Source organism: Ambystoma mexicanum, chromosome 9, assembly GCF_040938575.1.
Source record: "Ambystoma mexicanum isolate Mex_15411 chromosome 9, UKY_AmexF1_1, whole genome shotgun sequence".
In the NCBI taxonomy this organism is placed as follows: Eukaryota; Metazoa; Chordata; class Amphibia; order Caudata; family Ambystomatidae; genus Ambystoma; species Ambystoma mexicanum.
Genome location: NC_090931.1, coordinates 297,279,541 through 297,423,719, shown reverse-complemented (window position 1 = coordinate 297,423,719; position 144,179 = coordinate 297,279,541).

Below are 144,179 nucleotides of genomic sequence, written 5' to 3'. Positions count from 1 at the left end.
AATCAAGGTAGCGATCGCGGCGGTCAAGACTAGGTCTCAAGAGGGGTGAGGGTGACTGAAAGCCCGCAATGAGCACACAAAGCAAGAGCGCTTACAAACTACTCCAAACAGTTGTTATATCAAAAATAGATACACATTTATTTTAAGGCCTTTAAAACAATGGCCGTAGCGAGAAAATCACAATATCACAATATTAAACCAACACATACCATATCAACACAATATATATACAAATACACAGTCGCAAGCGTTTAAAGCACGAAATATGTAGTCCACCTGAAAGGAAAGGAAAACAGGCAGTGCGATAACGCTTTAGACTCAGTTCGCCTTCAGAGGCACCTAACTAGATGGAAGTCCGAGCCCTGCGAAGAGTGGAGCCTTGTGCTCAAAGTACCTGCCACGCCGGTGCCAACGGGCAAAAGGGGAAGCTCTTCGGAGGAAGTCAGGCAGTTCGGGTTAGTGCACAGCAGAAGGAGAACAGGTTCCGCAACTCAAGCGCAGCCTCCACAGCGGGCAGAAGCAGAGCGCGAGTACGGCCAAAAGGGTGCTGTTTTTACACAGCAGGGAAAAGCAATGGGATACTGCAGGAGGGCGACCAGATCCTAGCTAAACTACTCACCGGTCCCCGAAGCAAGCAGACCCAGGCTTCTCCACATTAGTTTCAGCAGCTGGCAGGTTCAGAAGAGCAGGGAACGCCTCGTAGTCGTGTAGAGCAAAAAGACGTCCCAATCGACGAAACCAGCACAGTTTGTTGCCGCAGCAGGACAACGGAGCGGCTGTGTGTATTCAAGCCAAATGTACACTCCTCCCTTCAGACTTGGGAACGCCAAGTGTACGAAGCGTGGGAGAGTGACAAGGACTCGGAATACAACACAACCTGGCGGCAGTTACAGAGCAGGACTCCCTTGTAAGCTGGTCAGTCAACTGGATGGCCCAGAGACACTTCCGAAGGCTTACTTGGCAGGAGATGATGAAGTCGCCGGGAATAGCTGTTCCTGCTATTCCAAAGGTCGAAGCACCAGTACAGGCCTTCTGGTTCGATCAAAGGAGGAAAGGGTTTCACAGGACGACAGCAGTGCAAAGGAGGATTCCTTCAGCGGGTCACCAGCGATTCCTCGGTCCAGCCTCTTGGTTGCAGGATACTTGGCTCCTGTATTCCTTTGTTCGTGAGAACTCAGGAGATCGACCTGGTAGTGGTGTTTCCAGCTCCCTCTTATCCACGGTTCCCTTCGCGCCAAAACGGAGGGGAGCCAATGGGAGATCCGCTCATCAACACACATACCATACGTGGACCAATCACGGACCACGGTGGTCCCAGGCATTCACACCACCCTAGACTCTCTGGCACCCAGGATGTGTATTGGGACCAGACATCCCAGCCCACACCCTGGAGGCACACAAACGACATGTAGAAGCCCGCGAAAGCAACCAGGTTTCGCGGGAAAGTACATGCCCAAATAAGGAAGGCCCCGGGTCGCTCGACCTGGGGAAGGTGAAGGGAGCAAGACGGTCAGTGGACAAGACAAAGGAGCCTCGTGGTCTGGCCATTTTGGGAGCCAGGCCACCATTTTGGGTTCAGTGCGAAAAACGTGCTCAGAACGCCAAAAGGAGCTCAAAATAAACAAAACGATCGCTGCCACCATTCGAGTCCCTGAATGACTTGCACCGATCAAATACCATCCTAAAAGAGTATCTAGGGCCTGTAGAAGGCTAGAGACCCAAGAGAGCTGTAACTTATCTTACAGTGCCCTCTTGTGTCATGTTGCACTAAAGCCGCAACATGATAAAAGAAACTACGGGAAACAGCGTTCCCCGGTACTGACTGTCTTAAGGGCATGTCAGTTTCCCCGTAAGAAAAGAGCGAAAGCCCAGAGGAGTGCGGCAGAAGGCTGCACTTCTCTGGCAAAGTCAAGAACAAGGTGAAAACAACAGCAAAAAGTTTAGGGGTTGCCACATGGAAGGAAAATTACCTACAATTACGAAATCTTTCCTAACAATGACCCGCCCTAATGCATGTCTTTTCTGACAGGTGATGACCAGAAGACTAGCTGAGGATCGGAGAGCGGGAGTTGCGAGGTTCCGCAGTCCAAGTTGACGACGTTGGCCATGAGAGGTCCCCTTGTTGGAAAGTTCTGTTTCGAGTGCAGCCGGGAGCCGCATGGTGGTTTTTCCGTTTGTGGTGTGTTGGTCAAGGTGCCGGATGTCGGTTAGAAGGAATCAAAGAAGAGGAAAGGACCTGAGCAGGAGGTGGCTCATGGAACAGGATATGGACATGGAACTACCAGAGACACTCGGGTTCATGCTAGATGAAGTTTTTTTTAGATGTTTTTCTGTTTGAAGTTAAAATAAAATTATATTGTTAAAGAAATATGCAGATTTAAATCTGCTGGAAGAGTAGAAATAAAGGAAGCTGAAGTATAATGCTTGCCTCTTTAATAGAATCAAGACTCCCTGCGCTACAGCAGGGGTAATCTTCATTGTCCAGTTATATATAATGACTGACTGTTGGAATAGGTATTTTCTGATAAGACTGCAGATTTTACTCCCAATCAGTGCATGGCTGGAATCAAAATGAAGCTTTAGAATGTACTTGTTTCAGCACATTTCTCTTCAATTCTTTAATTTCTGAGTGGTCAGTCGAATTATTAACTGAGCAACTTCCATCAGTGGAAATGTGTCTTTACCCCCACTTCGATTGCTGAGTTACATTTGGGCACCACACATGACAAAATGTGTTAATGAATTGTGGAGGAAGCTCAAACACAGGTGACCATTTGAAAGAAAATGCAGAATGCATTGTGGTAGGAGAATATGCAAAACGATGGCTTGCCACAGTGAAAGAAGGGTTGGCTTGGCCCTAGATGCAATGTGGAAGTAATGGGTTTCATCATTGATTTGGAAAAGCGCCTGTTGGGTCACAGGTCAGCAGAGTGGTTATAGGATAAGGGTAATCCTGTAGGTCTGCGGAACAGACATTGAACATCTTGCACGCGTGGCCATTACACCTTCAGGCCCGGTTGAAGGCTTTTTGAGGGCATTTGATCTGGACTTTTTCTAGGTTGTGATATTTGTCATCAGGAAGGGACCATTGCCCATCCCTCTTCTTTGGGATGAGGTTGGCATGAGTTCCAAAAATATATGGATATTTGTGTTGCTTCCTAGTGATGAAGAGTGGAACATTTCTGCATCTGGTGCATGCATCGAAGGCGAACTGGCTGGACCTTGTCTCTTCTTCCATTTGTACTTTTATGCAAATTTGCTGCAACTTACATTCCTATTCGATATTTGTATGCAGAACATATGATATGCTATGCACCTTTCTTCCAATGGGGAGATGAATGGAGGACCGACATCCCTGAACATATAAGCCCCATAGAACAATCACTGGTGTTTCATATGAGCACTCTAAATTGAATTCACTGTGTGTGGCCCTTACAAAATAACTATATGAAATAAACAGAGTTTTTTTTTTAACCTGATACAGGTTACATCCCTTAATTTCCCTACATTACAATTTCTAGGTTACTAACTAGATTGAATGTAATATGGCCCTAGTGCACAAACTGGCATGCTGGACCTGGCAGTAAGGGCCCGGGGCCTATGTTATAGGCCTAAGGAAAGCATGGCTCTTAACGATTGGCCCTGGTGCCGTTGCCACACCAACAAGCCCTCCAGTGAGGGTCTTAGCACCCCACACACCTGGCGGCTCCCCGTTTGTTCACACATATAGTAGCATCCGATGGCCGCCCTGTGAATGTAAGGCGGTACTCCATACAGGAGCCTGCCTTCCATTTCCATGCTGGGTGCCCAGGGGTGCGGTAGCAGAGGCGGCAGTAGAACCACCTCCAGAGGAATCAAGTAAGTGGGGTGGGGGAAGTATGGAGTCTGACCGGAGGGAAGGGGGGACGGGGCAGATGGCAGGGTGGATGCTCACAGCTTCCAGGTTGCTTGCAACACAAGCTTGTACTGTGGGATTCAGCCAGCGATCCGAGCAAGCTAATTGGCTGAAGCGCCCAGCCCGGGTGCTAATATGATTTGAAAAATGCTGATATTCTGACTCCGAGAGTGGATTTCAACATGTGCAGGTAAGAAGTTGGGGCTACCGCCTCTCCTAGACATGGTCTAGTGCTTTTGGAGCTAATTCCTATTTTCTGAGTCCTCGTGCGTTGCTCGCTTTGACAGATCCAATTCCTAGACATTCTGATTGATTGGTTGGTTGAAAAAGTCTAGGTTCAAGGAAGAAAGCGAACTTTGTGTAGAGTGGGGGCACATGTTAAAATAACATCCCGGCTCCATGCATATAATCAGGGTCGGACTGGGCCATACAATTGTCTCGGGCACCAATGAAAAAGTGGGCCACGGTTGCAAATGGCTATTCGTTCCTTTTGTGACAATGTTTGAACAGTACCCAAGGACGAGTTTTTTGATTAAGTGTGATGCAAATCGTGCACTTGAAAGAATATGTATTCAGCAACACTGGTCAAAACTACCAGCCACAAAGTGAATTAACTCATCAAACTGTCACAAATTGGCCAAAAAAGGGGCCCACTTTGACCAAAAAAAACGTGCCCACCACAGTATTTTGTGTTTTTGGTTCGGCCATGTGCCTATTGCCCTATATGTCAGTCCAAGCCTGCATGTAATGATGACAAAAAGAGGTTGGGCATTTATTTGGGATTGAAGTCAGCACATCTTAATACATTCATTATTTTATTTTTCAAAAACGGAATTACAAAATAATGTTTTTCTTAAACAGTCTCTTAACATTACAATGTAATATGTTATATTATTTTAAATATCTCAATTACTTACACGTATTTTTCCAGTCATAAATATGACAGAATATCCTGGGTAGGAAGCTCCCAGAAAGCATCGCTTGCCACCTTTTTGGAGAGCTCAAGTTGGTAAAGTTGAAGGTGAGGTTTTCAGATGTTATTTTCCATTTCTAAACACACGCCTTAGTACCAGAATGCAAAGTGCTGCAAGTTAAAAAGCTGCAAGAGGGTGAAAGCGTAATTCCTGACCTGGGATTGGATGAGTGCTTTGTTGGCCTCTTCTTGCTCTCCCTTTCACATCTGCTTAGGCCCTTTTCTGAAATCTGAGTTGCAGCCTATCCAGAAAGGGCTTTTGAACGTATGCACCATGCATTCATGCATTCAGAGGCCCTTTCCATGTGCGCAATGGACCATGCATTCATGCATTCAGAGGCCCTTTCCATGTGCGCAATTGCGCATAGGGTACAAAAGAGTATGTCTACAAATTTTAAAATGCATCCAGAATGCACACATAGGATGCACTTTAACACAGCAGTAAACAAAAGCACTCTCCTGGACCTGCTGGTAACAGACGCAGGAGGACACGCAATGCATGGGAGGGTCATTTCGGATCCTTTAATGTCTTTTTTAAAGTGGGGCAGTAGTTTGTATTTGTACCTATCAAACTGTGATACATTTTTTTTTACATTTCAGAATAAAAGGCCCATAACTATTATGCCAGCATCAACATGTGTTCCGGGACCTATCACACGCATACAAAGAGGCTGGCCAAGGTATCGTTTGTGCTGGGTACTACCCCCAGAAATACACAGGTTACCTTTGTACATAAAGCTTCCTCTGTGCTATTTTTACGAGTGTGCTTTTTCCAGAATGTTTCTCAAGGAGTATATATATACCGTAATGCTGCGAGGGAGTGCATGATATCTTGAAATAAGCCCCCGCGCTTGGAGAAGGAAAGGAAGAACTCTAAAGGCTAAATCTCCAGATTGCTGTGAATGGCACTGGACTTTTAAGTGAACACTGTTGATGTAGGTTAAAGTGGGCAACGTTGGGAGATGGGAATTACTGGCCCCGAGAAGACAAGATTGAAGCGAGTTAAGTACAACATTAGCGCCACCTATAACCAAAACTATAGCTTGGTGCCAGATAACATGCACGTAGGGGCACAGGGCATGTGGGTGTGTTTTTTTTTACCTACCCAATGAGCGTGCTCATTTCTATGGCCATTCCCAGCCACTACCAGCCCATCCCCACCCAACCCCACTTCCTAGGGAACTTTGAGATAGCTTTATCATGCAGTAATATCAGACTTTGTGTAGTATAGGACCCGTCAGTGTTATTTCTAATCAGTCTTCTGTGAATTAATGGCTTAATTTGAGCTGTAAACGCACTGCTGGTATAATAAAAATGTCTGAACCAAGGCTGCCTTCAGCCACGTGATTTATAAACAATATGTGTGCACTTGCATCTGTTCCTTGCAATGAAGTCCCCTTTAAAACAAGAGCCCGGTGTTGGCTTCTGTAAGGGTATTAGACAGGCATTTGCAAGTACTGACCATCATGTGTCTAGGTAATCACACCATACCCGGCAGTTGCCTTCTTCTGGCCGGATGGTACCATTATGTACCCATGCTTGGTGCTCTTACGTCGATGTTTCCTTCCGATTATTCGGTGCGGGGGACACACAAAGGAACGTACTGTCTGTAACTGGTGACCTACGCGCTTTCCTTGGCATGGCTGTTTGGTTATTCACAAAACAGAAATACAATGGTCAGGAGGGTGTTTTTGTCAATGCTCTGATCTCTGTCTCTCTGTGTGTTTTCTTGTGATATGTTTGGTCATGCTAGATGGGGCTTCGCATGGTGTTCAAATTGCTGGGCACGCCCTTCGAAGCATATACATGAATATACGCGAAGAAGTAACAGCGTGAATGACTGGGGGGCGTTCTTACGCCACTGTTAAGATTCCTTACAAATATAATAAAAAACGGAACTGTTTTTCCTAAATCCTAACTAACATCAGCCGTGACATCACCGTGACAACATCTGCTAGCGTACAGTAAACATAGGCTGGTGCAGGCCTAACAATGTGAAAAAAGCACATGCAAGCAGAAACGTCCTCCACTGGGGATAGAAGCCCCACAAATCTGCCTGCTCTGCAGTTACCAATCCTATACCCCCACCCGACCCCCAAACGAGTGATTTATGTCGGCGTAAACACCACAAATCATGTAACGTCGTGTATCAAAACAAGGTCCAACATGACAAATTCAAGCAAAGAAAACCAATCCAGTGAGATGTGCATTTCAAAGGCTCCTGATAAGAGCCAATCTGCGGGCACTTTGTTCCCAGGGGGAGCGCGGCTGATTGTGAAAGGGTTCCCCTTGACCCCCCTCCTCGAAACCCCGCAATAACACAGGTTCTGCTCGGCTGATAAGGCGTCAGTGCCAAGTGTTTATCACAACAACTACTGATTGTTTCTTAAGGACCCGTCTACTTGGGTGAGATTTTGGGTGCTGCATGGCTGTTCTACACACACATTGAACACTTTATACTGGTATGTGTAACGCAATCACTCATGTCCTACGAGGGCTACATTTATTAAAAACAACATTACAGAAATGAAAAAAGATGTAAGCACAACAGCAAAATGAGACATTATTAAACTGTGATCGAACAAGTAAAAAATATTTTTGTTTAAAAATTGCAAAATGTGCAGTAAAGTACAAATGTGTCGTCCATTGCTCAGGAAAGAGGTCTAGTCCAGGAGAAAGTTATTGATTAGAGCCAAGGCCTTGCTCGCCCATGCTTCCTACCCCAGAGGACCTTCTAGGCTGGTACCCACTGGAGCGCAGCTCAGGCATGATCCCTGGGCCAGGAGAAAGTTCTTGATTAGAGCCAAGGCCTTACTCGCCCCTGCTTCCTACCCCAGAGGACCTTCTAGGCTGGTACCCACTGGAACAGAGCTCAGGCATGAACTGTGGGCCAGGAGAAACTTCTTGATTAGAGCCAAGGCCTTGCTCACCCATGCTTCCCGCTCCCAATGACCTTCTAGGCTGGTACCCACTGGACCGCAGCTCAGACATGATCCCTGGGCCAGTAGAAAGATCATGATTAGAGCCAAGGCCTTGCTCGCCCATGCTTCCCACTCCTGAGGACCTTCTAAGCTGGTACCCACAGGAGCGCAGCTCAGGCATGATCTCTGGGCCAGTTGAAAGTTCATGATTAGAGCCAAGCCCTTGCTCGACCAATGCTTCCCACTCGCAACAACCTTCTACGGCTGGGACCCACTGGAACGCAGCTCAGGCATGATCCCTGGGCCAGTAGAAAGTTCTTGATTAGAGCCAAGGCCTTGCTCGCCCATGCTTCCCGCTCCCAAGGACCTTCTAGGCCGGTACCCACTGGACTAGAGCTCAGGCATGATCCATGGGCCAGTAGAAAGTTTATGATTAGAGCCAAGGCCTTACTCGACCCATGATGACCTTGTAGGCTGGTACCCACTGGAATGCAGCTCAGGCATGAATCGTGGGCCAGGAGAAACTTCTTGATTAGAGCCAAGGCCTATCTCGCCCATGCTTCCCGCTCCCAGGGACCTTCTAGGCCGGTACCCACTGGACCGCAGCTGAGACATGATCCCTGGGCCAGCAGAAAGTTCATGATTAGAGCCAAGGCCTTGCTCGCCCATGCTTCCCGCTCCCGAGGACCTCCTAGGCTGGTACCCACTGGAGTGCAGCTCAGGCATGATCTCTGGACCAGTAGAAAGTTCATGATTAGAGCCAAGGCCTTGCTCGACTCATGCTTCCCTTTCGCAAGGACCTCCTACGGCTGGTACCCACTGGAACGCAGCTCAGGCATGATCCCTGGGCCAGTAGAAAGTTATTCATTAGAGCCTAGGCCTTGCTTGCCCCTGCTTCACTCTCCAAAGGACCTTCTAGGCCGGTGCCCACGGGACCGCAGCTCAGGTATTATCCATGGGCCAGTAGAAAGTTCATGATTAGAGCCAAGGTCTTGCTCGACCCATGCTTCCCGCTCCCAAGGACCTTCTAGGCTGGTAACCACTGGAACGCAGCACAGGCATGAACCATGTGCCAGGAGAAAATTCTTGATCAGAGCCAAGGCCTTGCTCGCCCATGCTTCCCGCTCCCAAGGACCTTCTAGGCCGGTACCCACTGGACTGCAGCTGAGACATGATCCCTGGGCCAGTGGAAAGTTCATGATTAGAGCAAAGGCCTTGCTCGCCAATGCTTCCCACTCCCGAGGACCTTCTAGGCTGGTACCCACTGGACCGCAGCTCAGGCATGATCCCTGGGTAAGTAGAAAGTTCTTGATTATAGCCAAGGCTTTGCTCGGCCATGCTTCCTACCCTGTGGAACTTCTAGGCTGGTACCGACTGGAGCACAGCTGAAGGATGCACCCTGGGCTAGGAGAAAGTTCTAGATTACAAGCAAGGACTAGATCGCCTCTGCTTCCTGCCCTATGGACCTTCTAGGATAGCACCAGCTAGAGCACAATTCAGGGATGCGCCCAGGGCCACGGAAAGTTCTTGAGTAAAGCCAAGACCCTGCTTGCCCCAGCTGTTCTGCCCCCTGGAACCTCAAGGGTGCTACCGACTGGAGCACACCCGATGGACGAACCCTCGGCCAGGAGAAAGTTCTTGATTAGAGACAAGGTCTGGCTCGCCTCTGCCTCATGTCCCTGTGAACTTTGTAGGGTAGTACCAACTGGAGCGCAGCGCACAGATGAGGCCTAGGTCAAAAGAAAGTTCTTAATTAGAACCAGGTCCCAGTGCATCCATGTTTCCAGAAACTACAGACCTTCTAGTTTAGTTCAGACTGGAGCGCAGCTGAGGAATAAACCCGGGGCCAGGAAAAAGTTGTTAATTAGAGCTATGGCCTGGCTCACCTATGCTTCCCACCCCAGAGGACCTTTTAGGCTGGTACCGACTAGAGAGCAGCTCAGAGATTAATCCTGGGCCAGGAGAAAGTTTTTAAATCGAGCCAAGGACTGGCTCACCCTGGCTTCTATCTCACATTATAGACCTTCTAAGTTAGGTTTCAGCCGGATCAAGAGGACTCTGACTCACAGCTACCGACCCTCTTCTGCAACCAATCAGTGAGAGTTCAATAGAATTTTGACCATTTATAGAGATCAATTCCCAAACTCAGTTGTCTTTATTTATATCGACTTGTGAGGATAACAAGCTGAGTTGGCTTGACAGCATTTAAACTTCCACCCATCATATTACAGAAAGAATTGCAGCTGGTGCGCAACCCACTAAAATGCCTCATAGGAGAGAGGTGACTTCTTTAAAATGATTTGCAGCCAAAAACCCGGTCATTGGATTCCTTGTCATGAAGACTGAAGACAGGACCCTGGAAGGACTTTTGAAGCAAGGATCAACAGGGAAAGCTCCAGGCAAGAGTTTTTCCGTGGATGGATGCAGTTCTCTGGTTTTGATGCCCTTTTCAGAAGTAGTAGACTGAATATCGCTGGTCAGATTCTCATCATTTGCAAGGTCCAGAACTATGCTGAGGGGACTTTTTGGACTCGATTCGCATCTCTGGAGGTCCAGTAGGAGGACCACAAAGTTTCAGCAAGATTCAGAATTCGGAAGACCATGCACTGCACAATGGCTAGAGGTCCCAAGGTATTGGGGTATTGCAGCCCAGCAAGGTCTCAGCATGACATGGGATGGCTCAAAAGAACAAGTTACTTTCTTACCTGGTAACGTTTTTGCGATGGGATGTTCCGACCACGTATTCCACATCTATGACAGGTAATCGCCACAGCTGTGCTCCTTCGGAAAAGTTTTGCGTCTGCATCCTGCGTTAATGACGTCGATACGCTGTCCGGGTAAGAAAGTCACTTTTTCGTTTGAAGGGATTGGTTCCTCCAACGTATTACACATCTATGACAGACTCCCAAAGCAGTGCCAACGGAAGGAGGTGGGAAAAGAATTTAGAATTTTAGAATGCCCAATTAAATTGCAGAATAGAGGACTGCCTTGCCAAAGGCCAAATCTTGCCCATGGATAGAATCCAGGGAGTAGTGTTTTACAAAAGTATGGACAGAGGCCCATGTGGCTGCTTCACAAATGTTACGAATGGGAAGACCCCTCTGCAGGGCAGTAGAGGCAGCCACACCCCGAGTAGAATGGGCCCCAAAAGCCTACCGGAGAGTTCTTACCCGCCAAGCAGTAACATTCAGAAATTGTCAAGATAATCCATCTAGACAAAGTCTGTTTAGTAACAGCTTGTCCCAAACACCTTCCAGCGTATCCTACAAAGAGCTGATCGTCCACTCTGACCCGGGACATGCGTGAGATGTAGAAAGTTAAGGCTCTCCTAGGATCCGACCTATGGAGCCTCTCCTCTTCCTTACCAGGATGCGGAGGATGATAGAACGCCGGAAGAATGACCTTCTGGCTTAAATGAAATTCCGACACAACTTTCGGAAGAAAAGAAGGACAAACCCTAAGGACAACCCTGTCCTTATGGAACACTGTGAAGGGTGGCTTAACGGAAAGTGCCTGCAACTCACTCACTCTGCGAGTGGAAGTGAGCGCAACTAAAAATACAGTTTTCAAGGTCAACAGTCTCAAAGGACAAGAATGTAAAGGCTCAAACGGAGCTCCCATTATGAATTTTAGAACCAGGTTCAAATCAGAACTGGGCACCTGGAAAGGTGACGGTGGGAACACATTAGTGAGCCCTTTCAGAAACGGAGAATTCAAAGGAATTTTAAAATAAGAACACTCCGCAGACGAGCGCTTAAATATGGACAGCGCCACCAGGTAACCTTTAATGGTACCCACTTGCAGGCCCTTGTGGGCTAACGAAAGCAAAAAAGACAGAACCACAGGAATGGCACATGAAAAAGGATCCACATTTTTAACCCTGCATCAGTCACAGAACTTTCTCCAACGGCAACGGTACAGGGACTTCATTGCAGGCCTTCTGGCCGAAAGCAACACCTCCATCACGTCTTCAGGGAGGTCACAATCCTTATACCTCAACCTTTCAGAAGCCAAGCATGAAGGTTGAGGGATTTGACCTCTGGATGGAGAACCTGACCCCCCTCCCTTGAGAGAAGATCGTCTCGGTAGGGAACACGGCGTGGAGGGCAGATGGACATGTCAAGAAGGTCTGGGTACCATGTTCTCCTGGCCCATGCCAGAGCAATGAGGATCATTCGGGAACCAAACATTTGTAACCTCCGCAGCACTTGCGGAATGACAGGGACTGGAGGAAACGCGTACAGCAGTGGGATGGACGACCACTCCACTACGAACGCGTCCCCTAAGGCTCCTCTTGGAGGAAATTCCAGTGAGCAGAATCTTTCACACTTCCGGTTGACACTGGTGGCAAAGAGATCCACTTGTGGGGTCCCCCAAAGGGCGACAATCTCCAGGAGAATCTCCTGAGCCAGCTCCCAATCGTGAGAGGCCGTGCTCTGCCTGCTCAGAGCGTCCACCACCGCGTTTTCGTCTCCGGCGAGATGAACTGCCGAGATCAAAATTTTCTGCTGGATGGCCCAGAACCAGAGCTGCATCGCCTCTCTGCACGGAGGGAGAGACCCCCCCCCCTTTCTGTTGAGATAGTGCAAGGCCACTGTATTGTCCGTCAGAATCAGGACATTCTTCCCCCACACAGACAGCAGAAAAGCCTTCAGGGCTAGCCTGACGGCCCTCAGCTCCAACAGATTGATATGGAGTCTGGACTCCGACGGAGACCAAAGACCGTTGACTGTCAACTCGTTGGCATGAGCGCCCCATCCCATGGGGGATGCGTCTGTCACGATCGTCACCTCTGGCCAGGGTAGCCAAAATGGAGCCCCCTTCATCAGATTGCCTTCGACGGCCCACAACAGAAGATCCTGGGTAACTATGGGCGGCACCTGAACGGGATCCGACATTCTGCTGGAGGACTGTAACCACTGCATTTTGAGAGCCGACTGCAGAGATCTCATCCGCAGCCTGGCCTCTGGCACCAGGAGAATGCAGGATGCCATGAGGCCGAGCAACCTCAAGAACTCGAATGCCGGGAGACTCTGGGCATGTTGAAACTTGTTCAGCATCTGGAGAATGTGATGAGCCCTCACCTGGGGAGGAAAACACAGCCCCAGGGATGTGTCGAGCACTGCTCTGATGTACTGGAGCTGATGGGTAGGTGTCAAGTGGGACTTCTTTAAGTTGAGGGAGAAGCCCAGCCTGTGAAGGGAGTGGCAGGTGACTGACAGAGGATCCAGGACTTGCTCGGGAGAGCGCACCCTGATCAACCAATCGTCCAGGTAGGGGTAGACGTGAATCTCCCCTTTCCTGAGATACGCTGCCACCACCACCATGAGCTTGTTGAAGACCCTCGGGCGGAGGTCAATCCGAACAGCAGGACCCAAAACTGAAAGTGCGAGTCGCCAACCGCGAACCTCAGGTACTTCTTGTGCTTGGGATGAATCGGCACATGAAAGTAAGCGCCCTTGAGGTCGAGAGACACCAATCAGTCCTGAAGTTGGAGGGCCTGGAGGACTTGAGAGAGAGTGTAACCATCTTGAACTTGTCCTTCCTGAGGAGCTTGTTCAAACCACTCAAGTCCATGATGGGTCTCAATCCCCTGTCTTTTTTCTGGATCAAAAAATATGGGGAATACCATCCCTTGCTCCTCTCCGCTACAGGCACCAGTTCTATGGTGCCTTTCTCCAGCAGGTATTTGATTTCCTGCGCAAGGAGCGGATCCGGACTCTTCAAAGAGAGATTCCCTGGTGGATTGTCATGAGACCTCTGCCGGAAAGGAAGACAGTAGTCGTGGGCTATGATCTCCAGAACCCACACATCTGAAGTAATGGCACGCCATTCTACAAGATGCTGCTCCAGCCTTCCCCCTACCGGCGAACCATGGGACATGCCCTCATGACCTGACCTGAAGCAGCTACGGCAGTGCCTGAGGGCAAAGAGGCAACTGCTCGAGCAGCCTTGGCAACTCGAGTACCCTGTTTTCCACCTCTGATACTCCTACGTTGGCCCCTATGACTGGCCGCTCAACTCAATCTACCAAAAGACAAGTAGTATCGAAAGGAACCTCCCCTCCATTGCTGTCCTCTAGGATGAAAAGGCAGAGGTTGGCGGACTGCAGCGCTCAACGACGTGCCTGTAAAGCCATACCCCCTGAAGAAAACACTTTCTTCGCCCAGCCATCAAAACATTTGTCGTCTCTATCAGGTAGGGTACGACGCCTGCTTTGCCGGGGCTATAGCAGCCTGCACTACCAAACTCTCCGGAGTGGGGTGCGTCGTCAAGTAGCTGGGGTCGATACTGGCTGGATGGTATTTTTTCGGCAACTACTTGCTCACTGCCGGGAGACTCTCCGGAGCAGTCCAAGCCACCGCCACCCTTCTCTGTAAAGCCATATGAAATGGCAGCACCGGGTCAGTGGGTGGACCTTGGTCAAGGATATCTGTCAGGTCATCCTGCAGAAAATCCACTGGTGGCGCAGACCACCCCAAGTACCGTCACCCTCGACATGAGGCGCCTGTACAAAGATTCAGCATGCGTACCAGGCTCAGGCCTGCCAAACTCGACCTCCGGGGAGGTATCAAGATCACTGGTGTTGTGCAAAGACTGACGCAGATCTTCCAACTCGCTACGACCAGATAACAGGTCGTCAGGAACCTCATCAGGTACCAAACCTTCCTTAGACTCTTCATCCACCTCAGAGATATAATCCAGAGGCTAGAATTAATCCCTGGATGAGGGCACAGAAAAAGGTTCAAATACAGGCCTCACTGACTTCTTCAGGGCCTTCCTCGGAGTTTACACTGATGCACGGGGTACCTCCGGTAAAGCCTCCACAAAAGGCATCAAGGGCTTCGACGGAATAGGCGGGCATGTTTAGAGCGATCCACCTTGTCCGACCGGGACCTCGAAGGCTCCCGATGATTGCGCCGACCGCCCGAGCCCAAAGGCGTTCGAGCGGTGGCCCTAGTACGTTCCGTGCCAGCTTCTTCCGAAGACGCGGACGGAACGGAGCCCTGCGATTGGAAAATCACCATCATCTCCGTATGAAATGCATCCCATTCCGCAGGAGAGGAATGCTTGTTGGGACAAGCAACCCGCCGTCTTGCGGAGTCCTCGGACGAGGACGGGGAAGGCGACCGGTGACGGCGCTTCCGCGAGTGCCTCAAGGAGGCAGAGGAATGGCGGGAACCACTCCGGGACCGAGACCCCCTGGACTTACACCGACGATGCAGAGAGTCGCCCCTCGAATCGTCGGTCAAAAGCCCAGTGGATTTCGACTTTCGGGGTTTGGAAACCCTACCTACAGTAAGCTTCTTCTTCCGCTCTCGCAAGGCCTTCGACGTTAACGACTGGCAATCGTCACTGTCATCGGTGGCGTGGTCCTTGCTGAGGCACCAGAGGCAGACGTTGTGCGGGTCCGTAAGTGACATCTTAGAACCGCAGTCCAAACACTTCTTGAATCCCGACCGCGGGGTAGAAGAAGGCGAAGACATGATATCTTCACAAACACCAAGTTCGAAGAACCAATAGAAGTAACAGAAGAACCGAGGTGCGCCGAGATCTCCGAAGCGAACAGGTTCGCAGAAAAAACGGAACTGAGGCTACGGGTGTCGTGCGTCCTACTTATAACATCCGGTGACGTCGGCTCGACGGAGGGCCTTCGAGGACAGCGTATCGATGTCATTGATGCAGGACGCAGACGCCGAAAATTTTCCAAAGCAGCACAGCTGTGGTGATTACCTGTCATAGATGTGGAATACGTCGGAGGAACCAATCCCTTCGAATGCAGGTTGTCTTGAGTCTAGTGGGACCCATCAGGTTCTGGGTTTAGGATCAGCATTACGGAGTCCCCAGTTTGATTGGAAGATAGGGTAACAGCAGGCTCTGGTTACACAGCAGGCTCTGCGGTCGCTTTAAATCTTCTCAGCCGCGTTTTCTTCATTATCCTCTTCGGTTTCAGTTCCAGTGGTCGACTACGTCTTCAGTTCCCAGGATCAGACTTTTAGGCAGGAACCCAGCCAATCAAACAGCCATGCAACATTCAAATTTGGGCGTTGGCAGTCCTTTCAGAACTGACAGCCTCCCGGTTTAAAATGGATTCTCACAGTCAGGCTGGAAGACAAATGGCTGCAGAGTTCTGGAATCCTCCCTCGCTTCCTGCCTTCACACACACTCTGGACCTTGGGCAGGGAATCCACAGGATTCCCACCAAAGACAAAATAAGCACAAATGATTTTCCCACCCTAGAGTTCAGGGAAAGGAACAGGAAAGGACAAGGAACACTGAAATGGCGAAAAAAGAAGTAAGGAGCCATTTTGGTAAAATGAGCACCGATATGATAAGTAATTTATAACACGCATGTACACAAGTGTTTCTAGGCGCGACAAGACAAGGAAGGGAAATAGAAGGAGAACAAACAGTGATTTTACTAGGGCTTGTGTCATTCAGATCATGCAAGTGTGTGGAAGAGGGGATGGGAGAAGTGCCAAGCAGGGTTTGGGAGTTGGAAATGCTAGTGACTCAATAAGTGCTGCTAGAGGGTGGCTCTTATGTACAAAGAGAAGGGACTGCAGGGTTATAGATACAGACCCTTAAGTGTTGAGGGAGCCCAGAGGCAGTACGAAACTGGACATGCAGGAGTCTGGGCCCGAGTTCAGGGGTGGTCAGGTGACCAGTGTGCAAAGCTATCAGGGACATTAGCAGGGGAGAGGAAGAGAGAAAGCGGAATTGAAAAGGAAGGTCTTAAGTTGCTTCCGGAACCACAGGTGGTTCTGCTCAGGTTTGAGAGAGGCAGGGAGGTTGTTCCAGAGGGAGGCCCAGGCCAACGAAAGAGATCTGCCCCCCATTCTCTGCTTGGAAAAGCATCTGACCCTCAGAGAAATGGAGGTGGGTGAGCGGAGAGCTCGAGAAGGAAGATGTTTAGGAAGAGAAAGGTAGAGGTAGTGCGGTCCCAGGCCGCAGAAAGCCTTGTGGATGATGCAAAGTGTCTTGAACATGACCCTTGCCACCACAGGGATCCAGTGCAGAGATATCAGAGCTGGAGAGATATGATCCATGGACTTGAGGCCAAGGACAAGTCTTGCAGTCCTGTTCTGGATGAGTTGTAAAAGTCAAAGATTAGAGACAGGCATTTTTAGAGAGAGGCTGTTGCAATAGTGCAGCCTGGAGAGGACCAGGGCTCTAGAGACAGTGAGCTTCTGGGGGAAAGTGAGCAAAGGGTGCCATGGGTGCCTGTGGAAACAGCCAGCAGTAAATATGCACCAAATTAGTTAAAAGGTTCACTGCCACCAGCCATTGAAGGTAAGCTTGTCACTGTAACATAAATGTTACAGTTAAAAGGAGACGAACAATTTACTTACCCATGGTAACGTTCTTTCGACTGGATGTTCCTCATACGTAATCCTTATCTTTGATATTTCCCAATATCGAGCTTGCTGCCTTGGAATTTTTTTTTCAGTAGAGGGCACTGTGCGTTGATGCCTGGTTGAGTCGATGTCGCTCGGATGCCTCTGTCTTGACGTCAACGTCATCACAGGTATAAGTAACTCGCGCAGTGCCCGTTGCTCAGTTCCGTTTTGAAGAGCGAAGCATGTCTTGAGTTTGTGACCACCTTTCTCCTAGTCCATAGTCCCCTTTCCTCCATACTTATGGGACATTCCTCAGTCCTGTGGGACGGGACCGGAGCACTTTGTAAAAAGCATCAAATAAAAAAAAAAAATAATGTGTCCTTCCTCACTTTTTACGCAGGGTACCACACGCTGCCGTAAGCCCGCCCTCCTTAGCTCCGCCCAGCGGATCGCCCATCAGTCCTTTTCTATCGCCAGTTCAGGGACCTTTAAGTAATAATAGAGGAACCAACCTTATTAGAGGGGACGGCGGGTGGTCGTATGGAGGAAAGCAGACTATGGACTAGGAGTAAGGTGGTCACTACGGTGAGTAACCCTATTATACTCCTACATCCCGTCCCCTTTCCTCCATACTTATGGGAGATTCCCAAGCACCACAGGAACTACGGGTGGATGGAAATCCCCTACTGAAAAAGGTTTTTCAGCACAGCCTGGTCAAACTGAGCATCAGATCTGGAGCTCAGGCCCAAACAGTAATGTTTACAAAAAGCCATGGGGAGGCCCAAGTAGCCGCTTTCGCGGTGGTCTCCCAGGGGACATACTTTTGAAAGGCAACAGCAGCTGCCTTGATCCGTACCAGATGTGCATGAATTCCTTTAGGAGCTGGAGACCCTGAACAGTCTAAGACTCCGTAATACAGGCAGCAATCCATCTAGAGATAGTCGCTTTGAAGGCCTGCTTACCTTGCGGATTACCAAAGGTCACCAATAGTTGAGAAGAACTCCTAAATTCAGATGTTCTGTCCAGATAGAACTTAGGAGCTCTTCTCAAATCCAGGCAATGCAAAACCCTCTCAGCTTCCGAAACCGGGTTTGGAAAGAAGACAGGCAGGGAGATTGACTGATTTAGATGGAAATCAGAAACCACTTTTGATAGGAAAGAAGGATTTGTCCTTAGAACAACCTTATCTTTGTGGAAAACCAAGAAGGGATGCTCCACCGACAAGGCTTGGAGCTCACACACACGCCTTGCTGAAGTAATGGCCACCAAGAAAGGCACCTTCCACGAAAGGTGAGTAAGATCTACCGTAGCCATTGGTTCGAAAGGATTATGTCACAAGGCCATAAGGACCATGTTCAGATCCCACATCAGGTGTGGTTTGCGAAGAGAAGGGTAAAGACGCATTAGACCCGCAAAGAGCCTTTTAACCACTGGATTTGACAGTGAAAAAGAGCACTGGTCCGTGGATAGGTAGGCGGCCACAGCCAAAAGATAATTCCTGCATGACAGGACATGAATGCCCGACTCTGCTAGGTGAGAGACAAAGGACAGCACCGTGTCAATCGTAGCCACCCTGGGGTCCAGCTGTTTGGCTAAGCACCAGTGACAGAACTGAATCCATTTGCTTCTGTACCGAGACCTCATCGAGGGCTTCCTGGCTGCCTGAATAATGCACATGTTGTCAGCAGACAGGTTGAGAACATCCCCCAGAGAGGAGGCTCCCAGCCCATTTCTGGAGGCATACAGAGGAAGTTTCTTGTTTGCCGATGTGGCGAAGAGGTCCACTTCCGGAGTGTCCCAACACAGGAATATCTGTAAGAGGACCTCTGCTTTCAATTCCCACTTGCAGCTGACCACTGTTCGTCGGCTGAGGGCATCTGCCGTAACGTTCAACTGGCCCAGGATGTGTACTGCCACCAGCCAGACGCCATGCTGAACCGCCCATCCCCAAATCTGAATGGCAAGATCCACAAGAGGAGGGGACTTGGTGCCCCCCTGCTTGTTGATGTAAAACATGGAAACCACATTGTCTGTGCAGACACAAATCACTTTGTTGGCAATGACCGGCCTGAACGCCTTGAGCGCCAGGAAGATTGCCAGAAGCTCCAGATGATTTTTATGAAGGAACTTGTCTTGGGACGACCAGAGGTCAGAGACCTGAAGAAGATCCAGCGTCGCACCCCACCCCAGAAGGGAGGAGTCTGTCGTGCTTGTCACCATCAGGGCAGGGTCTTGAAAACCTGCGGCCACCAACAGGTTGCTGAGAGACAACCACCACACAAGGTCCATTCTCAAGAAAGTCGGAATCGATATTATCTTGGAGTCCGTATCCACAGCCTGACGCCAGGAACTCTGAAGAGCCATCTGCGTACGCCTCATCTTGAGCCGAGCAAGAGGAAGAGCCAATATGCACGAGGACATGAGGCCCAGGAGCCTCTGGAACCAGCAGGCCGAAATGCTCTCCGGCTGCGCAAACATCTGACACGTGGCCAACAGATCCACCATTCTGTCCCTGGTCAGGTAAACTCTGCAGTCGATCGTGTTACAACGAAAACCCAGGAAAGTCAAGTCCTGAGAGACCGTCATGGAGGATTTCCGCCAGTTCACCGACAGCCGAAGGTGGAACAGGAGCTGGAGGAGGGACTGAAGATTGCTCGAGGCTTTCAGCAGGCAAGGACTGCACAACAGCAAATCGTCCAAATACGGATACACATGGATACCCTGAAGCCGAAGATAAGCTGTGATAACTGACATCATCTTCGCAAAGACACGCGGTGCTGAGCTGACACCAAAAGGGAGCACTCAGAACTGGAAGTGCTCCTCCCCCACGGAAAACCGTAGGTATCGCCGGTGTGGATTCCAGATCAGAATATGCATATATGCATCCTGAAGGTCCATCACGCTGAGCAAATCGTCCTTCTGCAAAGAGGACTTTATATGACAAGGCGTGATCATCTTGAATTTCTCTTGGGGTAGAAAAAGATTGAACTAGGAAAGGTAGGATGGTGCGCAGACCAGCCTGGTTGGGTTTGGGCACCGTAAACAGCCTCGAGTAGAAGCCCTCCCCTCGCTCCCCTAGGGGAACGGGTTCCACTGCTCTGAGATCCAGCAATTTCTGAATCTCGGCTCTGAGGGAGGGCGACCCTGACTGCTGGAAGGGAGGATTGATGGGTGGGGTAAGGGGAAGGGGTACGCGGAAGCCCGCCCAAGCGACTGACAAGATCCACCGGTCCTCGGTGATGGTCTGCCACGCCTCCCAATGAGACCCAATGCGTCCTCCCACCGGGGTCTCGTGTGAGTGCAGAAAAACCTCATTTAGTTGGTTTCTCGGTGGCGGCACCACCTGAACCTGAGGCGGAGGCTGAAGAGCGGGAGAATAACCGACTCCGTTGCTGCCTTCGGCAGGAATTTCCGCAAGGAGTATCAACCCTGCGGGATTTTCAATCTAAAAAAACCCTGAAACCAGAGGAAGGCCGAGGCTGCGACAACAATCTCGGTGTCCTGAAAGGTGGTTTTACCAGGACAGAAAAGGACTTGGCGGTCTGAGTGCTGTCCTTAGTTTTGGTCAGCTCCACGTCTGTTGTAGAATGAAAGAGCTCCTTGCCATCAAAAGGCAGGTCCAAAACCTTATCCTGCACCTCCTTAGAAAACATGGTGGCGTGCAGCCAAGCCTGACTAGAAGTATCCACGCCAATCCTAAGGCCCTGGGCCGAGGTATCGACATGATGCGTCGCAGCCTCCAGCAGATTCTGTGCCAGGACCCTGGCATCCGACAATCCCGCTTTGAAATCCTCTAGCTTTTCAGTGGGAATAAGCTCCTGAAACTCTGACAGGCCTTTCCACATTTTCATATTCGTCCCCGCTAACACCAGTTCGGTATTGGCTTGACGCAGCTGCAGGGCTGAATTAGCGAAAATCTTCCTCCCAAGGGAGTCAAGAAGCGTGTCCTCTTTGCTCAGAACCTGTGTAGCCGTCGTAGAAGAGGATGCCGCAAAGTGGCCGCAGCCACTACCGTGGAGGAGGGGGGCGGACATGACGCTAAGGCCACCTCTTCTGAAGAATGGAGCCTGTAGCGCACGTCAATTTTCTTGTTGACACACAGTCCAGAGTGTGGTTTCTCCCAGACTTTACGGACCTCGGCCAAAACGTCCTTCTGCAAAAACAAGCCGGTACGCTCCGAAGGAGACAAGGTGAACGCCCCCGAAAGCACACCCTCCTAGCAGGTGCCTCGGGTATTGGCACATCCAACAGACACATCATGTCCAGCACCCGGTCATGAAAAGCTCTGACAGAGAGGGGATGGTCTTAGCTGTCCTGATCGCCCTGCACGTCGTCTGACAGGTCCGGATCAGGCTGAGTCGCATCAGGCACCACAATAGGAGGCCCAGCGGGTAAAGGCGGTGCCAGCAGAACCACAGGAACCGCACCTGGGACCGTTGGCGTAGGCAGGTATGTCTCCCTAAACAAGCCTTGATAGTACTCCTTCATGGGGTCGGAAAGAATAAGTCTTTGAAACTTGCCGAAAAAGACGTCCTCTGCCAATGATTTAGGCGCGACCGGAGGAGGCCTCTCATGAGCGGAGTAATTCCAGGGACGCAAGGGAGAGGGTTGCCAAGAGGGACCTTCCCCACTGGAGTCCACATAAATCAAGGGCACCGATGCCGGAAGCGAGACATTGTGCAGTAGGGCCATCCGAGCATTCCAGTCATAAACTGGACAAAACGGATGTGAACAAGGAAACCGATGTTCACCCGAAAAACCACCCCCTACACCTAGGGCCGATGGAGTAGTGTAAGGGATGTATCCAAAATGGCCGCCGTGGTGTTGGCGGAAACGGCCGCCATTTTGTAGGCACCTGAGGAGAACTGCGACACGTGTGGAAGTGAGGCAGGGGTCCCCACAGGCGAATCAGGGGTCTTCAATTTAGCCTTAACACAAGGAACCTCGGCCAAGCCGGTACTGTGTGGAGTAGGATGTTTCTGTGACGTGCTAACAGCCAAACTAGCCTTCAAAGGAAGGACCTCGGTACAGCCGGTAACTGAGGGATTACGGTTCAAAACCTCACTCCGTGCCCCCTCAATAGATCTGGAGTCACCGCAAGAGCGGGAACGATGAGGAACACACCTCACAGACAAGACCTTAACAGGCCTCTCAGAACTGTTGGTCACCCTAGCCTCTAAATGACGGACCTCGGACTCGAGTCCGGTAAAAGCCTCTTCACGACGGGCCTCGAACTTCTGTTCGGTATCAACAACCTCAACAGAGGCCACAGGGCGTACCCCGGTGTTTTTACAGGAAGCACCAGTCAAGGAGACCTCGAAGCAAGCTCCGGTACCCGACGCCTCAGTAGAACTGGGCCCACAAATAGCCCGCACAGGAGGGGCCTCGGAATGTAATCCGGTGTCAATAGGCCCCTTTACAGAGGCCCTCGGAGAAAACTCCAGTACACTTTTTAGGCCTAAAAGGCACCTCAGGGCAAGCCCCGCTAATAGAGCTTTTGACGCTCCTCCCGGACCGGGAAGGTCCCAGGAAGGAGTCCCGTGGCCGGGGTGCTCTAAAACGAAAGAACTCACCGGGCGTTTCTTCTTCTCGTCGATGAAAGTTTAAAAATGTGCCGGGGGAGTACGGTGAAACACCTCCTCCCACCACTCTAAACAACGTTGAAGCGCCCGAACCGACAGGGAGTCGCAATAAAAGCACGAGTCAGACGGGTGGTCCGGACCCAAACACTCCAAACAAAGAGGAAGGGAATCCGCCCTAGCAAAGCGTCGCTGACAAAAAGAACAATTTGGAAAGTCTAGCTGAAACGACATAGACGGACTACCACGCGACCACTAAGCCAGAGAAAGAGATGAGGAAACTGGAAGGAAAATGTCTTCCGAAGATGCAAGTGCTCCGGTCCCGTCCCATAGGACAGAGGAATGTCCCATAAGTATGGAAGAAAGGGGACGGGACGTAGGAGTAAGACGGTTACTCCCCTTGAGAGAACGCAGACTGTAACCACAAGGGAAGTTTTACTGTGTGGTAGAATGGGAGGGGCGATAAGGAATACGTGCGAGGAACATCCAGTCGAAAGAACGTTACCATGGGTAAGTAACTTATTCTTCTAATTGATTCATCCAACTGTATGGATGAATCCAACTGTATCACGTTGGCCAGAGCTCTGATTTTAACTAAGCTTGACTACTGTAATGCCCTTCTGCTAGGAACTTCCAATACCAATATCAGTAAGTTACAACTACTGCAGAATAAAGCCCTTAGAGCTGCAGTAGGTATATAGAAATCAGAACCCATCTCCAACATTAGGCGAGAAAACCACTGGCTGCCTATCAAAGCTAGAATAATTTTCAAAACCCTATGTGTGGTACACAAATGTCTTACGAATAAAGCCCCTAGCTACCTCCACAACACTATTATGAAAAAACACCTAGTAGGACCCTCAGATCAAAAAGCCAGGCACTTCTGTAAATCCTGCAATACAAATGCACTAGAGCAGGAGGAAGTAGCTTCAGAGTCCTTGCTCCTACTCTCTGGAATTCACTACCACTTAGTATTAAAAATGAGGAAACCATTTCAGGTTTCAAAAAAGCTCTGAAAACCTGGCTTTTTAACCAATATTGATAATCCGTGCCATCCTGCAAGGTCTCAACCAACACTGGCATCGGATTGCCTCGACCTGCATATCTGCAACAAGTGAATGTCCTGCTACATACCCATTAAGCATGTTAATTTTGCATTGCGCTGTAATCAGAGCCGTCAGGCGAAATGCTATTTTACCAATTGACTGTAACACTGTGTAAGAAACACTATGAGCTATCTGTAACCATGCAGTGATACCCAAGGGTCTGGGTGTGTAACAAATGCAATAAATGAATAAAATAAAATAAATAAGATTGTGTCATCCCACGTATTCCTTATCTTTGATACACTCCCAAAGCAGTTACATTATTCGGAGGAAGGAGTAAAATTGAAGTGATCAAGAATGCACAGAGTGCAGTACTGCCTTTCCAAAAATAGACTCTTGGCTAGTGGAGGAATACAGACTGTAGTATTTCGTAAAGGTGTGTCCAGACGACAATGTGGCAGCTGCACAAATATCCTTTATTGGAACTCCCCTCTGCAAAGCAGACAAAGTTGTGACACCCCTGGTCGAGTGAGCCCTTAGATGTTCTGGGGGGTGTTTACAGGCCAGACTGTAACATTCTGCAATTGTTAAAATAATCCATCTAGAGATGGTTCATTTGGTGATGGCTAGACCGCGTTTATGACCTGTATATCCCACAAACAACTGATCATTCTGTCTCAGTTTAGCCAATCTGGTAAAGTAGAAACTCAGTGCACGCCTAGGGTCGAGTCTATGAAGACTTTCTTCCTCTTTCCCTGGGTGTGGTGGAGGATAAAAGGATGGTAAGGTTATCTTCTGAATGATGTGAAATTCAGAAACAACCTTAGGGAGAAAGTTAGGCTTCACTTTCAATACCACTCTGTCTTTATGAAAAACAGTATGAGGAGGCTTGCAGGATAAAGCCTGTAGCTCACTCACCCTGTTATAGCCACTAAGAAAACTGTTTTCAATGTAAGAAGTCTTAACGGGGCAAGAAAGAAAAGGCTCAGAAGGAGCACCCATTCGAAAGTTCAAAACCAAATTGAGATCCCACAGCGAGTCGGAGGATAAACATTGGTTAATCCTTTTAAGAATTGAGTTACTAGAGGAATCTTAAAATAGGAGACTTCCTCTGCAGTGCGCTTGAGGATGGAAAGCGCTGCTAGATAACCTTTGATCGTACCAATCTGGATTCCCAGATTTGCCAAGTGCAAAAGAAAAGATAACACCATTGGTGTATTGCATGAGAAAGGGTCAACATTCCTATCTCTACAACAGCTGCAGAACTTATTGCAACAGAAGTGCAATAAGATTTGGTTTCTGGACTTCTAGCCAAAAGCAAAACCTCCATTACGTTGTCCGGGAGGTCCCAATCCTTGTATCTTAGCCTCCCAGAAACCATGCGTGAAGGCTGAGAGTCCTGATATCCAGATGGAGAACCCGACTCTCCTCTTTCTAGAGAGAAGGTCCTCTCTTTGTGGAAGATGAATTGGAGGGCAGATGGACATGTCCAGAAGGTCCGGGTACCATGTCCTCCTGGCCCAATCAAGGGCAATTAGGATCATGGATTTCCTGAACCTTCTCAACCTCCTTATTACATGAGGAATGGCGGGGACTGCGGGAAATGTGTAGAGAAGTGGAAACTCCCAGTCCACCACAAACGCGTCTCCGAGAACTCCTCTCAGGGGAAATTCCCTTGAGCAGAATAGTTCACACTTCCTGTTGACACAGGTCACGAACAGATCCACTTGAGGGAATCCCCAAAGGGTGAAGATCTTTTGAAGGACTTCCTGAGCTAGTTCCCACTTGTGGGTGACTGCGCTCTGCCTGCTCAGAGCGTCCGCCATTCTGTTCTTCTGTCCGGCTAGGTGAACTGCCAATAGAGAGATTCCTTCTTCTATTGCCCAGAACCAGAGCTGCATTGCCTCTCTGCACAGTGGTAATGACCCTAAACCTCCTCTTTTGTTGAGGTAGTAGATAGCCACGGTGTTGTCCGTCATTATCAGGACATTCTTTCTCCGTACAGAGGGCAGAAAGGCTTTCAGCACTAGTCTGATTGCCCTCCGCTCTAAAAGGTTGATGTGTAGTTTGGACTCCGATGGAGACCAATGACTGCTTATGGTCAAATCATTGGTATGGGCTCCCCACCCCATGAGTGAGCTGTCCATCACTACTGTTATCTCTGGCGATGGTTGCCAAAACAATTCTCCTTTCAAGATGTTCTCCCTACAGGCGCACCACTGAAGATACAGTGAGACTCTGTTTGGGATTTGTAGAAGATCTGACATCCTTCCTGAGAACTGTGACCACTGCGCTCTGAGAGCCCACTGGAGAGATCTCCTTCTCAGGCGAGCCTCTGGCACCAGAAAGGTGCAGGATGCAATGAGACCAAGCAACCTTAGAAAGTCAAAGGCCGGAAGATGCTGGGTATTCTGGAATTGTGTCACCATCTGCAGAATGTGTTGAGCCCTCACCTCTGGTGTCAAGGGGCCTCATTACGAGGTGGGCGGTAAAGGATTACCGGCACCGGTAAGGGCACCGGTGCCGGTAATCCCTTACCGCCCTACTACGAGTTCCCTTTGCGGGTCCTTCCTTAATGCCTGGTTTTACCAGGCGTTACGGACGGGACCCGCAAAGGGATGCCAGGGTCAATAACGGTACCGCAATTTGCGGTACCGTTATTGCCACCTTCCCCCTTCCCATTGAGCCCTATGGGGGCTCAAATGGTAATGGGGAATGGCTCTGGTGAATGGGGAATTACCGGTCGAGCCGACCTCGGAATGGACCGGTAATTGCTCCATCCACCAGACCGGAGTCGGAACGATTTTGGAGGCAGCCATGCCGCTAATAGCGCCATGGCTACCTCCATCCTCGTAATGAGGCCCAAGGTTTTTCACAGGGATGCATCCAGGACTGCTCCAATTAATTGAAGTCTTTGTGATGGTATCATGTGGAACGTCTTGAAGTTGAGGGAGAAGCCCAGACTGTGGAGGGAGTGACAAGTATAGCTGAGATGATCTAGGACTTGTTCTGGGAACTGGCCCTGATCAGCCAATCGCCCAAGCAGGGGTAGATCTGAATCCCCCCTCTCCTGAGACTTGCTGCCACAAATGCCATTAGCTTGGTGAAAACCGTCGGGTAAAGGTTAGCTCAAACGGCAGAACCCAAAACTGATAGTGAGAGTTGCCAATGCCAAACCTCAGGTACTGCATGTGCTTGTGATGGATCGGCACATGAAAGTAAGCATCCTGGAAGCCCAATGATACCTTCCAATCCTGAATCTCGAGGGCCTGAAGGATCTGAGAAAGGGTTACCATCTTCAACTTGTCCTTCCTGAGGAACTTGCTCAAGTCTCTTAAATCCAAGATGGGTCTCAATCCTCCGTCTTTCTTTGGAATGAGAAAATAAGTGGAGTACCAACCCTTGTTCCTCCCAAGCAGGGTTACAATCTCCTGCGTAAGGAGCAGATCCAAAACCTTCAAAGAGTTGTTCCCTGGAGGATAACTCTGAGGGTTTTGCAGGAAAGGTAGGCAGAAACCTTGGGTAACTGTTTCCAATGCCCAAGCATCTGAAGTAATAGCCTGCCATGCTGTGACAACCTGCCACCTACTGCAGTCTTGTGATTGAAGACCTCAGAGAGGCTTTGGAGCGGCTGACGCAGTGGCTGAAGGTAAGGCAGCCCCTGCTGTTGCAGTCTTAGTACCTCTACCCCGTCCACCACGGGGAATCATGTTTTGACCTATTTGAGCTGTCTGCCCTCAGCCTTTTCCGAATGCAGAATAATAGCAAAAGGACCTACTCCTGCAGGGCGCACCTGTGGGGTGTTTTGGAGTTTGCCTTATTGCAGCTCCAAGGGATTTGGCCACTGCCCTGGAAGTTTGCAGCTTCTCCAAACTCTCATCGACTTTATTCCCAAATAGATGTCTGCCATCAAAGGGCATTTTGAGAAGTCTGGACTGAACGTCCAGGGCGAATCCTGACTTACACAACCAAGCAAATCTGCGAATTACCATACTAGCCGCCATGGCTCTTCTGATGCTGTCAACAGAGTCGAGACCAGTCTGGAGGGATTAGCACATAGCGTCCTTCCCATCCATGACAATGTTCAAGAAACCATCTCGTTCCTCCCCTTCAGGGATGTGGCCAGCCACCATTGAAATACAGTCCCAAAGGGTGTGGGTAAATCTCACCAGCGTGCACATGGCATTAGCAGATTTTAACGCCATACTAACGGACAAGCACCTTCTTGGCCATGGCATCGTAATTTCTGTCCTCCCTATCTTGTGGAATTGTGGGATAGGTATTTTGTTTGCCAGAAGAGGTAGTTGCCTGTACCACCAGGCTTTCTGGTGTTGGATGTTTCGAAAGGTATAGAGGGTCAGAAGTTGAAGCTGTGTATTTGGCTGTTAGTCTCTTCTTCACTGCCGGGACAACCTCGGGTGTTTCCCAGTTGGAAGTTACCCTCCTTTGCAGAGCCTTATGAAATGGGACAATAGGGTCTTCCTGTGGTCCTTTATTCAGTATGCCCATTAAATCACCCTTTCCGAAAACAGGTGTGGGCCTGAACCATCCCATGTATTCCATTACTCTAGTCATGAGTTGTCAATAGTTGCCCTATGCATGATCTCCTGGATCTGCCTTACCAAATTCAATTTCAGGGGAAGTGTCAATACCACTTGCCTCATGCAAAGGGTCCTGCAGGTTCTTTATATGAGACTCTTCCGATATTTGCTCCTCTGGTACAGAAGGTGTCCCATAATCAGATGACTCTTCTGCATCTTCATAAATTGAAGAAAGAGTTTTAAATTACTCTGAGCGAGGTTGTGGTGTATACATCTCCTCAAAAGAAGAAGAAGGCGCTATAGACATCATAATGGGAGCTGACAGTGGCTATAGACATCATACTGGGAGCTGACAGTGTCGAAATCGTCAAAGTTGACGTTCACGGCTTTGACAAAATTGTCAATGGTTTGGAAGGTTTCCCCGAAGCCACCAATGGCTTCAAGATTAACGTCGAGTTCCTCGACGACAGTGTCGGAGGAATGAGATATACGGCATCGAGGAGGTCGACACTCGTAGCGTCAATGGCTTCTCCCTCGATTTTGGCACAGCAGGCGTCGACGACACACCTTTCGGGCTTGTCGTATGGGTTTCTTTCGGTGTCGATGATGACAATCTTTTGTGTTTCATGGAGGCTTTCTCTCGATTCGAGGGATTAAATTGCTCTCAAAAAGTTTCCATGGCTGGGTTTGAGGACAGACGGCTTCTGTGCTTCCCAGGTGTTTTGGGGGGCAATCAGACTCACTCTGAATTCCCCCCATTGAGCCGCTGTACTATGTTTTGAGGGACAAACAACCCTTTCGGATGAACTAGATGAGGAAGTGGACGGTGATCCATGGTGCCTCTTTTTGCCATGCCTCGAAGACGAGGAATAATGCGACCCACTTCGCGGACGGGAACGGGAGAGTTTAGGTTTTTTATGATGAGGAGACGAAAGCCTCAACTCGTCAGATGATTTATATTTGGACGGGGTAATAGATTTTTGAGGCCTACCTCTCTTCAACTTCCCTCTGCGCTGCCTCAAGGCCTTGCCCGTCATTAACATGCATTCGTCACACTCCGAACACGGATGTTCTGACCCTAGAAACCACAGGCAGATCCTGTGCGGGTCAGTCATGGACATTTTAGCACCGCAGTAGCAGCATTTATTTCTATCCAGACCGAGAAGTCGACGGAGCTAATGAGGAAGCCATCTCGTCGAAAACTTGACGAATTTTCTCAGGAAACTCAAAGAAAATCAAAGAATCACATGGAACCAAGCGTTACGTTACTGAAGCTGTGAAGTGCGGAAAAACTGAATTGAGCAACGGACGCGGTGCAAGCTACTTATACCTGTGATGATGTTGACGTCAAGACGGAGGCCTCCGAGGGACATTGACTCGACCAGGCATCGAAGCACAGCGCCCTCTATTGAAAAAGAATTCCGAGACAGCTAGCTGGATATTGGGAAATATCAAAGATAAGGAATACGTGGGAGGACACCATCCATTTGAAATACATTGTATCTACCCAGCACTCCACATAAAATGTAAAAGGGATCCAAAGATCCTTTCTACCCTTGGGAACTGTAGCTCTCACAAGATTAGCCCGAGAATGTTAAAAGGGGAACCCCAAGAGCAACCCAGCAACAATAGGCTGTATGTGCCAAAAGTTGTGAAAGAGGATAACATTAAAAAGACACTATGGGGAGTCTTAAAAATTACACCCATACAAAGAGTAAAATGATCTGTGAGTGTGGAAAAAGGTTTCAGCTCACTGAGGTATAGGGAAAATAATCCACCAATAAAGCAAAATGTCCTGGGGCTGACACAGGTCAGGAAGATTTGTCGTTTCTATGAACATCTTACCTAACAGCCGCTACGTACTGAACACATCCGTCTCTGTTGCTGTATCCCTGTATCCAGGAAATTAACTCTTTGCTCTACCAGAACACCTAAGATTGGTTTGATTGTTGTTGATGTGTGTTTGATACGTGGAATGGACATCCACTAAATTCAACACGCATTTGCTTGGGCCCTTATGAAGGTATGTTTTAAAAGTTCCACAGAGCAGAGAAAATTGTGTACTACTTTACTGTCTACTAGTATGTCTATGTTTGGAGTGCCTGGTGCTCCCACCCTTATGACCTCTCCTGGCTCAGTTATAATTAAACGGAAAAAAGGATTACTGCATTATTTGCGTGCAGCATGTAGGAACACTGATTGAAAAGTGTCCCTTCTCATGGTTTTATGGGGCAGCGCATTTTTGAGACTTTGCTGGTTCTTGGTGGAACTGCGGAATCAGATGCCACTAATGCACTGGATGTTACCCTGCTCAAGTAAGATGCCCATTTCAACTCCAAAACCAGCACCATTTTGGAGAGATATAACTTTGGGGTGAGGGTTCAAGAGAGTGGGAACGTGTTCAAGAATATGTTACAATCATGCACCACTTGGACCTTTCCTGCAAGTTTGGTAACATGTTAGATGAACATATCAGAGACCAATTTATGATTCAGTGTAACAACAATAAGATCAGGGAAGAGTTATGGTTAAAAGATGATCCCAAGTTAGATGAAGTAATCGCCATAGCGAAGCATGTCGAATGCTCAATGGCATGTGTGGCAAAACTGATAAAAGGTGAAAATAAGGATACAATTCCTGAAGGTCTAAAGATTGTCTCGGAGGAGAAGATAATAAGGAAACAAAAAGAAGGTGTGCAACGCTGAATAAGGATGACAGACATGAAAGGGAACTGCAAGGTGCTGAGGACCGTATGTGTTTTCGTTGTGCAAGTTCTACCCACTTTGCTGGATCGCCCACATGTCCTGGGAGGAAAGTTATATGCTCAAAATGTAAAGAGGGGGCCATTATGCCAATTGCTGTAAGAACTTCCAAGTGAGTGGAAGGAAAGTGTTCTATGTGTCCGAGCATGGCCAAATTTCCTTGGAGGAGGAAGATGATGAACAAGTGGACAAGATAAAGGTGAATGTTGTGCATGGTCAGGACGATGACGATTGTGAATGTTTGATTGCCGGAATAAGTGTGAATGGCAGAGAGGTGAGCATGATGGCAGACTCAGGCACTAAAGTCTTGCTAATGTCGAGGGAAGTTTACGAGCAAGAAGTTGGTGATGATGTCAAAGGACTAATCCCCCCTGACGTCAAAACAGGTGGATATAACTAGAATTGAGTTGTTTGGGTGCTTTATTACAAGACTGAATTTTAAAGGGAGGAGAGCAGATGGAAAGATATATGTTACGAAAAAGGTTGCTACTTTGTTACAATGGCGTGAACAAAGAAACTGGAGATCAGGCTAGACCCGAATACGGAGGAACAAGTACTCCACGTGAATGAGTCTCTCAGTGAGTGTTGCATGGAAGTGTTTGCAAAATGTATAGGAAAGGTGAAGGGGATGAAGCATCAAATTGTTCTTAAAGAGGATTAGTGTGCCCGTAGCGGCAAAATTGCGCCCTGTACCGTTGGTTTTGAGAGATGGAGTAAAGCGTGAGCTTGACAAGTTGAGTAACTTGGGTGTGACTGAACATGCTGGAAGTGTTCACTGGGATTTTCCTTTGGTGGTGGTGAAGAAGCGCAGTGGTGAACTGTGGCTGCGCGTCGACCTGCGCAAACTAAATAATTGTGTGCTAGTGGACAGGCATCCCCTGCCTAACATGTCTGAGATGCTAACTATGATAGGGAAGGCAAAAGAGTTTTCTAAGTTGGATATGGCATCGGCATACCAACAGATAGAGCTAGAGTAGGGATCACGCATACTGACAGCTTTTGTGATGCATGAGGGAATTTTTCAAAATACTCTACTGAGTCTTTTCTGAATACACACCTCTCTCTCAAAGTCATTCCCCTTTTGTTCCAGGATTTTTAAGAGTTGTTCCAAATTTTCCCCATGCGGCTCCAGCGTCTCCCCACACACCAACACATCGCCCCGAAAGCAACATATTATATATATATATATATTGGTAGCATATTTACAGAAATAAGAATTGGCCTGATTGTGAACATCTCACTAAAAACCGTGCAAACGTGCAGTCACACAATAAATCAATAAAATATATTTCTGACTCTAATTCTAATAGGACAATATAATTTATAAACAACACAATCTATGTCCATAATTCCATCACTGTTTATCAGCCAGTGTGCTCAAGTTCTTCACATTGCAAATGAAAACACTTTATTCTCTACACTCTCAATAGCAAGCACATGTATCAGATAATGGTTTCATAGAACAACAAGATTAATGTAAAAACACATCTGATATGAATTCCTCCTATGTGTAGGTGTGATGCTCTGAGTTTCTAGCATATGCCTTGAAGTTTGAATTAAAGCTTTCGTGAGTTGTATCAGATGCTTTAGGTGTGTGTTTAGGGCCACAGTGCTATCAATTTAGAATGCACATGGTAGAGGGCATCCAGTCAACTTTGACATATAGTTTTATGATTTTCTAATAAAGGGATCAATACCCCTCCCACTGTACTTCACAGATCAGGTTCCAGTGGTGCAGGGTCCTCCCCCTAGTGTGCAATGATATGAGAAAGGACTTAATGTAATTTACTTTGGTATGATTTCTATGGAAACAAAGTGGCTCAAGCTCTCTTTCACCTCAATCTGTCTTTTTTTATGTATCTATGGATTTTGCAGTTCACAAATTATCAATCAGTCATGGAGATGCATATTACATTATGTTAATAGAATTTATACCATGTACCACTGCCATTTGAATAGTCTCCAGGTGCTCAGGTTGAAATGTGCACCCATCCACAATTCCGGTCTCAGCCTACACCTGTGAAAACCTGCTGGGTTTCATTTGATGGCTTGGGATTTAAAAAGGGATGCACTTTATCTGCACAGAAATTAGATTCTTTTCCAGGTAAAAGAAATCTGGTTTCATTTTGAATAAAGTAACAAAGCAAAGTACAGCTCCCACTTTACGTGCTCAAGCATTCTATTTGGAATGTGCTATTCCTAGTAGAGGTTCCTCTAAGTCCATCCACTCCACTGCATTTCAGAGAAATGTTGTTAGAGAACCTCTGTCTAATTACATTGGAGAATTTTCATACTCACTTTTGAATAATGTGTTAAAGCACAGAGCCAATAAGGGACCTTAAGTGCTTTGACAGAATTCCCGGTCAGCTGGCCCCATTCAGTCTCTCTTCGCTAGTAAAGCATGTCTGCCTCAGGTAAATCTAATTCAGGCTTCCGCATGGATGAGGTCCCACACATCTACAGCCATTATCCAAGATCAGCGCTCATCCTTTTGGAACAGGGATTCCCCTTCTCTACAGCGGTCACAATCCTAGTTCCCTGTCATTGTGTGCATGTTTCTACTTATATAATGTGTTATATTCTCACACTTTGTCATTGTGATAACACACTTTTTATTTGTTCAAGACCTTCCATTGGCTTTATTAAAAGGCAGACACTCCCTTAATTTCCATAGGTTGATCAGATTCTAAACATGTGACAGGAAAGGAGCTGTATGCTCTGCAAACTTAAAAAATCATATTTCTTCCATATCTCATCGTAACAACATGACAGGTTGATGACATATGGATTTATAGATTCATGTATTTCCCGCAAATGCAGGGATATATATGTGACATGAATTTGTGTGATTATTCTTTATGGGCAGTCCCCAATTCCTCATACAAACCCTGATTGCCAGGACTCCAGATGACCAGATGATTTTGCCCATGCTCGTAAAGATTTTAATGTTAGGGTCCCAAAGATTTTCCCCGGGGTGTCTAGCAACGCTATGGGGCGGTAATTAGATGGTTACAACCGGCTCCTCTTCTTGTGAATGGGTATGATTATAGACTCTTTCCATGAGGAAGGAATCTTATGAACTTTGGAGATGTAGTTAACGAGAATCGAGCAAAACTTGGCCTGGCCCATTGAGCTATATATTCTTTTAGAGTTATATTACTAAAGCTGTCCGGACCACACACTCTTGAGCCAGATCGTTTTTTGATAACATCTGTGACTGCTTCCACAGAGGTGTGTCTTAGTTTCCACTCCACATTAGAGGAACTTAATATCGTAACTTTTTGCACTTGGTCGAAGGAGGAGCTAAAGAAGGAAACCCACGTCGCAGGTAGAATTGATGTCATCATCAGTGAGTCTTACTCAATGTCTAACTGATTCATCAGTTTTCACATTTCTGCTGTGATGGTGGTTTTGATCATTTCCCCATCATTCCTCTCTAATGCCTTTTTATGACGGTGTGACCAATTACGATAATGTTGCCGAATTTTCTTCCTTTGTATTGCGACCGTTGGAGAACTGTCACATTTCAAGATGTTTAGGCGTTGTCTCTTAAGCTTTTTTTAAAGTATAATCTGGCCATCATAGGTGTGACAATGAGGTGAACTCTTCAACCTAATTTGCTCTGGTTTCTTCTCAAATATTTTGAAGAGACTCAGATAGTCCAATGCTTCGACACCCTCTACCCCCTTTCTGACCGGAGGAGGTTCACCAAGGTAATTAAGCTATCGGTCAACTCAGGTAATTTGGGCGGAGGGATTTTTATGCAGTTTCTTCCCATCGTAACTTCCACTGATGTCAAGATAACATAGCTAGTACTGTTGGAGACTGACATCAGTGTAGCAGAGAACAAGTTATGATCACTGTCATTCATGTGTTCTACTTCCACCTTGTTTGTCGATGGTATCATCTCGTCTGAGACGACTATGTAGTCCAAACATTCGCCACCACTGCGGTTTGTTCTAGTGATCTTTGCAGGTATATTGTCCACAGTGGTGCCATTGAGAAAGAACAGTTCCTCAGCTTCCATGGTCATATTCCACTGGTGCCCTCTTCTTTCTGCAGGAGTAGTTTTAACAGAGTTATGTTTCATAGGTTCACTCCGTTCATCAAGGCACTTCGAGTTCAGATCCCCACAAATAATGAACCACAAATTCAACCACTTCTGTCTAAAGCAGACAATCCATCTCTCCACCTGGTCTGGAAATCTCAGGCTAGCAATGGATCCCGGATTCCAGTACAGATTGAAGATAATGAGTGTCTTATGTGCGTTGGAATTAGCAGTTTCTAATTTTCCCACTAATATTTAAATTAGGGAAGGCAGAGTCAATTCTTCCAATATTGTGATCTGTAGGTGGTTTTTAATAAGAATGAGGAGACCTGACATAGGCCTCACTTTGTCACCCTTAATCACAAAATTTAAGTGGCTGGAGTAACCCTCAACAACTGGAGGATCACGCAGCCAGGTTTCCTGCAGGCAAAATATGTCATGTTCCCTAAACTGGTCGCCTCCTTTGGTAAACAGATGAATAAAGCCCCCTGTGTTCCATGAAGCAATTGTCAGGGGCTTCAATACTATTGAGGCCATGGCCTATGGCATTTTGATTTTGTCTGCCACCAGGCCCATTAGCCACTTCCAGTTTTCTTCTGTTCCCTTCGTTGACAACCTCTAAGCTTGTCTACTTGATGAGTTTGCATGGCGATCTGATCTTCTCTGTACAGGCGATCTCAATTCTTCGCGTCTGTTGGAACGTCTATGATGGTCGGATCTTCGTGTGTCTGGCATTCCCTGCAGAAAGACATCGTGAGAGTCGTCCCGCCTGTCTTTTTTATAAGGTCGCCTCTTATAGGCTTTGCTGTAAAACACTGCTTTTTCCGTCATGTTTCTGTTTGGAGACCTCCTTCATTGACTGATGGGGCTTGATTTATGCGCAGATTTATGATTCGTTTCAGATGGAGCATATAGAGGTTTGGATTGACAAGATGTAATTTTTGGCTCTGTGAGGTCGAAACACAATGATCTCAATTGGGAGACCTCCAGTTTTAATAGTTGCGTTATGAGCGGACAATTTAAATATTCAAAAGGTTTGAGGGCTATGTTAATAGCTTTCTTTACTTCCATCACCTGTTTTTGTCCACTCTCACCCTCTGATGTTACTACCTCCTCCTTGATGCACATAGCTTTCAATACCTTCTTCTGCTGTCCACTAATGTCAATGAAGGCTGGGATTGAATGCTGCGAATCATTTCAAGAAGCAAGAGTTTCATTGGTCAGAAAAAGCACTATCTTCTGTGTTTCAGTATAGGTTAAATGAAGAATTGAAAGGTCACATAATGAATGATCAGAACATTACTGGATGAGGTATTGTTGGCATATACGTTTTCCAAATTGGATTAACATGAGGCTTGCAATTTTGTAGGAATCAGGAGATGAATGTTAACAGTTTTCAAGATAAGGTTGTGTAACGTATTTTGATAATAGTGTCAAGCCCTATGATTTGTATAGTGGACACACTGCATAACAGCATTTTGAAAATACTTTATCTTTACACATTTTTGATTAATTTCTTATTTTTCGTTTGATAACAGTCTGATTTTATCAGATAATTTGGACGAATACCAGCATAATGTAATAGAAGTATAATAAGGGGTTAAAAGAAAATGAAATCTATGTAAAGCTGAAGTAAATATGATTTAAATGGGGAGAAATCATAAATCCGTGAATACATAACCTTTTCTGGAAAATCAGCCACAGATCAGAGGAAAAGCATATTGGGACAGGTTGCCACCTAGAAAAGTGAAAGGATATATAATGTCCTTGAATTTGCTAACTTATATGGAAGATTGATTGCAAAATACTCTGTTTAACTTTATTTAAAAGAACAACAAAGAAGAACCGATGATTTGAATTGAGCAAAGTTGAAGAGCTGGGCTTTAAAATCTTGAAGGAGTCTGTTTAAGTTCTACTCTGAAACTGCAATACCCACAATGCTTTAAAAAACGTTTTTTCCTGGAGACAGATGCTTCAACACAAGGAACTGGAGCTGTATTGTCACAGATACAGGAAATTGGAGGAATGTGTACAGTGGCTTATTTTTCTAGAAGATTGAATTTGATTGAATTTAATTATTGTCTAACTGAGGCGTTGCCGGGGGCTATTCCATTGAATGATAATTCACGGCCTTTGCAGAAAAATGGCTCACAATTGCCCGATTCAGGTTATGTAAACAAGGAAGCCTTGACGGTATGTTCAAAAAAATATCTTGGTCCTGAGAATAAAGATTCCTTCCGTGGTCCAACCCATAAAGATGCTCCAATGATGAGAGCTGATGGTAATTCAAACCGTAAACCTAGATCTAACGATCAGAGAAATTCCAACAAAAACAGATTTGACTCCTTCCATACACTGATACTAAAGTGCCGTGATGGTCCGTTCGAGAAATATGATCTTTGTCGCTCGAGTGTCCTAAATATTTTTGGAGACATTCAGGCACTAGAAGATGTTACCTTGAGTGATTTTGATAAAGTTGAATTTTTATGTGATAAAAATCTCTCCATAGTACGACTGTGGATTAAATCAGGGTTGGTTCGGAACACGCTATGGAAGGCCAAAATGGAACTCTTTAACATGGGCTTTTTGCTGGCTTTAGATCCAGTTTGCCAAAATCACAATTTGGGTGACCAAAGTTTGACTAAATCTACACCATTGCCAGAGCCAGACTGCTTATGTCCGTTTTGTATTAAAGAGAACAGCTCGCAGCAGGTTTTGTCTTCTAAAACCCAATCGTAACCATTAACTAGCGAGAAAAGAGAGGACATTTCGTTAGCAAGTTGGAACACAAGAGGTTTTCTGCATTTAAAATGGGCACTAAATGATCAGTTGAACTGTTTTGATATTATGGCATTGCAGGAAAGCTGGATGTTACAAAACCCTTTATGGGATGATCATGATCTCATCTTGTTACCAGCGGTTACATTAGGTAAAGGTAGACCTACTTCAGGCTTACTGGTTGCAGTTAAATCCAGCAGGGGATTTCAAATTTCGACCTGGATGTCACCAAATAATTTCATGCAACTAGTGAAGATTACTTATGCAACGCACACTTATGCCTTAATCAATCTGTATCGTAACCCAGCTGGGATCACAGATGATGCCTTCTACTGTGCCTTGTCAACCCTCTTTGAAGAAATTGCAAAGAATGGTAACATTTCTGGTATCTTGGTGGTGGGTGATTTAAATCTTACGTGTACCCAGTCAGAAAATAAGAAGGCTAGTAGAGAAAGGCAGAGATGGGTCAGGTTTGCGAATGAACTAAATCTTAGAATTGCCAATGGAGCCATTCAGGAGGACAGCCCACCAAATCATACGTGGGAGAGAGGTGAATCCAGATCCACAATCGATTTTTTAAGCATTAATATGTTTGTGACTGCTAGCAAATTTGTAATTGTCAAACAAACCAAAAGTGATCATCATTTATTATCATAGTATTGGACTATCTCAGACCAGAGAATCGTCAAATTACAGAAGTGGTCCAAACAAAGGAAAGTGGTCAAAAATGCAAAAAAATGGTTCAGATGGTCGGAATACAAGTTAAATCTTTGAATGATTCCATCTTGAATAGTCAAAGGTTAAATAGGTTTGAGTCATATGTAGATGTGGTAGATACATTTAGGAACATTTTACCTTGTACTAGCAGACTGTCCAACACTTATATTAATGGCTTTGATATTGTTCTACAACAGAGGAAAACTGACCATAAAAGAAAACTGCAGAATTTACGTAAATTACCTTTGGCAGAAAGAGATAAGGCAATTAAAGCGGCTAAATGCTCCTATCGCAACTGGGCTTGTTCTAGGAAAGCTCATCTCTTTCAAATTGATGGTGAAATTTTCATGTCAGCCTGCCATGAGAAAAACTCAGCAAAAGTTTGGGAACTGCTTAACAAATGCAACTCCTCTTCTCAAGTTGATCATCAAATCAATGGGGTTACTGAAGCACAATGTCTCACGCATTTTACCGAACTTTATGCTGATGAGAACATGGGTGATTATAATTACATAAATAGATCTGCCCCCTGCTGGTATTTAGCTTGCTCCGAAGATATTGTAAAAGAATTCATCAATAAATCCTCTTCATCTCGGGCAGCAGGTCCGGATGGGCTTACGAATTACATGTTTAAACAAAACCCGCAACACTGGGCGACTATTCTCAACAACACCTTCCAACACATTTTGTCATCCAGAAAGCCACGTAAGTCCTGGCGTTCCTCGCTGATTGTTCCTATATACAAAAAAGGAGATTGCAAGGACCCTAAATGTTATCGCCCAATTGCTTTGCTGGATGCACCTGTAAAAATATGTTCACGCTTGGTTCTAAGGGATTTCAATACATGGATCGCTAAGGTGCATCAGCTTGATCTAAAGCAAACAGGTTTTGTAGCTGGGTTGGGGACCACCGTTAATTTGATTACATTAAATGCCATCAAATTGCAGGCACAAGCAACAAAGCAACCGATTTATGTCGCCTTCGTAGACCTGCATTCCGCTTTTGATTCAGTTTCTAGATCTAAACTTATGAACAAACTCATCAAAGCAGAATGTCCATCTACATTGAGTGACATTATTTATGCCCTGCATTCAGACACTACTGTGCATTTTAGACTGAACTTTGAGGGATTGTTATCAGCTGCAGTAACAACTAAACGAGGGCTGAAGCAGGGATGTATTCTTGCTTCAGCTCTGTTTAATTTTTTCATCAATGATGTCAAATGGATTTTTGACAAGGTAATGGATGATGCTCCAGAAATGAATGGTGTTGAAGTTAAAGCTCTGTGGTACGCTGACAACCTTGTACTAATTTCTAAAACACATATTGGTTTACAAAATTTGCTGACTGCCCTCTGTAATTATTTCAGCATCAATGAGTTGGTTGTCAACAGCAAAAAAAGCACATTTTCTTGTGTGCACCTAAAGGTTCTCGGTGAAATAAAAGGTAATGGAAAATTGAGAACACAGCAATTGAGGTTGTCCCAAATTATGTATATTTGGGCCTTATCTTTGATGGCCTCCCCTCTGCCCACTCTCAATTGGCTAAAATTGAACAAAAATTAACCTCAGCAATTTGCCAGACAAGATTAATTTTGTTTAAATACAGTACATTCTCTATCAGGTCAGCCATTATGTTTTGGACTCAAAACGTGGTAGCTTCTCTATTGTATGGTCTGGAAACCCAAAAAGTGATTCAACCAGTCTTTTTGAATCAACTGGAAGCAAAATGTTGGCAGGCAACGCTTCATCTTCCCCAGTGCATCCCAGGTCCTTGGATGCGCTATGAGTTAGGGTTAACTTCATTAACGGCTATGTATGACTGGCATTTGTGTAGTTTATTTCGAAAATGTGTGCTTTCTGTTCTGAATGACTCTACGTTAGCAATTGTATCAAGCTATTTACTGTCCTCACCTCATGAGTTTCCGAAACAGTGGTCTAAAAAGATCATGACAGTAATCGCTAATGCTGACATCACCATTGATACTCTCGTGTTCAATCCAGACCGAGCAAAGAAAAAATTGCACACGATGGACTGGATTGACACAAGAGCCGCTTGTTTAAAATATAAAGACTTCAACATTCATTTGTTTGGCCCAAAGAAATATAGAGAGATTGAACCTTATCTCTGCAGAGCACCTACTCCTTCAGTGAGAAATGCAATATTACGTTATCGTTTCAACTTATGGCCCACTCGTGATGTGCAAGCTCGCATAAAGGTGATTAATATTGAAAATAATTGGTGTCGCTTTTGCATTAATCATTCCATTAAGGAAACTCTGGAACATGTGACTGTAGATTGTCCGGAGTTGATGGGCTTGAGACAAATGTATTTTATCAAGCACATTGCATACTTTGCACAAATGAAGCAAGAAAATAGATGGGTCGCAATAGTAGCCACTAATATTATGAGTATCAGAATAGCTACAGTTAATTTTTTGAATGCTATAAAATTGGATTAAATGTTGTAAAACTGAGTTAGATAAACTTTGAATTTTAAAAGGAATATATATTCAATTGTTCCAGTAAGATGGTACACCGAGGGAAATATCATGAGAAAGTTTATTCTATGTGAAATCTTGTTGCTTCCGAGCTAAAAGATTATTACTTTAAGCATATTTTATTGTATTCTCTTTTTGATATTCCTTTGGGTTTTGTTTTAAGAGTGTTTTTCTTTTCTTTTGTGTTTGCTTCTGTTTTTGTTTTTGCTCTTATTTGCTCTTTTTAATTGATTGTTATGTGCCTAACTTTTTGTTTATCCTGTTAATATGATTGCTGAATTCTGATTTGTAATAATTGGAAAAGTTGATTACTTTCAGCTAAATTCAATAAAAGAAATTTAAAAAAATATATAGTATTTGTAATAAATAACTTTTTCCAGTTAAGGAAGTGTATCTTCACCTGAGAAAATAGAATCCTGCTTAGATATTATTACTGCCTATTATAGGGATCTATGTGATCACTGCGCCGCCCATAATGTCAACTTTGAAAATGTGGACTTCCATTACGGCACAGCGATCACATAGATCCCTTTGGCCCGAATCCCCTAACTCCCCCTAGTTCAATTGGAGAGAATGGTTGCATTAATTAGTGTGGTGGATTGCTACAACCCAACCAAATATGGTTTCCCATGCTCTCAGAAACATTCAAGCAACTCAATAATGAACAAGCCGTATAAGGTGGTAGTAACACGTTTATGGATGAAGTAAGACCTATATGTACCAACAAAGGCAATGCAGGTCAAAAGGATGAAATGGAACAAGATACCATATGAGCAAGACGTGCGGGAAGACAAAAGAAGATTGAACTAAAGTCATACTGGATTAGAAGCCCTACAATGATCATCTGAAACATTTATAAAATCGGACAGTGTTTGTGTATGCACTCAATCACCTATAGAAAAAAACAAGTGTGTTATTTATACCTTTACAAAAACCTAGAAAACCACGAATTGCAGTGTTGGGAAATTTTAATTTGCAGGCGGTTTATTATCATAAAAAAAAATACAAACATGTTGGTGTTAGTGAATTTATTTTAAAAATGGTACACCTTTTTCAATCCAAGGTTTAAACTTAGCTGGTCAGATAGCACAGTGAGTAGATGGCTCACTTCGACATCTGTGCATAGCCTGCCGACGCAGATTCGAAGCACGGCAGGGCCAAACTGCCTGAGGGGTCATAGTGCTATATAAATGCAAATTATTTGTTTTAAACTTAGTAAGGAAAAGGTCATAGTAATGTTTCAGGAAGTTAATTCAGTGCATAGAATTACCATCTTGGGTCAGCTCAACTGTGGATCTCAGCTTAAACTTCACCTACCTGTTAAAGAGGGAGATCCCTGCCCCTCCCCATCTTTTCTTCAACTCTCCAAAGCTATGTAATTTTATATATTTGTACAGTACTCCTCTCCAGTTTGAAACACTTGCCCCCACAGGTTCATGTAATCTTTTTAAGTCAACTGTTTCTTGTTTGAGTTGTTTTTGACATGATTTATCTCCCACTTTGTGCCAAACCTCATAAACTGGATCACCCCTTTTTCTCATCTCTGTGGTATTGCAGAGTCACCCATTTGGGGAATGCCTCCACCATCTGTAAACGTTTTATTGCAAGTAATTTCTGTTCGAAATTGACATTCCTGTTTGTCAAATCAATACAAGAAATACGGTTTTGTTGAGTGCTCGCGGTAGCCTGTTTAAATATACATTTTCGAGAGCATTGTGCAGATGAAACTACACATGATCTCTGTTTTTAAGGTACAATCTGATGGCTAGACTGAAAGAACTAAAAAAAACAGTAGAACAGTATGTGAATATGTAAGGTGTATTTTAAATGAACATTGATTCTATCAAACAGATCTATTGGCTGTGGCAAAACCTCACATAATAATGAAACATTCTTCAGTGGGAGTTTCCCGATTTTTCTTTGCACAACATTACCATCCAAGAATGCTCCCATGCTTGGAACTTCAGGTCCCATACAAGTGGGAAATAAATATGTTCTTTCAACTGCAGAAGGGCCTTAATGAGGTGGAAAATCTTCTAATGAAAGCTAAAGGAAAGGATAAGGAATATGGAAACGCTAAAAGGAATCCTGCTCCAGATGTATTAGGGTGGGGAGAGAGTGTGGCATTTCATAAAGGAAACAGCAGCCTCGATGTGTTAATCATTTTAGTATTTTAAAGGTACATACCCCTATATCTATGCAATTGGAACTTCAGCGGCATTGAAAATGGTACTCTGTTGTGCATGTTTCATTACTTAAGTTTTAAATGCTTGCCATTTCAGATGTATGGGGTCCTCATGTGTGCTTTTATTATATAATTGATTGGAAATATATGGCACTGACAATTCATCTTGGGACCCCCAGAGGGACTAATAACCAAATGAATAATGCAAAGTTAGATTTTTCTTGTTACCCGGATACACACATAAATTCTACATTCCCGGACAAGAGGGGATTTAATAAGAGGGTCGTGTGACTGTAATTCTGACAGTAAATGGAGCGGGATATGCTATCCCTACCCCAGGTCTTTGAAACCAGTGTTAACCCCAGGTCAAATCTCCCAGCCCAGTACAGAAAAGTCAACCATTTAACACTACAATTCTCAGAATTCCCGATTCATAAAGATCAAAAGCCTCTACTGGATTCCGCAGAGCCAGATTTGCAACAGGGAGAAGGAAGACCCTGGAGAAGTGCTCAACAAGTCCCCGAAGTCCAGAAGGAGCACAGATAACATAACTCTAAGCCAGGTTATATGCACTATGCCCACAAACCTAGACATGTGAATGAGAACGTTAATCTCCAAAATACTGCTCTTTGACTGAAGGGAAACCAAGACCAGAACAGAAAGCAATGACAGAATCAGGGGCAAATAGCCCATGGGAAAGACTTGAGCACCTGACAACGGTGCTTTACAGCCATCTAAGGTGACAGTCACGAGAAATGTGCACCTTTTCACATGTTATACCCAAGCAGTGGGGAGCACTGCCCTTGACTGAATCACCACTAGAAACTCTGAAAAAACGTCACCTCTTCCCCACAGCGAGCAGAGAGTCGGGAGAGAGAGAGCCCAGGCTTTCTTTACAGGTGCACAAATACCATGGTTGAAATACCCTATTAATGTACACATCAGGGAAAGTAGTGATTTAACCGTCCTGGCCATCAAATGGACTGCAGGACACATACACCTAGCCACAGAGAACAACCGAAATTAATTTTGGGGTTATCTACAGCATCCTAATCATTAACAACCAAACACTGAAAAGGAATCCACGATACTGGCTGCCCTTATTAAAGACTTCGAATCAATCTACACAGTCCTCCTGACCACTGAGCATGCCCAGACAGGTCACGTGACCGTGCTATCCAATAAGGGCAACGCTAATCTTCCCTAGACTTTCCCAGGCCATCTATAAGAGCTACTTCTAAAGGCATTATTGTAGTTGTTCAGACGAGGAACAGGAGAACATTTGGTGAAGGCTACAGAGGCTAACAGAAAGAGTAGGGAATAAGGAATAGGGTCTAGATAGAAGACTGCCAAGCTGGAGAGTTGGTTGTGGGTGAAAACAAATCAGGAGGTGGCAGAGAGTAAAGAGGGGTTGAAACACAAAAAAACAGGAGTGAAGTGGCTAGCAGGAGAGTTAAAGGAGGAAGGAATGCAGAGAAGGTTAACATTTGCAGACAGTGGAAGGGGAGTGAATTAATAAGGAGGGTAGGCATGGCTCTGAGGAAGAAGAGAAGTGTGTTCAGGAGGAGGGTGGCAGACACAACAGATGATAAGAAAAGAATGGTGAAGGAGTTCCACAGGAGAGGGATGTGAAGGAACTCCTGGAGCAAGGAGAAGAGAGAGGCCCACATGGTTGAAGAGAGAGGAACACCAGTGTACAGAAAGAGGAAGATGCCCAGAAGGCTGAAGGGGAGAGTATCAGAGCGATTGGGGGATTTCAATTAGAATTTTGGTAGCCAATTTATGTTCCAATTCCTCTTATTGCGAGGGGTGTAATAAATTGCTGTGTATGCAATTCTCATCTTTTTTGAGAAACTGTATTATAACGTGCAGCAAAAGTCCAAGGTAACCCTTAATCGTACTAATGTTAAAGCGAAAAGGGCTTAACAAGGAGTTTATTCTTTATAAGTACTACCCAGGATGGGAATACAATGACTAAAGTAGCAAAATGTTGACAAATTGCTTTAAAGGTGTGGGCGAGTAATGCCAGAAATATCATTAACTTTTAACCCAAGTGGAATGAGCATACAGAACTTCAAATATACGTATATCAAAACATTCCAGTCCCTTCTTTTTAACCATATTTGTATTGCATAAATGTACACCGTTTGGAAATATTTTTCCCTTGGGACGAAGTCCCATGCTTGGCTCTGTGGACAGTTAGGAGAGTGGCTTTGAGGGCCTGGTCCCTCATAGAGCAGGAGGATGATGAACCTGGGGGCTGAATGGGGAAGATCCCCAGGGCCACTTGGCAGCTGTCAGTCACAGCACCAACACCATAACCCCTCAGCAACTAGGGCAACTATTACAAATCCACCCCCCAGCCCCTGACAAATCAGTCTCATTGGACAAATCATACCTGGCCCTAAAAACGAGGAGAGGCTAAATGGATGCCCAACTGCCTGGGAATGCAGAACCAGTAGTATCATCAAAGGAGGGTGATACAGAGGAGGTGAGGAAGAGTCGAAAGAGACCAAGGGGCAAAAAGGACCCTCAGGAAGATAGGGTCTAGGCAGTCAGAATGGGAATGTTCGGACAGGCCAGTTCAGCCCAAGGCAGGCTCAGACAGTGGGAGGAGGAATGAGACATGGTCAGGGAGAATATAGTCAGTACAGAGAGGAGGAGTTTAAATGCTCTCATTTTTAGTCACCCCGCTGAAGAAATACCCACTCTAGCTCATCCAGTCAACTATGAAAAACGACTCATCCACCTGGCATCTTGGGAACTGTGATAATAAAATGGTATGGGCCCCCTGAAAACCTGCACCTAGAACCAACCAAAGAACAGAGTTTGAGAACCCTGTGATTCCCCAACTTCAGATCAAAGGGAGCTAAAGAAACTCCCTGGACTTTAAGGGACATGTAAAGAAGAGTGATTGGGAACCCTTGGCATCTGAAACACAAAAGCAGAGGTAGGTGGCACAACCTCCTGAGAATTCCAAGGCTGGGACATTGCCCCCGGAGGCAGGGATCTGGCGCCCACCGCAGGCGGGAAGGACACTTACCTGGACAAGGCCATCGTGACTGCTTTGGGGTTCTTTTTGGATTTTCTTTTCCATGGTAAATTCCAAGTTACCTTTTTAGCTACCCCATTTTACATAATACCAAGTACACCAGTGACCCAACTATGTTGTTTTGGTGCCCATCTAGGACACCACAACCCCAAACAGGGCGCCCTCTTCATAATATTATTTTATTCCATGTCTTTTGCCTCTAGGAGAATCTTGTGTGGCACCTTCTATTATTATCACCACTCCGAAACCTTTCTGAACATCGCAACACTTTTAATTTGCAATTGGTACAGAGAGCAAAGGAAGATGGCAATACTGTCAGTTCCAAAGAGGGAAGGAATCCGAAGAGTCCACCGTGGCATTGGTTTTTAAAATATCATCCATTACAGGCACAATAAGATGAAAGGGATGCCAGCTGTAAACATTGCTCTTAAAACGTGGAATAATTTCCAAAACAGTTCTATCTCGGTACATTTTGAAATCTTGTTCTAACCACAAATCATTGGTCATTCCCGTGCATCTAGAGAAACAAAACGAACATTTAATTCCTGCCCAAGTTTGCACCCCGCCGTACAAACAAACAAGGGGTCACCTTATCATGCAGCAGTTCTTCTGAAATCAGGGTGTCGAAAGCATTTTACACCAATCTTAATTCAATGTTTTTAAAAAAAAAGCAGAGGTCAATTGACATGCAGAGGATTTTGATCTTCCAGAGCTTGAAGATTAGTGTTACATTGGATGCGGAAAGACCTCTGATAGAGTGAAATGGGTCAATTAATTCCACAGTCTATAATAACACATCATATCAAGGGTCAACGTTACTCGTTATGCCAAGCACCAAGAGTACATGTTATGTTATATTACGTTAGGTTAGGCTTTTAGTGACCTTCTGACACAAACATACACACACGCACACATGCACCCACACACTAACACACACAAACGAAACTGATATGGTTGTTTTATTTAGGAGAGTCATGTTGTGAGACCCTCACACTTTAAATACAGGGGAATGTGTAGTACATAGCCACACCTGTTATTTACATTCCTTTTAGTAACTCTGTTTTAGTTTCATTCTGACACAAATAAACATGTACACACTAGCACACATAAAAAGTGCTGTTGGTTTAAAGTGGGGGTGTCATGTTTCAAGATCATCACACGTTGATGGAATTTAGGACATGTGTGTCCGTAGCCGCCCCAGTTATTTATATATTTTTTAGCAGCTCTTGTCACCCGTATTCATTCACATATTGAAGGCACTGAAGTGGGTATAGAAAATAAAAACCTAATTTGTATCATGAGGACAAAGAACATCTCATGACGCCCCTAATATTGGACTATCCACTGTTCTTATTTACAAAACCTAAAAACGGTAATTTCATATATACAATATTATCTTTAGCATACAATGAAGTCATGCATGATATGTTTAGTTTTACATCCAATTGGAACTGCCTCGAATCTCATGCACTTCCTGTCAAATACAGAATCCCCCGAGGTTCCATCTTCTCTCAAATGGTTTTAAAATCTCTGATTTGAACTTTTGGAAGTGGTACAATACAGTCAGCTTATCACTCTAAACCAGTACACCGACAAGGCATCCCTACTGTAAGGTATTGCTGGGCAAAGCATTTATCATCTCAGATACTACTTGGATAGCATATAAATATGGAATTCCACTGTGTACCTGGATGTTCCCTCAGTACCATTAGTCATGGGATTGCACTCCGCGTACATCTGCTGTCATCCACTCAACTGCCCATAATGCCCCTGCCTTCCTCCCTTCTCCTATTTTATTTCCACCTGACTTGTATTGTATTGTGTATATATAGCGCCTTTTACCATTATTATAGTCTCAATGCGCTATTAGCGGGAACACCCTTGGAGGACACAAGCCCAGAGTATTGGTGGTCATGGAGTAAGATTAGAATGCACGTGTGCATTTGGCTAAATAAGGCTTAACAGGGTTGTCCAAGCTCGAGTAGAGTGCAACCCATGCGGTCAGGCATGTGGATGGGTGCTGAGAGGAGTCAGGAGATGCTGCGAGTGCTAGAGACTCGCTATATGTTCAGCGTGCCCGAATTTGTCGTAGGTCTTCGCTGCATTCTGATGTCACAGGTATTGAGGCCTAATCTGGTGTAAGTAGGCAGAGAATTATGTAAACAGCACAACCGAATTTTGTCAGAGGCCTTGCTGTATTCTGATGTGTGCAAGTAGCCATGCCTGCGGCCAGTGTCCACTGGAGTGGTGCATTATACGTACCTAGCAGGAATGTGTTGTTTGTGTGCCTTATTGGCTTCTTATGTTGATTCTTGCGGCTGCAATAAAATGGTTAGCAACAGCGACAGTCTATACTTCAACTATTATTGACAAGAGAAGTATGGGTTGTACTTCCAGGTTCTTCTAGGCAGATAGTGAGGCAAGTCTACCCAGATATCACGCTCTTTTCAGTTGTTACCTTTGCCATGGGCGTCCCATTCTATAGTTCATGCGTGTGCGATACCTGACCACCCCCCTTCCTTCCAGTGCGATTCCGGAGCTGGTTCTTGATTGCCCTTCTGGAGTATTGCACGAGGGACTCCCACCTGGCTTGCTGGTGTGAGACATGGCAATGGCGCAAGGCCTCCCATGACAACTCCCTGCAGTACATCCCAATCTGTCCGACAGCGATGGTGGTGATTCTATCAATCCTGTGACATTTTATATATGAAGGGCTGTGATTCAGCTAGTGGTGCTTGTGGGAAACCAGGGTCATGATTGGTGTATGATAGTATGTGTAAATATAGTATATTATATATACTATACAATATATATATTTATAATATATATAAGTATAGTAAATTGTTATTTTGTAGACCCTTAAAAGCTCGATATATGGAAAAGTGATAAATAAACATTGAATAAGGCTGAGACATCACTATTAGAGAAATTCCATTTTGATTGGACTTATAAAAGGCTATTTGTATGATCAATAGACAAACCTTATTCTATGTTTTTTAATAACACTTCTTATTGCAAAGAAATATGATCCTGAAGAAGACTTAGTTGCAGAGCAAAGACATTGTGGCAATGTATACGTCGAAACATGTAGATCTTTCGGTAAATTGTACATATTTAGAATTACTTAATCAAATATGTTTGTGGATGTCAGTGGATTCCAGAATTGGATGAATATATATCCTGAATACCTACGGATCTGAACGTTAAAGTATTTATTAAAGTAAAAGTGAGTCATCATGCGGATGATTTGAGAGAGTTAATGTGGTGTTGTTTATATTGTTTCTATGAATCTGTAATTATCTAACAATTTGATTTGCATTGATAACACATTAAATCCACCATATTTCTTTAAAAAAACTGGTTTGTCTTTTTGTATAGATGTCCACTTTGTGGAATTAGCTTTGGGCAATACTAGTGTAAATGGTCAGTTGTTGTTAATAGTACACAAAATAAAAATGTTACTTCCTAAAGAGGAAGCAAATTGAGAGCATACTTATTTTATAAAATGATTTCATTACCCTGGCTCTTAACAAAGGAGAGGTATGGCCCACAATTTATATAAAAATTTGAGAATGACCAGATGGCTTTTGAACTATGTCAACCTCCGCTTAATGATATACAGTGCATCATCATAATAATTTGTGTACTTGTATATAGCACTTCACACCAGATTGCTCCTGCTGCATTTACACAAATAATATGTATTGATCTCAGAAGGATGATGGGTTGAGTCAGTCCTGCCGCAAGATTCAAACAAGGCTGAACCAGGCGGAATAGCCAGTGCTTAACATGTCAGATATCCTCCTGGATAGCTTGCCTACACAATGGCTTATGGCCACCCAAGAATGTATGACATCAATCTATGTTTAAACACGAAAGTGCAAATAAACCAACTCAATGCTCTTGTCCTGCGTCAGGAAACCGGTGAGTGATAACTGTGACCATGAAGTGATCTTTGATTTCAACATAACCTTCATCATTCAAATACATTACAAAGCCCAGAAGACCTATTTCCAGCTACACATGATAAAAGTAATCATGCCAGTGTTGGAAATGTTCCAAAAGATGGAGTTAACCACAGCATTATAGTTATCCCAGGTAAATTGCTTTAACAGTATTTACCTGGGCAAGGCAGGGACTTTTTCACAGTAAGTCTCCCAATCACTCAGCTGGTTGCAAGTAGAGCTTAGAATCAAGTCCAAGACATTGTGGTCCTGAATCATAAATATGTGCAGGAAATTAGGAAATGCCAGCAAGAACCTCCAATTGACACCTGATGCCTTACAAATTATTCACAAAGACTAACAGTGGAAAAATCTGGAGATGAAAGGAACATATTTGGGAAGCTCACATGCAAATGCGATTCACAAAGATTGCTCAAGGTCATCTCAGAGATGCACCATCCACCTCGGGATGTGATCCATATCTAGGCTTTGTGAATCACGTATATGCCAGGAGGGGGAAATCCCAGATGCTCCAGGCATCTGTGTATTTGTTCCGGTTTTAGGCTGTGTGAATCAGATGGCAGGTATGAGGCACACATCTGAGATGCTATGGGGCATCTCCCGATTTGTTCCAAAAGCAAATCCTTGAATCAGACCATGTGCATCATCCAGTTTAAATCATAGCTTCGCAAGGATAGGATGTGGCATCAACTGTGAAGTGCGCAAAATGTCCGCGCTAAATCTGCTCAGAGCCCAGTCTGCACGCTCACAAATGGTGATCCACACGTTCCAAATTTTGTATTAATCACTTCAACACACATATCAACATATACCATTTAATTCATAAGTAGTCAAGCGTGTATTTGCTTTACTAACAACATAAATCATTAAGACAAATATCAGCAATATACAATTCATGTGATGTTCGTCACAACAGTGAAAACACAATTGCATAGTTTCATCAATTGAACTGAATCTGATCAATATAGTAGTAATATCACTGTCTAGTAGATAATATATTCAACATATAGTTTTCAACACAAATGTTTTTGTTGTTGTTGTAGTAATCCTATGCGTTTCAGGATATCTTGTCCCATCCTCAGGGATAAACCCTCATTCTTCCTAGAAAAGATAATCATATGAATTAAGTATTATGTTGAATACCCTTAACAGAGATAATTAATTGAATAATTAAGAAAGGGTACCCATCGAGTCTGTCATTGATTTCAAATTCAAGCAAACCTCATTAAAAGGTACCTAGTAGACAATGGATACTGCAGACTGCATAGATCATATTCCTCTACAACTAGAGAGTCAAAAGAAATGCAAGAACGTATAAGCCACTAAAATCAAACACACAAGAAGATAGCATTCAGTAATAAACTCTCATAGTGCCAAGTTTCCTTCTCAACCACCCAAGTGCCAAAAAACACCCAACAAAATAGTACCTAGCTCCAACCAATATCGCTCTGAGAACACGGTCGTATATCTAACACAGGACTCAGTCCAAACAAATATATTACGGTCAAAATTACATGCAATGCAATATCCTTAACTGTTCGCCAACGACCACTAAGTAATTGTACATTCACTCTAACAGAAAATCTCCACCACTGTGAATGAAATTAGTGCCCCCGTGAACACACACGATTCCTGTTTCACCCGGAAGTATAAAGCCAATCACCCCGCAACGAGTCACGTGATTAGAACAGGTCCGGTACCAAACCGGAAAAAATGTAACTCCCAACAAAATCACCATTTTGCAGTGGCTACAACTACTATCTCGAACTAATCCTGCCCTATTGAAACCTCTTTGACCCCAAACACTAAGCTGCCCATGACAAGGATGCTGGGGCGCCCGGGACCCAATATTGGGTGCCGGACAACCAAGAGACCCGAGTAAAGCTTCTCTGAAAATAAACATCTGATATAGTGAAAAAAAAATAAAAAATTAAAATATCATCCCAAAAATAACTACTTCCGAAAAACCCCCCTTAAAAATTAAACCAACTAACATATTATAAATGTATAAACCACCACCAAATGAAATACCCAGTACCCAGTACAGGCAGGCCTAACATGCTCCTCAGTACTACTTAGTTAATATCACACTCTCTCATACACCCTTGCCATGCCTAATCGCTTCACAAAACCCCAAAAATATAAAATAATTACCCAACCTGAGTCAGTAAAAGAATGTCTCTGTTCGTGTCATAAATCCTGATAAGAACAATTGCAAACTTAACAATTCAAATCAAACTCCATCGTCATGCCTCCGGGATTCAGGGATGCAAGGGTCTCTATCTACCAGATTTCGCCAATCTGTTAAATATTGACTTTCTGGGCACATATCCCCATGTCTCAGACGCCGACAAAGTCTATGATTAGCAAATGTGGCCCTGGGTACATGTGGTTTCCTTGGTGTTTGTGCGGCTCGGAAGGCGAGCTTGGCTCCAGAGAGGAAAGATAAGCCAGTGAAGAGATGGCAATATTAACTCAGGAAGTGGTGAGCCACGCCAAAACAGCAGCCTGGCACAAGAGGATGACTCATTAATGTTCCTTGTTGTTAGGAGTTACAAGTATTGCAGGCAAATGCGTTGATGGCTTGCAAGTTTCTGCCTAAATGTGAAAAGTGTTCACACTTGCTTTCTTTTGACATATTTTTTGGATATATATGCGTCAAGCTTTTACGATATTTTGAGCTTACAGGTAGGTTCTTCTGTGCTTCGCCCATGAGCTTGATGGCCAAATGTGGAAATATGATTCTCAATTTAGAATGTATTCATTTATTTATTGTGCATTTCATTTATAAGATGTGTATACATCAAGTAAATTGTGTTTTGAAGGCACTCATAGGGCAAGAGGGAGGGAACATGGGAATTAAAATCAAATATAACAATGAAAGATAGAGGCAGACCTATTAGGAGCATTCAGAACGTGCAAGTGCAGTGAGAGCGAGTGGGGGGGGGTAAGGTGTATCAAGAGGGAAGTGCTAGGAAGTGAGCAGCTGTACGTGCCTTGGTGGAGAGGTCAGTTGCCAATAAATAAGTGCAGGCCTGTGGTGACATAGGCCAGAGGGTCCCAAGGCGAAGTGGTGGGAGGGGTGAAGGGTGGAGGGTGGAGGCTGTAGGCGATTGGGTGTGGGAGGCAAGCACCAGGGAGGACACGTAAAGGCTCTGGTCACCAATCTCAGCAAATGTGAGATTTAGGAGAGGAGGGAGGAAGGGAAGAGGAGGTGAAAAGGAGAGTCTTGAGGAGCTTCCAGAATTTGAGGAGATCCGGCACAAGACGAAGAGGGGAAGGCTGTTCCATAGGAGGAAGCCTGCTGAGGAAAGAGATCAGCCACCAGCTCGCTGTTTAGCGAAGCGCATAATGCACAGAGAGTTGATGCCGTAGGAACGTATAGATCTGGAGGGAAAGTATTTAGTGAGAGCAAGTTGCAGATAGCTTGGTCCCCAGCCCCAGACAGCCTGATGTCTGATGTCTGATGCAGAGGGATTTTAATTTGATCTTTGCAGCAACCTGGAGCCAGAGGTGAGCCTTTAGGGCTGGAGAGATGTGGTCTCTGGGCTTGAGGCCAAGGATAAGTCTTGCAGTCCTATTCTGGATTAGCTGAAGGGGTCATAGAGAAGAAGAGGATATATTAAGGAAAAGACTATTGCAGTAGTCTAGCCTAGAGAGAACCAAAGCTCTAGAAACATTGTGCCTCTGGGGGAAAGGGAGAAAAGGAAGAATTCCCTTGAGGAAGTGAAGTTGAAAGTGGGACTTCTTGGCAAGGTCCTGAATATGAGGGATGATGAAAGGGTGGGGTGGAAGATGACTCCAAGGTTTCTGGCTTCAGATGAAGGAGAAGGTTAGAGCCCATAAAAGATGGACAGAGTGAGGGGCAGAAAGAGGGAGCAGGAGTCCCATTAGGATAGATCTCAGTCTTGCTGCCGTTGAGGCAGAGAACATTGGAAGTACACCAGGATTGGACGGCAGATAGGCAGCCAGAAATGATGGAGGAAGTAAGAAGAGGATCAGAGGGAAGTTTGAAAAAGAGTTGTGTCATCTACAAAACGTTGGAAGTTTGGGAAGAAGGTGGAAATGGGTGTGCAAGAGGAGCGAGGTAGATGTTAAAGAGCCAGAGAGAAAGGTTAGAACCCCTAGCAATGCCACCGGTGGAGATATAGGTGGGTGAGGAGAACGAGCCCAGAATATCCTGGGACAGATGGTCACTGAGGAAGGAGGTCAGCTAGTCCAGTGCCTGCTCTGAGATACCTACGGTATCGTGAAGCTGTTTTATAAGGATGGAGTGGTTGACCGTATCTAATGCAGAGGAGGGATCATGTAGAATGAGAACAGCTGGGGAGTAGGAATCAAGAGATGTGAGCAATTCCTCATGGGTGTTCAGAAGAGCAGTTTCTGTGCCTATGGATGCTTGGAATCCAGACTGATGGTCATGGAGGCAACCAACAAGTTCAGTGTGCTGGGTCAGTTGGGGGAAGACCAGTTTCTCCAAGAGTTTCCCAAGGAAGGGGGTGATAGATATGGGGCAATGGCAGAGGCGTAGCCAGGATTGTGTAACAAGTGGGGTCTGATGCTAATGTAGTTGGGGCATCGCCTTGACATTAACATCTGTAAATGCCTACACAGTGCTGCTTAGTGGGCATTTACAGATTCTGGGTGGGCCTTGCCCACTCAGGCCCTACCCTGTCTACACCTCTGGGCGATAGTTGGCTGGACAAGAAGGGTCTTCAGACGTTTTTTTCAGGAGAGGTCACACAAAGGAGTGCTTGAGGGAGGAGGGGAAAAATCCAGTAGCAAAAGAGTGGTTGCAGAAATCAGGGCGTGCAGGGGCAAGGGAGCCAATATTGTTCTTAATGGTTCTGGAGGAGCAGGGTGACACCTGTTTGGAGGAGACCTTCATGAAGCAGACAACTCTGGTGACCTCATCAGGTGTGATAGGAGTGAAGGAGGAGAAAAAGACAGAGGGAGGATGTGAGGCCCTAGGAGCAACCAGGGTGGAGCAAGGGGAGGGGTCACAAGGGTTCTCAGGATGTCCTGAGTTTTTTCAGTGAAGTGTGTGGCTAATGCGTTGCTAAGGGCCTAGGAGGTAAGAGGTGAAGAGGAGACTGCGGAAGGGTTGGCTAGTTCCCTGCAGATTTCTAAGATTTCAGCCGTGTTGTTGGATGCACCAGAGACTAGAGCCTGGATGTGGGCTATTTTCTTGGCGCAGATGGAGAGTCTGTATTGCCTATGGAGCAGGCGACAGGCCAGTTTGTCAGAGGGTGAGCCTGAGGTCTGCCAATTGCGTTCCACAGCTCTGCACTTGAGTTTAAGAGCTGCAAGTTTGGAGTTGTACCAGGTATTATGCTTAGCAGCATGTTTCAGGCGGGTCTTCATAACTGGGGCAAGAATGTCATGGGTATTAATAATGGCAAGATGGAGGTTGCTGAGAGCAGAGTCTGAGGTAGTGTCAAGAGAGGGGTGAGAGGGCGGTATGAAGGTAGATGCAAAGGTAGCAGTTGACACTCGTTTCATTGGATGGATGTTCGAGAACGAGGTTGGCATGGCTGCGGGAGCCCAGTTAGAGGGCGAGAGGACCCAGGTGAGAGGAGAGGAGAGAGTGGTCTGACCAGGAGAGTGGGATGATAATTCGGGAGGAGAGTGAAAGATCAGTGTTGATGAAGGCATCAAGAGTGTGTCCAGCCGAGTGGGTAGTACCGGAAGGGAGAATGGAGAGGGAAAGTGGGGTGCAGAGGTCATGGAAGAGAGTGGATGCCGTAAATGAGGAGTCAAGGTTATGTTATGTTATGTTATAACATTTATATGTCGCCAATGCCCTAGGGAATCCAGGTGCTCACTTGCAGACAAAGAACTAACAAAACTGGTGGCAGCTGCATTACTTAAACAGGATCGTTTTTAAGGATTTTCTGAAAGACAAGTGATTGTTTTCCTCTCTAAGGGCTTGTGGCAGTTTGTTCCATGCACATGCCACTAAAACTGCAAATGAGCGTCCCTTTGCACGCGCTTTCTTGGCCCGATCCACATTCAAAAAGTTTACAGTAGTGGATCGAAGGTTTCTCATCGGCTTATATGCAGAGACCTTTTCTTTGAGGTAGCTGGCTGCAGATCCATGAATTCACTTGTGGCACAGAGCCAGCGACTTGAAAGAGATCCTGGCTGATATAGGCGGCCAGTGCAATTCCCTCCTAGCAGCAGAGCTAGGTTTTTTTCGTTTCATGCCATGAACAATACGGGTTTATAGTCATAATGTCGACAACAAAAATGTCGACAGTCAAAAAGTCGAAAGAAAAATGTCGAAAAAAAAAATGTCGACTTTTTTTTTCAATGCATTTTTTTTTCGAAATGGGGGGTTCCCCCCAGCCCCCCTTTTTTTGATTTTTTTTTATTTTTCCCTTTTTTTTTACTCCCGAACCCCTAAAATAAATATATAATTAAAAAAAACGAAAGTCGACATTTTTTTTTCGACATTATTTTGTCGACATTTTTGTCTGTCGACATTTTTTTTCGACATTATGACTCCCCACCAACAATACGAACAGCTGCATTTTGGATTTTTTGCAATTTAGCGATATCTAGTAGAGCATTGCAATAATCCACATGTGGAAGGATGACAGCTCTGACAAGTTTAGCCCGATTGTTTTTAGAGATCAGGGGGGCCACCTGTTTAAGCACTCGTATTGAGTGCTCTTTACAATTGCATGTACTTGGGCTTCTGAGTTCAGGGAGGCTTCCAAATATGTACACAAGGTTTTAACTTCACTAACTACCACTATCTGGCTACCTTCGACCTGGAAACTGGAGAAGACTGGAGCTAAATTCTCTCTTGACTTCTTTGGCCCATATATCATTAGCTTCGTCTTTGCAGCATTAAGGCACAACCAGTTAGTAGTCATCAAGTTTATTATGACTTGATAGATCTCACTAAGCTTGCCCTGATCCTTCTGGTGATTTCCGGACAGCTCCAGGGACAGCTGAAAATCGTCCACATAATTTAAAAAAAATCCCAGCCTTTCCAACTCTCTGCATAAGGGTACTATATAAATGTTAAAAAGTAAAGGTGGATGTTAAAAACGCCCATGAGAACGAGTTTCGTGGAGGTTTTGAGGAGAGAGGATGAGAAATCGGCCAATTCAGAGAGGAACAAAGTGGTAGAGCCAGATGGCCTGTAGATGGTGGCAATAATCAGAAAGGAGGTGGGAGAAATGACCAACTTGCAAACCAGGCTCTCGAAGGAAGAGAAAGGCTGGGTGGTATGAGGGAAGAAGGGCCCCACTCAGGGAACATAAGAGCAACCCAGTGCCTGCATGGTTGGGGAGAGGCTTGGAGATTAATAGTCTTTTGTTTTCTTGAACACAATACCCCACCTCTGTGACCAGAGAGTGTGTGTGATGTGCGTGTGTGTGAGGGAAAGGTAGTAAATATTGTAGTGCAATCTAGGAATAATATAAAAAACTGTAAACAGGTACGTTAGCAGAGCGTTTTGGGCAACACTATTAGAGGGAGTTACCCTTTGAGGCCCAGACAATGCAGTACAAAAAGATTGTAAAACGTACTTTGTGGTTTAAGAATCTCTGTACTAATAGCGTAGGAAAGCAGAAGCAAGCTTTGGGCTCGGAGCATGGAGGCCCAGGGACAAGGACTAACCTCAGACCAGCTCGACCAGTGCCCCCGTCTTTGACTGGAGATGTGCATGTCCAATGCGTCGAAAGAACACTACAGTTCCACCCGCAGCTCTGGGCACATTTGTTTACACGATCGTGCATATTACAAAGGCGGGTGACATTTCTTTAAGAACAAACAAAAAAATCTGTCTGGTCTACCCCTGCAACTGCATAAAAGAAAAATAGCACACAAGTGTACCTTGAAACATTTAAGCATTTTTAATTATAATAAATGTATTTCAGTAACATGTCCATTCATACTAAACAATATTTTTTTATTTCGGAAGCTTGATTCGGCTCACTGAGCTAACTGACATTGTCCTTGAGGCTGCTCATACCTCTCGGTGGCCTTTCCTTTCGCAAGTGCGGGTGGGTTAGCTTGGCTCCGTCCATCCTGGCCAAGAGTCACTGGGTGGTCCCAGTCCATGCACAGACTTCTGTAGGTCACAGCATGCATCGAGGCACTCACACACCCTAATGCAAAGATCACATTTCATTGGCTGTCACGTAGTAAACAGCAGCAGAATAATTCCCCCAGTTGCACCTTCCCAAACTACACCAACTGCTCCTTGCCTCAACTCAATATGTAATTCACCTTGATGGCACCATTGCAGTCAACAACCAGCATTCCTAGACAAATACATTTTCCCTGAAGTGGTCACAGCTTTAACGTCAATTTCACTCTTGAAATACCTCAAAATCTCAACTGGTACAGCACCACAAGCCATTGACAAAATACCTGGACACTAGAGGTTTTCCTCATCACCCACAAACTGCTACTTCAACTTCTAGCGTTATTATACTATATAGGGATCCTGAGTGCCCAGTGCTCCTGCTCCCATTCCCACAATTGTGATCTCTGTTAAGGAGGCCCTATACTGATTTTTCCCCATCCATTTGTGATATTACCTGGCTACACTCTTTGGCATCCCCAAATTCTTCACCCTGTTTACCAATTGGTTTGTATTCTCCCACAATTTAGCTTTACACACTCTGGCAAAATGCCCCCTTTAAATATACTTCCTTTATATGCCTCTTGTGGCGTGACTGTCCAGGGATGAACTCATATGATTATAATAACCTTAAAAGAAACATGTAAAATCTATTTTGTTTTTGATTTTCCTTAAAGCCGAAATTCCTTCCACACCCATAACTTGAAGAACCACCCACTGCAGCAAACATTCCCTCACCAACACTCACAACATTTGCATTAACATATGTAACACATTTAGTTGTCAATTCGACACCTCTTGTGATGGCCGCTGCCTCCTTTAGTGTTTAAGTCTTTGTAAGCCACCGTCTCTCCTGGATCTTTTTATTAAATGTGGCATCAATATTTGGACTCTAATGTACTCTTCTTCATTGAATGTGAAGCTATATTTCTCCATAAGGGCTGTTACATCCACCCTAAAATGGTCAACTACTCATTGCTCACTTGGTTTCTTGAAAACTTGTCAATTGTATTCAATACCTGACCCCAGGCATGCATGCCTGATTGTACAGCTGCTGCATCAGCTCACAATGCAATATACCATCCATAGCCATACGAATGATCAATGTTGCATATTTCTCCTCATCAGCTAATTGCACCTCACCACTTGCACTCACATAACATTTAAATATGTCTTACCAATGTTCCCATTGAACGGGTGGATCTCCAGGACTGTGTGAAAAATATGGCAGAGAAACCCTATTTTTCCGTTTTAGGTGAACATCCTCAAAACATGTCAACAGGACACCAGCAATTGTTTTTTTCCTAACAACTTACAGTGTGGGGAATGTTTAATATAAATGAAACTCACTTTATTGTACCAAACACAATGTGCTTGGCTTGCAATTTATATCATGTTAATCAATAAAATAAATTACTACTGAAGCAAATGCACAGAGTGACCCTTAGAGTATGTCCTTATCTTTAAAAGAATAGGGAGAAATGTATTCGAATGGGCTGGACTGCATACCAAGATTTTATTTTTCATCATCTGCATCCATTTTATGTTGATCACATGCACAGGGTCTGCTTTGCACAGAACAATGATTCACAGGGTTTTAAGATCCAATCAGCTTCGAACTTTCTGAACTTTGGCTCAGCCATAAAATAAAATGGCTAAATATTTTTGACCTATCCATATAGAGTGGTGTTTCATTGGGAGTGTCAGCCTCTGAATGAAACCAATGAGAAAAACTGTCAAGTGGAAAATAATTATGCCAAATGACATTGTGTGGGACAAATTCTGCTTCTATCTAAGTCCAAACACAGAGAAACTAGGTAGAGCTCTGGGATTCTGGAAGGTCTGCAGGCGGGGAGCCCCTGCTTGAGATGAAAAGTGGTGAAGTAAGATAATACTTTAAGATAATTGCTGGACCCCTGGAAAAGCCCTGTCCAGATGAACACAGAGACAGGACTTTGCCTAAATAGGACCAGATTCCCTCAGAAGGATTTGTAAACAGATGGCTCTGGCATGGTTTACAAAACCTTCCCAGGCAATACTGACTGTGTGAAACTGCCTGGAGATGTACGATGCCATGTCAGTTATGTGCCTTAAAATACAAATGCAGAAGTGAGTATGAAAAACTCTGATATGCAATTGCGAATCCATTCATAAGATCCCTTACCACTAAGCCACTATATTAGGTGGGCTATAAGTGAAGTAATTGGGGAAGTGAATTACAAAAGAATGTAAAAGCATTTTCAGAGTGAAATGCACAGTGTTTTCTAACACTAGTCCAGTAAACCAAAACCCTGTGTTTTCACGGGTGTACTTTAGAATTGGAATTGTGAACTCATGTACAATATTTCACAGATGACAGAGTTATTAAAATGTTGGCATGTTAAAGCCATACTTATATAAAAAGAAAAATTCTGAGTACAGCAATACCATTCTACAGGGATGAGTGGGAGTTTAGTTTATCTATTTCCTAAAATTATGCCAGTTGAAATGACTATTGAAATCTTTATGATACCACTACCATTAAAAGAAAGGACCCTGTTTTAAAAATATTATACATTTTAAGTAGGATTGGGGGCTGGTTTCTATTCCCCATGTCCATTTGACTTTGAATGGAACTGATTTTGTGTGCTCTTTAAAATGAAAGTAGTTCCCAAACCAACGCCTATAGATTATTAATACAACACATCACACACACTGAGTATCTTACAGAGAAACCTACACTAGAAACCAGTAGCGCCATAAATATAGGCGACCACTAAACAAAGGAGAAAGTAATTGTATGTAATGTATATGATGTCGATTTTCTGTGATTTCAATATTTTCAATGGCATTTGAGAAACTCAAGTGAAATGTCTATGTTGAAATATTCTTTCTAATACCAACACTTGTCATTGATGTTGGAGAAAAGAAAATATATTAAATTGTCTGTGGTCAATTAGAATAAGAAATGATGTGGTAAGTGTGGGATCTCTCTCTTGGGTGCCCAGGGCACGGTCATCACCTTTGGATCCGGACACTGCGGGTGGTCCAGTGCAGGATGATAACCTGGGTGAGGGGTTTTTGGGGAATGAGAGTGGGACACCTGATGGCGAGACGTGGTATCCCCCTCCCTATAACACCTTCACCCCATCCTACCCGGTAAGATAGTTATGAAATCTATCCCCCCCTTTCCCTACACAAACACTTTCACATGGACAGCCCGCTCTGGGAAAAAACAGACTCACACGCGAGCATTGTACCTGACATGTACCACATCTATGGTCAGCCAAGGTTAAGCAATTAATGGTAACCACTGACACCTGACTTCCATTAAGTTACCCCACACCAGAGCACACTCTGAGCGAGGCAAATCACATGAAGGAACAGTATTTTCCTGACAGCAGCTGAACAAAGGGTACGCAAGGAGAGACATGATCTTTCCGGTGAGAAACTGTTGCTTTCCAAACCCTTCAGATTAGAAAGCGTAAGGCCAGGAAACCAGACTGAAGAATTCTGTATTGTGTGCTGGAGATACCCGGGGCCCTCCTTTACCGCTGCCAGAGTCAGGGAGGAACATCAGGCATAGTGGTACCATCCTTCGCTCCAAGATCAAAGCAGCACCAGAGAGATCAACATAGCCAGTGAGTTGGGATCAAATCAGCACCAGAGAGATCAACATTTTCTCATTGAATGAAACCAATGAGAAAAACTGTCAAGTGGAAAATAATTATGCCAAATGACATTGTGTGGGACAAATTCTGCTTCTATCTAAGTCCAAACACAGAGAAACTAGGTAGAGCTCTGGGATTCTGGAAGGTCTGCAGGCGGGGAGCCCCTGCTTGAGATGAAAAGTGGTGAAGTAAGATAATACTTTAAGATAATTGCTGGACCCCTGGAAAAGCCCTGTCCAGATGAACACAGAGACAGGACTTTGCCTAAATAGGACCAGATTCCCTCAGAAGGATTTGTAAACAGATGGCTCTGGCATGGTTTACAAAACCTTCTCAGGCAATACTGACTGTGTGAAACTGCCTGGAGATGTACGATGCCATGTCAGTTATGTGCCTTAAAATACAAATGCAGAAGTGAGTATGAAAAACTCTGATATGCAATTGCGAATCCATTCATAAGATCCCTTACCACTAAGCCACTATATTAGGTGGGCTATAAGTGAAGTAATTGGGGAAGTGAATTACAAAAGAATGTAAAAGCATTTTCAGAGTGAAATGCACAGTGTTTTCTAACACTAGTCCAGTAAACCAAAACCCTGTGTTTTCAAGGGTGTACTTTAGAATTGGAATTGTGAACTCATGTACAATATTTCACAGATGACAGAGTTATTAACATGTTGGCATGTTAAAGCCATACTTATATAAAAAGAAAAACTCTGAGTACAGCAATACCATTCTACAGGGATGAGTGGGAGTTTAGTTTATCTATTTCCTAAAATTATGCCAGTTGAAATGACTATTGAAATCTTTATGATACCACTACCATTAAAAGAAAGGACCCTGTTTTAAAAATATTATACATTTTAAGTAGGATTGGGGGCTGGTTTCTATTCCCCATGTCCATTTGACATGGGGAATAGAATCAGAGAGATCAACATAGCCAGTGAGTTGGGACTGATGCAAGAGTGGTCTGTGTTGAAGTCAAGGTTGCAAGTGGCAACATTGTAAAAAGAGCGCAAGAACGAAGATTGGTAACGCATGTGATGAAAGACGAGAGGAAAGCATAGTTGCTAATGGATGTTCGAATATTAGAGAGAAACAATACAATACCGGTGACAGAGTGAACCGGCACTGTGAGGGTGCTCACTCGAAGGTCTCTGTAAGGTATCCAGCCAAGAAGTGGCACAAATGAAAGTAGAAGATTGAAAGACTGATAAATTAAGTAAATCAAAGTGGTCCTGCAACGGTTTAAGTAAAAGCCATTGAATATTTGAAATTCTTTAATTTTTGAAACAAAGAGGAAAACTTAGAAAGCGAGATTACATGGTGCGAGCACGAGCAAAGGGAGACCCATGGTGCAAGCCCAAACGAGGGAGACCTAATGCGAACATTGTGCTAAAGGTGGTCCGAGCCCAAACGAGGGAGACCAATTGTGAACATTGTGCTAGAAGGGGCTCGAGCCCAAGCGAGGAAGATCCATGGTCCGAGCCCGATCGAGGGAGACCAATTGTGAATATTGTGTTAAAAGGCAGTGCAAGTCTGAAGGAAGGGACCCATGATGAATACTAGAAGCAAGAACTTGTGAATGTGAAAATCCTGATCAGAAAGGAACTTTGATGCTTGTTTGTTACGACAGGCCCTCTGCAATAAGAGACTGTTATTGTGAAAGAGGCTTTGGCAGAAGGCCCTGATACCTATGCTTTGAACTGTATCTCCGTGGCAAAGAAGCTGCCTTGCCCCGTGCTGAAAACATGGGGAAGGGAAGGCAACTGCTCAACTATCCTGACATATTTTTTCTTGAACACTTTTGTCTTTGCATACATTATTGTCCCACACCATTTGTATTTAGAAGTAAGGATTGGCAATAGGTTTATTAGTATAGGCCCTTTTAATTTGACTCCATTAGGACTGAGTTATTATTATTTAATGGTCGTAGCTGGCACCCATCCTTACATTTATGCTTAGATGGGCGTTCAACGAACCCATTGAAGTTCAATAAACACCCTTGAACTGTGATCACTTGTGTCTGTCTTCACTGTTTGATACCATGCCTTCCTTACACGTGGTGTCAATTGAGACAAATTGGGAGCCCTAAAATTCCAGAAACGTAGTCCTAGAGCCTCAGATCCCTCTTTTGCCATGAAAGAATCCATAGGCTTGGATCTTTGTAGCAGCAAAGAAGCTACTATCCCTCCAGGGAAAAGAGGGATGATTCCCACAGACTTAGTCCTAATAGCCCCTGAGGGTTGTTATATAAGATTGGCCTCAAAAGCTGCCCTAGCCTGGAAGTTTGGTCTGGATGTTCTAGCAGGCATCAAAGATCCTGACTTCCAGGTAGACATAAAGGTTCTCCTACAGAACCATGGCAAAACTCCATTTGAAATACATTGTAGGAACAAAATTCCAGAGGTCATTCTTGAGAAGGCGCTAGTTCCCCGTTTTAAGGAAGAAAGTGAACCAGAAGAAATTGAGAGAGGTAGTTAAGCTTTGGAGAGGCTGATGAACCAAATCACAGAGGCAAAGAGGAAAGGAGAGCCTACCATCCTTCCCGACCTAGCCTTTGCCCAGTGAAATGATCCAACACCTGCAGAGGGTTTCTTGCAAGTGATTCCTGAGGGAGAAGGACTAGAGAAGGGGAGCCCCTTTTTCTTCCTGAAACAGGGATTACTATATAGAAAGGAATCCTCCAGAGAAGGCCTAAGTAAAACTCATTTAGTAATCCCCAAAACCCATTGTAAGATTGTGCTAGAGATTGCACATTCTGATTTGACAGGGGGACATTTAGGACAATCTAAAACCCAAACTCACATTAGTGGAAAATTTTACTGACCAGGTATCCATGCTGATATAAAGAACTTCATCCAAACATGTGTAATGTGCCAGAAAACCTGCACGCATGTTCCCTTTCCTGCCCCTCTAAACCCTTCAGCAATCATAGAAGTCCCTTCCTCACAAATTACGATGGATATCATTGGACCGTTTCAGACTTCTAGACTGCGTAATAAATATGTTCTCGTAATTGTTGATTACGCTACCCGATACTCGGCGGCACTCCCCGTGTGGGACAATGCAACTCAGCAAATCTTAAAACACATACTACCATACCTTTCTAGGGTTGGTTTTCTAAAGGAAATACTAACAAATCAGGGATCCAATTTTATGAGCAAACTCATGGGTAAAGTCAAGGAATTACTTCATATTTCTACCTTAAGAACCTCAGTTTACCATGCTAAATGACCGGATTGGTAGAGAGATTTAATAAAACCCTTAAGATGGTTTTGCGAAAATTGGTAGATAAGGATGGAAAGAACTGGGATATCATTATCCCCTGGGCCCTATTTGCAGCAAGAAAGACCCCTCAGGCATCCACCGGCTTCTCTCCTTTTGAACTACTTTACGGTTGAGAATCACAAGATGTTTTAGACATGCTCTGGGAGACCTAGGAAGAGAGGGAAGAGGCATCTATTCCCCTCTCACAAACAGTTATCCGGTTTTAAGAGCATATGAAACTCATTCAAAATCTAGTCTATACTCACATGGAAAAAGCTCATGCCCAAAAGTCCACCTATGACAAGAAGGTACATTTAAGATCCTTTTCAGTAGGACAAAAGGTATTAGTCCTCTTACCTACCTCTGAAAGTAAACTTGTCTCAAAGTGGCATGGGCCATATGAGGTACTAGAGCAAACAGGGACCTGTAACTAGAAAATAGTCCAACCTGACAGGAAGCAAAAGACCCACTTTTACCACATAAATCTCTTACAAGAGTGGAAATAAAATCCTTCTGCTGCCTCAACCTCGATATTGTTTGGTATTGGAGGAGATAGACAATTCTGAGCTGAATAAGATGCTAATACACAGTATGCAACAAATCTGAATTCCAAATGAGATGCCACTATAACTTTGTTTCCAGTACTTGTGACCAGTCATGCTTTGCATGTCTTTTAGAGGTTTACTATTGCACCTTTTATGCAAATTTCCAATCACTCAGAACTAATTTCTGTGACAATAGCTTTCAGAGGCAACATTAGCTCCTAGTGACTGTTGATGTCAAGCTAATAAGGCTATTACAGGTCCGATCTAGGAGCTACATAGCTCCCAGCAATTTTTAACAATATATATATATTCACTGACAAAACCTTAGTTAAGGTGCAGTTAAATTTCACAAATTCAATGCAACAAAACCCTTGAAATTCAGCAGGTGTGGGAAGTCATGACCAGCCGTGTCAATGTACATCTCCCCCATTATGTTTATTTTGTGGCCTCTATACATGTCTTTCAGGCCCACTAGCCAGGGCCGTTGGCCTGGCCACTGAGCACAGCCTTCGTCCATGCCCACTGTATATTTTAAAACACTGCCTTTCTTTCTTACTCATTAGCCATGCCCTTTGCCCATAATCATTAGCCCCGGCCTTTGGCAGAGGCCCCTTTACATGTTACCGCAATAGCTTTCTTACGATCCCTCTAGCCATGGCCTTCAGCCGTGGCCACTCTACATATTGCTCCAATAGGCTTCCTAAATAGCTTTTCTAAACGGGCCCACTAGCCACAAAACTAGCTTTCTAATTGGCACACTAGCCATGGCCTTTGGTCGAGTCCACTTTCCATATTGCACCCCTTGACATGTTGACCCAATAGGTTTTGTTGGGGCCCACTAGCCATGCCTTGGGCCATGTCCATTTTTCATATTGCTCCATTCGGTTCCTTAAAGTAACCCACTACCCATATTCGTCGGCCACAACCATTCCCCTCCACCTCAATGTAGCAGTAAAATTCCTCTTTTTTTGCATCAATCTCATTTTTTTATTCTCTTTAAAAAAAACTTTTTCCCAAACCAATGGTTATATTTGAAATGTACTACAAATAACACTGCTTATCCATAAACACCCACAAATAACTGTGGTTATTCTCTGTGGTTATTCTCGTGTGACGCACTTTGATTCCCCATCCCGTTTTCTATTATAACCCTGGTTATCCCGAGTATAACGCAAGTTATGTGAAAACTTTCAAGCTCTGAACTTGATCCCCAGCACCCCCAAATCCCCAATTTCCCTCTCCCCACCTTTAGTCTGATGCCATGTTATCCTTTTTCATCCTCCAAATGGCATTTTTTCCACTTTTCGTTTTCAGCTAACCCTGCTTATACATGGAATAACCCTAGTTATCTCTTGCACTGAGCAAGAAAAAAAATGACAAGCTATAATTTTGGGAGAAGGGGCACCCACTTCTTCGTCAAATATTTTAACTACTACTGGATAGAATAACCCCAAACTCCTCTCGGAAATCGAGTCAATGCTTTGTGCACAAGTTGTTTCATACGTGGTCCAATTCCATCCAGCGGTTTTTGCTAAGTGCTGTGCAGAAATGTGGACTTTTTCTCTATGGAGAAATTAATGGGAGAACGCCAAAAACAGCATTTATTTTCTTTCTTCATAACCTTTTAATTTTCTAATGAATCTTTCCCAGAATTTCCAGTCTGTGGTGGACCCTGACAATCTATATCAGCCAAATCTGTCATACAAGTCAAATGTTATTAGTAATTAAATGTTCAGGTTTCATGTGGAACTTGATACTCAACTTAACTATAGTGCAATTACCACCGCCTGCCATATATATACAGGGGTGTGGCTAGGGTTAGAAAAGATCTGGGCTACACTAATGTCGGGACTATCGGAACTCGGGGCTAGCTAGCCTTTTGGTTGTAGTCCTTGGGCTTCTATACAGGGCTACAACCAAAAGACATGGGGCTACAGTCCCCCCAGCTTCCCCTAGCAACACCTCTGTCTATTTGTGTATGTGTATATGGGATTGTAGCGAAACGAGTCAAGCTGCCAGACTCTCTGGCAAACATAATTTGGGATCACAAAGAATTTTATATTAACAGAATAAAAACTTCATATTTTAAACGTCTTGTCTCTGGTGGTGAGAGATTAGACTTAGGTTTCCGGGAGTGATATGATATGGCATTTATAACGCACCCATACATGCAGGGAGAGGATGGGGAGAAGTGCCAAAATGGGGGTGGGGGGCTGAAGAAGTGCAGGTAATCAAAATTGCAGCCAGCTGGTGGGTCAGTGCAGGTAAGGAAAGTGCAGCTGGCGGGTGTCTCTTAGGTGCAGAGTGAGGAGACTGTAGGGTTACAGATACAGAGCGCAAATGCTTTGGGAGCCAGGCAGCAGTGCAAGGTAGGCGCAGCTGGACATTCGAGGACCTGGGCCCGAGTTCAGAGGGTGGCCAGGTGACCAGTGAATGGACCAGATGGGTCATCAGCTTGGGAGAAGAAGAGAGAAAGCGGAGGTGAAGATAAAGTTCTTGAGTTGCTTTCGGAACCAGAGGTGGTTCTGCTCAAGTTTGAGAGAGGCAAGGAGGCAGTTCCAGAGGGAGACCCCGGCGGAAGAAAGAGATCTGCCCCCGACTCCCTGCTTGGAAAAGCGACTGACCCTCAGAGAGTTGGAGGTGGATGAGCAGAGAGCTTGATAAGGGAGGTGTTTAGGAAAAGTGCATTGGAGGTAGTGTGGTCCCAGACCCCAGACAGCCTTATGGACGATGCAGAGGGTCTTGAACTTGATCCTTGCTGCCACTTGGAGGCAGTGAAGAGATTTCAGTGCTGGAGAGATACGATCCCTGGGCTTGAGGCCAAGGACAAGTCTCGCAGTCCTGTTTTGGATAAATTGTAGAGGACAGAGAGTGGAGGATAGTAGTCCAGCCTAGAGAGGACCAGAGCTCTGGAGACAGCGAGCTTCAGGGGGAAAGTGAGGAAAGGAAGAATACCTCTGAGGAAGTGCAGCTGATAGTTTGACTTCTTAGAGACGTCAGAGTTGTGAGGAGAGAAGGAGAGGGTGGAGTCGAAGATGACCTCAAGGTCCTTTGCCTCACAGGTGGGAGAAGGAAGAGGGCCCAGAGTGGGCAGCCAGAGAGAGAGAGGGAAGGAGGGAGCTGGTGTTCCGATGAGGAGGATCTCGGTCCGACTGGCATTAAGGCAGATATCATTGACGGCACACCACTACTGGATTGTGGACAGTCAGGAATGAATGAAGGAGTAAAGGCGGCTGAGGGGAGCATGAAAGAGAACTGTGCAACTCGCAACATGGTGCAACTACTGAAAAAGCAGTGCAGTTGCACTGTATTGCCGGTTGCACTCCCGGAAACCTAAGTCCAATCATTCCCTGACAGAGTCGAGAAGTTTAAAAAATAAAGTCGTTATTCCGTTAAATATAACATTCTTTGACTCGTTGTTATTCTGGATCAACATTCTATTGAACCCTTGGCTAACACGGTACAAACGAAATGAACCAATATATATAGATAGATAGATAGATAGATAGATAGATAGATAGATAGATAGATAGATAGATAGATAGATAGATAGATAGATAGATAGATAGATAGATAGATAGATAGATAGATAGATAGATATATTTATATATATGCAAAAAACACATGAGTTTTGGTAAGTTGTAACACTACAAAAAAAAAAACAACATGTAACTAAATAATCCCTGCACACACGACCAAACCGCTTTCTCAAAAAAGTTATTTTATTCAATTACAAAAAACACATGCAACCAACACTGCATAATATCTTTAAAAGGGTTGGCATCTGTCCCATGCCTCCCTTAATGGCATACAGGTTATAAAACACTCACCCCACCATGGTGGAAACCACCACGCGTTCCGCTTGTAACACCAAGCTTCCTCAGGCATTTTTCTCCACGTTCATGAAAACACCATCATTTTTATAAAACAGGACGAGAACCGGCATCAGCACTAGGCTCCTCCCCTTTGCTCTCGTACTTCCCAATCACATGATTGCGAGTGGCTGCAAATGCTAGCATGCAAGAAAGCAGCCATCTATGAATGGTTTCATTATACGATAATTATGGGTAAATGCTGACCCCTGCCCTGCTAAATACAGTTTCTGGGAATTTACGAGGCTAAAGGGTAAAGCTATCTGCCGTATGCCGGATTCTACAACCTTTCACCATATTTAAAATTGATCATGTGTTTATATGAGCAAGTGTGCAAAATTCATTAAATGGTTTGTTTTCATCCTACATGATGAATATCCAAACCAATTCACCCCAAGGTTTGGAGTGTTTAAAAAAAAACAGAGTTAAGCGCAGCACATTTCCCATTTAGTATGCATCATGACATGACCATGCTATGTGCACAATACACATTTAAAGGACCCTCTGCTTTATAAATACTAATGTTGCTTCTCTATATTGATCTTGGCACATCATCATGTGATAAAATATCTAATGAGATGCAAGGTAAAATATAAGCAGAAAAGTGCATAGTGCATGATTAACAGCGATCTACCCATTGACGTAGCATATGAAGAGAAATAAAGTGCAAGTGCTGTTATCAATGTTACATTCAAATTGACTGTCTTGTAGAAAGAGTCCAGATTAAAGTGCAAGTGCATTCAAACTGTGGCAAACCAACTGTGTCCAGTTCATAAGGGAAGAGTAGCCAGCTAAAGTGCAGATATGGTCCGAGCATAATATCATGTAGTGGCCGATAATGTATGCCAACTAATGCTGTGATACTACAGATAGCCATTCAACAATGTCACATTTTTATGGGATAAAAAGTTAGAAAAGGATTAAAAAAACAGGTTAAAATCAACATTAGATCTCTAACAGTAATAACTTGCCAGTACATATAATTCTAAATTACATACTAGAGCTAAACAGGTTGATACTTTCGACAGATTCATTGTAGGAACACAAACATTTCAGGGTCATTGTTGAGACCCAAGGGGCTTAATGTATCAAATTTGCATATTAATGACGCCTCTAGCTGTTGCAGTTTGAGTTCCCGATTTCCAAGTCTCTTGTGTTGTGGGATATGAGCCAGCCCCAAAAATGACATTTCTGTTACATCACCTTTATCTTTTTCTAAGAAATGTCCTGTCAGGGGGTTAGTTAAGTCACCATTCTTTATGGCGCTGTAGTGTTGCAGTATACGCAACTTTAAAACTCCTATGGTTGAGCCAATGTAATGCAACCCACATGCGCATGTAATAATATACACTACAAACTTCGTGGTACATGTTATTTTATGTTTGTATCTCCATTTCAGACCATTACAGCTAACAAATGTTTTTTTAGATACAAAGTTGCACATCTTGCAGTTAGCACATTTTCAAAACCCAGCACTGTCTTGTTTCAAAAAATGGCTCACAGGAATGCTCTTTTCTGTAATCACCATGCTTGGAGACAAGATGGTTTTCAAAGTGGGAGCTTTGTGTTAAGTAACACTAGGGACTGTCCCCAAAGCTTCTTTGAGATCTGGGTCTGTTAGAAGGACTTTCCAATGTTTGCTCATGAGGTTTTTAATATTCCTGGATTGATGGTTAAAATTAGTAATAAATCTAATACCATCCTTTTTCTTAACATTGTGTGCTCTAAACAGTTCTGTTCTTTTTATGTTTTGAGCTTTGTCAAAACAGTCAGCCACTACCTTCTCTTTGTACCCCCGTTTGACAAACCTTTGGCCTATATGTTTGGCTTCCTCTTGATAGTCTGGTTCATTACTACAGGCTCTCTTTGCTCTCAAGAACTCTCCATAAGGGATTGAGTTTTTTAATGCTGTGGGGTGGTGGATCGAGCATGTAAATTAGAGTTGGAGCTGGTTTCTTTACGAAAAAGTTTACTTGTTAATACATTATTTTTGACAATAAACTTTACATCCAGAAAGACCAATTCTTTTCTATTGTGGACAGAGGTGAGCTCAGGATTCAAATCATTAACATTCAAGATTTTAACATAGGTATGCAATAATTCTTCTGTCCCATCCCATATTATAAAGAGATCGTCTATAAAGCGGTACCAAACCACTATGTATTTAGTGAATCTTTCTCTTTCTTCAGCCCACGCTACTTGAGAGTCCCACCATCCCATATAGAGGTTAGCGTAAGGGGGGGCCATACAAGACCCCATGGCCGTACCTTGTGTTTGTTTGTAAATGGGGGCCTCGTGTAAGAAGTAGTTGTGTTCCAAACAAAACTGTAACATTTCTAATAGCATGTCATTATGTTGTCGATGACTGATGGATCTAGTTTATAGATACAATTTACAAGCTTTAATGCCAGCAATATGCTTGATAGATGTGTATAACAAGACTACATCAAGGGACACCAACATATATTCTGGTTCCCAATAGATGTCATGTAATTTGGTGAGTAGATCAGATGTGTCTCGTATATACGAACTTAAGCTGGTGACAAATGGCTGTAAGAAATGGTCTAGAAATTTAGAGGTATTTTCAAGGGGACTCCCCATAGAGGACACTATGGGGCGACCCGGAGGGTCAACAAGGCTTTTATGAATTTTAGGATTGAAATAAATGAGCGGAGTGACCGGAAATGGGTTTTTCAGAAACCAGTACTCTTCATCACTGATTAATTCAAGATCACACCATTTACGCAACATGGAAAAATAGAAGATATTCGTTTCAGTTAGCACATTGTTATCTACCAGCATATAATTGCTGGTCACACCCAATTGCCTGCTAGCTTCCATGTTGTATTTCTCACTGTTCATGATCACTATACCCCCTCCCATGTCCGATGGGTGTATAACTATGGAGTGATCATTCTTCAAATTCTCTAATGCCTTGTACTGCTGGAAATTAAGATTCCTGGAAGTTGATGGTATTTTAACAGGTAGTTTCTTCAAATCTTGCATAACAAGACTTGCAAAGGTGTCAATCGGTCCACATACGATGTTAGGACAGAAAATGGATTTCGGCTTAAGGTGACTTGGACACGTAATATCAGTAGATATCCCAAATTGTTCTTCTAAAGTCGCATTATCTAATACACATGCCAATTCGCTTTACGGTCCAGTTTGCTGTTCCATATTGGCCAGACATATAAGACTCATCATGTCTTTGTCTGTGAGCGGGGATATTTCTCTTAAGGATGTATCTTTCTTCCTCGGTCCTTCATTAACCTTTGTGGCATAAAATGTAGTCAGTTTAAGTTTCTCATATATATTTGTGATGCCATCTTTCATGTCCTGGGTGGTAGTGTTAGCAGTGCACAGTGGTGCGGGCAGTTATGGTTGCTTAGCCTACCATAACTGTCGAATTTCAGGGGGTTTTCGATTTTACTTTGAACCATATTGTCACGTTTATAAAGTTTTTTTAATGAATTTCACAGGTTTTTAGTAGTGCAACTTAACCATAACTTCCAGTGATATATATATATATATATATGATTTATACGAATTGAGGTTTGTGTGCCTTGCAATTTAGCTAGAAAAAGCAGGCAGGATACAAGTTATTATAGCATAGTGTCCTGTACTTGTCACACACAGCAAATATTGCTGAATTTCTTGTCCACCGCCAGTCATTCAGGAGCTCTGTGATGGTCCCTGGTGCTTGCCTGGGCTCACCAACATGGGTCGGCTCTGCCCACACAGCTTCAAGCGCTTTGGCTGCCATGCTGGAGCACAAACACTGAACAAACAGGTCCTAGTTTGGTGTTTGATTCAAAACGCTAATTGTTATGTGTTTTAGTTAAAATGGAGACACCAGGCCGTGAGTAGGTAAGTAGCTTTGATGTTAAAGCACCCCACAAGCATGTACGTGACCATCCCAAGCCATTTCTGGCCAATAACCTAAATAGTGAAATCCCCCAAAAGCATTCCAACCCAAGACATTCTGGCTGGCACCCTTCTGGCATGCATTAAAGTGCTATATGCTAGCTGAGACAACCCGATTTTGATAGTGTTTTACCATTGACTGCTCTCTGTGAATGGCCCCAGACTCTGGAATTGTCTTCCCTTCTTGAAGAATGTGTTAGGTTGTCCAGACATTGGAATAATCTATCAGAAAGTATTTATTTGCATCAAGAATATTTTGGAAATCTATTTTAAACATCCCCCTTGCCAGTTGGTAAGGGTCTTTCCATGCATTCATTTCCTTTGCCAGGAAGCTATTCCATGCCTCAGTAGAGCTAATGACAGTTTCATAAACTCATCGCCTCTGCCAGAAAGATATTCCATGCCTTGTTGTCTCTGCTATTGGTTGATCTATGCACCCACTTACTCTGATAGGAAGATACATGCCACACCCCTTCTCAGCCTGGGGGTGGTCTTTCCATCCATCCTTTTTGTCACGAGGTTGTGCTATACCGCATCTGCTGGTGTGTGCATTAACCTCCACTGTGTGTAAGTTGTGTGATATTGTGCCTTCTCTTGAGGCGGCCATCTTTGCAGTCATCCTCTGCCATATAGCTGCTATATTCTCTGTCTCCTCTGCTGGGGGCTGATCCTCTCCCTGGAAGCTGTATGATCACTTGCCTCCTTTCCATCCATTTGTTTTAACTGCCAGGAAGCTGCTCTATAACTAACTTGCCCTCCTTGTGATTGGTCAGTGCATTAATCTCTTCTTCCAAGAGGCAGTTCGGTGCCTCACCTGTTATACAAGTGTCTTGTCTGTAATGTCCATTTGCTTTGACAGGAACCTGCCCCATGCTACAACTTCACTGCTGTTAGAAATATCTACTGCCAGTAAAGGAGTCCTTGCTTTATCACTGAGGCCAGTATGCTATATGCTGTCACGCCTCCTCTTCTGGTTTCGGGGCCATGCACCAATGCCCTCTGCCAGAAAATAGTACAATACCTCAACTCCTTTGCTGGCAAGTGATCCATGCACCCATAGCCTGTGCCAATAATCTGTTCCATGCCTCACCTTCTCTGCTGATGGCTCATCTATGCATCCATTTCATCTGCCAGGTAGCTGCTATACATTCCTCTCTTCCACTGCCCTTGGACGATCTATGCATCCATCTACTGTGCCAGGAAGCTACACATTGCTTCGTCTCATTGGTGTCTATTCGTCCATGCCACCTGGCTCCTCTATCAAGAAGCTGTGTCATGGCCATCAACTATTTTTGGCTGGTATATGCCTCCATCTCTGCTGCCAGGATGCTGTTCCATGACTCCACCACTGCTGGTGGTTGGTCTGTGAATTAATTTCCTCGGCTGAGAAGCTGTATGATGCCTCACCTCTGCTGCTGGTGGCCAGGCTAGGCATTCACCTACTGTGCCAAGAGGCTGTTCCACATCTTACCTCTGATGGGGGTGACTGGTCTTTGCATCCATCTCCTGTTCCAGAACCTGTTCTTTTGACCACCTCCCCCTGCTTCCTGCAGGTCTAGGCATCCATGTCTTCATTAAGAAGCCATTCAATGCCCCAGCTCTTGTGCGGTTGGGTGTCTGTGTATCCATCTCATCCACTTAAAGGCTCTTCCAAGAATCCACCATCCACCATCTCCTTAAGAGCATACTTTTAAATGGATCCTGAGTACACTCTATTTGGGTCTCAAATCAGTGCCGTAGTGTCTTCCACCCTGTGGAGCCATGGAAACTCAGTGCCTTTTCTGCAATTTGTGCGCAGTAAAGACCACCCAAGTGAAAGCCACACAAGCTGAAATACCCCTTCCCACCCACTACTAAACCTTTTAATATTACGATTTAGCTTTTTTATGATCACTGACAAATCACTGTTATTGGTGGTTCCTCTGTGGTTACCCAATGATCACTAAGGAATGTCCTTTATATTTACGTTGTTCCTGCGTGGTTGCCCATGGATTGTTCTTCATATGTATGTGACTCCTAGAAATCAGTCCATGAAAGCCCATAAGTGGTAAATCAAATGTATGTAGTTCCACCTTGTCAATCCATGACTGATTGTGGGATGTCTATCATATTTATGTCACTCCTCCTTGGATGTCTATAGGTGACCATAGACTATACTTGATAATTGCATGGATTCATTAAGGACTGTCCATTGATGACTATGGGTTCTCCATCAAATCTAAGTCTTTCCTCCATGGTCATGTGTGGATGCCATAGATTGTCCATCATATTTAGCCATTAATTGCTGACGCCAGATTGACCATCATATTTTCAACCAGCATAACAAAACATCATGCTGACTGATTTCTTCTACTACTCCCTTTCTCTGCCTGATTCTCCTCCCCCTATCATCTGCACCCTCAGTACTTTGAGATGGACCGTCATGTAAATTTCTATACAAGTAACTAACATAACATTTTTGAGGATCCTCCTTGTTTGTCCATGGATGACCAAGGACTGTCCATCACATTTCCATGGTTTGTACATGGTCGCCCATTGATGACCATGGATTGTATATCATATTTACACCATTTCTCCATGGTCGTCCACGTATGACTATTGATGAAATATCACATTTTCATGGTTCTGACACAATTGTCTATAAATAACAAGTAATGTGCCATCATATTTATATTGTTCCTCCGTGTTCGTCCACAGATGACCAGTCAAGCACCATGAGGCTGGACCCGCCATGGCCTGTCTTGAAAAAACTAGCATACCCGGTTACCAGAGGAAGGGTAGCTGACAAAGAGCCAACTCTATTATATCTCTCTAACCCAAGGTGCATGAATATAATTAAAGGATATTGTACTGGCAGCAGTCTGAAACCCACTAAGAGGTATTAAATGGCCAGGCCCTAGATCCATTCTCTAATAAACAAGAACCCATTGCCTGTTCTTTAATATGTCATTGAAGCCCCCATCTCATATGCACATTTATACTCTTACTACAACTATAATACCTTTTTGGTATGGATCCATGTCTGTCTTTTGTGTTGTATTCCCCTCAGTGTTTACGGCATAGTCTAGCCTGCTCCTGCACTTCCTCCACTTTATGTTCCTATGGGGATCCTGCCCCACACTGCTTCTTTAAATGGAAGTGGGCTCCCCTCTTCACGCCTCCACAACACTCTTTTGAATGGTGTCCTCCCCTTCCTGCTTGTGTCGCGTCCACCCGCACATTTGTTTCTGCCTCGCAGGCGCCTCCTGCCCTAACATCCTCTGATGTCTCACCCCGCACGTTCCCCACTGCCTTCCAGCCCATCCCTGTCCCTTCACCACCCTATCCCACCTCTTCCCTGCCCCGGCTCCACCCCCTTCCAAACCAGACATGGGGCCTCATTACGACCCGTGCGGTAACCATGGGGCTAGTAGCACCATGGTTGCCACCGGTATTTTACCGATTCCGCCATGGTGAATGGCGGAATTACCGCCCCATTCCAAGGTTGGCGGGGCGGTAATTCCCCATTCACCATTGGCCCTTCCCCATTCCCATTTTTGCCCCCATAGGGCTCAATGGAAATGGGGAAGGAGGTAGTTACGGTACCGCAAATTGCAGTACCGTAATTACCTCCAAGGTCCGTTTGCGGGTCCAATCCTTAACGGCTGGTAAAACCAGCCGTTAAGGTAGGGAACCGCAAAGAGACCTCGTAATTAGGCAGTAAGGGATTAACAGCGCCGCTACCTTTTACGGCGCCATTAACCCCTTACCGCCTGGGTCGTAATGAGGCCCATGGCCTTGAGCCTGAATCGTAATTAGCATCATGGTAAACACCCAAGCTTGAAAGTCGGCATTGTTAAAACCCTTACTGCTAATGGCAATGCAAAAAAGACACAGCACAGTTGGTCTACATATACACTCCCCTGTCACACTATGTTTATACTTGGTTGTCATGTAATGACTCACTCTTGATTCTACTAGACATAACATGACACACATACATGCACATGCATACTCAAGGGCATCAATGGCCTGCCTTTCATTATTGCATTAGATTGTCCCTAGTTTTGGAATGGACACCATGTAGCCTTCATTATGAGTTTACCAGAAAATGCTGGTAGTTCCGGCGTGTCGGTAGTACTGTTACCGATAGGCTGACCGCCGGAATTACTGGCATTTTCTAGGTCCAGGTGAATGCTTTCCCCCTGCCGGAAATGTTACTACCGTCATGACGGAATTACTGGCAAAGTTAACAAATTGATAGTAGGCCTCATTACAGGGCCAGCGGTAACCCTGCCGGTGCTACCAGCAGGTTGCCGCTGGACCGTAATAATTTACCAGTGCCTGGCTTCCCGGTGCTACCAAGCTATTACAAGTTCGGCGGCCAGAAAGTCAGGCGCCGGTACATTTGTTAATCCCCATTGCAATAGAGTCCTATGGAGTGGGGACACGGGAGCATCAGCACCGTTATTAAAGGTGCTGGTGCTCCCGTGACAAGTCTGCCTACCGTGGCCGCTTTGTCCAGCAGGGTCAGACCTGTCACCCATCCCATCTGACACAGCAGACATGCCAGGAAGTGGCAAATCAAGAATACCCAATGCCCGTCTCCGCAAGCCACATTTTACGGAGCCTGAACTGACTGCACTCACTGGCAATCTGGTGGCAAATGCAGAGGCACTCTTTGGGGCTGGCAAATGCAGGACCAGCCAGAGGAGGAAGGAGGCCATCTGCCAGGAGGTGGCCGACAAGGTGACTGTAGTGGTGCCCTCCCCATTCACGCCACATGACTGGCATAATTGCTTGGACGACTTCCACCGTAGACAAAAGGCATTGCCCCACACATGGATACATGATGAGCGCCCATGTGTGCCAAGGGAGAACAGGACACTATGCAGCAGATGTCTCCATTCGATTCAAGCTTGGCGGATGGCCAATAACTGCCTTTCCAGGACTGAGTAATTCCATTCGCTTGGGGTGAGTGTCCGGGAATAGTACACCACTGGTCATTGCCGTCTTCGCCTGTCTGCAGTTGTGTCGCCACTATCGCCCCTCCAGAGGCGTCGATCTCCACCATGAACGGAAGGGACTGATTTGGTTGGAAAAGGATGGGAGCTGAGGTGAAGGCCTTTTTTGAGTTGCTGAAAGGCCTGATCTGCTTCCATATCCCATTCAAATCTTTTTCCCTTTTTCAACAACCGGGTTATGGGCAGTACTATGTCCGAAAAGTTGGGGATAAACCTCTGATAGAAATTTGACAACCCCATATCCTTTGGGTTCCTAGGGGTTGGCCATTGAAGTACAGCCTTCACCTTTTTGGGATGCATCTGCACCCCCTCCTTTGAGAGGATGAAACACAAATAGGACACAGAGACCGCCTCAAAGGTGCACTTCTCTGGTTTGACCAGAAGTTGATGTTCTCGCAGTCTTTGTAGTACTTCCAAGACATGTCGTCGGTGTTCCGAAAGAGAAGAAGAAAAGACCAGGAAGTCGTCTAAGTAGACTACGACAGCGGTATATAATAGATCCAAAATAATCTTGTCAACAAAGCGCTTGAATACTGCTGGGGAATTCACAAGTCCGAACGGCATCACTGTATATTCGAAGTGCCCCAGAGGGGTCCTGAAGGCCGTCTTCCACTCGTCACCCTCTTTAATCCTCAACAAGTGATAGGCACCTGGTAGATCCAGCTTGGTAAAAATGCATGCCCCTTGTAATGCCTCTAGCACTTCCTTTATCAGGGGCATGGGGTACCGGTCTCGTATGGTCAAACTATTTAATCTACGATAATTTATACAAGGTTTCAATTCTGTTGTACCCTTCTTAGGGATAAAGAACATCGAAGTGCCAGCGGAGGATCTGGACTCCTGGATGAGTCTGTTCTGGAGATTTGCATCCAGATATTCCTTAACTGCCCTTCTTTCTGGGAGTGACATAGGATACATCCGACCAAACCGTACAGAGGCCCCTGGTTTGAGATCTATGGCGCAGTCCTTGGCACTTCAGCGGGACCAAGGCATGCCCAAGATGACCGGAAAGTGGGTGGCCCTGATTATGTCAAAGGTTATTTGTTCTTGATGTTGAAACATAGACATTGTAGCAGGACATGTTTCTTGGACAATGGGCCCAGATGTAAGAGGCGATCCATCAACTCCTTCGACTCGAAGGGGGCTGTTCTTATGGCGTAAAGTTATCCGTTGCTCCTGAGCCCACTGGAAGTCTATAAAGTTCCCAGCTGCTCCGCAATCCATCATAGAAAGGATCTCACCATGGATGCAGACTCAAAAGTGAGACGTACGGAAAATACCATGAGTTGATGGTCATCTGTGTCTTTGGTTTGTTGAGTAATGTCACAGGGACCAGCTGCCTCTACCCGGGACTTTTCCCTGCTCAAGCCCGGGGAGGTGCGTTTCCCGAATGTCTGGGGGGTACCTCAGGGCAATTACAGTGCTTTGAGGAGCCACAGTACATACATAGGCCCTGGTCTCTACACCTTTTACGCTCTTCTGGGGTCAGAGGATCTTCTGTTGTGCCACTTTGCATGTGTTCCTCAGTCTGCGTACAAGTAGGAGGACTCGCTGCAGGGGTTCCTATCAAGGTAGTTCCTCTCCTTTCCTGACTCCTTTCCTGCATCCGATACTCCAACTGAAGGGTCAAGGACACCAACTCTTGAGGGGAGGTGGGGCGAGACACTATAGCTAGCTTGTCCTTTACGTCTTCGTGCAAGCCTCGACCAGAGAGCGTCTGTTGGGCTGAGTCTGGCCAACTTCATGAACGCTGAAGCACAGGTCTGGACATCCTAAGAACCTTGGCGTAGGTCTAAGAGGGTTTTGTAGGAAGAGTACTTGACCTCGGGCCGGTCAAATCTAGTGCACAACAATTGCGTGAACTCTGTGTAGTTGTTTATAGCAGGATCAGCTCGGGCGATCAGCGGGATAGCCCACGCCAGGGCATTGCCGACCAAGTTAGACACAAGAAAGCAGACCTTTGCTCTATCCAGCTTGTAAGACTTAGGACAAAAGGTGCCATACCGTATCCAGGATCTCCTTTAGTAGTCTTGGGTTGCCGTCGTACTTTCCAAAGGAGAATGGCAGGGGCGAAGGTCTCCTCGGGCATTTTCTCGTGCAGTAACCTGCTGATGCAGATTCACATTCTCAGCCCGAAGATTCTGGACTTCGACCTGGAGTCCTTGTAACGCGCTCACCAACTCCTGATATTGCCCCAGGGAAGCAATGTCTGTCCGGTGGTGTTGCAAACTGTCACTGTCTATGGGTTCTTCCCCAGGATTCTCCTCACCTGGGTCTTCTGTGGAGCTGTCATGTTTAGAAGTCTTCTGTCTCCTTCTCTTGTCTTTCTTGATAGTCTCTTTGTCGTCTTCTTTCTTCTTGGCCTTCTTTTTCTTCTTCCGTTCACAGAGGTAGGGACGGCCTCCACCCAAGGGCACCTTGACCGTGGTAGTAATAGCGATCTCAATCAGGTGAACCCAGCCGAGCCTGCCCCCTAAAACAAAGAAAAGGCCTGCATAGGCATAAAAACCCTGTGTTGTTAGTATGGTGGATCTGATGATCAAAAAGAGGAGACTGGTGAGGCTGGAAGAGCTGACTGTACTCTAGGACTTCAGAGATATGCCAAATGTCTCGAGCAGGGAACTCTGTGGTTCCAATGGTTGAAGGAGTCCTTGTAGAGATGTATCAAGAAGAGGACTAAGGTGGGCTATGCTTGCAGAGCTGTCGTGCATATACCAGGGCACGGGAAGCGGAGGGAAGCCAGATGGAGAAACTTCAGAGCACCGGTTTAGGAGCTAAGAGGGAGGAAGGAAAGAGAGTACTGGCTATAGGGGTGAGGAAGAAGCAGGTAAGTGGAAGGCAAGAAAGATGTACCAGGTTTGTTGGTGTGATAGGGCCATAACACAAACAACAAGTCACCTTGTCAGACCAACAGTCAATGTGCACCCCCACATGTAAAAGCACACATCGGAGCAAACAGAACAAACAAACAGCATGACAAGAGCAGGACGCACACAAACTCGCATGACCGTAATGTAAGCCCACAGATGTAACTCCCTGAAGACTAACAGCATGCTAATTTCACCCCAACAGGCACATCCTCTGATGATGTCGACATGGCTGGGACGTTGTCAGGCTCAGCACGTGCGCCCAGACATGGCAAGGCCGCACCACTGCCACCTCCTGCACCAGCACAGCCACCTCCAGCACCACCACTGCCACCTCCTGCACCAGTACAGCCAACTCCAGCACCGGCACAGTGACCTCCTGCACCAGCAACACCTCTAGCTACACCAGCTCCACCTGCCCCTTAACCAGCTCCACCTCCTACTGTGCCAGAACCACCTGCACCAGCTCCATCTCCTCCTGTGCCAGCACTGCCTCATCTGGCACCAGCATCACTTCCTCCTGCACCAGCTGCACTGCCAGCTGTGCCACCGCCAGCTGCAGGAAGAACCACACCTGTGGTCAGTGGCCCTACTGTCCATCCTGTGTCTTCCACAACACCATGGGAACACAAGCCACTACACAAACATTGCCGGTACAGCACACCGGAGAAGGAGGACCACATCACCCCCTACCTGACCCCATCGTTCAGCCTAGCAACTCTGCAGAGACCCTCTTATCCACCAATGCCCAACACCCCAGACATGGAGGTGTGGCTCTGTGTAATGGAGGACCGGCACAGGGCTATGGCAGCAATGGCACAGCAGCAGCTCAATGAGCCCTGGTCATGCTGGCCCAACGGGTGCATTAGGGGAATGAGGGGATCTTGGCCATGGCTAGTCCCTCTCACACACCCTGCAGGTCACCCTCAAGCACATGGCGGCCCAGGGGTCCGACCCACCCTCTAACATCACCAACCCTGGGATCTCGCATGAAAGGGCAGCCCGAGGTACTGCTCCCAGCGGATTTCTACCACACTTGGGCCATTCAAGGGCCCTGTGACCAAGAGGCCATAAAATGACTCCGGTAGGGACACTTTCATGTTTTTTGAGCCTGTAACTTTTGGGTGTGCAGGGAGGGGGTGTGTGGGGATAGGGTGTGTGGGGAGGGGGAGGATGGGTGGGAACAGGGTGTGTGGGGAGGGGGAGGAGGGTGTGGGGAGTGTGATGTGTGGGGACAGGCGGCGTGGGGAGCGGGTGGGGGCTGTAAGGACAGGGGTGTGGGGACAGTGGGTGTGGGGTCAGGGAGGGGTGTGTGTGGGGTTAAGGGGTGTGTGGGAGACGGGGGTTTGGGGAGGGGGAGAGGGCACAGGGCATTGTCATTGCAATACATCATAGTTTACACTTGAAGCATTGAGTGGACATTCCTTACTTGGGTGCAAGTATTTCTTGTGTGCCCAAGGGAAGTGTAGAGTGAAAGGGGTACTCAGAAAAAGTTATCTATTAGAATTTATTGAACATTTGTAAGGCGTCTATACATCAGAAAGTGTTTCCAGGTGCAACAAGGCAAGGGCAGGCAGAACAGAGGAGCATTAACAACAATAAACCGTCTTACTAGGCCTTATGACATTCGGATTGTGCAAGTGTACCAACAGGAAGTGCAAGCGGAGGGAGGGGTGCATGAAGGCGATAGGGGGGGTAGGGACGAGGGATGGGGAGAAGTAGGAGGGTATGAGTTCTTGACAGGCCTTTCGACCATCCCTGGCTTCCATGCACAAGTACCTGGGCCTGGTTGGTGCTGCATCATCACCATGTTCCTCCTCTGGCAGAGGAATGTCCAAATCTGGGGGTAGAGGTATGTTGCATCTGATGCAGATGCTATGCAACATTGCTCAGGCCAGGACTATCTGCCCCACATTCTCTGGCCTGTGCATGAGTGCACCCCCAGACCGTTGTATAGGCATCTAAAACATGTCTTCAAGAGCCATAAGGTCCACTCGATGGTGACCCTGGTGCTCACATGCACCCTGTTGTATGCCATTCCCTCCTGTGTCTGGGGATCCTTCAGAGGGGTCATCAGCCATGGAAGCAGCGGTTATCCTGAGTCTCCTGCAAGGGGTAAGGACAGAAGGTTAGCCTTATCTTGCATGTAGCAGGACTGTGTAAATTAGTCATATATCGCACTTAGCCTGTAGGTCTAGGTTAGCCACATCATGCATCTAGTCTAATGGTATTGCTGAGCCTTATGCTTCCTGCTGCCCCCTGAGACAGGCAATGTGTAACATCTGTAGCGTGCTGGGTTCTACTCCATGAGACAGATTGATGGGGGCAGGAAATGTATCACACCTAGATGGATTGCTTAGATGTGAGAAGTTTGTCACACTTGGATGAATTGCTGGTGGTAGGAAACGTATTGCCACTAACTGACCATAGTGAACACTCACCATTCTGAATCGCATCCTCAAAGTCTGAACTGATCACAACCATGCCTCTACCGCACCACTGACTGCATGCACTTCACGACACCCAACATGAGAAATAACCATACAAAATCATGCATCAACACCACAAGTAAAAAACGCCCCAGCGCTTAGTGACCAGTTTCTCTGAGCTGAAGTTGCCAACAGCACATCAAAGCTCACTTGCTCTTCTCCCTCTCAATCCCACTATCAATCTGTCCCAACACTAATTTCATTTCAGATGTGCCAGAGCGCCATGAGACTACACAAGTGGCAACAGTGCACTGTACTATGCCCATTGACATTGACAGTAACATGTGTGAATAATGATGCTCAGCAGTGGTGTTGCCTGTGACAGTGGAATCTCAGCGGGTATTCTGTGCATGTGTGCCCCATGTCTCACCATGACATACATCTCAAGGCCCTAGGTGGCCTAGTCTACAGATTCACTTGAATTGGAGGGGTGGCAGTGTTGCATTCTGGTACCTGTAGTGCATGGCGCGTGGATGTCCTTTTCAGTTTGAAATAGCCTTGTCAGTGACTGCTACATCTCGTTATATGCTACTCCTGTGTGCTCTGGCCTGTCAATTGAGGCATGCGCTGATTGGTCCTGCATGTGCAGGGTGCTTGCCGGACATCCATCCGTGACATTTCAACCCCCCCCCCTTTTGATTGTCACTGATGCTGCAATGTAGGTGTAAATGTACATTTACTCACCCAACTTCCCGGTCCTTTGTCTGCCATTTAAGCCGGCAGGGTGCTGTTTCACTCCTGTGTCGTGGGTTAATGCTGGGAACTGGGCACAGTAGTGCATGATGGTCAGGTCGGCGTCACAGGTCATCTGGACATTTACTGCTACTAGTTCCTGTAGACCTTCTCTCAGGTGTGGAGGGGGTCCAAGCTCTATGTGCCTGCAATCCAATGCTGCCAACACATTGGGCATGCCCGCAATTGCATAACAGCATTTATTGGTAGCATTCGCCTGTGCCTGGGTGGTTGGGAGAGCGATGTGCTGGCCCACGTGGCACAGGAGGGCCTCCAGTACCTGCACCAGCAATCTGGAGAAGGCAGACTGTGAAATGTCATGCCGCTGGCTCACTGAGTGCTGCAAGATGCCATTCCCCATGAGTGGCAGCATGGTTGTGTTGGGAAGTGTTCGTGGGGTAGGTGTGGCCATTTAGTACTGTTCCTGTGTGAATTGAGGGCACCTGGGTGAATTGGTTGCACCTGTGGCCTTATTTCTCCTCACCTGGGTCCATTTACCAGCAGCTTTGAGGTGGTGGTGTCTCGGGCTTGGATTTGCCACAAATACTGGCAAATATCTGACTGAATTACTGGCAAGTCCATGCTCATGTATTACCAACACATGTTTCCGGCATTGCAGGTAATTTCCATTGCCTGCGTTACCATTGCCGGTAATTCCGTGAGAGGTGTTACCAGCGCTGATAATTCCTGCGAGCAGGTTCCGTGTAACCCATGCCTTGCCAGTCCTGAAAAATTGCTGGTACATTGTATCACCAGCACTTTTACAGGATTTCAGCAAACATGTAATGAGCCCCGAGGCTTAGCTTTTAGTATAGAGCGAATGGCATGTGGATTCGAGTCAATCCCGTATATTCTCTTGTTTATTTTAATAACTACTAGGTTGTGTTTTTTAAAATCTTTTTGTGTAATGGGAACTGTTGTGGTATGTTTTTACCCATGCATCCGAGCCCTACCAAAAAAAAACTGTGCATTACTGCCATTGAAAACATCATGATGGCCAGAGCTTCCCAGAAAATGCACAGGGAAATGCATGAAGAATAGGCTGCCACCCATTTTTGCCGATGTTATGGGCACAGAAGGGCACTGCCTAAAACCACCATTGGGCTACCCACACAGTAGCCTGAAACCATTGGGAATGGCAATGCTGATTGCCAAAAGCAACCTAGAACTGTGGGGAATTCATTTTCTTAAATCCCAAAAATGGTTGCATTACCAGTACTCACCACTATCAGAAAGCCGGCGTTTTAAAACCACCAGACTTTTGTGTAAAACTGAACAAATGAAACAAAACCAGGCCAAGGAAAGACTTGCTAAGAGGTGGATACAATGTAAAACTATACTCTGAAATGACTTGAAGGAAGTAATTATTTAATGTGTATGTAAAAATTGTAATAGACTTAAACTGGGGGACAAAAAGTGACATTTAGCTGAAACCTGGCTTAATGAAACTGAATTCTGCCTGACATCTACCCCCATAGGAGTTAAAACCTGCTCAGCCACTCTTCCCCTTGCCAAAAGGAGTTGTCACCTCTCTGATTAGATTAGGGGTGGAGCAGCTGCAGGGAGTTGAACAAAGGCCTGTCCTGGGCCCAGGCAGATGGTTTATTAGGGTGGTCGTAAATGGCTTACTTTCAAACAAAGCCCTTCCTTGACTCAGGCAGATGGGTTATAGGGGAGGTCGTAAAGTGGCTTCCTCTTGGCAGAAACGGGGAGGGGCAGCCCCTCTGAGGGCAGGCTGAGCTTAAGGAAAGTGGATAGACTGGTTTCTCCACCATGTGACCTGGGAAGACACACCCCTGTGGCCAGAATATGATTTTAAGAAAGATGTATAACTCATGGTGCGGACTTGTCAAAATTATCTAAATGATACCATAATTCTTGTGATTTTTCTGCCCACATTTTAAGAGGTTTTAGGACCTGTTGGTATGATCTGGGGGGTTGCTAGCGGAAAATAGGGTTTCACTCCAAATGTCTGCATATTAAAAATCTGACACTTCATCAATTAATGTCCATACTCCTTGCGCACATGTGTGTAAATTTGGGTAAATGTCCGATATTGCAAAACCAGTTAAAAAGTGCAAAATGTTGCCATTTCTGAATGCAAGCCCCCAGGAAGAGCAGAGTTTGAACAGAATATACCTCATGTGATATATGATGGGTGCATGTAATTTTAAACAACTGTGTATCTGTGCAATATGTATTTGAATCAAATATAGATTTGTGGGCAAACTGACCAGGGGGGGATCCTCTGACCCATAAAACCTACAGCATCACTCTGACTCACATTTCCTCCCCCCAATCATGGGAGAGGGGAGAATTGGGCCAATGACAAGTAGAGAGGGGCAGGCTTAGCTAGGCCCAGGCACACACCCATTTTCAAAACACATAAAAAGAGACTGCTGGGACAGCTAGAGAGATTCAAATCCAGTTGCTGCAACGCGCTCTGCCGGACCACACAACATCCAGAAGATACCAGATCCAACACTTAGACTTTAAAACTCCAAAGAACTTGATTCAGAACTCAAAGCAAGGGCCTAAACCCACAAACTGAGAACTCTTCTCAGCAGGCCTCAGCATCCAGCAAACCTAACAGTGGTAGCAGCATCCAGGAGCCATGCAGATCAGCGCTGTGTCCAGAGAAAGCTGTGCAGAAAGATCCAGGAGCTGTGCACAGACACTGTACCCAGAGATCCAGGAGCCGGGCCAGGAGCAGTGTCAGACCAGACCAGCAGAGCAGAGACCAGACGCTGTGCGCAGAGACCGTCCAGGGCGAGACCAGTGCCGCTAACCTGACAGATCTGTGACGAGGTCCAAATCTTCCAAAACATTTTGTGAGTACTTAGATCAGATTGTGACAGGAATAAGCTCTTAGTGTAAAATAATCTAATCTAAATATTTAACCTAAGTAGAACTGCCTTCTAACTGTCACCTGCCATTTGCAAAGCTGCATAGCTGTCATTTGTAATTTCTGCAGTTGTAAAGCTGTCACTCTGAGCTTTTAACTTTAAATCCGAAAAACGACCTTTACAAAATCGCTCATATCTCGGGAACCATTTGGGCTAGAAACTTGCTGTAACTTTCCTCTGACTCATTGTCGTAATCACGATTCACGCACTCGCAAATTTTGCCGCGATTTGCGATTTGGTTAAAAATCCAGCCACGTGTAACCATAAGCAGTCATTTCTTTCCTTGCTAAAAATTCGTCTGCCTCTTAATAACCATCTCTGAATCATTGCTAAAGTGAGCCTGAACTCATCCCAAGTAGCTAATACTCACCCTGAACCTCCCAAAGGGAATTAAAAGCATTTTCAGCATATTTCTCACTTCATTGCCACCACATTCAAAGCACTTGAGTCTGTGTTTCAAAACTCCTATCTGTTGTATGAGCTGCTGGGGGGGAAATGAACTGAATTCTATTTGATTGCATTCCTAAGAACTGAGTGCTCTCCTCTTCATCTCCTTACATTGCATAAGGGGGGGGGGGGTGAATTGTCCAAGAAAGTGATTACATTGTCTTTTGCTGAAATCCTATCAAGTTATTTTCTGTACAGCATTTTTATTCCACATTGCATCTATTTGAAACCATAAAAGTATTGTTGCTATCTTATCCATCCTATACCCACTCATCATTGATTATAAAGAAGTGTGCTAGTGCCAGACTATCCATTATTGATTACTGCTCAGATTTAAGTGTGATATTCAATTATTAATTTATTATAAAGTGTGATATATATATTGTTTAAATTCTCAAATAAACCTTTTAAACTTGCAAAACAGAACTACTTCTTGGCTCAGTGGGGTCAGGGGGATTCCAAGAGAGGGGTGTTATATAGGGGTGGTCATCCAGAACTCATGAACTGGACACAAAGATATATCAATAAGGGTTTCCATTCAGTATCCCAGACTAGGCATTGACTTAGCTGTAGTGTTGAATTGAATCCTCTTACAAAGTGGGGGCTCGAGCCGGATGTCTGGGTTAGATCTATCACTTGTGCAGCTTAATACAGTGTGATAACTGACGGGATACATAAATCCGGTCGGATCACCACGCTGTTTTATGCTGTAAAGCACTCTTCAAAGGGACACTCTAAGGAAAAGGTCTGTTTTGCAAAAATAAAATACTAATTTCTGTAAGTCAGGACAGAGATCAATCTCTAGAATGACGAGCTTGGTAGACATGAAAATAGCGAGGGAGCACCTCTTACATAAGCTATTTGTGAGAGGTGAGTGGACTCATCAGGACCAAACGGTCTGGTTGCAGGCCATCGCGCAACAGGTCACTGAAACAGGGTCAGACACATGGAGAGATCAGGGTCCATTACATGTGGCCCTGATTGAACTATATATGGCTCCTAAAGACAAAGATGAACACAATAAGATTGCCAGGATAGCGGCATACCTGTACCTATATATGGGAGACATGCAGGATAAATGTACTGAAAGCCAAGATCTGGCAAATAGGCGACAGATGGAGTTAGAGAAGGCCCAATCTGACCTGGTCTCTTCTGAGCAGAGGCTGCAGAGGAGCCAGGAGTTAGAAAATGATAGTAGGCAGTATATCATTAAAATAAAAGAGGATATGGACATCCTGCAACAGGAAAAGGCTGACCAGGATACCAGATTTCTGGCCTTGCAAAAGGAGTACCAAGAAGGTTTGGACTCCCTACTGCAGAGCCAGAAAAAGCTGGAGCAACAATTAGACTTTAACAGGGCATGCAAGAGCAGGTAGCCACCCTGCAAATTAGACAGAGAGAAAGAGGAAAGCAATAAATTGATTCTGAAAGACCTGGATACCCAGGCAGAGTTTGATCAGGAGCACCAGAAAGCTGGTGCCTTCCAAAGGCAAAGGGACGACCTGGCGGCACAGATGCAGGCTCTTAGTCAGGAAAGGGATACCTTAGGCCAGGAAGTCTGCCACTTAAAAAGGAAAATGGAAGAAAATCACCTGGCCCTCCAGGGACTGGGTGACCTCCAAAAAGAACACCAGAACATGTTAGAGCACACCACGAGGGTGGAGGATGCTCTGGCAAGAAAGGAGCAGGCCAATAGGGACACAGCTCAGGAGGTAAGCCTCCTGCAGCAAAGACTGGCCCAGTGCTCCAGGACCTATCACGAGGCACAGAGAGAGAACGAGGCTCTCTGTCAGCACAATGATAGGCTCCAGCAACAGGTAGCGATGCAGGGGAGACTGATAGAGTCTAGTAAGGCCTTAACTGAGGAACTGAAAGCGCAGGCTCTTGCATTGCAACAGGGAGCAGGGGCGGATAGAGACCAGGTTCGCTGGGAAAGAGAAACTCCTGAGCAGAACCTCAGGAGCCCTAGTACCAGAGGCCTTCATATCGCTCAGTCCCTGGACTCTGCCACCCCCATGACCCCTCGCGCACATGAGCCCAGGGCCACGGGTTGGCAGATTACTATCCAACCAGAAGTATGGGGCTCATAGGCCAGTAGCTCCCAGGAATGGAGGGGCGGGCATCCGGGTATGGGCACCAAAGCACAGTGCAAATTAGTGGGGAACCCCAGGAGAGTAGGCCCACTAAGGGCATCCTGAAAACCTCTGCCCAGTTAGGTCACTGGGGGGGATACCCATCAAATCCTGGCAGCAAGGAGGAATCTGAAGACTCCTCTGAACGGCGCAGGACACAGGAGACCAGGTCTCCACATTCTGCCAGCCATTCCCAGGCTCGCAGAATCTGGGAAAACCTGGAAGATCAGACAGGAACCTCTGGGAGCAGTGCCTCTGAGTCAGAGGATGAATGGACCAGGGTTACCCGAACCAAAAAAGGCCAATAAGGCAAAAAGGGCCTTGCTTAAGGACCCATTGAAGCAAATAAAGGCAATAAGGAGTGTCATCACGCCTTATCATAAGAACGCCAAGTATTCCGTTTGGGAACACTTGGAGCTCTATGAGCAAATGATGGAGACTTTCCATTTAAAGGACAGCAGTAGCTGCATCCAGTACGTCAAATGGACATTCTCCCCAGAATACTCCAGTTTCTTTGCGGGGCTGGAGGACCAAAATCATTTAAGATGGGCCACCTATAAGGTGGCCATCTTGAAACATTTTTCTGTTTACAGAAATCCTCAAGAGGCTCGCAAGGCAGCCTACAATTTGCAATGTGGGGAGGATCAGGCCCCACAAGAGTTTGTGCAAGAATTAAAATGTGCTTTTGCAAAGACCACCAGAAGGGTGCGCACAGACAGCAAAGAGTTTGTCAATACATTTTTCCATGCTCTCCCTAAATATATAATGACCCAGCTCGTGAGAGATTTTCATGAGAAAAGATCTTTAGACTGGGTCATTGAACAGGCTACCCGGATCTATGAGGTGCAGAAGCCTATCGAAAATAACAATAACGCGCCGAAAAACCCCAAAACCAACAGCACCCCTGCTGCTGCCAAGGTGGCAGAGGTAAAGGTTGCCCCCGTTTTAGATTTGGAGATGGGGGGGCCTCAAAACCTGCCTGCACCAAATAATTCACAGCCCAAAAGGCCCTCGGGGCAGTCACAGACAGGGAGTCGAGGAGGTAGTCCCACAAATGGGGTCCCCCGCTCCCCTGACTATGTAAGTCCCCGCTATAAGGGAAACCGACCAATCCTGGGTTATGTGTGGACTCCTCCAGCCCAAGGGGGGGATCCAGCCAAGCACCTAACCCAGGGAACTTCCCTCCCAACTTCCGACAGGAGGGCAGAAATTCTCCAAATCCTGGGCAGAACTTTTTCCCCAGGTATCCACCCAATTTCCCGCCCCAAAATCATCCATCCTTCTTTCCCCAATTCCTCCTAATCCGGGAGAGGGGAGGCCAAGGGTGGAGGGGTACCCAAATCTTCCCAACCAGGGGTACTACCAGAGAAGGGATAGCTACCCTTCCCGGGATCAGCCCAGGGGAGAAAATAGAGCCCCGTATCAGCCTGAGCGGGTTTCACAACTTGAGCGCCAGGTCCAAAATATGGCACGAGATCTGGGTCACATACTGAGGGCTCAACAGAACCCTCAGATGAGCATGCCACTGCAGAATGCCCCAAACTCTGGACCTGGTGCTCCAGAACAATGACGGGGGCAGCACCCCGATAACCCACCGGTTCCCAGGGAGGAGGCACAAGGGGAAGGGGGGTGTAAAGCGTTGGAGGAAGCTTCCTTCCCAACTTGTAAACAGCCCCTGGAAAACCAGGAACCGGAAACAAAATCTCCTACCCCTGAAAGCCTGCCTCCCAAGGAGCAGAGGGGGGGTAGGAGAAACAAAGGACCCAAACAGACCCACTTTGTGGAGGAGGTACAGGTCTTCCAATTTGAGGGAGAGGGATCCTCAGAGGATCCTGGGGAAAGGACCTTCTCCTTCAGAGATGGGGGAACTCCTCCCAAGGAAAAATGGGTCCCAAGGGATTCCAATCCAGACGGGGGAGATATGGAGACTGAGCTACTGCCGCCCATCATCTCATCCCAGAACCCAAAAAACCGAAATCCCCTGGTTCAAACCCATCCTGGTGACTGCCTCCAAAAGGGGGGGGGGCGGCCCAGAACCGGAACAAGGGGAACCCACAATGGCTCTGATCTCCCGTTGCCAACTTTTTCTTTCAGATTCCCAAGACTCTCCACAGAATTCTGCCCAAATCTCTTCTCTAGCAAGGTCCAAAACCAGAACGTTAGCCCACCAGTTGTCCAAAAATGTGCATTATCTGTGCCCCCTTGAGGAGAAGGAGGGAAGATACTATGCCCCGGTACAAGTACAGGGGCAGGGTACAATTTTGGCACTGGTGGACACTGGATCCCAAGCTACTCTTCTGTCCAAAAGGGCCTTTGAGGAACTAAATGCAGGAAGGGGGGAGAATTACCGTATTCCTCTCACCTCTCTTCCTGGACAACTGCAGAACTTTGACGGGAAGGAAATTCCTGTTGAGGGGACTGCAGACTTGGACATTAAAATTGGGCGACACAAGGTGAAATACCCGGTCATAGTAGTGACTCCAGAGGGCACCCCTTGTTTACTAGGGAATGACCTCCTGAGAAGGTTGTCACCCCTCATAGATTTTGTAAACAAGGTCCTCTGGACCCAGACTAGCCGACCAATAAAATTAAAACAGAGTGTCAACCATGTTAGTTTAAACGGCACCTGCCACATGGTTGAACAAAAATCTGACCAAGTAGAATTTCACTTCCAGAACAACCAAACTCCAGACGTGACAGTAATAGCAGTAGGACAACAGACTGGTGATGGGGGGTCCTCTCTATTTCTGAAAATCAACCTTCCTTCCAGTTTAAGGTGGTATTCCACACTGGAAGGAAACACCCTGAAATTCTGTACTAATCCACAATCAGAAACTCTCACTCCTATAGTCCAGAAAGATGTGAAATCAGCTCAGAGCCTGGCTGATATTCAGCAAATTGGAGAGCAGTTGTTCATCCCTGTTCAGTTAATTGATGGGAAGGACTCTGTTCTCGCTCGAGTGTGCGTGAACAACGGTAAGAGCTTCATCAGTGAAGCCATGTTCCGCCAACTCCCAAAAGATCCAGCCATTCCCACATTCAAACTGATAGACAAATGGGAAAGGGACCTGGAAGCACCTAATTCCAAACAGCTCCTGCCAAGCAGGTGTATGCTCAAAATCTCCATTGGCAATAAGAGCATAGTCCATAATTGTTGGGTCGTGCGAGACGTCACTGCCGCCTTTTACTTAGGCAGTGACATTCTCAATCGCTTTGCCATTAGTTTGGACCTAATAAACTTCAAAGCTTGGTCCCGATTAGCGGATAATCCCATGGGCTTTGATGATCCAGAAAAAGCATTTAGGTCAGCTCAATTGCTACCTTATGCAGTTGAAATTCAGATCAAAGAGGAAGTCACCATCCCAGAAAGGACCCGACAATTCTCCCTGGAAGAGAAAGTTAAAAGAGGACAACATTTGAAAAACCCTCATGCTTACATACATCTAAACGCTTCTCTCCAACAGCAAGGGTTGGGGGTAAACCCAACTCCAAACATGACACCATTCTAATAGAGGTGGATAACAGCGACTTAAAGAGTATTACTCTAGCCGCAGGCACCATTATTGGAATGGCGGTTGATGACCGACATTTTTCCATTGATTTAGGAAATGAACTGTTAGGACCAATCCCCAAGGACTGTTTTGACAGTGACAGTGATGACAATACAACACCAGACAGGATTTTTACCCTGCATGGGGGGAACTTCCTGGTGTACACTTCCTGCCCTTATGGTAAGGAAGATGTGACTTGTGACTTCAGGAGGGATGAGGTGATTTTCCAGGTCCATGAGGGCTGCCTTTCCCACCTGAAGCCTCCAGTCCAAATCAGCACTGTGACCAGGCACTTCTCCACCCAGCTGGAGGAGGCCGCGGAAATAGCCAAACCAGAAGTCTTTCCAGGCTTCAGGCAGATGGTGGAAGAGAGAGTCAACCTAGCTGATGCCTGTGTGACTCTGGAACAGAAGCAAAAGTTGAAACAAGTTTTCTTGGATGTCCAAGATCTCTTTGCGGTAGACTCATATGACTGTGGTCACACCGACATCCACACCACAACAATTCCCACGGACCCTGGAATGACTCCGGTGTTTGTGAAGCAATATCGTTTGCCTCTCGCATCCATGGAGTCCCTTACTGAAATAATTAAGAACCTTGAGTCCCGGGGAATAATTCGTCCAGTTCACAGCACCTTCAATAAAAAGGTACTGGGAATATTGAAGCCAAACGGCCAGTGGAGACTCTGCGCCGACCTCAGGGAGCTCAACAAACGGGTCCATACTTCGCGATGGCCTCTGCCCTACATTGACCAAGGGCTGGCCCAGATCCAGGAGCCATGCCCGACCTGGGTGCAAGGGGTAACCTGGCTTATGTAGATGATGTCCTCATCAAAAGTTCATCTGTGGAGGAACACATAGTGGAGATCCGTTATGTTCTGACCCAGTTGAGGGCCGCCGGAGCAAAACTTTCCTTTCAGAAAGCACAGTGGTGTAGAACCCGTGTTCATTTCTTGGGGCATGAGATTACTCCTCAGGGTCTCTGTCCCCAGGAAAAGAAAGTGGAAGCACTTCAGAAACTGAAAGACCCCACAACTCTGCGGGAACTAAGGAGCCTCCTTGGACTGACTAATTACAGCAGAAAGTTCATTGAGGGCTACGCAGAGATCACCAGACCCCTGATTCATCTCCTGAAGGGGGGGGTCAAGTGGGAATGGGGTCCAGAACAAGCCGAGGCAGTAAGACAACTGAAAAGAAGCCTCTCACAAGCGCCTTGCCTAGCTTATCCTGTCAGAAACAAGGAGTTCTTCCTGGAGACGGGGTTCTCTAATACGTGCTTGACGGCAGTATTATACCAAAAGCATGACAAGGTCAATAACAATAAAGTAATCTCCTATGCGAGCAAAACTTTATCCTCTGTGGAGGAAAAATTCAACGATTGTGAGAAGGCACTCCTAGCAACGGTGTGGGCATTGAAGAATTACCGCCCGTTTATCCATGGGGAACACATCATAGTGGAGACTCCACACCAGCCTCTACAATATCTCCAAAGTGACAGAATCCGGGCCGGAAATGTGAGTAATTCCCGAATTACTTCCTGGATTCTGTCAATGCAAGGCTTTCCTGTGGAGGTCAGATATGGCCAAAACAAGAAGAGTCCCCTCGCACAAGGTCTGGCTGACTTGCATGATTGTGCCAGAGAAAACTGTCTCGAGGACGAAAGTCTAAAAATCAAGGACAACATGGAGGCATACCTTAATTCCCCACACAAAGTCTTTGAAGAGGACAAGTGTGAGGGAATGCCCACTGTCTATGTGGATGGATGCTCGTACCATGTTGACAACGACGAGGAGAAAGAACTGGTGGCTGGTGTAGGGAATGCATGGGTGAAGGAGTTCCCAGAACCCTCCGCTGGATACAAAATTGGTCCCCGAAGTAGTCAAGTGGCAGAATTGATGGCTGTGCATCAGGCCATCCTCACTGCTGTCCAGCATCAACTCCACGAACTGGTCATAATCACAGATTCGGATTATGTACGGAACGGGTTCGTGGAGCACCTGGTCAACTGGAAAACCAGAGGCATGTTATGCGCTAATAATAAACCCCTGAAGCATGGGAAGTTAATCCAAAACATTGATGATCTGGTCACATCGAATGGGATGACCATCTACTGGATAAAGATCAAGGGTCATTCCAAAGTAGAGGGACCAGACAAAACTGGAAATGACTTAGCTGATCAGCTGGCCAAAACCGGGGCCATCCAGGGGATCTAATCGAAATAGAGTCCCTGTTGGGGGAAATCCAGGTCACTGCTATCACTAGGTCCCAGACAAGTGCTCACAATGATCTTTCAACTGCCCAATGGATCAAGGAGACCCCTGATGCTGATTTGATTACAGCTCAGAAGGGGGATCCAATTATTGGTAAGTTTTATCAACACCTTGAGGACCCTGAGAACTTTCCCCTGATGGATACCGATTACCTTGGGAAAGAGGACCTAAGAGTGTTGATGAAATGTCCAAAAATGTTCCGAATCCAAGACGGTTTGCTGGTAAGGAAATCCAAAGCTGGCCACGATCAGTGGGTGGTTCCTACCTCATTCCGAAGCCTGATGTTAAGTCACGCCCATGATGCGTCCACCGCCGGTCATAGGGGGTTTCACGCAACACTGGAAATCTTAAGAGAGGTTGCATACTGGCCACACATGGGGCAGGACCTCGACCAATACTTGAAGGTGTGTCTTGTGTGTGCACAATTTCAGCCATCATCCCTCACACACCGTGCGCCTCTCCAAAAGAGGGGGATGGCACTGCCATGGTCAGATTTGCAAATCGACTTTGTAGGCCCTGTGATTCGCTCGTCTAGAGGAAACAAGTACATGTTGACCGTTACATGCTTGTTTACCAAGTGGGTGGAATGTCTCCCAGCCCCAAACTGCAAGGCAGAAACAGCAGCTGCCCTGATGATTAACCACATCTTTTCCCGTTTTGGTCTACCTCAAAGGATTGAGTCAGACAGGGGTAGCCACTTCACCAGTGAAGTAATGACAAAGATGTGGGAGATACTGGGGGTTAAAAGGAAGCTACACATTGCTTACAGGCCAGCTTCTTCTGGAGCAGTGGAGAGATACAACCGAACCATTGTGAGCATATTAAAGAAGTTTGTGGCAGATTCTGGGCCAAGTTGGGATATCCAATTACCTCTGGTCCTAATGGCCATCAGATCTAACCCTTCATCTGCAACCAAAATGTCACCATTTGAGTTGATGACTGGACGCAAGATGGTGCTTCCCCAGCATTTGCTCTACAGAACCCAAGATCAAACGTTCATAAATGCCTCCACAACTCATGAGTATGTGGAGAATTTAAGGAAACATCTTCAACATGCTTTTGCATATGCTCAGCGGAATCTAGAAAGATCAGCCGAGAGTATGAAGACCCACTATGACCTGAAAACTTCCAGGAAGGAATATCAGGTGGGGGACCGGGTCTATTTATACAACTTCCAAAGAAACCAGGCAAGACAGCACAAATTTTTCCCTACATGGAAGGGACCCTTTGAGATTATAGACAAGATCTCCCCTGTGGCCTACAAGATCCGCATCCCCAAAGGCGGTTTGGCAGAGGGGGAAGACAAGTGGGTCCACATAAACCAGTTGAAGTGTTGCCATCCCAGGCACACTTTGCAGCAACTGGAGGAGTCCTCTGTAATCCCAGAGGGTACCGCTCCAGAGTAATTCAATTCCAACCCTAAAATATCCTACATATAGCCTATCAAATTCTGTGTTTCTCAAGTTTATGTGTTCCTGTTGCTTAATTTAAAAAAATGTGCATGTTCATATCTGTTGAGTTCTAAAATAGATATGCCACCCCACTATATCAATGGTGGGGGAGGAATGTCCATGAATAGGTATTGCCGCTTTTCCTTTGTCGTCCTAGGAGAAAGAAAACCTGGAGACTGGCCAGGGAGGACGATCCGGAGACCGGGAGCAGAGACCCAAGGGGCCCGGGGTACCGCCCAATCTTCCCATCAGGACCAGCGAGGAGAACCGATCGATCCGACCGGATGGAGAAAAAGATGCTGAACTGTGCCATCTACCGGAAGACGATGAGGAGAACATCCCAGATCTTGCGAGTTCCATCAGTGAAACAGAATGGCCATCGCAAGAGGGGGGCTTGTGGGATGTTTTTACCCATGCATCCGATCCCTACCAAAACAAAACTGTGCATTACTGGCATTGAAAACATCATGATGGCCAGAGCTTCCCAGAAAATGCACAGGGAAATGCATGAAGAATAGGCTGCCACCCATTTTTGCCGATGTTATGGGCACAGAAGGGCACTCCCTAAAACCACCATTGGGCTACCCACACAGTAGCCTGAAACCATTGGGAATGGCAATGCTGATTGCCAAAAGCAACCTAGAACTGTGGGGAATTCATTTTCTTAAATCCCAAAAATGGTTGCATTACCTGTACTCACCACTATCAGAAAGCCGGCGTTTTAAAACCACCAGACTTTTGTGTAAAACTGAACAAATGAAACAAAACCAGACCAAGGAAAGACTTGCTAAGAGGTGGATACAATGTAAAACTATACTCTGAAATGACTTGAAGGAAGTAATTATTTAATGTGTATGTAAAAATCGTAATAGACTTAAACTGGCGGACAAAAAGTGACATTTAGCTGAAACCTGGCTTAATGAAACTGAATTCTGCCTGACATCTACCCCCACAGGAGTTAAAACCTGCTCAGCCACTCTTCCCCTTGCCAAAAGGAGTTGTCACCTCTCTGATTAGATTAGGGGTGGAGCAGCTACAGGGAGTTGAACAAAGGCCTGTCCTGGGCCCAGGCATATGGTTTATTAGGGTGGTCGTAAATGGCTTCATTTTGAAAAAAGCCCTTCCTTGACTCAGGCAGATGGGTTATAGAGGAGGTCGTAAAGTGGCTTCCTCTTGGCAGAAACGGGGAGGGGCAGCCCCTCTGAGGACAGGCTGAGCTTAAAGAAAGTGGATAGACTAGTTTCTCCACCATGTGACCTGGGAATACACACCCCCGTTGGCCAGAATATGATTTTAAGAAAGATGTATAACTCATGGTGCGGTCTTGTCAAAATTATCTAAATGATACCATAATTCTTGTGATTTTTCTGCCCACATTTTAAGAGGTTTTAGGACCTGGTGGTATGATCTGGGGGGTTGCTAGCGGAAAATAGGGTTTCACTCCAAATGTCTGCATGTTAAAAATCTGACACTTCATCAATTAATGTCCATACTCCTTGCGCACATGTGTGTAAATTTGGGTAAATGTCCGATATTGCAAAACCAGTTAAAAAGTGCAAAATGTTGCCATTTCTGAATGCAAGCCCCCAGGAAGAGCAGAGTTTGAACAGAATATACCTCATGTGATATGTGATGGGTGCATGTAATTTTAAACAACTGTCTATCTGTGCAATATGTATTTGAATCAAATATAGATTTGTGGGCAAACTGACCAGGGGAGGATCCTCTGACCCATAAAACTTACAGCATCACTCTGACTCACATTTCCTTCCCCCAATCATGGGAGAGGGAAGAATTGGGCCAATGACAAGTAGAGAGGGGCAGGCTTAGCTAGGCCCAGGCACACACCCATTTTCAAAACACATAAAAAGAGACTGCTGGGACAGGTAGAGAGATTCAAATCCAGTTGCTGCAACGCGCTCTGCCGGACCACACAACATCCAGAAGATACCAGATCCAACACTTAGACTTTAAAACTCCAAAGAACTTGATTCAGAACTCAAAGCAAGGGCCTAAAACCACAAACTGAGAACTCTTCTCAGCAGGCCTCAGCATCCAGCAAACCTAACAGCGGTAGCAGCATCCAGGGGCCGTGCAGATCAGCGCTGTGTCCAGAGAAAGCTGTGCAGAAAGATCCAGGAGCTGTGCACAGACGCTGTACCCAGAGATCCAGGAGCCGGGCCAGGAGCAGTGTCAGACCAGACCAGCAGAGCAGAGACCAGACGCTGTGCGCAGAGACCGTCCGGGGCGAGACCAGTGCCGCTAACCTGACAGATCCGTGACGAGGTCCAAATCTTCCAAAACATTTTGTGAGTACTTAGATCAGATTGTGACAGGCATAAGCTCTTAGTGTAAAATAATCTAATCTAAATATTTAACCTAAGTAGAACTGCCTTCTAACTGTCCCCTGCCATTTGTAAAGCTGCATAGCTGTCATTTGTAATTTCTGCAGCTGTAAAGCTGTCACTTGCCACTCTGAGCTTTTAACTTTAAAACCCGAAAAACGACCTTTACAAAATCGCTCATATCTCGGGAACCGTTTGGGCTAGAAACTTGCCTCTGAAAACTTAGAATCTCAGCTGTTCAACAAGCTTAGAAACAACCTGCTACTCCTTATACTTTTGCCGTAATCACGATTCACGCACTCGCGAATTTTGCCGCGATTTGCGATTTGGTTAAAAATCCAGCCACATGTAACCATCAGCAGTCATTTCTTTCCTTGCTAAAAATTTGTCTGCCTCTTAATCACCATTTCTGAATCATTGCTAAAGTGAGCCTGAACTCATCCCAAGTAGCTACTACTCACCTTGAACCTCCCAAAGGGAATTAAAAGCATTTTCAGCATATTTCTCACTTCATTGCCACCACTTTCAAAGCACTTGGGTCTGTGTTTCAAAACTCCTATCTGTTGTATAAGCTGCTGGGGGGGAATTGAACTGGATTCTATTTGATTGCATTCCTAAGAACTGAGTGCTATCCTCTTCATCTCCTTACATTGCATAAGGGGGGGGGGGTGAATTGTCCAAGAAAGTGATTACATTGTCTTTTGCTGAAATCCTATCAAGTTATTTTCTGTACTGCATTTTCATTCCACATTGCATCTATTTGAAACCATAAAAGTATTGTAATTTATTATAAAGTGTGATATATACATATTGTTTAAATTCTCAAATAAACCTTTTAAACTTGCAAAACAGAACTACTTCTTGGCTCAGTGGGATCAGGGGGATTCCAAGAGAGGGGTGTTATATAGGGGTAGTCATCCAGAACTCATGAACTGGACACAAAGATATATCAATAAGGGTTTCCATTCAGTATCCCAGACTAGGCATTGACTTAGCTGTAGTGTTGAATTGAATCCTCTTACACTGTGAAATTAGATGAATGTTTTTTTAAAGGATGAACTTGCTAAAAATGTGTAATGAATTAAAGCAAATAATAAAATACAACAAATAAAAATGTCGGTATTACTGGCACTGGTATTGCCGGTGATACCAGCAATTCCCCCCATGGATGGACCCCATGGGCCTCATTGCGAGCATGCCGGACTGGTAACAATGATGCCGGTAGGCTTACCGGCACTGTTGTTACCAGACCGGCACCCGCCTGCAGACTTTCCGGGAAGCACTAGCAGCGTTATTAACGGTGCTGGTGCTTCCGTCACTCCCATTCCCATGGAGTCTTATGACTCAAATGGGAATGGGGATTAACAATTGCTCTTGCCTGATTTACCGGACTGCCAGGGCTGTGATGCCCCGGTTATTCCGGCAAGTCAGGTGGCGGTAATTCATTACGGATCCGGCATCTACCTGCCGGTGATTCCGGCACGGTTTCTGCCAGACTGGTAATGAGGGCCCATGTAATAGGGAATATCATACACTTAGTGCCACTTCTAATCTGCTGGTAATTCCGGTGGACCAAGTGGCAGTAACGGTATTACCATTTGGACAGTAATCTCACTGGATTTACTGACAAATTTATCATGAGGCCCTTCGACTTCAGAGCATGCTTTCATCTCTTCACAAAATCAGAAAGTGTGGAATGCATGTTCTAACCATCATTACCACCTGGAGCAGGGGAGCCACCCCATGAGCTCCCTCCATCGCTGGGTTGGAACTGCAAATAAAATCCAGTGTACCGAGCAAGTTGCTGGCTGCTCCCCAGCGTCATGGGCACCCTTGTCACCTGCACATCCATGTGCCCTCGCTTTGTCAACTTGGTGCCCCCTCAGAGCCATCGCTCCACCACACCAGCCCAGCAGAGCCTACGCCCAACCTACCCAACTCCCAAACGTACCCTCGAAACTCACCCCATTCCACCTACCTCGTTCATGCCACCATGGACAGCCAGACACTCTCCAAAGCCCCACTCAAGTGTCCATGGTGACAATTCTAGTGCAATCCAGCCTTCTCTTTGATGAATAGGCCCACAGCCGCGTGCGCTCATGCATTACAGGGAACTTTTTAAAACATTAGTAATTGACACTATTGGCACGCCACACAACATGCCAGGGTGCTAACAGCATTAAAACCCCTTTCTGGGGTGAGCTTTGGCATTTACAGCTCTGAGCCCTCAGGCTCGCAGGTAGATGAATGCAAAAGCCTGCCCCCAGAATGTGATTCTTAATGCTACATTATAACCCTGGATTGTAGCTTTCTGTCTTCAGATAGGCCAATCAACGGCCTATATGAACAGATGTAGCCTGCATATTGTTCAGCACACCACATCCAAAGTCTATCTGCAACGCGGAGCACCAATCACCCATAATGGCCCACGCAGATTTATATACCAAAAGCCAAGTGGGCATTACACCAAGTAAGTAGAAAATGCCCACATGCCTCTTACATAGACAAATAAAGCAGCATTGCTTGTGTCCACCATTTACGCCATTTTACATGTTTTCTTTCTCATGAGTGAGGGGGTTGTCAGAGCTTTCCATACCCCACCCTATAGCCATAACAGATATTTTGGGCCTGAAAACTTTGTTAAACACCTTTCCTGTGCTCCATTCTTGAAAAATCTTCAAAGCCCATAACACCTGGTAATGCCCTCTGACTGGGTCCAAAAAGTCAAAAAACCCTGCGATCCTGAAAGCCAATCATGCTCAGGGTGCTTCAAGGCCATAGCCACCAGCCTAGCCATGGCTTCCGTTAGCCCACAGGATTCCAAGTTCCATGGTGGGGCTAGTGCTGACTCTGCTGCTTCCACAGTCCGTCAGCGCTCCTTTCCCTCATTCCCCTCTCTCCTGAGCCAAGGGACCTTGCATGTCACCTCTCATCGCGGCCCCCACCTCTGCCTACACTGTGTGCTGCTCCAAAAGCACATCCTTGCCTTTTAGCCCTTCCATCTTCTGCCTGTTCTGTGGCAAAATAAACAAAGGACTTGTGCTGACAATCTGGCAAGCATCCTTTGTTCGGCGGCCATGTCACTATGGCTTCTTGTTCAGCATGTGTTTCTTTTTTTGCATGCATCCTCGCAAGAAACAAGTTTGGGAGGAATGTGGTGTCACGTGCTGGAGGATCCCGGTCACGTGACAGGGGCGGAGACAGGAAATAAAGGAATCACCAGAACTGGCGTGTGAGCGCCATTCCGGATTTATGCAGTTTAACAAGTGGGCATGCTTTACTTAAGCACGGCGAAGCATGGCGTCCCTAGGCCTGGTAAGGCCCACCTCCTGTGTCGGGGCCCTGCAATCACAACGGGCCCGACATCACACTGGCGACGAGGCAAAATTGAAGCCCCACGCGCCCATAAAACAAGCCACAACCTGCGTGCGGGTGACGAGGGAGCCTCGCTCTCAGGCCCCCAACATTCCAGGAGGCCTGCCAATATTCTGCCCAGACCGCATATAAACACACGCAGCAGAGAGAGCCTCGTTCCAGCACCCCCAACGTTCCGAAGGATTCCCGTCAACAAACGAGGAAGCAGAGCCTTGTTTTCACAGCCCCAACGTTCCGTGGGGTTTACAAATATGCCAGATACCAGTGCACACAGAGCCATAACTTTCCACAGGGACAGACCTCTACCAAGCCCTGACTTCACCACCAATAAGCCACCCAAGCATCCAGGACAACAATCAGAAGACACTGGTGAGTGACAACCCAGGGGCACAATCAAAAAGACACTGGTGAGTGACACCCCAGGGGCAAAGACAAAGCCCGGACACGATGTGAGAACATGTGGTCACACCTACAGTAGGGTAGGAACCCGCTCCCAGCAACCGCCTACCCCACAGCGTCAACCATGTCCAGTGCAGACACAAGCCCCTCGAGGGCCAGTGCAAGCCCATCAGCAAGGGTGAACACCAGTGCAGAACACCCTGACCTAGCACTCACTACCCTCATGCCACCTTTTGACCCTTTCACCACTGGAGCGGCCATTCGATGGGAAATCTGGCTGCAGCAATTCAAAATGCACCTCGATGCAAGGGAGATCACTGCACCCAAGAAAAAACGCACCTTCCTCCTGCTCAACATCGGGGCAGCGGCGCTACGCCTATTCTACGCCATCCTGGACAACGAAGACGCAAACAACCACGATGCCGCCAAGAATGCACTCACTAACAACTCCAGGCCTGACCTCTAGCCTGATTATGAGCGTTACCACTTCTGCATGGCTAGGCAGCGAGTGAATGAGATGGTGGACAAGTTCCATGCCCGCCTACGCGAAATGGCGGTCGGCAGCGAGTTCCCCAACGAAGAGTTCGCTATCCGCCTTCAAATAATAAACAGAATCTCATCAGAAAAATTGAGGAGGGCCATTTTATCGGAGAAAAATGTGCGACTGTCGCGAATTCTCGAAATGGCGCGCATGGTGAACGAACAGATGACCAGGTAGCAGTAATCGAAGCCGCAATGCTGCGACTTCCACTGGACAACCCCAAGAAAACGGAAGACATTGCAGCCATATCAAGACCCCAAAACACCAGAGAACAGAGAGAAGGAAGAGCGATCCCCCCCAAACACCAAATGCCTCAGGGAAGGCAGAATGCATGCAAATGATGCGGTGGCCCCTGGCACAGAGGGGAATCATGCCCTGCATGGGGGTCAACCTGCCGCATGTTCAACCGCCTCAACCACTATGCAGCTGTCAGCCTAAATCCACCAAACAAGAACGACCTGCGGCAGACACAAGAACACCGAAAGAAATTCGCTCCTCGAGAATCCTCTCACCAACCAAGCAGAAAAGGGAGGGCGAGAGCCGTAGACCACACACAGAGGTCACCAGACACAAGCGAAAGCGAAGACAGTGAAGACAGCACATCCCCCCACAGACGGGACAAAGAGAAGCGGAGGAAAGCCAGCAAAAGAACACACCGTGTACCCCTCATCTCAGCGGTAGAACCAAAAAGGTACAAAGGAAAAGGCCATCATGCACTGTTGTTTCTGATAGAAAACCATTAAGAGTAGTCATCGACACAGGCACCACAGTCAATGTCATGCCAGTAACAGCATTCGACAAGCTCCACCCAAGACCAAGACTCCAAGATAGGAAAGTCGGACTGTACGCATACGGTGGCAAGAAACCCCTACCGGTGCAGGGGTCATTCAAATCAGACTTCTCCCATAACAACAACACATGCCGAGCATGAATCTACATTGTCGATGCGGGCTGCGAGACTCTCCTAAGCTGTAGAACCGCAGAAAATCAAAGTATTCGAGGGCATCGGATGCCTGAAGGGCCAGTCCATCAAACTCCATATTGACCCTATCATCAAACCAAAAGCAGTGTGCCATCGCCGAGTGCCGTTGCACATGAGAGAGCCCGTAGAAGAAGAACTCAACAAATTGGAAAAAGCAGGCATAATAGAGAGGACCTCAGGCCCAACCCCGTGGATATCCCCCATGGTAGTAGCGAAAAAACCCAAACAACCCACTGCAGTGCGAATCTACATTGATATGAGACGCCCCAACGCAGCCATCGGGAGAGAACGTCATATCACACCGACAATTGACGAGCTGATTGTCGACCTGACAGGGGCGACAATTTTCAGCAAGCTTGACCTCAGGTCCTGATACCACCAACTCAAACTGGCCAAGGAGTCGAGGTACATCACCACCTTCTCCCACCTCAGACTGAGAAGATACAAGCATCTAAATTTCTGAATATCGTCAGCGGCTGAAGTAATTCAGCACGAAATCAGGAAGGTTCTCCATGGCCTGGAAAGGACAACAAACATCAGCGATGACATCATTGTATACGCAACAAATGAAAAAGAACACCTCAAGCGCCTCGCTGTAGTTCTATGCAGACTAGAGGAAGCTGGACTAACCCTGAACGCCGAGAAGTCCGAATTTGGGAAAGATGAACTCTGTTTCTTTGGATACATCTTTAACGCCAAAGGAGTGTCGCCAGATCCAGCCAAAGTCAACGATATCAAAAACACCAAGGCCCCACAATCCGCCACTGAAGTAAGGAGCTTCATGGGTATGGCAACATACTGTGCGAGATTCATCCCAGACCTCACCACCATTGCAAGCCCCCTACGCGAACTAACAAAAAAGGATCAGAAGTGGGAGTGGTCGTCCACCCACCAACAAGCCTTCCAACGAATCAAAGACACGTTGTCCGCCTCCACAACAATGGCATTCTTCGACATTCAGAGACACACTGAACTCCTAGTTGATTCCTGCCCGATCGGTTTAGGGGCCGTGCTTACCCAATCTAACAAGGAAGGGTATGTGAACCCTATCGCCTTTGCAAGTTGTGCACTAACCAGAACTTAACAAAACTACGCGCACATAGAAAAAGAAGCCCTCGCAATCCTGTGGGGGTGCAGACACTTAAAGGTCTATCTACTAGGCAAACAAGCAAAGGTATTCTCCGACCACAAGCCCCTTATACCAATATTCAAAGGCTCAGCACCACACCCCCCAGCACGCATCGCGAAGTGGATGCTACAACTCCAGCCATACAATATCGAAGTGGAATATCGAGCGGGAGCGGATAACCCAGCCGACTACTTGTCCCGTCACCCATGGCCCGCCACCGACCAGGAAGAGTGCCACGCGACAGAGCCAAATGAACACGTGTGCCACATGGTAGCATGTGCTCGACCACGAGCCCTGACCCTGCAGGAGATAGCCAACGAGACTGAGGCCGACGCCATCCTGACCCACACCGCCCTCGCCATCAAATCTGGAAACTGGAAGAACTTCCTAACGTTAATTGGCTCAGCGCACCACATCCGCCCAAGAGAAAGTGCAAACACTATTCGGAATCCGTCACAAACTTACCATAGCCCCCGAAGGGGTAATACTCAAAGGGCACCGAATCATGTTACCCACAACGCTGGAAGAAAGAGCCATCAAACTAGCTCACAGTGAGCACCAGGGGATTGTAAAAACCACAGCATACCTGAAGTCCAGGATGTGGATGCCCCACATGCAACAGTGAGTAATGGACCTCATAGGGTCCTGTGCAGCCTGCCAAGCCATCAGGAGGGCCGAAAACCCAGAACCAATCATCAGCGCCCAGAGGAGCAGCAAACGGTGGAAAACTGTCAGCATCGATTACTGCACCATCGCAGGAGAAGGCTACCTACTCGTCCTAGTCGACGAGTTCAGCCGCTATCCCGAGGTTGAACACGTGGCGTCCACCAACGCGGAGACCATGACGCTAACAATAGAGAAGATATTTGCAATACACAGAATCCCGTCAAAAATCAAGAGTGACAAGGGGCCGCCCTTCACCAGCCAAGAGTTGCGCCAATTCTTCCAAGACCTCAGCATACGACACAAGCGGATCACCCCAGGATGGCCACAAGCAAACGGCGATGCCGAACGATTCATGGGGTCACTCAACAAAGTCATCCGCATTGCAAAGGAAGAAGGACAGCCCTGGCTCAAGGCAGTATATCGCTTCCTGAGGACTCACTGACAGACCGCACACTCCTTTACAGGGATCAGCCCCGCCGCACTCATGTTCGGGGTACCCATACAAACTGAACTCCCCATGCACCCCAGGTGGGTGGCGCCAGACCCGGACATCCCGGCCATCGAAGCAAGAAGGACAAAACGGAACGAACGTAGAGCCTCACTCACTGGGCCTACCACCGCAAGCTGATACCAAGGAAAACCGTACTAGTCAAGAACCGGGTCACGCTGAAGAAAATGTCCCTGAACTTTGAATTCCAGCCCTAGACAGTCAGTGCCGTGAATCACATCATAATCACAGCCACCCGAGGGAGTGAGACAGTGACCAGGAACATCTCATATTTCCGGAGAGTACCGACGGAACTGTGGGAAGAAAGCCTAAGAACCACGGAAGAAGAACCCGGACCGCCCCGTCGGTCAAATGACCAGGATGCAACCGGAGCCTACGGCACACCCCAAGAGCCAAGGACACCCAACCGGCACGAAGATGAGACCAGGACAGCAAGCCTTCCAGCGAAAGAACCGGAGAGGAGTCATCCACGATACCACCTGCGGGAGAAGCCGTGACCTTCCTCCCGCCTTCAAGGGTACGTGGTAAATGGAATCTAACAGCATGTAAGCCTGCCAAGACAAGCCCAGAGAGACTAGAATAGACTACACCTGTTTGATATGTTAATATTAATTATTGAGAAAAACATTCCAAGTTTGGGAGGAATGTGGTGCCACGTGCCAGAGGATCCCGGTCACGTGATAGAGGCGGAGACAGGAAATAAAGGAATCACCGGAACTGGCGTGTGAGTGCCAGTCCAGGTTTATGCAGTTTAACGAGTGGACGTGCTTTACTTACGCGCAGCGAAGTGCTGTGCCACTAGGCCTGGTTAGGCCCACCTCCTGTGTCGGGGACCTGCAATCACAACGGGCCCGACATCACAGAAACTAGCACTCAGCCCAGTGGCTGGGTGAATACAGACTTATTGCGCTGGCTTCTCCTGGGAAACACTGATTTTTAAGATCCCTTATCCACCCGTATCCGCTCTTCATTTGCTTTTGCCCATAAGTCAGGTTTTCAAGCTTTTAACAATCAGTATTGCCTGGGGCTCTGGGCAATTATGCTTAGGAAGAAGCCTGCATTCCATGCTTCTCTCACTGTTTATATCTCTCAAGTCAATCATCAAGCTTGGAATGCAGGCTCTAACCACTTCTAAAGGCCTGGATTCTGAGCTTTGCGTTGCGATGTGTACAAACTGCACACAGGGGAAGAGACATGGATAAGCTTGCCACGGAAGACATCACGTGGGGCTTCTTTTCCCACCTTTGCAAGCCCTAATAGCATTAGAGGCCTAACCATGGTGCTCTATTGTCTGGCATGTAACCTTCACCCTCATAAGAGGCCTTCACACATGGGTCAGCTAATTGCAAAATCATCACTAAGAATAGGTAATCCAGAAAAGGTGGAGAACTCACCTTCTTTTTCCCAGACACTTTCAATTGCACACTGGTTGCAACTCCAAACCTTCATTTGTATGTCCTCTAGATCTAAATTCAAATGTGACTTTACTGTTAATATACAGACCCCCAACTTAGTGGCCATTCTACCTCGATGAATGCTGAGAATGTTAACAAACCCCCAAACATCATCAGAAACGATCATAGCGATGGGCGACATTAACATGTGGATTGGTTCTAAGGCTAATGAAGCTGTGCAAGATCTCACAGCAAGTATATCCAAATTAGTCTCTGCATTATTGTCCAGAAACACATCCGACAAAGACGGTCCCACTCTTAATGTCATGTTTTTTGGAACATCTCCTCAACTCCCCATGAATATCTTCATTAATTCTAGTCACATCATTTTCAGATTTCATTACCATACCCAGTTCCCTACAGCCCAACTAAAACATAAAAACAACTCTGAAAGTCTGATCCTGTGGCGCTCAAACAGCAAGATCCACAAAGAGGATGACATGGTAACTTCAAAAACCTAGATCCCCTATAGAAATTCACTATCAGTCCTAGTAAATAGCTGAAGGCATAAAATGACTACATCCCCAGATGCCGGAGACACGTCTCAAAAATGTGAAACAAAATCCATTGCAAAGTTCGCTAACAAATGGTTTAACAAGGAAATGGAGATCCTACAGAAGGAAGGCAGAAGACAAGAAAGGAAGTGGATTAAGGCCAATTACACTCTTGATGCCTTTGCCCGTAAAGCCCATGCAAGAGGATACCACCAGAGGATAAAAAACAAAAAACAATGCTTCAGCCTTATAATTACAGAAGCCTTAAGCAAAACCAGAGAACCTTTTCAAATTAACAAAGCAGCCTCAAACCCTTCACATACCAATGCAGCCGTCAAACCCTCCCAAGAACTGGCAGATACATTTGACTATCAGGATTATTATTATTATTAATATTATTATGATGCTTATTGAGCACGGACCTAGCTTCAAGAAGAAATGGAGTGCTTTATAGAGATATATAACAATACCGATACACCACAGAGCGCTTTACGGAGGTAACAACAGAACAGATATACAGTGGGGGTTAGGATACAGTAGAGGGGCACAGCTGTACAGGGTGGTGGGGAGGAGAGGGGCGGACAGTGTCTAGCGAGTCAGGTGACATGGGGGCGACATGATGGCCAAGGTGTTGAGGAGGAGAGACTCCTTGAAGAGGTGGGCCTTGAGTTCTTTTCTGAATTGTAGGAGTGAGTCTGATGCTGACAGGGAGGAGGTTCCATATTCTTGGGGCATAGCAGATAAGGCTTGTTTTCTGGTCCTTTCATTTTTGCACTTGCGGATTTCAAGTCTGCATGTGTCCTGGCTGCTTGTCATGCACCAAGGCTTACAGCACTACATGTCCCAGAAAGCCCCAGCGTTACCTCCGAACACGCCCACCTGCATATCCCGTTCTGTACCTTCACAGCAGCAGGGGGAAATCCACCGGTGCTCCAGGGTGGTCCAGCAGGCTCAGCGTTACAAAAGCCGGATACGCCCGCTCCTCCATTGGCAACTACCCTAGCGCCTCTCACCGCCCATGAAGACGGGAAGTGATCCCATGGTACCACGTACCAAAATTCGTCACGTGACAAGGAGAGTCTGATCACGTGACTAGGTTCCCATGGTAACCCTTTAAATCATTGAAGATTGCGCCCTTCCGTGCTTCACAGCTGTGTATTTGGCGGTACTAGCATTTTGACTCTCGACTTGCTTTTGAATCACTCTTGACCACGGATCGAGTACACCGGACTGCCTTTGGATTATCCCCTTGTTTTGGTTGCTGCATTTCCAGCAAACTTCACAGGTACTTCGACCACGGCTTTGCTTAAAGGACGTCTTTTGGACTACATTTCTGCTACAGCGTCTTGGCATTCTTTGTTCATCTCAGGACTCAAAATTAAACTCAGGATTTGTTTTGAACTTACTGAATCCTGTCTACGTCTGCCAAGTGAACGCATCCCTTTACCATCTATCTAGGGGCTTCCAGTGAGAGAAGGCCACCACCTAATAGGCCATCTTTCTCCTCCTGCTGCTGCTCTGCACTGAGGGTACAGACTACGCAACTGGGGGGGGGCTTCTTTTTTTTGTCACCCTTGGCTCCCTTCCAGGTTAACATATCACAACACTTAGGTAAGAATTCCCTTATTGTATCACTGTGCATACTCACCTTGTTCTGTGTGTCACCTCACCCATTACATGCTTGCTTGTTTCCTTTGCAGCTGTCTCGGGGTTTCCGGCGTTCCTGTACCTGATACCTGTGGCTCTAAAGATCGAACAGTGAGTTAATATTACTTCTCTGTTCAGTACTTAGGGACGGAGATCCTATAATCTACAGGTCGCTCAAGTCTTGACACTGCTGCTGGTGAGCTGTTCACCGTAGATGCTGAGTTTCTCTGTGAGGTAGCTAGGTGACTTGATGGCGACTGCCTTATAGACTTGAAGATGCAGCAAGACTTGAAGGTAATTTGTGCATTCAGTGCAAGCCAGTGAAGGTCGATGAGGGCCAACGTGATGTGTTCGTATCAGCGTAGACCCTTGAGGCGTGCGATCACATGTAGAACACTTCTGAGTGGCACAAGGGCGGACGACAGGAGGCCTTCGAGGAGGGAACTTCCCCCATCCAGTTGGGATAGGACCAGTGCTTGAACAGTGGACCTACAGCTATCCAGAGGGAGGAAGGGCTTGACTTTCCACAAGAGCGAGCGCTGATACCAAGCTGTCTGAGTTTTCTTCGCTATGTGTGTCTTGAAGGAGAGGTGTTTGTCGATGTGGAACCCAAGGGACTTGGCGCAGGAGGTTCATGGTTGATAGCCAAGTCTGTATGTCTGGGTGTTCGGTGTTGTTAGTGATGTGAGGGGACAGAAATGAGAGTCAGACATAAGGTATTCATTTTCTCAATTACAGAGAATTGAAGACATTTATTAAAATTAAAAGGGGTGGGGAAACTGCCTAATTGGCCCTATTCTAAGAGGAATTTCACTGCGTAAAAATTAAAACTAAGGCTCAGTCTATGTCAGAAAGTCAGTAACTGAAAAGCATCCCTGTGTCCAAAAGGTCCTACTTGACCCTTACACTAAAACAAAATAACAAAGGGTGCAGAGAAATATCTTTTTCTTGATGTTTGAAAAAGTTTTCAAACCCAAAACGTAAAATAATTCCAACAAACATGTTTTCCAATGTAGAGTCCTTTGGATCCAGACGAAAGTCCCCTTCCCCTGGTTTCTTAAAAAATAGACAAAAGGTTTGCTTTAAGTAATAGTTCCTTTGTGTCTTCACTGAACTCACACTGTTCTTGTTTAAACCACAGGTTTTGCAGCAGTCTTTTTGTATTATTTCTTTTAACTCTGCCGATTGCCTGGTGTACTCCCCTGCCGGACATCTTCATTCAATCTGAACCACCTGGTATACTTGCCTGCCAGGATTTTTTTTATAGTTCCTTTCAGATCACCTGGTATACTCTCCTTCCAGGAATCTTTACATAACTTCAACTGCCTGGTGTACTCGCCTGCCAGGACTTCTCTTACGCGCATACGCGCTGAGGCCCTTTCCACCAATTACACGCTTTGACACTCTGACGTGCTTATTTTTTCTATGCGCAATGGAAAACGCACGTGCGCGTAACGTCATAGACGCGCCTACACGCTGGGGGCATTTGGGCCAATGAATTCGCGCATGTGTGCTGACGCGCTTACGCGCTAAGGGCCTTTCCTCGAATTACACGCAGACGTGCTGGATTTTCACATGCCAAATCACTCCATATCAAGCTGGCCACGCGTAAGCACACGGAAGACCACACTCCTGCCCAGAAGGCCGAATTACTGACCCCCAGAGCCCCGAGCACGCTCCCACCTGCCATCTGCTGCTGCCTGACTGCCTGCTGCCCACGTGCCCTGCCATTTGCTGCCTGCACATCAGCCAGGGGTGCTGTTGCTGTGACCACCCCTGCTGGAACCAAAGACTCCCGACTGGGATTCCATCGCTCCACAGACCAGCCCCAGGACCCAGTTGCCCACCCATTCCTGCCTCTGGGGTTGTCATGTCGGGCACTGCAACATCTGGCACCACTGGCAACCCCGGGCCAGAGAGGCAGAGGGGCACCAGCTTCACTGCCACCGAAGTTGGTGTCCTGGTGGAGCAAGTCCTGGGGCAGTATGATGCCCTCTTCGGAAGTTTGCGCGCCGACAAGGAAGGACGGACTCGGATCTGGACCGACGTCGTGACTGCCATCAACACGGAGGGGGTGGCAGTCCAACTATTCCATCATGTCAAGAAGCGCTGGGAGGACTTCAGGTCCAGGACCCTCAACAAGGCCTGGCGCCTCTTGAAGGCAGCGGATGCTAAGGGGCACCAGGGCCACTTGTCGGAAGATCAGAGGGGGGTCCTGGAACGCATATCCCCAGCGCTCCACGTCCAGGTCCTTGAGAGGCAGACCCGCCTGGAGTCGAGCGGTAAGTGTACATGCATCCTGATTGTAAGCTGTGCGTGTGGTGGTGTGCCAGTAGTGTGCAGGTTGCACATGTGTTTTTATAGGGCCAAGTATGGGGGAGGTTGTACAGAGCCCTGATGCTAACACATGCGAGGGCTTTCATGTGTGAGACATGGATGGTGCTTGTGTGTGTAGGCTTGCATGCCAAATGCAGATGTGTGGGCACACATGTTTGAATGAATGTGTATGTAAGTAGGCATGTTTGTGATGTCACACATGGATGTTGGTTTCAGCTGCATGTATCTGCACTGTGTACATGTGCATGTGTGTGTATTTGTCAAGGGTGCAACAGTGATGCAACATGGATGCATGTGACACCGGGATGTGAAAGACTGATTGGCAGATGTGACATGGATGCCGATCTCAACACTGCGACAGTTGGCAGAGGTGTACACATGCATGCAAGTGTGGTGGTGTGTGTGCATGTGTAGTGCACTCCCTGTGTTGCATGTGATGTCTGGCTCACCTTTGCCTGCTCATGCTGTTGTATGTGTATGGATGGTGCTGGCTGTTGCGATATGGCTGTGGTATGGCTCATGTGTGCGAGTTGAAATGACGTGTGTGTTGGCGATTGTGATGCCATGCCTGAGGTTTGCCAATGCCACTCATGTACAACTGTCATGTGTGGATGTGTCCATTGTACAGTGCCGTGATGCCTGTGTTTTATTTCTCCCTTTCTGCAGAGTCAACTGATGAAGAGGGAGGAGAAGGGAAGGTGCTGTGGAGCACAGCGGCAGGGATCGCACCGCCAGCCGGAGACGCAAGGCCCCGCTCCCCTCCCAGGTTGTCATCTCGTCGGGGAGTGAGGAGTCCGGTGCCGCGTCTCAGGCCACAGCTGCCGGAGGGAGGTCCAAGAGGCGGAGGTCAGAGTTTGACTCCTTGGCAGCAGAAGGGGCAGCTGGGACCCCACAGGGCCCAACGGGGGAAGATGGCACAGAGTCATCCAGGTTGGTGGGGTGTTTGGTGGAGGAGGAGGCCATGCAAGCCACAGAGATGGGGTCTGGAGGTGGGGATTCCACTGGTGCTAGTGGTGCAGTGCAGGATCAGGGACAGGAGGCAGCACAGGCCGCCGCGGAGGTGCCTGTGTGCAATCCTGTCCCTGATCCTGTCACTGCATCATCTTGCACCAGCAGGGATGCCTACGTCCAGACCCGTTTTCAGGCAGGGGACGAGCTTACAACAACTGGCCTTCCTCTGCCTGCGGATGTTGTGATCCAGGTATTGGGTGAGCCTGTCCTGACTGGTGTGGCGTTGGGCCACGCGAGGTGACCTGCAGTCTTTTCATGAGGAGACTGCACGTCATCTCGAATGGCTCGTTGACCGCGTCGGCCTACTGGGACAGGTCACCCAGGCCAGATTCCTCCGTTTGCTGGAGCTTGTTTCCGACCCCCTCCTCAACTGAACACCCTATGCGCCAGTCGTCCTCCGTGCCATCTTTCCACCCATTTGTCACCTGGGTGCCGTGTGGAGCTGCCTCTGACAGTGCGGCCAGGCTGGTGGAGGACACATCCCTGCCACAGTCAGGAGTCGGACGTCCAGCAGGGGTGGCCACATCAACGACTGCACCCCGGCCGGTGGAGGATGTGCAGGCAGCAGGAGCCTTGGCACGGGCACAGGCACAGCAGCAGCAGCAACGAGGTGGGAGCCATGATGGCTCGGGGCCTTCGACATCAGAGGGGCAGGCATCGGCCGGAGGACAGGAGGACCCAGGACGGGAAGTATCTTCCGTGTGGCAGTGGTTGGGCCAGGCCATAAATGCGGAGCGGCAGCAGGCGGAAGAGGCACGGCTCACGATGGTCAGTGCGGAGAACTCCATGCGGAGGGCCCTGAGGCGGGCCGAGTGCCTCGAGGCAATCCGCAGGGAGTTGGAGGAGAACATGTCATCATCCCTGCGGACCCTCGGGGCCATGGAAGAGGACCGCCTCTGGGACATTGAGCAGGAGTTCGATGATGCCCTGGCCCGGAACATCCAGAAGTGAGCCGTCGGACTAGCCCGCTGCCCTTGTAAATTATTCTTTAGTGTTAAGTTTCCTTTCGGTTTTGTTTTGTTTTGGGGCGCTTGGACAATGCCCCAACTTCTTGTATATAGTTCTTCATTAGGTAGGATTTTATTTAATAGGTTTCATTTAAAGGATTGGGCACATGGATCCTGGATGTTCACTTTGTACATAATTTGACAATGGATTTGGATTGTTGATTTTTTTTCCCATGGATCAATGGTTTTTTATTATGTTTGCACCTTGGATTTATTTTCTCAGACTCAGACTTTGGAGACTTGCTTTTGGATTGCTTTTCATTTGGATTTCATGTACCTTTTTCAGTTATTGGACATGCTGGATTTCATTTATTATTTCCATTTTCTTCTGTTCCATTTCACTGCCTTGCTTTTCTGTTTAATACATTATCATTTGGTAATTCAATGTGTGGCATTCTCTTTTTGGTTTTTGGTTTCATGCATGTCACAATGTGTGTTTTATCATTCACATGCTGTCATTGTGTGGGTTTGACGGATATATGTTGATGTGCAGACTAGCCATTTGGGATGCATCATGTGCTGGTGATTTCTTTGTGGGGTGGATGTCATACCTGGTGGTGTGTTCGGACTGGGGTGGCATAGGCAGTGTATTGAGGTGGCATGGGGGCCATGATTATGGATAGTCATGAGGTGTTGGGGGGACATGTATGGGGGCCTGCTGGCAGGTGCCCTGCACTTCTGGGGGGTGAGGGTGCTGGGAGACATGAGTGGGGGCCTGGTGGAGGGTGCCCCTGACTGCTGGGGGGTGGGGATGCAGGGGGACATGAGTTGGACATGAGAGTGCCCCTGGATGCTGGGGGGTGGTGGAGCAGGGGGACATGAGTGGGGGCCTGCAGGCAGGTGCCCTGCACTGCTGGGGGGTGGGGTGCAGGGGGACATGAGTGGGGGCCTGGTGGAGGGTGCCCCTGGATGCTGGGGGGTAGTGGTGCAGGGGGACATGAGTGGGGGCCTGCTGGCAGGTGCCCTGCACTGTGCTGGGGGTGGGGGTGCAGAGGGACATGAGTGGGGGCCTGGTGGAGGGTGCCCCTGGATGCTGGGGGGTGGGGGCGCTGGGAGACATGCGTTGTTGATCAGTAGTGCAAGGTGACATGTGGCTTGGCTGGGGGGCATGCCCATGGTGGATGGGCTGCCTGCGGGACATGAGCAGGGGTGCAGGGTAGTCCCCTGTGGTGTGGGCTGCCTGCAGTGGCTGTGTAGGGTTTAGAGGGAACACCTGGGAGGACCCACACTGCCAATTCACGTGTAGTACTCCCTGGAACCCCTGAAATACACCAACCCTGCTGAAATTGCGTGAGACTTCCCGCGCACCCCGAAATACACGTACCCAGGGCAATCGCGTGTGGATCTTCCCGCGCACCCCTGAAATACACGTACCCAGGCCAATCGTGTGTGGAACTTCCCGCGCCCCCCTGAAATACACGTACCCTGCTGAATTTGCGTGTGAATCTTCCCGCGCACCCCGAAGTACACGTACCCTGCAGGATTCGCATGTGTAACTTCACGTGCACCCTGAAATACATGTACCCCGGGCAATCGCGTGTGGGACTTCCCGCGCACTCCTGAAATACACGTACCCTGCTGAATTTGCGTATGGAAATTCCCGCGCACCTTGAGATACACGTACCCTGCTGGAATCGCGTGTGAAAATTCACGCGCACCCCGAAATACACATACCCAGGCCAATCGCGTGTGGATCTTCCCGCGCACCCCGAAATACACGTGCCCTGATGGAATCACGTGTGAAACTTCACGCGCACCCCTGAAATACACGTACCCTGTTGGGATCGCGTGTGAAACTTCCCGCAAACCCCTGAAATACATGTTCCCCGCTTGGCGTTTGCTGTTTGGCAGCCCTGTAAACTGGTCCAGGGTTAGCGCAGACATTTGCAATGAATTGGGGATTTTGATGGATTTTCCTTGCGCGAGGGCGTTCTTGGGGGTGTAACTGGCGCTGCTGCAGGGTCGCTGCGCCACTCTGCGCCACGGCTGGTTTTGGAGGCTAAAATCCATGAATACGCTGTGCGATGAAATGGATTTTATCGCACGCGGCTGGCGCAGTGTATCACACGGGGAAACTGTGCGCCAGCCGCATGCGCCACTTTTGTGCGAAATTCTATGAATTACCCAGTTAGTTGCTAGAGTGACACAGAATAGGAACTGGGACTGGTGAGATCAGATGTTTTCTTGGATTCCTGAAGCACTGCGTTCGGCTTTAGTTTGGGTTTTTGGCATTTTTGCTGTTTTAGATTGTTGTTGTTGTTTCATTTCTTGCATTCCAAATCTGTGGCATTTGTTTCATACGTTCTGGGAACCTCCATTTCGCCCATTGGGCTATGGTAGTTGAATATCCAAGGGGTGCAGTGTAGTGTGTGTGTGAAATGAGCCAGAAAACATGGCGCAGATGCGCGGCCATCTTGGATATTCACTTCCATTTACTGCAATGAAACAGTAATGAAAGCCTATGTTTTCTGGGCTATTTATGCCCGATAACCAAGCCGGGGAGAATAGTTATTGTATTGTCCGCCGAAGGACAAGCTAGAAAGGGAGTTGGAGCACTCTGCAGGTGCAGTGAAAACGGGTAGTGGGAACAACGACAAGGAGGGAAGATAGGTTTTTTCCACTTCTAGCTGGAATAGTACACTCTGTATGCGCCTCATGCTTATTGTCTGCTCTTTGGCCAAGGGCAGCATGGTAACCCATGAGGGGCGGGGATCGAAAGCAGCCCCATAAGAGACAAGGGTTTTCCTCTTGGAATACAGAGTTATAATTTGGACCCCAGGTGATGGAGTCTCACTGAGAGGGAGGACACTCCACTCTGGATCCCGTTAGAATGATCTATCTCTTTGCCTACCTGCTGTGGGACTAAGCAGTGTCGTAGTGGCCGAGATGAAGGTGTCTTCTGTGGCGATTATAACGGTGAAGCATTTTTTCTTTCTCAATATGTATACTGGGGGACTGGAACCTATGGCTGGAGGATCGAAGCCACTCAGGCTCTGCGCAACTTTCGGAGTTATTCGACACCCATGGTCTCAGCCCTCTAGGTACACTACCCACTCATAATAAGGGTCATTGCCTTGATTTGATAGTATCAAGAGGTTGTTGCACTGAACTACTCAACAACACACCAATCTACTGGTCAGACCACTCATCTCAACTATTTGCTCTAGTAGCCAAATCAATAAATACTCGAGGCCCTGTTGAGGCCACTGGGATACTTTCACTGCGCCATAAAGACCTAGATAAAATATCGGCACAGGAAGTGATGAATGCACTTTCAGAGATTGATAACACACTGCCTAGTGGAGTTCTTCTTTAACGGAACTCTATCTGCTCTAGGGAGGCTCCTAAAAAACCTAGGCGTAAGAGGATTTCTAAACCATGGTTTACCAATAATTTGATTCCTCTACAGAAGCAAGTTAGTCTGACAGGCCGAACCTGGCAAAGGTATTCTTCTGAAGAAAAGAAAATTAAAGCTAAAAGGGTACTTTTGCTCTACAAAAAAGCTATTTTTGAGGCGAAACAAAATGTTTCTCCACAAAAAAATAAGTGATGCAGGTAATCACTCTAGAGACATTTTCTCAGTTATCTCTAAATTTCATAATCCAAGCTGTAGTGACCTTTCCATTCCCGCATCGTTGGTACAAGCTAATGCCTTTAATAATTTATTTTTGGAGAAAAGTGCTACGATTAAGAGTAACATTGCAGCCCTAGATCCTACTCATTTTTCTTCAAAATTGTTAAATTCTGTGGATGACATTAAGGAATGTGATCAAGTTAGTGCTCCACAAAATCATTTCAACTTTCACCATGTAACAGTGGAGGAGGTCTGCGCACTGATGAAGAATCTGAAGCCAACTAATGATTGCCTATCTCCCTTGCCAGTGGTAGCAGCCAAACGTATGACAATGGAAATTGCGCCCTTTGTTACATTATTTATTAACAAATCATTAGATCAAGGATTAGTACCCTCAATGCTCAAATACACTACACTAACACCTCTTCTGAAAAAATCGAATCTGGATCCTTTAGTCCTAAAAAAAGTACCGTCCCATTGCAGGTATCCCTTGGCCAGGGAAAATACTGGAAAAGGTGGTGACTTCCCAACTTCAGGCATTTGTTGAAGAGTACTCACTCCTTGATCCCCTGCTGTCGGGGTTCCGTCCTAAATATGGTACGGAGACAGCACTGCTGTTAGTTTACGATGAGTTGTTGAGGGTAGCTGACCAGGGCAAGCTTTCACTTCTAGTGATGCTTGATCTGTCAGCAGCCTTCGACACGGTCAATCATGAGATCCTCCTGGAACGACTGAGGACAAGTGGAAAAGTTTCAGAACAAGCCATTGAATGGTTCAGGTCTTTCTTGGAGGGATGTCAACAATGTGTCAAACTGGGTGCCTTCACTTCGGCTCCTAGTAGTGTGGATTGTGGGGTCCCACAGGGTTCCTCACTGGCGCCTCTTTTGTTCAACCTATACCTTCGACTAGTCATGGAAATCTTGAGACGTCATGGAATCAGTTTCCAGTCTTACGCCGATGACACTCAGATTTTCATCACAATTGATAAGGTTAAAGAAACCATTATTAAAATTGGACAATGACTTCAGGAAATCAGTGAGTGGATGGCCTCTAATCAACTGCAACTGAATGCTTCCAAGACAGAATTCATTATTTTTGGTCCGGAACACCTCATGACTACAATAAAAACTCAACCTCTTCCTAAGATATTAGGAGTAGAACTTACATTCTCCACAAAGGTGAAAAACCTCGGCTGTATTTGGCAAGACAATCTGGGTAGCGAAAGCCAGGTTGGAGCCAAAGTAAAAGCTATCCTTTATTCCTTGCGACTCCTACGACAAACACTTCCCTATTTTCCACAGGAAGACTATCCGCAAGTAGTGGGTGCACTTACGAATGCTCATCTGGACTACTGCAATAGTCAACTGGTGGGCATTCCAAAAAAACAAATCAGCAGACTGCAAAGAGCACAGAACGCAGCAGTCAGGTTGATCTATGGGCTAAAAAAAAAGCCCATGTTTCATTTTTCCGCCGTCAACTCCATTGGCTATCAGTTGAAGACCACATAACATTTAAAATAGCCTGTCTGATTTTTAAATGTCTGAATAATATGGCAATAGACTATCTTAAGGATATGTTTAGATATTATCAACCATCAAGACCCAGTCACTCAAGTGACCAAGCATTATTAATCATTATTAATCACCCCCCCATCTACATTTGTTTCTAGAGGGGACAGAAGATTCTTGGTGTATGGTCCCAGACTTTGGAACAGTCTACCCAGGGAAATACGGAATTCAGACACCCTGCTTAATTTCCAGAAGACCTTAAAGACATTCTTGTTCAAATAAAACTTGAACATTGGATAATAATTAGATCTCTATCTGGCTTTCAAATATATTTACGAATATACTTTGTCCTAGCCTTCCCGAGTAAAGTAATACGATCTGCGCCATTATACGGTTAAGTCAGTTTAGAGCGCGCTACAAATTCCTCAAATCAAATCAAAATATATAACAGATTATGTGTTATTTTTTTCTTTCTGTATCTTATAATTTATTAAAGGGCCTGTAACGCGCCATTTAATTATAACCAACATGTTCTGTGTAATTATTTGCCTACCTGAGTTCACTAACTAATTTTGCAAGGGTCAGGAGAACATAAGTACAAGATCTTCACAGGTGGCCACTATTAAGCAAAACAAAGGTTGACAAGGGAAAATTATATTATAGCCTCCGGGGGGGTGCTCTACTTGGGTCAGTTACTTTCTGTCAATGGCAAATAATTCGTGATTGCGATGCCTCTGTGCGTGCCACCTCACAGCCCAAAACAGTAAAGGAAATGCAACAATTCCTGGGACTGTGCAATTATTGTAGGGCATGGGAACTTGATTATGCAGCATACACAAGACCGCTGTTGCAGGGCCTCAGGGAAGCTCACAAGGGTGGCAGCAAAATAACATGGACAGAAGAGATGTTTACTAATTTCAATGATCTCAAGGAGGCCATTTCAAATGCAACAGTTTTAGTAACCCCAGACTGCATGCAAGAGCTCTACCTATTCTCACATTCTAATGGACAACTGATGACTGCGGTTCTGATGCAGGTAACCTCCATGGGCCACAAGCCACTGGCCTATCAGTGTGGTGTCCAAGATTCAGTGATGCAGGGGCAATTTGCCTGTGAGCAAGTACTTGCTGCAGCGGCATTCACCATTGAAAAAAGATTGACTATCGTTATGAGTGCTCCGTGACATTATACGTTGAGCATGCAGTGTTTGCCATCTTAGAGTGCTCTAAATCCACACTGACCACACAGCGAGCATCTGCATACAAGATAAATCTGTCCAGTTCAAACATTCACATTGTACTTATTTATTAGGATTTGTATAGCGCACTGCAGCCCAGGGGCATCGAGGTGCTATTGCAAAAGATTGTAAGTAGCCTTAATTGGGATTACATTGAAGGCAGCCCATCAGTAGTTTCTTAGTTACTTTTACAGGTGGTTAGTTAAAATACATACATGGTTGGTCACATCATGTCATATAATGCATAACATGAGGATTACATGATAGCTAACGGTAGCATCCAGCTACATACAGCGGGATGTCAGGAAGCATTACAGGCAGGGTACAAGAGTCATACAAATAGCGTAGTTTTTATTGCTTTGCGGAAGGCTAAGTGAGAATCAATCCTCCTAATGTGGGTGGGTAGAGAATTCAATTGTACAATGCAAAACTGTTAACCCTGGCACTTTCCTAACTGAAATGTGTTCTGACGAAGACTTGGCCAACCATGACTGTTTAACCTTTGAAGGTGAGGAAGATGATATCCCTAAAGCCCATGACAGATGACTTGGGGCGAGGGGGACCCTCTTTGCTGATGGGTCAGCAACAATTAGCCAGGACACTGGCTTGCAACACACTGGAGCGGCAGTGGTCCGCCTAGAGGTTGGGGAATACAAAACTATAGTGCAGAAGAGCTTACTGGTCCATTTCTCGGCTCAAGCGGCCAAGCTCATAGCACTTATTGAAGTGCTACAAGCATCTCAAGAGTGTCACGTGACTCTCTACTCTGACCATCTGGCACTTTTAGGAAATATTTCATTTATGTGTAATTTTCCCTCCATTTGTGGACCCCTCAAAATTTTTGCTTTTGTTTGGCTTTCCTATCCTTACTTTTTCCAGTGGAGCTCAGCCTTCAGCTGAAGTCCCCTGGGATTTTGCTCACTTGTTATGAGGAAACTGACATGTCCTTCTGTCAGTCCTTGGAAACTTTGTTTCCCTTAGTCTTTGACTATGTTGCCATTTCTTGGTACATTTTTAAGAGTACACAATGTACTTTCCAGTACCGTGCGCAGGGGACCTTTTAGTTGTATGGCCCTCGAGACCCTCAAAGGACTTTTTGGTGATTGCACAAGTGTGCTTGGGACGAACTTGTGGCAGCAGTTACTTTTTATAATGTTTAACTTTTTTTTATTGAATCACACCGCGTTTACTGTGTTTGATTCGAGAATGTGTCCAAGTCCGAAAATGACTGAGCCACAAAGTCTTTCGTTCTATCCCATGGCCATTTCGTCCCTTGCCTTAACCTAGGTCGAGTAACCTGGGTTTTCCTTATTTGAGCATATAGCTTCCCGCGAAAACCAATCTCTTTTGCAGGCTTCTGAGTGTCACGTGTGTGTGACCAGCAAGCGGGTTGGGACTGTCTGGTCCCAAACCACACTACTGGTGCCAGGATCTCTGGATTGCCTGAATGACTGAGAGCACCGTGGACCATGATTGGTCCACCACTGTGATGCCTGCATGAGAGCAGATCTTCAATTGGAAGTCCTCGATTTTGGCACAAAGCTAATCTTAGATAAGAGAAGGTGCTCTGCATCCATTCCAGGTCTATCACCTGACTTCTCACCGGACTGCAGAAGGAGCCAACCCTCCTGCATGAAGAAACAGACTTGTGAAACTGCCGGAGACGCTTTAGAAGGTTTTGTCACCTTTCGCCCTCTGCAGTCCCATCAGAACTCTGCTTTCTTCTTCAATACAGATGCCCTGCCAAGGCACTTTGCCCCTTTGGAGTGGTTGGAGCAACTATCCTCGGCGCCCCTTGCTTACCCACCGAAGGAGCCCCTTCAGAAGTGTTCCTGGGCCATCCAATGAACTGTTCCAGCTCTACTTCAGGGTATCTCGCAGAACCGCCACCATCTTGAGTGCAAGCCAGAGACTTGGGACATTGCTTGCTTGTGGAACCATGCATTTTCCAGCCAGATTTATACGCGGCTGATTTTCCCGCAATGGAGATGTTTGCATGGAAAATGTACAAATAGAAAATATTCATACATTTCGCTTGCGTACATGCAGGGTTGTCCCCTGCAACCCCCACTCACTATACTGTGTAGTAGTGGGGTGTTGCGGGGGACACCCCCTCAGGTCCCCACAGCCTTTTTTTAAAATTATTTTTCAGACCACCCCACCAAAACACCTAAACACATGCCACGAAAAGTTCAAACTTTTGGTAGTTAGAACTTTTAGTTGTGTTTGTTTTAGGTCTTTCGGTGGGGTCGGTAATTTTTATTCTGACATTTCGTCCTATTCCCTCAAACCTACTAGCAACCTCGACTAAACTGACAAAGTTTGGTCGGGACTGTGCAGAGGGTCGGTGAGTACTTGCATCACTTACCACTGGCCCCCTGGCACAACAGATGACTTTTATGCACAAGTATCCCTTAAAGGTATTCGATCTTGGCTGGGTTAGCCTGCGCTCTCTAGCTATTCACACCTTTTGAAAACTGCTCTCCTGCCAAAGCAGATCCTACTCGAATAGTGGGAAACAATTCTTCATCGCCTCAAGCCCCTTCCTGACTTGCTACAGCCCTCCTAAGAAAACCTGCATTTTGCTTCACCTGCGCGATAGTGTGTTTTTACACACAACTGTAATGCTGAGCACAAGGCTCCCCTCTTCTTAGGGCTGAACTCGAAAATTAGGGAACGACTCGGAAGAATTGTCTAATGCTATTAATGTGTTAATGCAGCCCTCTCTTTCCAGGTTGTGGCTGTATTTTACCACTGTTTTGCATTAGGAAACGTAATGTATGTATATTGTATAGTATAAGGATTTTGTGTGATAACTTTTTGCATAACTAAAGTTACTTGTGTCTATTGGTCCGGCCGATAATAAATGTATAGATATTTTTCATATACACTTGTCTAAGAGTAATTTGTGCTTTGTTACTGTGTGTGTTCATTGTGGGCTTCCGATCACGCTCAACCCTCCTGAGACTTAGGGACTCATTACGAGTAGGGCGGTAAGGGATACCGGGCACCGTTAAGGAGACCGGTGCCGGTAATCCCTTACCGCCCTACTACAAGTTCTCTTAGAGGGTCCCTCCTTCAAAGCCTGGTTTTACCAGGCGTTATGGACGGGACCCGCTAAGGGACTTCAGAACTAATAACGGTACCGCAAATTGCGGTACCGTTATTAGCTACTTCCCCATTCCCATTGAGCCCTATGGGGGCTGAAATGGGAATGGGGAATAGTTTTTTCAATGGGGATTTACCGGTCCCGCAAAGGTCGGACTACACCGTTAAGTCCCCATTGAATGAGACCGGTGCCGGTACCGTTATTGGAGGCAGTCATTGCGCGAATAGCGCCATGACTACCTCCAATCTCGGAATGAGGCCCTTAGTCTTGACCACCTGCCAAGCTACTTAGATTGGTCTGGCTTGTCCAGAAGGTTTCAATGTTTCACTAAACCGAGGGTGGCCTTCTAAACTTCTGCCCACCAGATCAGAGTTTAGAAATCCATCTTAACAAATTGGTGTACAGCGGTGGGATAAGATCGGAGGTAACAAGTGTTGCACACTGATAAGGTACCCAGGTTACACTTACACGAGAGACATAGGGCCTCATTATGAGGTGGGCGGTAAGGGATACCAGGCACCGGTAAGGAGACCGGTGCCGGTAATCCCTTACCGCCCTATTCCAAGGTCCCTTGGCGGGGACCGTAAGGAAAATGTGGTCTGACCACACATCCCTTACGGGTCCCGCTAAGGGACCAGGCCGCTAATAACGGGCTTGCAAGTCGGTTAATGTTAACTGTAAGCCACCTGCCTTTACTTATAGTATGGAAGCAATTACAGACATTGAGGGTCATTCCGAGTTGGGTGGTAAGGGAAAAATGATGCCGTAAAGGACTACCGGCATCGTTTCCCATTACGGCCCATTCTGACCCACCAGACCATTATTTACAGCGCCGTAAAGTACGATGCCGTAAATAGCGGTTTAGTGGCGCGCGCCCGACACGCCATGCCGTAATTAGCGGCATGGCGTAAACCGGAGCTGATCCCAAGTAAAGCAGACATGGAAAAAACGGCCTCCGCAGACCGCAAAGTACTTTACCGCCATGGAGTAAATACCGGCATCGCCGAGAAGGTGTTAAGGACCCTGAGCAGTGTTTCCAAGAGGAACAGGTGCACTCAATCAGCACAGGTGGAGGCAATGGAGTCTGGCACAGCACAAAAGGAGCACACCCACACACCACACCCCCTCCCACACCAAGATGATACCAATTGTAGCAGCATTCCTGGAGCTGGAGGCCCTGCTTGCAAGGCAGCAACTACAACAACAGCAACTACAACAACCATAACCCCCACCACAGAGGATACACAGGAGGAGAAGGAGGGTGAGACAGGCCCAGCATGCCCTACCGGTGCAGCCACCATTACCACGCCGGCAGCCCCCAATCCCCCGCATCAGAGCCACCCCCTTCAACCTCACACCAGAGCAGATCCACACCCTGTACCGGCCTGACTGGGACACCATTACCAGCATAGTGGACATGATACAGGATGATATAGTGAGCCGCATAGAAATCCGCACTGCCATCCCCCCTCTACTGAAGGTAGTGTCTGTGCTACACTTCCTTGCCACAGGCAGCTACCAGCAGACAGTGGGGCACATGCATGGCATTTCACAGCGCATATTTTCACGGATACTCAAACAAGTGCTGGATGCCCTCCTCACGCACACAAGGGAATACATATCCCTAACCCGCACTCCCCAGGAGATATATGACACCAAAGCTGCCTTCCATGCACTGGCAGGCATGCCAAATTGCATAAGTGCCATCGACTGCACCGACGTGGAATTAGTGGTCCCGCATGCCATGGAGGTGCCGTATCGCAACCGCAAGCAATACCACTCCATCAACGTCCAGATGGTGTGTAATGCCAGTAAATCCATCACACATTGCAATGCCCGATACCCCGGATCAACTCATGACTCCTTGGTCCTGCGGAACTGAACACTACCACGCTACATGGAGCGACATGCCGGACGACGTGCCTGGCTGCTTGGTGAGTAACCTGAATGGGCCATGGCAGTGCATTGGGGCTGTGAGTAGGTCGCCTGCATACTCCACCTGGGTGGGAAAAGGGGGGGGGATGCATACTCCACCTGGGTGGGAAAGGGGGGGGGATGCATACTCATCCCAGTAGTCATCTGCGGTCATGTAAGACTAGTACAATTCTCCACCATGAATGCACAAACAATTACCTCCTTTCCACTTCCATGCAGGTGATGCTGGCTACCCTCTAAAGCCATGGCTCATGACCCCGGTCCGCAACCCACAGAACAGGCACGAGGAGGACTACAATAGATCCCATACCCGTACACGGGTGTTGATAGAGCAGACCTTCGGCCTGTTGAAGGCACGATTTCGTTGCCTCAGTCGGTCTGGTGGGGCACTCATCTACAGCCACGAGAAGGTGTCCAAGATCACCATGGCATGTGTAATGCTACACAACATGTGCATCCGTTGGAACGTGCCACTGCCCCCTGACGTGGAACTGCTACCACCAGATGATGATGAGGGGGGGGAGGAAGGAATGGCAGGACAGCAGCACGGTGCCGATGCACAGGAGGGACGTTCAGTGCGTCGATCATTGATTGGACAATATTTCTGACTCACAAGTCAGCTGAGGGTGTGAGGGTGAGAGGACATTGGGCACTGGGTGTGGGGATACATGTACACCATGCAATGTGCGACATTAAAAGACACAAGCAAAATGAGCAATGTCCACTCTGTTTTTTGGGAATGAAGAACCAGTGTATTCAACATTTATGTAGGAACGTGTACAACAAAACCACCACCCTCACCTCCCTCCCCCTCCCCCAACTCCCACACACACCCTCACCCCCGTCCCCCTCCCCCCCAACTCCCACACACACCCTCAGCCCCCTCCCCCCACAACAACCCCACAATAGTCCCAGCAGTGCAACATAGGCCACATGTGTGTGGCAGTATGGTCATTGTGTACTTCCAGAGCCAGTGGTATCCATGTTCTGGCGGCGGAGTGTGCGCATTGACCGACGGACAGGGCTGGTCTGCGTGGAGGAGCACTGTGAGGGTGGGTACTCCCACTGGGGCTGTGGTCTGGGGGGTGCTGCCTCCAGGGCATCAGCGATCCGGCCCAGCACCTCACAGAGCCGGTTTGTGTTGGCAGTGATGACTTCGCCCAGGGCCTGCAGGTCATTGTGGCACTCTGACCTGGATTCACGGTTGTCCCGGATAAAGTCCTCAATCAGGCCTGTGAGGCGCTGGGAGTGCAATCCATCCATGGCCGGTGTGGCAGATGTGCTCGGCAGCCGTGGTGTTGAGCCTGCAGCCCTTTCGGGGCTTTCTGCAGGGGAGGTGGATCCAGGACTGGCAGGTGGTGCTCCTTGGCCTGTGAGGCCTGAGGTGTCACTCTCCCCGGAGTCGCTGTGTGCAACTTGACTGTAGGATGGGGTGTCTGGGCTGTGTACAATGTCATAGGGCTCCTCCACGTCGGATACAGGAACTGATGTTGGGCTATCTGGCTCCTCGAGGAGGCACATGGCAGCATTCTCCCCTGCCACAATGGACTCCTCTGAGTGCACCGTGGGGCATGTCTCTGTCGGCAGTGCAGGCATGGGTAGGTGTGTGGGTGTGGGTTGTGCAGCCTCCATGGGGGTTGCTGGTGCAGGTGGTGTTGCCTGTGCCTTCTTCCTTCCTGCAGGTTTACGCTGTCCCCTGGCTGTGCCCCTGGAGGTACAGGGCTGCGTGGCTTCCTGGCCCTCACTTTCATGGCCGTTGCCTGAAGGGGGGAAGAGAGAGATGGCATGAGCTATGATTTGGGGGTCAGCATTTCTTCAAGCCTATGGTATAACAATGGGATTGCAGCGTTTTGTTGACATTTGGGTGGGGAGTGGGACAGTGATCTGGGCTTGGATGGTAAATGCATGCAGGTGTCTGGGTCACTCATGTTGGTGGAGTACTGTGCTGACTCACATTGACTGCCTCTTTGTGTGCTATGGCCAATATGGGTTGGAGCCTTGCACCTGGCATCAGCCTGGGTCTCACTTGTGACGGCATGATTTGATGGAGGGGGGAGGGTTCCGATACGTGATGTGACTGCTTGCCCAGCCCTTGGCGGTGCCTTACATTGGGAATGCATTTACTATCTTCACTCATGACACTCACCTCCATCTGTGGATGACGGGGCACTGCACTCCATCTCGACGACCCCCTCTATGGCTTCAGTGCCCATCAGTGCCCATCATGTCCGCACACATTTGCTCCCAGGGCATCATCTTGATGGGAGAAGCTGGGCCTCCTCCTGTCTCCAGGGTCTGTGTTCCGTTGGCCGATAGGATGGCCCGCACCCTGAGACGGAGGTCATCCCACCGTTTCCTGCAGTCCCTCGTCGTACGGGGGGTGTTCCCTACGGCTCTCACCCTCTGTGAAACCAAGTCCCAGATCTCCTTCTTCCTGGCAATGGTGGGCCTATGCATGTCACTGCTCATTTGCGTGCAGGGTGTCCACCAGGACCTGGAGCTCGTCCTGCGTGAAACGCTCCTTCCGGATGCGGGCGGCACCTTTCTTCAGTGCTTTCGGCATGATACTGGTCAGTGATGCTTTTTTAAGGGTCAAAATATACCTCCGGGTACTGTATTAAGAGGATGGCAATGGATTGTGTTTTTAAAGATGGCCGCCGCGCTCCTTCCCGTTCCTGTGCGATGACGTAATTTCCATATCTGTTAATTACCGGTGACCGTAATTTACGGATACCGTAAATTACGGTCACCGCTAATAACGGACAGCGAAGCTTCGGTGGCGGTGTTGTAATGACTGTCTCGCTTCATGCCGCTAAGGGGTTTTACGGGCCCTTTAGCGGTATGCCGCTAGGGGATTTACCGGCATGGCGGAAAGCTTGTGCCCGCGAAGTCGCAATGCCCTGTAAATTGCAGCGTCGTACCAGACCGGACTCGGTCTTTCCGCCATGCCGGTAAAAACTCATACTTACCGCAAAACTCGGAATGAGGCCCATTGCTTTGAGTGCCTCTAGATCTGAGAGACTAAGAAAGATTTGTAATGAAAGGGGCCTGTCGGCCACTGGTATGAATACGAAATGATCCAAAGGATCACAGATTGGCAGGAAATGCAGATTCTGGCTTTGCCCTCCTATTATAGTGCAGAAGGTACTGGAGCTATGCCAAGGGCCAGTAATGTATTGACAAGTGCTACTGTAGAGAGAAGCCAAGATGATGACCTCTGTTTCACTGACTGGCTCTGGGGCTGAGGCATGCTGGAATTCAGTGTTATCTTATGTTATGTTAAACCATTTATAAAGTGCAAACTCTCACCCCAAGGGACATCATGGCACTAAGTCAACACTATAGTGTGAAGCTTAAAGTAAACCCCTTGACAGACGTAGCTTATTTGAGGGAGCACAGGGGGCGAGGCCAAGAACTTCACCCCCAGATTTTTTATTACAGCAACCGGCTGTGCACAGGGCCCAGGTCGGTCAGCCAGAAATCAGCCGACCAGAGAGGACTCACAGGTTGAGCCCCAACGACCAAGACCTCGGTCTTGACACCATTGAGCCTAAGCTAGTTGGCGTACATCCAGACCGAGATAGCCAAACGGCAACATCGGCAGCACTCCACAGTCGATGGCTGGACAAATAAAGGCGCATCAGAATCTGGGTGTCATCAGCATAAGAATAACACCGGCACCCAAAGGAGTGTATCAAGGAGAATAAAGGCAGAATATAAATATTAAAGAAAGGGGGAGAAAGAGCAGATCCCTGATGGTCTTCACTAGCCAGAGGACAAGGGTCAGAGATAAGTGGGGAGAGGAGGAGAGACTGGGAACGATCAGCAAGGAAGAAAGAGAACCATTTCAGAACCTGACCAGAGATCCTCACTGTGGCTAGTCACTGGACCAAGATGGAAGGATCAACTGTGTCAAAAGCCACAGAGAGGTCCAAGAGGATCAGGGGCACCAATACCCCTTGATCGACAATCTGTGCCAGATCTTCAAGAACGGAGATCAGGACCTATTCAATTCCCTGGCCCAGTCTGAAACCCGACTGGAAAGGTTCTAAACAGTGAAAGCCCTCAAGAAAGGAGCAGAGAAGAGGGTTAACCAAAGATTCAACCAGCTACATAGGAAAACACAGGAGTGAAATCAGACATAAATTAGAAAAAAAGAAGAGGATTCAGATTAGGTTTTTTATTAAAGCAGAATCAACAAGGCGTGTTTAAGAGAAGTAGGTATATGGCCATGCACAAGAGAAAAGTTCACTGCTGATGACACTGAGCCAGCAATAGAAGGAATCATCTCTTTCAAAGTTCCAAGAGAAATAGGATTCAAGAAGCAAGAGCTGCTGTTTAATCAGAACGAGCTTGAATTCCACATGGCTAAGCTGGATTTGGAGAGGTCAGAGAAGCAGAAGGACAGGGAGCACTAGTTGGAGTTTGCTAGATTGCAAGGTGTCAATGGTACCACTAGAGGGTCTGCTAATGGGTTTGGCCCCTCCTCTCATCCAAGATTTCCAAAAGAACTGCTAGTGTATATGATGACAAGAATGACATTATGGACTGGTTGACTGCTTGAGTATGCACATGAGGTACAAGAAGTAGTCAGTGGTCAAAGTGTATGAAAAGAAGTAGTGGAACTATGTTCCCTGCTGACCTGCCCCTGCTCTCCACCAACCCCATCGCCGCACCCCCTCAGACACACAATCCAAACCCCCAAAGAAACACACCTGCTGTTTACGGGAATGTTCAGTGCTGTGCACTGAAGTGGAAGCTTCAACTTCTTCATACACTTTTATTTTAAAACTAAACCATTCCAGTATGGTTTCTTTTTAAAATAAAAGTATAGGATAAGTGAAACTTAAAAATAAAAAGTATAGGAGCACCTCTTCAGACCGCTCCCGCACACTTTGACCTCTGGAAGTAGTGGATGCTGATAAGATTGCATGGTTGCTCAGTCGACTACCCCATTCTGGCTGCAGTGTTAATATGGATATGTTAAAGGCTGACAGAAAAGACTTTACAAAATTGAAGCAAACACTTGGGAAGACGCAGAGTTTTTTCTTCAGAGAATACAAAAAGAAGGTAAAACTCGGGTTTCTTATTGTTAAGATGGATTTCTGAACTGTGATCTGGTGGCCAGAGGTTCAGAAAGCCAGCCTAATTTCTTGTAACAGGGTAACCCTCTGGACAAGCCAGACCAATCAAGATAGCATTGGCAGCGGTCAAGGTTAGGTCTCAGGAGGGGTGAGGGTGATAGAAAGCCCACAAGGAGCACACACAGTAAATTACACTGCAAATTACTCTCAGTCAGGTGTATATATCAAAAATACACATACATTTATTAAAGGCCTTTTAAATCATACACAAAGCAAATCTCAGCAGTAATAACTAAACCAACACAACACTAGTATTAAACATATATACAGACACCAGTGGCCTAAAGCAATAGTACACAGGAAGGGTCCACAACCTGTAAGGAAAGGGAGCGTACAGTGCAAATATTGTTTAGGCAGTCCTTCACTATTCAAACCCTGAAAGGCAGTCCAATCCCTAAGATCAGTGGAGCTGTGTGCTCAAAGGTACGTTCTGTGCTGGCGCACAAGGTCGTGCGGTAGTGCCAAAACGTAGTCTCTTGCAGGGGCTGTAGCTACTCAGGAAGGTCGGTGAGGCAGTGAAGAATCAGTTCCCACTATTCAAGGAGGGTCTCTCCAAGAGGGAAGAACAGGATCCACAAGGGAATAACTCGGTAGCACAGGCTACCTCGATAAAGAAGAGTGGCTCTCAGGGGACACTTGTGCGTAAAAATGGATGAATGCACCAGGGGCCACTGGTAAGGGTTGCAAGTACTCACCGAACCCTCCGCGCACTCCGGACAAAAGTTGCGGCAGTCAAATCCACTTCGGTTGCAGGTTCAAATCCTGCAGTTGCACGGCCTTGCGACTTTCAGGGGCTGCGTTCCAGGGAAGAATCTGTGGTAGGACAATGGTGTTTTCTCCGCTCCTGATGAAAGGATCAGGCCAATTCTTTTGCAGCGAGTCTGAGGGCACAGGGGAGGCACAGCAGCAAGGCACCCACAAAGTTCATCACCACAGCTGGACTACACAGTGACTGTGTATGCTTGGGTTCAGGCGTACTCTCCTAATTCCAGACCTAGGAATGCTAGGTGTATGAAACATGGTGGGAGAGTGCCTTATACCCAGAGTTTACAGTCTCGAAGTGCACCAGTGTCAACTCGAGACGCCGGTGGTTCCATCCTGGACAAAGCTCTTGTGCAAGCTGGTCAGTTCCCTGGGTTGTCCAGGAACACTTCTGAGAAGGCTCATGTACAGGTTAAAGGATAGTTCCGGGACTTTTTTTTTATTGTCCCTACGGGTCGGCCATGTGTTTGTAAGCATAAATCGGTAGATCGTAGGAAACTTTCCTATGGACCTTACCCGACTTTTCGCCCATTATCGCACTCGAAATCAGCCTCCATTTTGTGATAATCCTATCATTCCGCCGCATCAACCTGGCTCACCTGCCTTTGCGGCACTAAATCAAATCCCCCGCCCCTGAGCCTGACATCAGCAGACGCGTACTGCCCATTTCAAGCACGTCTCGTGTCAACAATCGCTGCGCCTCAGCTATTGACGTGTTGCCATGGAAATGGCAGGACGCCTCTTTCCCCAATAAGTATAAACAGACCGTTTCACAACACACAGCAGCAGATTTTCGATTCCATTCCTCTCTCTGTGTTACTTTGAGTATTCTGTGACTCGTTTCAGTGCTCTGGTCAGCTACCTTCGCCGCTTGTAGCCCGTGTGAACACCTGTACCATCTCTGTAAATTATTTTACTATCTTTACCGCACAATGGCCACAATAATGCCGTATATGTACGAGCCCGAGTACACCGAGGAAGAACTACTGGAAAGTCAAGCACGCGAAAACGATGGGGATTCGGACGGCAGTTGGGAGGACCAGTCAACGGATGAAGAGCCTGGACCATGTCGCATGGACGGCGTCTCCACCTGGTGCACGTGCAATCGGTGCGAGCTAATGCCAACTGAGGAGGAGAACTGCTGCTGCCGTGAAAATTCCGGGTGCTTGGCCTACATTTCGGAAAGCGAGCAAAGTCTGCAGGAAGGCGAGCAAAGTCCGCAATGCATCACCGAGCTGCCAGAGTTCAGGGAAGCCTGCCTCTCACGGACCGTGTTGAGGATGATGATGGTGCTTATGCACGAACTTCGCGGCACTGTTCGTCCGCGTAATCCGAGTAACGAGTAAGTATACTCTGTTTGTGATGTCAGTGATGCCACCACTATTTCATGGTCGTCTCCCACATATAAAATTACATTTACATATCATTCGAACGCATGTAAATTTGTTCCATATAGTGCATTTTCTAGATATAATTTTTTTCTAAGAAAAATGACATGTGTTACCTGAATCGACATTGATAAGAAAGTTTGGTCAGTTTAATACAGTTTGCATCTTTTTTTTTCACAGGTGGTACAGGCTGGTGGCCTATCGTTGCTTCACTTGGTGGCTTCACGGGAGGCTCGGACACCGTGTTCGGAGAGTAATACCTGCCTGTGCGGTACTTGCCATTAGACAACATTTCCCCAGTGACAGTGGACAATACCGCGGATTTTCCCTCGATGTGCTGCAACCTCAACTTTACAATGTGTAATGTTTATTATTTATGTTTAATTAAAATCTAAAATAAAGCCCAACATATATTTTAACAATGGTTGTTTTGATTTTTTAAATGAATCTAGTGTATATTCTCCTGGGAGGGTGAGGTATTTATAAACTCACCCCCCTGCATTCCATGTAGTAGATCCTGCAGCCATCCTCTTACATTCAGTTAGATGGCCTCTCCTTGGTGAGGCCCTGCGGCAAACTGGTCTTGTCTGCACGACCACCGCCCCGATCCACCCCCCGCCCTATCAAAGGCAGTTCGCACCGGGGTACTTGTGCTGGCAAGTGGAGCTGTCAGGGAGCGATAAAGGCCAAGAGGTGCCAAAGACCATGTACACTTCAAAGTGGTCTATAGAGCATGGGTTGTTGTTCCCATGTCTACCTACAGACCCCGTGTCTCCTGCCAAGCATCCCCCCTCACGCTGGACGGCCCCCTGCAATCCACATAAGTGTGTCTCCATTCACGAGTCTTCCTGTGTCTTGTATGCACGACCACCGCCCCGATCCACCCCCCGCCCTATCAAAGGCAGTTCGCACCGGGGTACTTGTGCTGGCAAGTGGAGCTGTCAGGGAGCGATAAAGGCCAAGAGGTGCCAAAGACCATGTACACTTCAAAGTGGTCTATAGAGCATGGGTTGTTGTTCCCATGTCTACCTACAGACCCCGTGTCTCCTGCCAAGCATCCCCCCTCACGCTGGACGGCCCCCTGCAATCCACATAAGTGTGTCTCCATTCACGAGTCTTCCTGTGTCTTGTCTGCACGACCACCGCCCCGATCCACCCCCCGCCCTATCAAAGGCAGTTCGCACCGGGGTACTTGTGCTGGCAAGTGGAGCTGTCAGGGAGCGATAAAGGCCAAGAGGTGCCAAAGACCATGTACACTTCAAAGTGGTCTATAGAGCATGGGTTGTTGTTCCCATGTCTACCTACAGACCCCGTGTCTCCTGCCAAGCATCCCCCCTCACGCTGGACGGCCCCCTGCAGACCGCATAATGCCACGACATATACACGTCATTCATTCACAAACACACCCCTGTTTCGAATTCTTTATAACCCACTTCATATTTCTAATGAGAACTTCTTTGCGCTTTGCTAGTCAACCCGTGAAGGTGCTGGTTATCTGCTCTTCGTCTCTGTGAACTTCCGTGACCACTTTGAGCAAACTCGTCAGTTTGCAACCTGTGAACTGCTCCCTGTTCTACGACAAGAAACTACTCTGATCCCTGCATCTAACTGTTTGTTCGTCAAGGTAAGTCCATGTACCATAATCATTTTGCGTCCAATTTTTTAATTTATATCTATTTGCTAGTAGTCATCAAATTGCATCCATGTTTTCTTTTCGTTCACGACAGTACATGCAAGGAACTAGTCACATGTTCTGAGTTTAGTCAAATTACTTTTTCTATTTTTTGAAAGTTATTGAAATACTTATCCGCATGTGAATAACGTGTATAGTTCCAAGAACCAAAACGGACCTTGCATTGAACCTTTTATGTGTCATTTAATGTTTTAACACATTGGTATTCATAGAGAATTGTTGATCTTTACTTTTCAGAACTTTCCATAATGCCTGCCTGTTCCATTGGCGGTTGCCCTTCGAAGACCCATAACAAATCTGAAGGTACTATAATGCATGTTTTCCCTAAGACAATAGATCAGATAAGAGAATGGGTCCGATATTGCGGATATCCAGCCTCTGAGATAGAAAGTAGAGTCCTAGAAGTCTTTGCGGACAAGAGGGGTGATCGATACCGCATCTGCAGCAGGCACTTTAGCCCAGACATGTACTCCACATCATTGCTAATAAGGACGAAAACACCGCGAGCGAGGCGAAAATTGCTCTCAACCGCTATTCCCACTCTATTCGTCCACATCCCTCCACTGGTGAGTCAAGTTTACGTATTTATCTCTCGGCATTGCGGTAGTGTGTAGCATTAGCTAACAATAATTTCCCCATTTATGTATCCACTCAATATGAAGGCTGAAGATTCTCCATCCGTGTCGTTATTGCAGTCATCAGCCACTTCAAGCGCCTATCGGGTAATCTTACTTAGCTATTCTGACACTGACTTGTTTTAGGCATGTAAATCAATAGTTTTAATTGATCGTGTAATTATTTTACCTAATGGTACACCACAGTACTCGTCCTCTAGTCTTTGTTTTCAGTTATAATTATTGTTATCCAAAATAATGCAAGTACTGTCTTTCAGGGAGATGCTGAGGAGTCCAACGCATTGACGACAACCGTCGATGTCACTCAGATGCTCGAGGTACGTTTCCGGACAGTTCCATCGATGGAGATCATCAGATCTTGCATTCTTGTAGCGTGATTGTTACACACAATGTTTCTTTCGTTTTTAGCCATTGGTATGTCCTTCTGTCGTCGCCCTCCTATGTGTCTTCTTTTTTCAATATTGTGTTCATTACTAATGAAAGTCCTATGTTTCAGGGAGTCGATGGAGCATTAGTCCAAGAGGAAGGGGGAGCATGCAGTTACGGGTCGGCGCAACAGCTTGCAGAAGTGTGCACCGCAGTTACAGCGTCCCTTGATGTTCTTATGCATTTCGAGGTATGGATACTGACAGATCAATCATGCGAGATCAAATGACGTGATTACATCCGCTATACTTCCTTCTTTATTAACGCAAGTACTATGTTTCAGGGAGCTGACGGAGCTTCTTCAACAAGAACATCACCCCTAGTAGTTGATGCAGATCTCTGGGTGGTGACACTTCCAACGATGGAGCAAATCGAATCATATTTGGATATCCATTATTTATTTTAGACAACTGATCATTTGTGCAGGTCTATTTAGATGAGCCGTTGACGCCTGCAGAAAGTTTATGTTCTTTTAAACAAAATAGAAAACCATACTAATGCAATTACTGTGTTTCAGGGAGTTGCTGAAGCGTCATCTTCAATAATATCATCAATGGAAGTCTATGCGGAGCCCGAGGTATGGATCTTGACAGTTCAATCTAACTAGATCAACAATGCGTGAACTATTGTCGTTTGAATGTTCTACACAATGCGTTCATTCGTGTTTTGCTATTGAGATGTACGTATGGGTATTGGTCCCCAAGTACATTTTGTGTTTTCAATATTATTATACATACTAATGAAAGTTCTATGTTTCAGCGAGTCGATGGAGCCTCAGTGAGTGATGGATGTGCTTATCATGAAAGTATAGTCGTTGCAGCGCGAGAGGAAGTGGAGACATGCACACACGAGTCGGAGCAACAGCGTCCAGATGTTGAAGTTCGAGGAAAGAAAGTTTCAAAGAAAAGAAAGCAAAAGAAGGTTAGTGTCCTGTTCACTATATTATGTTGTCTTTCACTGTCAATAGTTCAATACTGTAAGTTGTGTTTAAACTGAACATCCCTTTTCTAATCTGTCCTCTAGTTGCGAGTGGGTGTAAGAACTAGATCTACACAGACAGTGAAGCGAACGAGAGATGTTGCTTGTCAAACCTTTTGGCAGGGACTTGAGACTGGAGATGCATCGTGCCAATGGGAAGAATATGAAGTGATTGACAACGGAGCTATACCACCACCAGCCATTGATAGTGAATGTCCTCCTGGTAGTTTGGATGCAGTCGTAGATCAATTCACAGAATCCACACCCGCAAAAAATAAGAGCACGCGAAAGTTGAAGACATTGTTTTTTTCTCCCATCTCCGGACAAGGAACAGATGTTGCAATGGAAGAGAATGAAGTGGACGACAATGAAACACCATCAATATCACTCAGCATAGCGGAAGACGATATCAGAGATTGTACCTTTCATGCGAGTGACATGTCCTCAACGTTACAGGCCGAACCAGCTGGGATGCAGAGTGACAGTATAAGGAAAGAGGCCAAATTCATTGTATTCGATAGCTGTTTGATGGATATTATTATGATGATGAAATGTGGGCATTGGGTTGGTGGGGAAGTATGTGGGGAGCCATTGATTAATGTGACTCGTGCAATTCGAGGCACTAACCTTAAAATACATGCCACCTGTACACAATATCATCCGTTCGCATGGTCTGCACAACCCATGCTGGGGCAACTGCCAGCAGGCAATCTACTTTGTGCAGCGGCCGCACTTTTTAGTGGTTCAAGTTTTAAAAAGTTACAGTATTTCTTTCAGTTTGTGGGAATCCATTTCATTGCGAAAAGTCAGTTCTACAAATACCAAACCGATTATCTATTTCCAGCCATCAGCGAAGCTTGGAGAATGGAAAAAATGTCAATGGAAAGTACATTCGCGGGCAAACGCTTCAGGCTAGCCGGTGATGGACAATGCGACAGTCCAGGATTTTCAGCCAAGTACTGCACCTACCACTTTCAGGACATGGAAAGTAAGAAAATTGTGAGTTCGGTGGTCGTGCAGGTGTCACAAAGTACATCCTCAGTGGCCATGGAGAAAGTTGGCTTTGTAGCATCATTGCAAGAACTACAATCGCGGGGAATGGTGATCGACCTGATAGCCACGGACAGACACGTTTCAATTGCCAAGACAATGAGAGAACAGTACAAAAATATAAATCACCAATTTGACGTTTGGCATCTTGCAAAATCAATCAATAAAAAATTGTCGGCTGCAGGAAAAAAAAAAGATATGCAAGGTATTTCACAGTGGTCCAAGTCAATCAGCAACCATCTTTGGTGGAGCTCAAAAACATGTGAAGGGTCGTTGGAAATTCTACTGGAAAAATGGCGGTCAGTAATGTTGCACTGTAGCAACGTACATCGATGGTCGACAAATGAGCATTTCCACAAATGTGAACATGGCCATTTGTCCACAGAGGAGGCACGGAAGAAGAAGTGGTTGATTCCTTCATCACCCACTCACAAGGCCATTGAAAAGATTGTATTTGATAAAACTATAACAAGAGATTTGAGGGGACTCACGGAATTCTGCCACACAGGAGATTTGGAGGTGTTCCACAATATGTGCCTAAAGTACAGGCCCAAAAGATTGCATTTTGGCATGGAAGGCATGATAAATCGGACTCTTCTAGCGGTCTTGGCACATAACCATAATGTTGGCCGTCAACAAAGTAGGACGACCGGAACTTTAGGGACGCTTCGCTACAATAAGGCCTTCACTAAAAGAAGTAAACAATGGGTGATCAAACCAGTGTTTGAGGATATGCAATATGAGTTTATTGAGAGACTTATCGTAGATGTCCTCGATAGGCACATACATGGAGTGGTGAACGAACCTATGCAGGGGACAACTGCATTGCCACCCAACATTGCCTCTGTTCCATGTCCACCTAAAGCAGAGCTCATTGAGAAATACACATCACGGTTTAAATGATTGTAATTCGATTGTCTGTTCTCTCGAGTCTCCTCATGTTGCAGGCCCATTGCAATTAAACCAAACAGTAATATAAATCATTTTTACAAAAATTATAGAATGTTTCCGTATTACAAACACATGGCAGACCCATAGGGACAATAAAAAAAAAGGCACGCAGACAAGATGCCCTTACACTAACTGGAGCTAACTAGAAATGTGTGCTCGCTCAAAGTGAAGGTCAGCTGCTTTGATGTTTTGCTCGGGTGGCGGAACGGCCCACGACCCAATATAAGGTTCTATTGTGATTTGACCTTGACAGGCCGGGACCATCCTGAAAGACTAAGAAAAGATAATGAATAAAATTTCAGAAACGAAACGATGAGCCACGTTCATTAGAAGAAGTAACGTCGGCAAAGAAGGAGTGGTGTTTCGGGTCTGCCCTACACAGAGACACAATGGAAAATGCAAATATAATGTAAGTAACTTTTGATGAGTTTATACCGCAATTTCATTACTATACAGTGGCTTTAAAGACGGGTTCAGTTGTACTTGTTCGTTCTATGTGGCATAGTGTTTTCTACCGCGCACTATCTGGAGGAGAAACATCTGCTTTTACTGAAGCACCTCAAAACCTTCCTCTTTGCTTCTGCTTTCTCTCTCCCTCTCCCCTGCTACAACTGGTCCACTGTCTGCGACCTCGGTCCTGGGCCCTTCCACTCTCCACCTGCACTGCCTCCCTGTCAACCCCTGCACTGGGGGACTGTCTCAGTATCCTACAGCCCCCCCTTCCCAGCACTTGTTCTGCACTTACCTTGCACTTGCCACCAGCTGGCCCTATTTATTTATTATTTTATGCTACTTACCTTGTACTCCACTCCCCCCCCCCTCCATGCCTCGCCACGCCTTTAAACACTTGTGTACACCCAGTAGCGCTGTCCTCGCTATGAAATGAATAATTTTAATAAGGATCTGATGGTGAGACTAATTTCATTTTTTATGTTTTTAGGTACATCATTCACTACTGTCTGTGTCACGAGTACCAGACACCGGCGGACGGCTTCTACAGCCGCCAGTTGCTTCTCCGCGTGAACAACGTTACCACCCTGACCATTTTATGGGACGATCGCCAAGTACAAGTATGCCCTTACGCGGTACTAACGGTTAGATGCAACATACCTACCGTTGTGGTGGCCTAGTGCCTCGTTGTTGGAACAGCCATGCGATTATCAGTGCGACAGAAGAGCTTATTTTTATCGTAAACCAACACCCTGTGTACTGCACACGAACATCGCTTCCCTCAAGACGAACTAATTTGGATCGAGAGCAAAGAAAAATGCAAATCGCTGAATATTCTCTAAACATTTGATGTCCAATAAACGTACTTTGCCAAATGTACAATCTTGCCGTTTGCTTTTAAACCACGGTTTCACATTCCGAATTGTGGTGCTGTATTGTGAGATGCTCTAAGACCCTGTGTACAGCAAAGGACCATCGCGTTCCTCAATACGAACTTTTTGGAACATGAGCAAATAAAAATGCAAATCGCTGAATATTCTCTAAACATTTGATGTCAAATAAATGTACTTTACCACATTTACAATCTTGCGGTTTGATTTCAAAGTACAGTTTCATATTCCGAATTGTGGTGCGCTGTATTGTGAGCTGATCTGTGTTGATTTCCGGGGTCTGTGTGGAGTCGCGTAGAAGACGCCTGGGCGCGTTTGCCTACGCAGCTCAGTCACGTCACGGATAGAGGCGGGGAATATGAATGTTTTGATAAAGTCTGTTTCAGGGGCGGGGGATTTGATTTAGTGCCGCAAAGGCAGGTGAGCCAGGTCGATGCGGCGGAATGATAGGATTATCACAAAATGGAGGCTGATTTCGAGTGCGATAATGGGCGAAAAGTCGGGTAAGGTCCATAGGAAAGTTTCCTACGATCTACCGATTTATGCTTACAAACACATGGCCGACCCGTAGGGACAATAAAAAAAAAGTCCCGGAACTATCCTTTAAGTTGGAGGTGCTGAGACTAGTTAGTCCCACTATTCCAATTGATCGAAGGCCTTTGCAGACCTTCTAGGTTCGATCAGAGAAAGGGTCTTGAACTGAAAGGGCTTGCAGTTCTCTAACTCTCCTTGTTGATGTGATCGTCACCAAGAAGGCGGTCTTGTAGGTGAGTGCTTTAAGGCTAGCCTTATGCATAGGTTCAAAGGGAGGCCGCATTCGACTAGTAAGTACAAAGCTCAGGTCCCATCCGGGAGCTGGTTTGGAAATAGGGGGATGAATTATCTTTACCCCCTCCATAAATGGCTTTATTACAGGAATTTTCCACCACAAAACATTCTACTGGGACGTGGTGCATGCTGAAAGTGCAGCTAAGCGGACCTTTAAGGAATTCAAAACCAGGCCTGAATCTAGCAGGTGAGTTAGGTACAAGAGAATATGTGTTGGTGTGCATTCAATCGGGTTGATGCTTTTGCCATTACACCGGATGACAAAGCGTTTCCATTTGCTGGAGTAGCAATGTCTAGTGTGGGGCTTTCATGCTTCCCTGAGTATGTCCATACATCTTTGAGGGAGTTGAGGTGCCAGAACTCTATGACCTCAGGAGCCAGGCTGCTAAGTTGAAAGTTTGAGGGCATGGATGTAGTGTCTTCCCCTTGTTTTGCGACAGCATGTTAAAAGGGTATGGCAGCTTCTTGGGAGGGGAGACTGACATTGCCATGAGATGGGAGAACCAAGGTTGGTGGGCCCACATTCGGCCACCAGAATTATCCTGACTGGTTCCTGGTGCATCTTGTGCACTATCCTGTTGAGCAGGGGAGTTGGGGGAAAGCGTAGCCAAATTTCCTTGACCATGTTATCCAGAGACTGTTCCCCTTGGAGCGGTTTTGTAGGTACCTGGAGGTGTAATCTGGGCGTTGTACATTCTCCAGAGTTACAAGTCGATCTCTGGGAAGCTCCAGTCTGCGAAGACGTTGAGAACAATGTCCTCGTGAAATCGCCACTCTTACTCTATGGGAAGTCTCTGCTGAGTTTGTCCGCCAGAAGATTGCGTTCCCCTGGAACGTGTTGTGACAAGAGGAACATCTGGTGTTTGAGAGCCCATTTCCATATGTTCTGTAACAGTTTGGATAGCCCTGGAGAGTGAGTGCTCCCTTGTTTGTTTAAGTAATACATGGCCGTAGTACTGTCCGTGAGGACTAGGACTGTCTTCCCCTGGAGGTGTGTTTGGAATGCCTTCAGGGCCTTGAACACTGCAGCAGTTCCAACCGGTTTATGTGGTTGGTTGCTACCGCTGGGGACCACACGCTGTGCGCCATCAGACGAAGGAGGTGGGTCCCCCACCCCGTCAGAGATGCGTCTGTGGTGAGAATGGCTTCTACTTTGGGGTGGTAAAAGTTTTCCCCTGCAGAAGGTTTTCCCTTGACCACCACTGCAGAGACTGAACGAGGGGTTGCAGAGACAACCACTAGATCGCCCCATTGTCCACTGGCCTGACACCATTGGCTCGAGAGCCATTCTTGCATGGGGGGCAGACGTGCGTGTGCAACTAGTTAAATGCAGGATGCCATCATCCCTAACAGTCGCATAGCTTTGCATACGGTCACCTCGCAACTGGCTACATAGTGAGGGATCTGGAACAGCATGTTTCGAACCCTCTGGTTGGAGGGAAAGACAAGGCCGTCTTTGGTCCAAATTAGAGCCCTCAGAAACTGTTTGACTTGGCCTGGGTTTAGGCTGGACTTTTTCTCATTGATCGAGAACCCTAGACTGAAGAGGAGATCTACTGGGTATTTGTTAGGCAAGTTCCTCACAAATCTCCTGTTATTAGCCAGTTGTCGGGGTAAAGGTAGTCTGGGATGGACTGCCTGCGCAGGTGAGCAGCTACTACCGCCAGTACCTTTGTGAACACCCAGGGAGCTGAGGCAATGCTGAAGGGAAGAACCTTGAATTGATAGTGCGCGTCCTCTATCATGAACCTCAGGTACATTCTGTGCGCTGGCAACATTGAAATATGAAAGTATTCATCTTTCATATCCAATGTTGCCATGTAATCCCCCTGCACCAGCAGTGGGATTACTTCCTGCATTTTTTTAATTCTGAACTTTTACGGTTTGACATATTTGTAAGTTGGGTGCAAGCCTAAAACAGGGCGCAGGGTGAGATCCTTTTTGGGTACAAGGAGGTACACTGATTAAATACCCTTGTTTACCTGGTGAATGGGGACGACTTCAATGGTGCTCTTTTCCTGAAGGATTTGCACCTCTTCCAGCAGGATTCAAAGGTGTGCTGGTGATAGGCGTCTGCTCTTTGGTGGATGGTATCGAGGCGACCGATGGAACTCGATGCAATAACCGTGGGTGAGGATCTTGAGCACCCACTGGTGTGATGTGATCCCCTCCCATGCCCGAATGAATGATGACAACCATCCCCCAACCGGG